Below are 140,033 nucleotides of genomic sequence, written 5' to 3'. Positions count from 1 at the left end.
CATATATTAACTGCAATGACACTACTCCAGTATATTACACTGTTTACATCTGTGTAAGCAAGAACAAAATTCCCTCCCCGTGTTTCTATTTGACTGAAAAGCACCATGCACAGCTATAGAAGTATATAAAAAATAATAAAAGATAGCAATTTTTGCCCAAAGAGAAGAAAAAAAATCCATATCTATATAGAATCGGAGAACTGTAGAGCTGGAAGGGCCCTCAAGAGGGCATCTCATCCAGCCCCCTGTGTTGATGTATACAACATAGTGTGTATTGTTATCTTCAGACAAAAAAGCCAAGAATGACTGGTAGCATTTGTCAATGTTGATACCAAGTTTAATTCTATAAGGTAATTTTTCTAAACTTAATTAATTCATGAACATTTTATGTCCAAAATAGTATTAACTAGTTACATCATCACTAAGTTATGAAGAAGCAAAAACATAATTTAGATCTGAGAGAGCCATATGTTATTGTTTGTATTGCAGTAGTGCACAGAGGCCTAAACTGAGATCAGGGCCCCTTCAGAGAGACCTTGTACAAACACTTAATAAGAGAGTTTCCCTTCCTTGAAGAGCTTACAGTCTAAATAGACAAGTGGTGAAAGGAGGAAGATAGGCACAAAGAGGTAAAGTGCTCTGTCTAAGGCCATTCAGAAAATCAGTAGAAGGGTCATGAATAGAAGCCACATTTTGTAAGTGCACATTTTCTCAGTCCACTAACCCTATGCACTGGGCCATGCTTCCTCTCATAGAAGATGAGTTTAATCTCAGACTAACTGTAAAATCTTTGATTCCAGTAGAATTATACCTGATTTGCCCTAGTATAAAAACTGAAGTTACACCTGATTTGCTTTGATCTAAAGTGAGATCAGAAATAGGTCTATTGTGTAGCAAGTATTATGGAAGGAGCTGGCAGAAACCCTTAGATTTAGGATGCCTATTACTTTTCATTATAAAAGATTCTTTTGACCTTTAGTGAGTAGTATTAACACCTCCATTCTTTGACCATGCCTTTGCAAGTCAACTGGGACAAACCCTTGGGGCCAGACAAGTGCCTTTTCTTTTTCCTAAGGTGTTCAGTTCAGGTTTGACTGAGCTACAAATTTCTGAAAATCATCACTTCCATTCTGTCGCTTGGATCAGCAACAAAATATTGGCAGCCTGCCAAAATAATAACATCATGAACATTTTAACCTAAGTTTGTGTGTACCCAGCACTCTAATATTGCAGTGATGAGAGTCTTAGAAGAGACTATGAAATAAAGACTAAAGTGTTCACTGCATGGTGTGCAGTAAATAAGTTAGGGACCACTAATGTAATGATGATGATAAAAGGTATTGAACAATCTAATTCCCTGAGCACCTTCCATCTTCTGCACTGAATGAGGCAGGGGTCCTCTAAAACAATATGTTATGTGAGCATGTAATTAAAGACTGTATCATAATGCATATACACAAGGACGAAGAATTAAGGTTGCATGGCATCCTAAATTCTGGCATTTCTTAACTACCGAGTGCTTGATTTTGCAACATAAACAACATTGTTTTAACATCTTTTTTTAATGTAACAGGGATATAAACTTTACTGGAGTTTCACCTGCTTACTCTTGGACTAAATGTTGCCCATAGCATGTAGTATAAAGTCTTTTCATCATTTTTAAAAGAAAAGGCTTTGAAATAGCTGAAATATTTGAGTCTGAAACTCTGTTACTGAGCATGCACAACAGTTACTTCTGATATGATTTTTTTTCTGCAGTCATGATAAGACCCTATTTATTCAAACTGCACTTAGTATAGTATCATCACAACACTCTTGTGATGTTCACAATGCAGTCAGTTGAGATGACATAACGATGTCAAAATGAAATGCTGTCAGAGTAAATCGATAGAGATGACATAATGATGTCAAAAATGAAAGAAATCAGATCAATGTGTGCTCTGCTACCACTCGAAAAATTGTAAGAGAAAAGGGTGCCACAGTTTTGGGCAATGTTTGTTATGACAGAAATGCTCAAACAATGTAAAAAGGAAACTGGCACATGGCAGTCAAATAGCTTTGTATCCAATGGATTTCTCAAGATTGTCCATTAATTTCCTTGCATGGAGATCTTTGGGCACAGATTGTGGGTTGTTGCTTTTTAATCTGTTCACATTTTAAAGAATCATGTCTTTGTTTCTTTTTCAATTTTTAATTTGAAGGCCCATTATTCATTTAAGTAGATTATCACCTTTCTTTCAAAACTATGAGAAGGAAAACACTCCTCATTCAGTTATACTCTATGGACACCAGCACCGGAAGTGTCTTTCATAGGGATATAATAGTAAACAATCCTGAAGGAAAGGAATGCATAGGCATTGTGGATGTGATCAGTCTATGTCTACATACATCTATTTTTCTACTTAATAGTGTTGGTAAATCCTTAGAAAAGCTGACACTCTTTGAGGAAAAATCTTGGTATTGCAAGTGTTCATTTATAGATTACACCACAATGCAGGAATTCATGTATTATCTGAAGTTTTGTAAGAGAATGTTGATGAGGTGCTTTATAAATGTACAGGCCCCACTCCTGCAAACCCATATGCACATTAGTAGTCCAAGTGAATTCAGGGGAACCATGCCCAAACATAAAATCACCCTTGTGCATAAACATTTGCAGGAAGCTGTTACAAAGGAGATACTAGAAAGGAAAATGGTTAGTAACTCAGAAAAAATGCAGCTCTCAGGTTTTAATACTCTGCACTTATACAAGCACTTTACAGACATTTTTAGTTATAAAGTAGGTCAGCATCATTACCTCTATATTAGTATGGGAGAATGAGGCTCAATTATTATATCAACCTACTAAATAATGTTTGTAAATTGCTAGATAAATGCAAAGTATTTTAAGGCCAGGCAGTAGCAGAGATGGAAATGCATGTAACAGATGTAACAGGTGCTCTGCATTTTTAAGGCTAGAACTATTGCCAGCATTTAGTCTAACCTCCCGCATAACACAGGCCATAGAATTTTGCCCAGAGATTCCTACATCTAGCTTAACAACTGGGAGTTGAACTAGTGAAAATCATTTATGAGTGGGATTTTCAAAAAGGTTTGGGAGAAAGACATGGCCTGTTTTTTTTTTTATTTGTTTATATGACCCTTGAAGAATGAAAAGATATAACCCACAGTTATAGAAAGCTCCTCTCTTCATTTCTGGATGCAACTGAAAGTTTATACAGCACAGAACTGCCTTGCCATGTTGATGCTCTATACTTCTAGTGGATCATGTATAGCTACAATTATGAACAGAAATACCATGTTACAGGAGAGATAATGGGGTCATTCATCTTGACAAGCCAAGTTTGGTAGCTATCCTACACTGCAGCCAGTGCCACTATAAATGTTTTGGTTTATTCAGCCTGTATCCTTGGTATGAGTAGTAGTCTGGGTATGTACTTATACAACTTCCTTGGTTCCTTCCTAAGAAGTGATCAATATCTTTCTCTTGCTTTTTCTAGGATTGGAAAGAGGTCAAACTTCTGTTTGGGTTCTGCTTTCAAGTATTTTCTATATTTTCAGGATTTGCACTGAGTTTCCTCTCGACACTCTAAGAGATTTACCAGATGGATACAGCAGATAGAAAAGGGAATATATTAGTAAGCTTCCTCTAAAGATGTCAATTTGTATCCTTTATGGAATATCTCTATGCGCATGCTAAAAATATTGGAAATTTTTATAAAGCACCAAGGTCCTAGCAGATATACCATGTACCTTTCAAAATGACCATATCTTCTGAACACGAGAGGAAACAATACTCTGTTTTATCATGTGACAGTTTTCAAAAATGATCAATTTATAGGAAAACAGAACTTAATTTTATGGCTGGGATCTTCAAAGGAGACTAAGGAAGTTAAGCACCCAAATTTGCCTAAAATCCCAGCCTATGAGACAATTTTTCAGAAGTGCCTAATTGACTTAGGAACCTAAGTCCCATTTTCAAAAGAGACTTAGGTCCAGATTTTTAAAGGTATTTAGGCATTGCTTCACTCAGTGTTGCAAGTCTAATTGATTTAAGAGCCTACATCTCATTTCAATGACAATCAATGAGATTTAGGTTCCTAGGTGCCTAAATCACTTTTGAAAATAAGACTTAGGTATTGAAATGTAGAACACAGTGATGCCTTAATACCTTTAAAAATATAGGCCTTAGGCACTTAGGGTACATCCAGACTACCCACCGAATCGGCGGATAGTAATCCATCTATCGGAGATCGATACATCACGTCTCATCTAGACGCACTATATCGATCCCCGAACACGCTCCTGTCGATTCCGGAACTCCACCAGTGCGAGCGGCGGTAGCAGAGTCAACAGGGGAGCCGCGGCTGTTGATCCCGCGCCGTGAGGACCAGAGGTAAGTCAAAATAAGATACGTTGACTTCAGCTACGCTATTCCCGTAGCTGAAGTTGCGTATCTTACATCGACACCCCCCCCAGTGTAGACCAGCCCTTAGCAGCATATAGTTCAGTGAAAGTCAATGGAATGGTGTCACAGCTCACAGCAACTGCACCTGTATTCCTTTTCGTGGTCCAGCAAGGGCACCCACTCTAGGCTCCCAAATCCTCAGCCATCACTTCTCTTGGGCGGATACCGTCTCTCTCCCTCTTGACCAGGGTATTTCCAGGCGGCACAGCTCTTGGCTTACACTGTGAATTCCCCAGCAAAGTCTGTTGTACTGAAGAACTTATGACAACAATTAAACTAAATTAGAAGATTGTGATTCGGCCCCAGCATCCAGTATCTATCACCTGGGAAAATAAAATTCCTCAGACCCCACCCCATGCTCCAGGTAAGTAAAATTTAATGCAAGCATAAGGTGCAAACAAAGTGTTATTTATTTGGGGAAAGTGAACACAGTTGAGGAGAAACAATAAACAGAGCAAAACAGCACAGTTGTTGGAACCAGTTGGGCCTGAAGCCCAGCTCCCAAATAACCCTTAGCAAACTATGGGTACCCCTAATTAGAGTCCTTTTTATACTTGCAGGGTGATGGTGGTGACTGGCAAGTGGACAGCAAACAGTTGACTGGGAACCTAGTCTCTACAGCAGCTATTGGGGTCCGGACCTTCCACTGCCTCAAGATGGAGTCCACAGCAGGAACATGGAACCTGGCTGAGATGAAGCAAATGGTATGGCTCAGCACACACTCAGGATCCTCCTGGATAGTTTGCAGGTAAGTGATGCCGACAATGTTGACTCTCAAAGTGCACACAAAGTGATTGGTTCACGGGCTACCTCTATGGCAGACAGCCATCATTGCTGGACACAGTGTCCTTATATATATATAACCTCTATGGTGTGAAAGTTCTGTAGAGAAGGGCTATTGTTTAGCCCTATTCAATATGGTGATACCAACAAGATTGTGTCCAAAACCATAAATGTGCATAAGCAGCACACAAACATCATTACATTAACCCGTTATAACATAGGGATTCACATAACATAACAAAAACCTGAAAAATAAGCCTACAAATCAAGCTGCCTATGCAGGTCTTCTTTACTTTTCTCCTCAGAAAGTTAACAGTGTAATTGCCAAGTTAACTTACCAGCCATTCTTTATAAATAAGCACATTTATTCTTAAGGTAAAAGCATTACAGAGAAAACATAGTAAAAATAATAAAAGGAACCTACATGCATGCTAATAAGCTTACCAGCGATCAACCCCATTCCAACAAGGGCTCTGTCCAGTGAGCAGACCTTCAGATCCCACTCATGGGTTTTCCTCTGATCACCAGTTCATAACAGCTGTTAGCTCAGAACAAGCCCCCAGACTGGGCCAAGTCCTTCCAACCCTTCCCAGGAAGGATGAGGGCCCTATTGAAGGTCCTATCCAGTTGTTAGATCAGGAAGAAGGCCCTGGGTCAATTTAAACTCAAGCTATTTAACCAAAAATCTTTTCTTTGTCTGTTGGTCCCTGGAAAATCCAGTCTGAACCAGTATATGCGAATCTCTCCCTAAGTGGAGGTAGCTCTCTGGAGGTATTACAACCTGAGCGAATTTGCCTAACCACCTGCCACTGTTCTTATTTCCTGGAGAGCTATGTTCACCCTCCCCCACGGAATTACACCCAATCCCTGGCCCTTAATTCAATAAGGTTTAATGTAATTCAATAAAGTATGTCCAAGATATTGCAGGAAATCACCATATCTGTCACAAATGTCACTTAGGCTCCCTAGTACCGAAGACACTTTTGAAAATGGCACTTAAATTCCTAAGTCATATAGGTGCTTTAGAAAATGTTACCGCCTGTCACTAATGGATGAAGAATAGAAAGCAGCATTATTGATTTAAGATGAGAGAGTATTTTTCTCTATACCAGGTCTACTATTTTTCCCGGGGTAGAAAGGGTGCCATAGACATGTACATTTAATTTTAAAGATAGATATTAGAGCTGATCAAAACTGTTTATGAACATTTTCAAAAATATTTTGTAAAAGAATTCAGCAGTGTTTTAGTTGGGTTGGGTTTTTTTGACCATCTTATACAGACTTGTTGAAATTTGTCAAAAATTCAAAATTGTGGCAAAATAATGTAATTTGCATTGGATCTCTGTCCATTAGGTTTTCACATTCACAAATGCCAAATCTATATCAAAAAGTATTAACAACACTGTAAAATAACTAGTCAGCTCATGCTTATCAGTAAAAAACAGATAATACGGAAATATTTTGGACAGCCTTTAAAATAAAGTTTTGATTAAAAAAATTGAGTTCCCTTTTGTTTATTTCCTGTATAATCCAGACTTACACTGTAAGCAAATACTCCAAGTTCCTTTATATATGTATATGGTTAAAAAGGGAATGAGTCTATTGCTGTGTCAAACATGCCTCGCTGGAAAAGCTATTGACTTTTCTATTCTAATGCTTTAATTTCCATCTACTCTTGCACATTGGAATACACCAGGTGGGTACTGTGTTGCAACTGATTAGACTGTGTTGCACAGCAGGAAAACCTCTTATCTCCAGACTGGTTGCCTGGTTGAGAAGGGGAAAAAAAAAGTAGTAAACACAGCTGTAGAAGAAGTATTTTGTGTTTCCGTGCTGTTTGTTTTAATACTAAAATGACAAAATCATGGAAGTCTGAAAAAAATGCCAAATTGCAAAACAAACCATAAATCTGTATACAAGCCTATAAAATAGGTTATTATATTGGCATATGACTCAGGTATTTTTTCTAACAATCCAAGTGATTTATACACATTTCTTCTCCACTTCATATTCAGTTTTGTTATATATAAAATGTAATAGCTTTGGGGAGATTAATTTAACAATTTAAAGTGAGCTAGGGGTTATAGTGTTATTAGAGACTGCTCAAATTTCATTCTTGCCATTTTTATGCTAAATTGGGACTTTTGGTTTGAATATTTGTCAGCCTATTATTTTCTTTTTAACTCACTACAAGGGTTTTGTTTTTTAAAAAAATCTGGAATATTTATAGATCTGTGCAAAGAATAGAGGTTTTGTAAATATAACTGCCAAAACTTCATTTGAAGAAAATGAAATCTGAACTTTGAAGGGAGTATATGCCTCTTTTTTTCCAATTTGCAAAGGAGTAGAGTAATGCAGTGCCTTTTATTTTCTATTCAAATGAGCCTGAAGTGTTTTCATCTGTGGTGTGTAAAGTTTGTTTTGCAGACAATGAATTTAAGTATACGCTGTAAATTTGCATAGATACTTATGCTTAGGTAGGATAAATAAGCACTGTTATCATGTCATAATTGTAAAAACAAGATGTGCAGGAATCTGTGACCATCACTCTTTTTTTAACACTCCATTGGTTTATGAAATCATGCTGTGAAAAAATTAAATGTTAAATATTTAACATGAACGGCTCTCCTTCATCTCTATCCTGAGCCTCTCAATATTAGCAAGTGTTTTACCAAAGGAAGCAGTGTTCTTCCCTATCTTTTCTCAATTCAAACCCTGCCCCTGGGATCCTGAAAATATTTCCCCTATTAATTTTGCCCTTTTTTGTTTTGAATGGAAGTGGAATTAATTCAGTGTTTTGGTTTATTAACAACAGCAACACCAGTTAATGTTGCACTCATTGGGTAAAATCCTGGCCCCAGCAAAGCCAATGGGAGTTTTATCATAAACTTCAGTGGAGCAAGGATTTCACCTATTACTCCAAAACATGTTTAAGAACAATGGACTGATCCAGTTTCTATTAAAGCCACTGGAAACACTCCCATTGCCTCCTAGCTGGTGCTAACACAGAGCATTGGCTCCACTTCTCAGCCATATTGTTGCTGCTGCTTGGGCATGAGTGCAAGAGAAGGCTCCTTGTGCTCCCCTCAACCCTTTGGTATCCACAAACTGCCCTATGTTTGTGAATATGTAAATTATACTACTTAGCTTTGTATCATGGTTTTCAAGTTCAAGGTATTTGCAAACATTGGGCCAGATTTACGTTGTCAGAACCCAGGCTGCAGACCACATTGGTGGTATGTTCATCAGGAGCAGAGGTGCAGCAGCGAAAGCCATCTATAACCTTCTCTTTGCCAGAGGACCGAAAGCTCCCCAGTGCAGGCAGGGAGGAGCTTAGCAGCTGTTGCAGATGCTGCAGAGGTGGAACATGAGAAGAATGGCAAAGGCTGCAGGGGTGGAGCACAGGAAAGAAATAGGAATGATCAGAACACTTGAAAGATGACTGCTTTGGCCCTCAAGTGAGAGCATGTAGGCACCCTTTTATAAACACCAATGGTGGCTGCAACCGTGCCGCAGTGGATCACAACTGAGGATGGAAAATTCAGGATGAACTGCTGAGAAGTAGGGCAGATACACCCCAAGGCTGGTGGCTAATCCCCTATAGGATATGCCAAACCAGCAACAAAAGTAAACTTCTGTTTCACCACACTGGCTAACAAGAGGTCAGAAAAGCAGTTTCCTTAGGCATTCCAGTTCTTATGTCACCACCAAAAACACTGGATTTAAAGGTGAGTGGTTCTTTACAACCAGTCACATCAAATAAAAGGTTCTCCTGATCCCAAAGGACCAGTCACACACCAGGTCAATATTTTACTCAGATCTTACCCAAAAATCACGCAGATGCCAATCCTTTAGTATCTAAAATCTAAAGGTTTATTCATAGAACGAAAGAAAGAAAGAAAGAAAGAAAGAAAGAAAGAAAGAAAGAAAGAAAGAAAGAAAGAAAGAAAGAAAGAAAGAAAGAAAGAAAGAAAGAAGAGAGTTAAAATTGGCTAAAGGAATCAAATACATACAGTAATTGCAAGGTTCTTGATTCAGGCTTGTAGCAGTGATGGAATAAACTGCTGGCTTGATAAGTCTCTGGTTGCTTCCAAATCATTGGAAGGACTTCAGTCCCTGTCCCTTGGTTAGAATACTCCCATTAGTATAAGTCCATAGTCCAGAAGCTTGGGCAAGAAAGGGGCTGGAACAGGATAGAGGCAAAATGGAGGGGTTTCTGGGGCCATTTATATCCTCTGCCATGTGGAGGGAAACCCATTGTTTCAAACAAAAATCTCAGCCCAGCTAGTGGAGAATCACAGGTGACCAGACAGTATTTGGAGTCACATGGGCATGTCACATGTTCATGCCCAATTCATACCTATATTCCAGACAGCATGTTTACAGGACAATCCACTCAGTGTAGATGGGTGTCTCGCATGGTCCATTGTGAGTTAAGTGTCCTTTTGGTGGGCCACTTAATTTCAATAGTCCCTTCAAGATGTGCTGGCTAGCTACCTTGTGGGCGTTACCCCAGGAGCAAACATTTGAAACCAAGTATAGAGCCAATACTTATAACTTCAAATACAAAAATGATACATGCATACAGATAGCATAATCATAACCAGCAAATCATAACCTTTTCATAGACACCTCATTTGACCACCTTTGTACAAGATTTGCTGCAAATATATAAGTGGTTGCAACAATTATCTATACGGTCATATTTTAATCAGACAACATCACAGTGGCGTACATAAGAACCCAGGACTCTGTTCCACCAGCCCCTGGGCCTGCAAAATCAGACCACATCAGCACATTTTATTCACGGATGGAAAAAAGCCCCTCCTTTTATTTCTGAACCAGGTAAACTGCCATCTCTGGATCCAGAAAGCCCACAGAAAGATTCTGCGATCCTAGCAAAGTTTCCAGGATCTTCTGGTTGGGCTCCCTGTCCCATTGGTCTGCCCAGTTCATGAACTCCAAATTTATCTCTGCATTTTCCTCATCCCATCAATGCATGGCACGATGTACTTGCCAGAATCACCAGAGAATTCCATTCAACTCATCATGAAAGGAGTAAAGTTTCCACCCTGAGCCAGACCCAACTTTTTTGCCTCGGTTTATTATATACGACTTTCTATCCCTTTATCTTCTCATGGCATTGCTTGCTGCTCAGAGTGATGCCCAGTCACTCAGACTCCCAGTCATACCCTAAAATATTGAAAATGACCTAGTTCAACTGGGCCTGGATCTCCTCCCCCTAAGTGAATACCATTGTCTGAACAGTAGCCTCAGGCCAGCTGGCACCGTGCTTGTAAACTGGCTTTCTGTGTGACATATTGATAGAATCAGAGTACTGTACAGAAATAGAAGAAGATGTTCTCTGTGAAAACAGTGTGCAATTGCTCCAGTATGCAGTGTAGTGTGCAGAGCTATTTGTATAGGTAAGTGGCTTTGTCCAGCATGTCCCCTGTGCGACGGAGTGCAGAAAGTAGTCCAGACAGTCCACCCAAGCAGTGACCAATGTAGTGTGGGATGGCAGTGGGAAGACTATGTGCATCACTGGGACTCTGATGCCTGTGGTTTTCAACGACAGTGGTATTGTTCTGGTGGGGGACTAGCACAGGGCAGGCTCTGAACCAAGTCTAATCCAAATGGTGATTGATCCACCTGTGTACCATTGAGAGCACTTCAGTGTGTGGAGTATTACAGGCATGGAGCCTGGTAGTTAGCACCTCAAATTCCTCTAGTGTCAACAAGGCCAAAGTGAGCAGGGCTGGCTTCAGATTCTGGTGGCTCTCAGTAAGATGGAACTGGACATGCTGCTCTCCTCAGAGGGCAAGGGAGTCCAGGATCTCCAGACAGGATCACATGTAAGCATGGGGCATGTCTGGGACCAAGACATGGGCAGTGGAGCTTAATGGTCAGAGCCATTGAGGTTAGAGCAGAGTCGAAGTTCAGGACCATGGTATGCCTCTGGGTGCAGTCAAACACAGAGACAAGGGTCAGAGCCAGGGATCAGAAGCCGAATGCCAAAGCCAATGGGTGAGCCAGAAACATGGTCAGGAAGTGGAGCCGGGGCAGAGCCAGGGGCAGCTCCAGCCTCTTCCCAGTGGGCGGGAAATGGACTGAGGTGGGCTAGACAGAAAATTGGAGGGTCTGAATCCCCCTCTCAATGGCCCCACCCCCTGCTCCTCCTCAGGAAAGTGTTGGACCCACCTCCTCCTCTCCCATCCCCCACCCAAGGTCCTGTCCCCTTGCCAGATTGGAGGCTGGAAGCTGGAGCCAGCCAATGAGGAGTGGCTGCTGCACCAGCTAATGCCATGGTGCAGGCAGCCACAACGCTCCCTCATCTCCTCCTCCTGCTGCTGGTGGTGCCCGGGGCCCCAGGGCTGTGCCTGCTTCTCAGCTCCCTGCTGCCCTGCAACCGTTTGCAGCCAGGAACAGCCACCCCAGCAGCGGGAGGGGCAGGGGCGGGGGCAGAGCAGAGCAGGTCAGTCCAGGCCACCATGGGGAGCCCTGAACCCTCCACCTGTCCTGGGCGGTGTGCCACAGTGGGCAGGGACATGGGTCAGAGTCTTCTCTCAGAGCCCCCAGCCTCCCACCCAGGCTTAATCCTGCGCTTCTGCTGGCGGTGGCACTGCCTTCAGAGTGGTGCACCTGGCCAGCAGCTGCCACTTTCTCCACTCTGCCTTCAGAGCTGGGTGGAGGGAAAGCAGTGGCAGCTATGGGGAGGCTAAGGAAAATTTTGGGGTGGCTAAAGCCCCTGCAAGCTCCCCATAGCACCACCCCTGGTCAGAGCCTGGGTGTCCAAGATGATGAAGGGCACAGGCTGAAGCATGCACAACAGCAAGCAGGGGAGGTGCATAGGCAGACGCAGGTAGCAGGACAGGCAAATGTGTTGAGCAGCCAGTGAGCTCTGGCTGTTGCTGGATCAAGTAGTAGCTAGCTCCACCCCTCCACCAATCAGGAAGTGCAGTTGCTCAGGCAGCCCCTGCTAAGATCAGCTCTGTCCATTGTGTTGCTAGGAAGCTGACCCTGCTTCAGCTGGGTCCCTGAGAGGGCATGGCCACTGTAATGAACTTGCCCAAAGCTGGAATCACCAAGGGGCATGCTTGGGTGTGTACTCAGATTTAAATAGGGAGGTGATGTCTTGGGATGACGACCATGGAGCAGAAGTGCCGGAACCTCGGTAGAAGTGGGGTCGGGCATGAGGCCCCACCCCTTTATGTGGCCCCACCCTCAGCTCCTCCTCTCTCCCCTAAGGCCCTTCCCCTATCCAGGCTGGAAGCCAGAGCTGGACAGTGGTAAGAGCCACCCAGGGAGCCCAGGCCACTGTGGAGAGCCCCAGACCCTCCACTTGCCCTCGGCAGGGCGCTGGGGGTCCAAGAGCAGCCCCCAGTGCATGCTCCTTCCCTCCATCATGCACAGCCCAGGGCAGGTGGGGAATCTGGGGTGCCCACAGTATCCCAGACTCCCTGGGCAGCTCTTATCACAGCCCAGCTCTGGCTTCTAGCCTGGCCAGGGGGCGTGGCTTTGGAGGGAAGAGGAGGAGCAGGGGAGGAGCCATTGAGAGGGACCAAGCCTCCTGGCGAGGGGGGGCTAAGGCCCACCTCAGCCCCCCTACCTGGAAATGGCTGGCAACATCGGCAGGGGCTGCACTTCATGGCAGGGAAGCTGATCACCTTATCAGCTGATCACCCCTGCCATGAAGCACAGGCCCTGCCATCACCGCTCTGCGCCTGCCCAGGGCTTGCAGTTTGCGGGGGGGGCAACGTGTCTCCCAGCCCCCCAAACTACACCCATGTTAAAAAGTGGGCAGGCATGGCCCTCCCTCTTTTAAAAGTGGTGGGGCCATGGCTCTCCTGATCCTCCTGGTTCCGGCATCCCTGCCCTGGAGCAGTGGAGGGCGCACAAGTAAGCAGACAGGCTCATCCAGATGTGAAGCAATGCAGAATGGGATAGCAATGGGAGGACTGCCTGAAGTGATATAGTTAATTTGAAATAGGGATACAGCCACACAAATCTTAGAGCTAAGGCCCTACTTAATTTGCAATATTGCAGATCCCACAATATTGGGCTTTCACCGCAATTTTGATTTTAATGAGCTTACTTTGCATAGTCCATAATTTTGCATACATTTTGAGATCTACAACACACACTTTTTCCCCTTACTAGTACTGTAGAACCCATTTATCCAAGCTGATAGCACCTGGGGCTTGGGCTATCAGCACCACGCATGATGGGACTCCCGCTGTCAGCCCTGCACATTAATGACTCAAATATAGTTGCAGCAAAATGTCTAGTTATCAAAAATCTAGCAAGCATAACATAATACTTGAGTGTTTATATTGTTGCAGCACATTTTTCTTAAACAAATAGGTCTTCTCTGGCTTTTCCAAATGACTGCAATTAATAAAGGTCTATTATTATGTTTCCACAATTTTCCATGTCTTGTCCGCAACTCGGTGCAATTATTTGACAATTGTCCCGCGATTCAAGTAGGGCCTTGCTTATAGCACCATAACTCATTCCGAAATAGAGATGTGTTGCTTCCAAAGTGGTTAATTAAAGTGGGATCAGACACTAGATAAACTGGGGCGGAAATTGTTTGGGGGGAGGGACGAGAGGAAGCCAGGCAGTTTATGTAAAAAAACCTAAAAATTATATCCCCTCCCCCCAAAACCCCACCCTTTCCTGTGTAGACAAGTCCGAAGTCTATGTCTCTGCGGTGTGTAGAGTATGTACACTGCACACACCCCAGCACGGATATAAATAGTAGTGTACGTGGTGAGGCACTGCTTAGGAGAATAAAGACATGCCTGAACCTGCTCTCTACAAGCTTAAGCAGTGCTGCCCATGTCTGCACTGCTATTTTCAGCAGAGTAGTTTCCCACAGCCTCCCCACTGCCAGAGCCTTATGTGTAACTGCACCTACCCTACACTCTGCCACCAAGGTAGACAAGGCCTTTAGATTTGATACAGTATATGTTCCTTTGTAGCCTGGCCCTCCAATGGTGTAGAACTAGAGCTAGTCCAATTTCTGTTTATTTTTAATTGAAAATTTCCATGGACATTTTTGAGTTTTTACCAATAACTCAAAGCCAAAACTTGTTATTCCCTGAAAACTTGAAGATAGAAAGATGTCATCTGAAATCTTTTGGTCTTCAGCCGAAATATGTGGATGAAAAAACAATTGTTTTCCTGTGGAAAGCACTATATAGTTTAATCAAAAACCCAATTTTCTCTTGAAAAAGAGTTTGGGTAGAAAGTTTCAACCCGCCTTATGTACACTGTCCAGAGGAGTCAGGACTGTCACCAGCTGGCTTTAATATTTCTGCCAGCACGAGTCTGGCTGGGTGTGTAACCCACACACCTACTGGGTGTGGTGCTGTGTCCCATCTAGTGGTCCCGAGACCACTTATGGCATGTCTTCACTACCCGCCAGATTGGCGGGTAGGAATCGATCTATTGGGGATTGACTTATCGCGTCTAGTGAAGGGTACGTCTATACTTACCTCCGGGTTTGGCAGTAAGCAATCGATCTTCTGGGATCGATTTATCGCGTCTTGTCTAGACGCGATAAATCGATCCCGGAAGTGCTCGCCGTCGACGCCGGTTCTCCTGCTCCACGAAAGGAGTACACGGAGTCGACGGGGGAGCCTGCTTGCTGCATGTGGACCCGCAGTAAGTACCTTGTAGTTCGAACTAAGGTACTTCGACTTCAGCTACATTATTCACGTAGCTGAAGTTGTGTATCTTAGTTCGAACTGGGGGGTTAGTGTGGACCAGCCCGAAGACGCGATAAAATCGATCCCTGATTGCTCTGCAGTCGACTCCAGAAATCCAGCGCGGCAAGAGGCGGAAGCGGAGTCGACAGCGGAGCGGCAGCGGTCGACTCACCGCCGTCCTCACAGCCAGGTATGTCGACCTAAAATACGCAACTTCAGCTACGCTATTCACGTAGCTGAAGTTGCGTATCTTAGGTCGACTCCTCCCCCCCCGTAGTGTAGACTTAGCCTTAGAGAGCTAAATGAGTCTGTTCTACAGCCTTAGCTAATAGCTAGTTGGTGTTTGGCTCATGCCGTACCAGCTCATGCACTAAGCTCCAGCGCTCCCTGGTTCAGTCCCACCTTCCAATGACTGGGGGCTGTTGGTGTTACAGGTGCACACAGGGTAAATGACTTTGGCAAAGATCACAGAGGATGTCAGCGGTGGAGCAGGGTAAGAGAACCCAGGAGTCCTGATTCCTTGGCCCCTAGCTAGCCTCCACTCTGAAGGTGCCCTGCTGGTCAGGCAGGCAGGGAGCAGAACCTGTGGGGTGCCAGCCCTTCTTCAGCCCCTTTGCCTTTGGCCTCCCTGTTTCACACAGTGACATTGCAGAACGCAGGCCGGCTGCTGTCTTGTTTCTACTGCTTCAATCCCCCTCCCGCCGAGTCTGGCTTCATGGCACCTGCAGCTGCACAGCCCAGTAGGGCCTGAACACCAAGCAGCGTGTTAGGGGTGAACAACAGCAGCAGTTTCTCAGCCCAGGCTCCTCTGCCCTTTGCGGAGAGACTGTTCTGCCCATGCAGCACTCCTGACCGGCATTACCGAGCAACACCGCCAGGGGGTGCAAGAAACGCTGAGCATGACAGAAGCCCCAGCCGTCAAACGCCGAGAGGCAGGCTGCCTTGGTCAAGAGAGCCTGGCTGTAGCCAGGCAGGTACCTGTGCAGGGGTGGGCAAGGAGCAGTGCGCCTCTCGGCCACTGTGTGGCGCTCCTAGCACAGACATCAGCGTCTGCTTGAGCAGCTGCCAGAGCTGGGACAGTGGATGCTGAAATAACTCACATTCTTCCTACGTGTCACAGCTGGGAGCGCAGTTCAGTGTCTGTCCCATGATCTCCCCGCTCCCGCGCCTCCTCTTCGGTTTGCAGGCGGAGATGCTATTCGCCTCGTCAGTCGCACAAACTCCGCAAAAGTAGTTTGTTTTTTTTAATCTTGCAGGAATAAAAAATGCAGAGATTTGAGCCTTCTGCCGCTGGGGCGTCTAAGCAGGGGCCCTGGGCAGAGTCTCCCTCAGCCACTGAGCCAACCACGTGCTGATAAACAATGACCATATTGTGAAATGGAAAACAGACTCCCGCTCCTTATAAAATGCTCTCTCCCCACCGGATGTGTTAAATAAAAACCACTGAGGAAAACAGAAGAAAGTCAAGAAAATCGGGTTCAGACTGGTAAAGGTGGGGGCAGGAAAGCCAGAGAGAACCTGGTTTATGTGCCCGAGGGCCAGTAATCCTCCCTCAAGTGGACTAATGGACAATAGATTTGCCTTTTTAAAAACCCATCTGTTTGGTTGTGTGATTATCTGGGGGGGGGGGGGTTGCTATTATTATCTTAATATTAAAACTTGTTACTCCCGGGGCCTATGAATAATAAAAAGGAACCAGCTTTCTGTTCTGGAGGATTGTAATCCAAAGATGCACAAAGGCAGCTGCAGATGATCATGTCATTAAGGTTTGGCTGGTAAATCCAACTCCGGTTCTGGACCGGGCCTCAGACTAGCGTGATGCCAGCTCTATATTACGCTTTATTGTCTTCTTTCAACTGTTACTGTCTTGCCTGTTGAGCGTGTTGAGGTGCATTGCCCAGGAATTTATGGTATAAATGCGTCTCTCGGTCTCCCTGCTTCGTCTGCTTAAAATCTCCACCGTCCCTACCAAAGGGATGCAAATTGGACATTTTAATAAATTTGCTTTCCCCCCCCCCTCCGTGGTAAACAGATCCCCCGCCCTCTCCCCCTCTTTTAAAAACAGTATTTGCAATTGATTTGAGTGATTCATATAATTAAATGGTTAGGGATTTGTTTAATGTGATTTTATATGAGCTGCGGACATTTCCAAAGCAAACAATGAGTTCAACTACAACATACATGGTTGTGTTACAAGTGTTACCCAGCTGGCTAGGAGATCTTCAGAGAGCAAACAGTCTAAATCTGGAGAGTAAACAGCTTCAGAAAAAATCTACAAGTCCCCAGGTCACTGAAAACAGCCTTTTATTTGTTTTCCCTAATGTCTAGTAAAATCTGAGACATTTTTGCAGTGCTATTGTAAAATACCTTGAGACGGGCGCTCACAGATCTATTTCTGTTTTAAGGGGACCTGGGGCTGCTTGGGGGGGGAGGCGTTGTTGTATGTGTGCTTTTATTTAACTGCTCTGCGGTGTGGATCTAGTGCTATATTTACTTAAGACTATATTTTGATAATCATAGAGAGTCCAGTGTTAGGGGGGTTGTATATGGTTTTGCTGCAAATAAAAGAATGGCTCTTGAAAGCAGACCTCATTAAACCAGCCTTGGGGGGCAGCGGGATTGTTATGTTCTAAGGGGGGAAATATTTTATACCGAATGTAAAAAGCCCAAGCAGACTGGAAAGGACATTTTATATGTATCTTAGTACCTAGAACTTAGAAAGATGAGTGAGTTCTGGGATGGAGAGGAGATCTCATAAAACCTGAATCGTAAGTGATTTAACTACAAAACATCTTCCCACCAGCCTTTTTTTTTTTTTTATGGAAGTAGCCCCGGAAATAACTCTTGGGACGGACCCTCCGTTAAGAAGCACAGCACGCTGTCTCCCATTTCTACGTGTCATTTCTGTCCTTTCTTTAGGTGCCATCGATTTGCTGTGGGTCGCTAAGCATTTTCCCCAGCCTCTCTCTCTGGTCACAGCAACAGTGGGGTCATTTGCAACGAGACCGTTTTAAACCTCCAGAGCTATTTGTACACACTGTCGTGTGGAGCAATAGCATTATCAAGCCAGGGGCTCGAGGAAGGCGAGAAGGATCAGGCCCGTTGGGATTCGGTTCTGGCGTCCAGTGTGAAAGGCGCCTGGCACAGTTATTACAATGGTGAGCGTTCCACAGCGATGGGACCTTTAAAACCATGTAACAGAGAAACTTACTAGACCCTATCCCGTGCTCAATTCTCCTGCAAACCCTTGTTGATATCAGTGGGGAGTTCGGCTGGAAAACGGATACCCCGGGAAGAGGTCTTTATTGCATGCAGTGGTTGAACTAGATCTATTTTATATGTCATTCATTGTATTTAACAGAGGTTCTGCAGCATGCCTCTAAGGGGGGGGGGGGAAGAGCCCCCTCGATGAGAAAGTTACTGATTTGTTTCCCACCAAATCAGAATTCAGAATTTAAATCAGAAATGTCCGCTACGTTAGTTACAAATACTGAAGAGGCCGCCACATTGAACTCCAGTGTAATCCCCCTTCTCTCTGGACCTCCCTTCGTTATATTGATCTCGCAGCAACCTACGGTACGGCGATATTGGGCCAAATGTATCCCTGGTCTGAGTCCACGGCAGTGCGTGGATTTGCACCAGGGATGAATTTAGCTCCGGGTGTGTATTGAGAGTAATGGTGACGATCTTTCACCAAGCGTGGTGTCTATAATATTTGCACATCTCTCTCCAGCTGACTGGGGAGCAGAGAATCTCCTGATCCCGATGTTATGCCTTGTGCATTGCTGTTGGTATTCACTTTAAAAGAGCTTGAAATGGACTTTTTTTTTCCCCCTTAGCAAAGCTTTGTTGTGCAAAACTAGTTGGACGAGTTAGGGTGTCGCTGCTCCTGATTGCTCTGGCCAATGGAACCCGATCCACCCTGCTGTGCGTAAGAGCGCAATTAAGGATTTAACCAAGCCTATGCTGCGCCCCAGCCAGCAGTCTGCCAGAGACAGAGACAGACACAGAGACTCAAAGACTCCCAGCCTCCTCCCCCAGACATGTCTGCTTAGCCCAGAGCAGCCCCAGCAGCCAGCCCCAGCAAGCAGCCGTCTCCAAGCTATGACAGGAGTATTTGACAGAAGGGTCCCCAATATCAGATCCAGCGATTTCCAGGCTCCTTTCCAGACGTCTGCAGCCATGCACCATCCGTCTCAGGAATCTCCAACTTTACCCGAGTCCTCGGCTACGGATTCCGACTATTATAGTCCAACGGGGGGAGCCCCGCATGGCTATTGCTCGCCTACCTCGGCTTCCTACGGCAAAGCGCTCAATCCGTACCAGTACCAGTACCACGGCATGAATGGACCTGCTGGGAACTATCCTGCCAAAGCCTATGCAGACTACAGCTACGCGAGTCCTTACCACCAGTACAGCGGGGCTTACAACCGGGTACAGAGCTCTTCAAACCAGCCAGGTGAGAGCTGGGGGCTGGGGGGTGGCCTGGATTAATGGGGGGGGGGACATCTTGCTGGTGCGGAGGGGGAGGAAATTGACGCGATGAGGATCAGTTTGTGGGAGTACTGGCTGCTGGGAAGCCAAACATCAGAGCAGAATGATTCCCCGAGAGGGTTGCTGGGATGGATCCTTCCTCGGACAGTTCTGGGTGCCTGGCTTCATGGCGTTTTAAAATATGTATCCTGCACAGCTAGCGATCCTTAAGTGGGGTGGGAATAAAGCCACCGAATTAATCTGCATGATCTTAAAACTCCTCTCAGAAGCAGCCATTCATTAGCAAAGCAAATGCTTGTAAATTGCCCAGGGCCTCTGGGGCTGCCTCCAGAGAAATCTACGTACAGAAAGAGAAAGAATGTCGGGAGTTTGTATCTCAAACTCCGGCTTATTGGAACTGTGGAAAACGAAACTCTGAAGTTTGCTTCTCCCACTCCTCCCTCGGCCCCCGCGGCTGGGGAAATCCCTGGGAAGGGAAGGGTGAGGATCTGGCCGGAATTCTACCCCCAAAACATTGAAATGTCTGACTGCTTGTGCAGTTTGCAATGTTTTGCTTTAGCCGATTGGAGCCTGCTTGGAGATGAATGTCGTGAGGACACTGTGGTGCTCACGGCTTGGTCAATGGCTGGGGGAGGGCAGGCTCGGGTGTGTAGGGGAGAGATCTAGCTTTTGGAAAGATTTCTGGTCCGATCTGATCTGGTTCCAGCAGCGCATGTTTAATCCTGCTCGTATTTAGCATCCCGTCAGTGTGCGGAATTAAAACCACACGCTCGCGCGCGAATCTGCTTCTCTGGGGCTATTCTTACACAGTTCAAGATGCACACTCGGGAGCAGACGGATATACTGGGGTACCTTATCTTTCCCTTGCCCCCACCCCTTTGTGAAACAGATTGGATCGCAAACCAGACTTTTCCAGTAGCAGTCCCAATGGATTGCAGCCTCTGCAATTCTCTCCCGCCAACCTCTTACGTCATTTATATACATAGATATTTGCTTTCACTTTTTTTCCCCTGTCGTTTGCTCTTGCTCATCAAATCAAAGGGAAAATATAGGCCGCTGGCGTATTAGGGCTATTTGTAAAAGAAACCAGACGCATCTGCGCGCCCTTTGCAGATCAGCAGCGAGATGATTATAACTATAATCGGCCCTCTGTCTGAGCCGGAGCCGGCCACTTTCTGTTGAGCTGAAGGAGGCCAGTTTTCTTGAGGGCCTTTGAACTATGTAGACCTCAGTATCGCGTCTTCCCAGCCTGGCCGTCTGGGCTCTGCGGGTTGGAATTCGAGACATTGCAGCCTGCAATTCAGTGGCTGCAACTCGCCCGAGGGGGGAATGGAGGGATGAAATATACTGCCCAGGGCACACCTCCATAACTGGGCTCCTTCACAATGGAACTTCAGAGGTTTAAAAAACATGAACGGCTTGTAGGCTGGAAGGAACTGATCTACAATCCCCGAGAGCTCTACCCCCATACATTTCACACAGAGTGAACGGAAACTGGTTAGGTGCCCCACCAGGATGGTGGGAGATTACTCCATTTACCCCTGCCCACCCCCAGTTCATTTCTTCACTTCTACTCCACCAGTGTTTTTAAATAGCCCTTACCCCGCGCGGGTTGTGTTTGTAGAGTTGGCGGCTGCAGTGGCTGGGCCAGTGGGCTGGATCTTTGTCTGCTCTTTTTCTCCACTGGGGACTTGATTTTTCCGGGAAACTCTAACCTGGTCTATTTTGGATTGTTTAGAGAAAGAGGTGGCGGAGCCCGAGGTGCGAATGGTGAATGGCAAACCAAAGAAAGTTCGCAAACCCAGGACTATTTATTCTAGCTTCCAGCTGGCTGCGTTACAGAGGAGGTTTCAGAAAACTCAGTACCTAGCCCTGCCAGAAAGAGCTGAACTGGCTGCTTCTTTGGGACTGACACAGACACAGGTAATGCAGCCTTGGGACCTATTGAATTTTCCTTGTCGGTATTAATACGGTCTTTCTCGCCCACCAGAGAGGAGAGCCGATACCACTGGTGAGGGATATAAATAGTAGCTGGATCCTATTCATTAAGACACGCGAGAGAGGCCTGGTGTTCCTTAAATGGGCGGGGTGGGTTTTGTTTCGTTGTTGTACTGGTTGATTTTTGATTCCTGGTTTTTGTATTACACACAGCTCTATATTCAAAGGCTTAGGCGCTTGCTGGCGTCCACACGCAGGAGCTTTGGAAGCCGGGGTTTGTGTAAAAAGGGGAGCGGGGGGGATGTGATGATGTCTCTCGCACTTTCATAGTCTGCTTGAAGGCTTTCAGATCCGTATGGAGAGAACAACTCCATGGGCACGTATCTCTAACGCCGACGTTGTCTATTACAAACATAACCTGTCACTGTTACCTTCCGGGTGGAATTCGTGGCACAGAAAGCGATAGATAGATGTGCTGGCCACCCACCCACCCGGCCTGCTTCTCTGGGGCGAGCCTGGCGTGGTTGTTGTTTGTGTTTACACTCTAGCGCCGGAAAGGCACTGGAACAAAAATAATCCTGGTGCAGAGGGCTGAGCTTGCTCAGTTTGCAGAGAGCGCAGAGACTGGAATAGACGAATCTGAATCAGACGCGTTTCTCTCGCTTGCCTTCACTCCCCCTCCCCCCGGCTTCCTTTGAAATCTTTTTATGGGCTTCTATTACCCTCCCATAAACAAAATCCTTCAGAAAAGGACGGCGGTGGCTTTCGCAAGGTAATTGCAGCAAGGCACTGCCGGCCGCAGACAAGGGAGGGGGTAGCGCCGGGGCAGAATACCTACCGACCGGACCCGATCTTCCATTCCTCCAGCCCAGAGACTGAAGTTGGGCCGCAAGATCGGGCCCAACATGGTCATTGTAAATACCACACTGGATAGGAGATTGCGCTGGGTAACTGACGTGCTGGTGTCCGGAAAGATTTAACTCGCTTCTCTCCCCTCCCTGACTGAAGTCAGACCCTTAGCCTGTTGCCTCAGATCGTTTCACATTACGCTGGTATTAATCATCTTGATTTCCCCTCCTCTCAGGTGAAAATTTGGTTTCAGAATAAAAGATCCAAGATCAAGAAGATTATGAAAAACGGGGAAATGCCTCCGGAGCACAGTCCGAGCTCCAGCGACCCCATGGCTTGCAACTCTCCACAGTCACCTGCGGTTTGGGAACCTCAGGGCTCTTCCAGATCCCTCAGCCATCATCCTCATCCTCACGCTCCAAACTCCAACCCATCCCCTGCATCCAGCTACTTAGAAAACTCCACTTCCTGGTATTCCAGTGCTAACTCCCTCAATTCCCACCTCCAGCCCCACGGCTCCCTACAACACCCGTTAGCGCTGGCCTCTGGGACAATTTATTAGACTATTTTTTCCCCTGGACTCCTGTGTTTTACTGTTAAGGAATCATAACGAAAGGAATGCCTGTGGGGGAGTTTTAAAGGGAAGCAAAACAAAACAAAAAAATTAAATGTGTAACGCTTGTGCATGTAACTTATTGCATTTCAAAGGAGACCCTTTTTTACAGACGGACAATTTTTGCTCAGCTGTGGACACTATCAATGGTGCCTTGAAATCTATGACCTCAACTTTTCCAGAGACTTTTTTTTTCAATGTTATTTTAACCCTGTAAATAAGTGTAGATAGAGGGATTAAACTGTATATTCTGAATAAATAAAATTATTTCGACCATGAGAGACGTTTCCAAAATACCCCTTCTTCCATTGCAAAGAGAAAAAAAGAACAGATTCGTTTGCTTTTCTTGTTTGTTGGCGAGATAGATTTGTCAGGGCCCGATCCTTGTGCAGATAGATTCCTTGCTTAGAGGCGCAATCTCATTGGAAGCACAACGGACTGTAAAGGTTTACACGATCTGGCCCGTGTAGGGTCCCCCTTGTAAATCTAGCTGCCCGCTAGGGCAGCTTTCATCTGGAGAATGGGCTTTTCAAAGACAATTTACACTTTAGCCAACATTATTTGCAATTAAAAGAAACGTACAAATTCTAACACTGGGAAAGAGAAATCTCTCGGTAAAGCCCCTCTGAATCCTTGGCTGAGAGCAATTAGCCTTGAGAGCTCCGCACTCATCAGTCGCTGTGCATGCTAGGGTCATTATACAAATTACATTTCCTTCAAAGGAGGCTTCTAAATACGAGAACAAGATAAAATGAGGGCAAAACTCTCCTTGTGCCTGTTAAAAAGCTTGTGTTGGGTAAAGGCCAGCGGTACCCTCTGAATAAGGGATATTGGAGGAACCTTTTTAACTGTGTTCATGGAAAAGCCCAGACCTCCGAGCGATCGTTATCTTCTTCATATTTAAAGTCTTACTGCAATTAACGGGGACAATTTTCAGATAAGAGGCTGGAGATCTGATAATGAGCAGGAGAAATGGCTTTCCCACAATACACGGGACTGATTCCAGTCGGGGGCATTAGTGATTGTATTGTGTGAGCGGGACGTGACTTCAAAATGTGTGCTGTGCTGTCGGCCTCCTCTTATGCAGAATAAAACTATCTCAACACCCTTTATTACTACTTATTTTCACTTGGAAGAATCCCCCCCCCCAAAAAAAAATACCGGACAGGCAGGCGTCCCCTGTGCACACAGAACAGCTGCGTTCCCAGGGCTGCCCAGTGTTCTTTGTAGGGTCATTCCTCTCATGGGCCTTTAGGGCAGAACTGAGCGATTGCTGTTAAAACCTGGGCTAGAAATAAGAAAATGTATGAGAAATTGATTGCAATGCGGGAAAACGGCAGAGATCATTGTGACAAAGGCTTTTTCGCCCCTTTTCTTCCTGGATTAGAACATAAAAAATGGCATCCTGTCAGCTGAGGAGTTCAGTAAGAGCTGTTCCAGAGCTCGGAGACAGGACCTGAAAAGACACGCTTTGTACCCTCGGGCACAGTTACCTGTCTCTAGTCCCTTCTTCCCTGGCCCCCTCCTTCTTTTCTCCCTCAATTCTTGACCGCGTCTTCCCCACCCCCCTCCAAAGAAAGAATCCAAGCCTCGCTGTTTTGTAGCAGGTAGGGGCGGGCGGTGGGGGGAGCAATTGACTTTTAGTACAATGGATTAGTCTGTTCTTTAGAACTTTTTCTTGGACGTTGGGAAGGGGTGTGTGTGTGTGTGTGTGTAGGAGGGAGGGTTGTGCAGACACACGCGGACACACAGACACATGCAGAATGCAATGACTTCATAAGTGTTCCTTAGTTGGGGAGGGGGGTTATCTGTAAACATTTGCTCTTTTTCTTTCTTTCTTCCTTTCATTCATTTTTTTAACTCGCTGCTTACGGGGCAGCCTGCTCCATTTTACGCATTGTTCCGGTGCGCCTCAGTTGCTTGTTGAGTATTGCCTGCTGATTGTATTTGTAAGCTTTTAGGTAATTTCCATCACTCTGAAGCTGCTGAAAAAGCTCAACTTGTATCTCCTACTAACTTCCTCTTCATTAAAAGACAAGCGTGTACTTTATTTCTTGTTCCGTGCTTGTCCTGGCGCTGCTCTAGGCAAGCGTTATTTTCCAAACAGCTTTTGAACCTGCTATAGACGTTCCCCCTTTTTGTGATTCTCTGTCCTTTTGTTTTCAAGGTTAGGACATAAAAAGTGGAAATATATTTTCCAGTTTCCCCGTTCTCTTCTTTCTTTCTTTCTTTCTTTCTTTCTTTCTTTCTTTCTTTCTTTCTTTCTTTATGTTTGATCCCAGCCACTTCGGTGAGTGGGGGAGAGGAAGAAAGAGGTGGGCATTTTAGGGTCAACCTTGACCTTGAAGCTTTGGGTCTGGGATTGTTTAGCCTGTTATTAAAAGCAACGGCTCCCCGGTTCTCAGCAAAAACAACCAGCTCTGTACTTAGATGTTTGGATTCAGCGTCAACCCCACTCCAGGATTTAATTGCTTCTGATGATGTTTTCCTCTCCCCCGCCCCCGAATATCCTCCCCCCACAAACACACTGCCCGTGGCGCTGGGCAGATCTGCGATGGTTTAATACCCCGGAGCTCTCAGGCCAGGTATGTAAAGACGACTAGGCTTGGAGAGAGGCCAGTGTATATTAGTGCATATGCCCATCACTGAAATAGGTAGCTATGTACACACCATTGCTGGAGTTGCTGTGTGAAAGCCATCATCCGATCAGATGCGCGCACATGTATATCTAGCTAACGCGGCTTGGACCTGCATGGGATGGGATAGATTTTAGGACACTTCTCCCCCATCCCTGTGTGCCCCTCTCCATCAGAACAGCCGGTCCCAGTCCAGCTCTGGGCTCTCTCCAGCCCGCTCCTTGGTGCCATTCCATTCTTGTCTTGGTAAGAGATCAGATGAAATGGCCTTTGTCTGACGTTCAGTTTGTACTGGGCGCGTTGCTGCCTTTTTTTTTTCCTGGCGGCCATGTGGAGTTGGGGCAACCCGGGGAGCCGAGAGGAGCCGCATTCCTGTGGGTGCCGAGCGGCTCCAGGGCTGAGCCGCAGGGCCTCTCTCTCTCTCTCTCTCTCTCACACACACACACACACACACACACACACCATGCTCTCCCCCAGAAAGTGCACACACACCCTGCCGCAGCGACACACACAAAGTCCCCGCTTCGCCTCTGCCCTGCAGCGTCCTCCTTGGCACCCGATCGCTCCGGATATCACAGTAACAGATGTCAGATAAATCGTCCAGGAGCCGCTCTGCTGGGCTCCCCTAATCCCGTGTCCCTGCTGGGCTGCCTTATTACAGAAAAACCGTCCACTCCTGACTCCTGGTCACTCGCTATAATATCTCCCGGGCACTTTCTCCGGATGGAGAGTGCTTCACCCCTGAGAAATGTCCAAGTTTCCTTCCAAGCACATATACACACGCCAACCTGTCACCACATAAACCCCAGCCAGCTCAGGCAGGCATTTTTCTCGCTTTCACTTCTCTAGAGCTCCCCAATAAATTATCCCGAGCTGCAACTATTCCTTTGTATAGGCATTCAGGCCTCCAGACGTTACACATTTCAGATCTGGCAGCACCGATGTAGGAATATATCAGAAACGTGCTTCGCACATGTGTTATTTATTAAATATTTCTACCACGCAATTTTGCGACTGACAGTCTTTAGGGTGTTCAGTTGTGGATTACAGAACATATATATATTGCTTCAGTTAAATTAAACACACACACACACACACACCTCCTTGCTTTCAGTCATTTGAGCGATGCCTGCAGTAATGTAATAACCTGTTTTATAGGTCAGACAAGAACCGTGGAGATAGAAATTGGGTAATTTACATGAAGCCTCTTTTTTTTTAAAGGAGATCCTGTGTTACAGCAATTAGATATTTCTGTTCTTTGTTCTGCGGTGCCTCTGTTTACATGTGATTTATGGGGATAAGCAGTATTTTATCTGCCAAAACTATATACCGTATTGGGCCTGATCCACATCCTAATGCAAGATTTATACAAAGCCGTAAAATACCACACATTACTATCTTTAACCAAAGAAAAATATCTTCAAGACACCATAGAGTTTTCATTTCATTCGGGTGAGGAATCTCAGTTTAGGTTCAGCTGCCAGCCACAGACTCAATTATGAGCACAGGGAACTGCACCCTGAAATATGGGCTGCACATTATAGGATTTCATTGTTTTCTGCCGTTCAGAAAAGCCTGTTACGTGCATCAGACTTCAGTCGATGCGTTTGCAATAGCGATAAGGAAGCCTTTCGAGTAAGAATTCACTTAAAGGGCCAAATCCTCAGCTAGTGTAAATCGAAGTAGTGTCATTGACTTCACGGCTGCTGTACACCAGCTGAGGATCTGGCCATAAATGTCAGATTCCAGGAACTCCTTACGGTCCCCTTTACATGTCCATATAATGTATTGTGTAGGCTTTCGACTTGCGGTATCCCTTGATCCTCCCTTTTCCTTTCTTCGCGCTATTCTTATTGATTTCCATGAAGAAAAGGCGCATGCAATTCGCATATTATTAATATTAATTAGCAGTAACATTATTAACATTCCCAAGAATGAATTTAGTCCTTAGAGGTCATAAATCCACACTGCCTTCATCAATTCCACCCTATAAGGAGCCCAGGACAATGGACTCTGTAGGAATTGTCGGAATTTACCTATAAACAGTTCGAATTCCTTTCCAGGTTTACTACAGAGTGGGACCAACACTATAGGCAAGAAAATATCCCGTTTACTACCATAAGCCTACAGTGATTAACCCAACTTATATCTCCTGGACTGACTTGTTTTAAAAGGCTTAACATTAATACAGTGGTTATTAAAAACAAGCAAACAAACAAAAACACTTTGATGATTTGGCCCATTAAAAATGAAGCAGGTTGGTTTGCTTCACATCCGGGGTTAATATAAGCTAATCGTGAGACTAAAGCCAATAGCCCAATGAATAAACCTGACTAGCTGTTAGGCAGCCGTGTTAGTCAGGTTCCTTTGTTTAATTAATTACAATTAAGGCATTCTCCGCTAATTTCCTGTAGGACTCCTGATGACTTCTCCACTGAGTGAACGCGAAAGGGAATTAGGCCTATGGGCTCCATACTCGTGTGCTTTTTCCACGATGGCCAGATAGGATGCAAATTCAATTTGGATCTTTTATTATTAATTATTATTATTATTAGGAAGAAAATGATTCTGTTCCTAGGAAGGTGACGTGCAGATGGTTAAATCATCTGAGAGAAAGCAATCACTCCACTGACATATTTGCTTTCTTTGGGGTATGGGAGGGAGCACAGAGGTGTTTAAAAAAAACCCAACAACCTAGGAAAATACTGCCTGGGACGAGATGAGCTGAGAAAAGGAATGATTTCAGACAGCAGCTCACAGAAGTATCAGCCCCTGAATACACAACAGACTCACACTATTTGAGATTTGGACACGTAACACTGCAGACCACTGATTTGCTATTTTCTTAATTCCCGCTCTTCCTATTCCCTATGAATCAAACAGTCTTTTGTCCTTCAGAGTTTGATTTGATCGCTACTGTTCACATTTCACTTTTGTATTTTTCTCTTCCTATACCATTACTCATTGAGTGCCCCGTGAAATTACAATCGTACATTTTCAACTCAGCAACCCATTTGCAGTGCAAAAATAGGGTCTAAATAATGGCTGAATTAGCCCTACTGGACAGTTTCAGATGTAACACTCTGTAATAATTATATTGCAGGCTGGATTAGGATGCTATTATCATAATCTGGACGTTTACAATTATCTGTAATTTGCAAAGATGCGCCAGGTCTTGATTACAGCAGTTTTTTTTATCAAGCTAACCATCACTAAACAGTGACAGTAATAACAGCTAATTTTGCTGGCAATATAAGAGGTGCTGGGGTGTGCAAACAATTTCACACCTGGATGTGCTCACTCAACCAAGAATATAGAGAAAGAGCTTCTGCCCTGAGACTCAGAAAAATATTCTACACTGCTTCTGTTCAGTATAGATTTCTAGACCCTGATCATTGCTTAACAGATTTTCACTGGGGGTAAGTTTTTATTTTTTGTATACTTCAACGCACAGCTCATCTTTATCTTTTCACACTTTCGTGGTTACTTTTGCTGCTTTTGTAATTTCTGTCATCCTATTAGACCACTGTTTCATAGATTCAGAACTCCGTCCTTTTTATTAGTATTTCTACATAGTCAATAGGAGTTGGGTTGGTTCACGTTCTGTAACAATAGCTTTCACTCTGGGGACCTATAGGAAATTCTCTTTCTATAGTTAGGTTTGTTAGTCGGCTCGATAGACGTTCAGAGTGGACTTGGTTTCTATTTAGATGCGTTGGAAGAAGGCTGATCGCTATACCGCAATAGCTATGAATGTAAATCGTGAGTCCATTTTTTTTAACTGCTAGTCAAAGAGCGCACGATATATTCATTCAGATCTTTTCCTGCTGCCATGTATTTTGTACTCGTGTACCTCGTATTCATTGTCATAAATACACCGTGCATTTTCAGAGGCAGGCTGTCGTTTTAACCTTGCAATTTACCCCAGAAAATTTGCTTACTGTTATTGCAAAGGTGATAGAGTTTCTGATCAGGCAAGCACCGTGTAAACTACCCTTTGCCAAAGGCTTGATTCAAAGCTCTTCCCTTTTATCTTAGAAGGGGATGGGCTTTGAAAGGAACCATCATTTTATTTCTTGAGGGGCCAAACTTTAATGCACCCCAAAGTTTTAGAAGAAAAATGTATTGCTTACCGAATATTATACAAACATGCTGCTGAACAACAGTTCCGTGAAACCAAAATTTTAGGAAGCCATAAGGAAAGAATAATGAGAGACTTGTTCCAATTCTATCTATAGATGACGCTGTTTCACGAAACTCTCTTTTGGTGGCAGCTATATAATGTTAGATGACACTGTCTTTGCTATCATTTGTTCACCGTATTGGAAAGGCCTGCTTGTGTCATCTTACCTGTCTGTATTGGGTTCATTGCTAAAAAAAAGGTCTATCCTTGAAACAGTCATAAAGTACAAGAAAACATTTATCACATTTTTCTATGCAGTACTCCACGACGCAATGGCTATTGACAGAGCGTGCACATGTATTTTATAATACAGCAGCAACGTGTACTCCGAAATACACGAGTAAAGCTCCTCAGATTCATCATACTTATGGATCAGTCACACCGATTAAGTCAGTGGCTAGGAAAGGGTTAAGTATTAGCTCACGCGATTAAAGGACAACTGCTGTATCTTTGGATTCTGATAGAAATGGTCATCTTGGGATATAGAATGTGTGAGTGAATAGATAGATAGATAGATAGATAGATAGATAGATAGATAGATAGATAGATAGATAGAACTAACAGACATTTGCAATGTTTCAACTGGTTTAGGATTAACCTGCATAAATAGAGGCTAGGTAGATATGCACTGGGTTTTCTAAAAGAGAAAAAATACTGTTAGTTTAAATGTATGGTAGCTTTCTCTCTCACGTAATTTGAATAATTCAGTGAGACCCACTACCAGCTGTACTTCTGAAGCCTCTTCCATTCTTTTCAGCATTATAATTTTGGTTAATTTTCAATTTTAGGTCCTACGTCTCTGCAATTTGTGTATGAATAACAGAATAATTTTCCTCTTTTGTTTCGCCTTTCCTGTTCCTGAATCTAAATAAAGATGGCTTTTTAGTATTAAAAGTGGAAGAAAATTACAGGTAATTATCTTTGACGGTAAAAACGCTGTAATCAGCGGGCTACATGAAAAATTACTCTAATTATGGCTGCATTTAAGAGAATGGAAAAAAAACCTTCTTGTGGATAAAAACCTTAAATTGTCCCCAATGTCTGCTTCAAATTGGATGGCACTGCAGCTGGAGGCTTTGTTCAGAATTGATCCTGGGGAGCTCTGAACCCAAAGTTTCACAGTAGGAAGGGGGGAAAAAGAAAAGAAAACATTTTTCTTAATGTAACAATACGAATGGTAGAAAATGACAAGACTGATCGGTTCTAAACCATTCTGAAGACTGACTGAGCGTGGAAGTTGCTCAACAAAAAAAAGGAACGGGTATATTGGTAAGTAGTCTTTGCTTTGTGTCTAATTATAGTGACTGTCCTTTTGCACGACTGTATATAGCTGTCATTATATGGAGCACTCTGAGTATCTCTATTGACTTCTGATAAATGGCTCAGTGGTTTCAAGGTTCATAATTTGAAGGATGCCCAGGTCTCTAGCCATTAATTCTCGCAGTATGGGGCTTATGTGACGAAAGGACTTTCATTTTCATTATTTCTGTGCTTTATACAATATAATAAAGATATAATTCGCCCTGGTCAGTGCATTGTATACCTATGCACCTTTCAAGCTTTGCAAAATATTGCACAGCTTTAATTGTCTGTCTGTTAATCAAAAACAAAGGAGGGCACCTCTTTCTTTCCCCCTCCCCCTCCGCCCAACTTGTGTAGGAAGTAATGCAACGCACTGAATTTTACTTTGAGATAAACCTCAGATTAAATGACACCATAATGTTTTTTCAAATATTGGAATTACCGAAGTAACATAGGCTAAGAAATAACCGGGCGATTAGAAACATCCACGATTCTCTTTGCAATAGTTACATATATATTGTCTCGGGTTTATTCTTTTTAAGAAAAATCTTTTCAACGGTTTGTTGTTGGATATATTGCTCTCTCTGTCACAAAATGTGTTAATATCTGGCTAGCTATCTAAAGCGGGTGTGGTTTATAATATATAGAGAAATACAGGACACAGGGACGTTTTGTGGCTTTTACTCTATATATGAAAGAAGACAAAAACATACAAAGTATATTTACAACTAAAATTCAGCAATATATACAGAAAGGTTGCTCAATATAAACGTCTCTATAGCTTAGTGAATTGGTGAGAATACCACCAATCAAGTACTGAACCTTTCAAAGCCATAGGATGGTTGTTTTGGTGGGTTCCTCCTTTGTCCTTTTCCTGTTAGATTTCAGGGGACTTTGGGAGGGGGGAGTTGGGGGCAGAGATCTGAGGGAGAGACAGTGGTTTCTTCTTGGTTGCTTGCTGTCCATTCCATTTTGATAAAGCATGCAGTTTTTGCTTCGTGGTAATGTTTTAATCGTACAGTATATTTTCCTTTTCAAGCACTTTCGCGCCCCCTCCCCTCCAGTCTGGGTTTGGTGAATACAAATGCAGGAGCTTGAATAGCCTCCCTTTCATCAAGTAATATCTTTAGCTCATTAAACAAGTAAAAACGTTGCCGGATATACTCAGGTTCTTCTCGTGGGAAAAAGTCTGTAAAAAGTTTGCTTTGACAGTATACTCCAAAGCGACGAGGCTGGTTCCTTCGAGTCCAAATTAAAATATCCTAAAGAGAAGTGTCTTATGTGCGCCAGCATGGAAAAAAAAAGTCTCTTTCTGTTCCAGATCAATCACTGAGGTTACTAAAAGAAAAAAACAAAACAAAACAAAAAAACCCCAACCTTGTCTCCTTGCCACACATACAAGTTCACACAGAGCCTGTTAAATTGGCACCGTTGGCAAGACAGCGGACTGCTTGCCATGTCGAGACTAGGGCTTCTTGATAGATTATTTCTCTTGGACTATTCACATCATCTGTGGTCTCTGCATTGTGTCTTGATGTGGAGAAGAATACCAGTGAGAATAACCAGGCATGTAGCTGTTGGGCGGCATACTGACTCCCTTGGCAGAAGCTGAAACGTCCCAGACTGGAGGGAGAGCTGGAGACCGCGGGGACAGGGCAGCGGAACCTGGCAGAGGGTCGCTCTCATGAGGATTGCTGCCCTGCTTTAGCAGCTTCTTAAATTTGGAGCGTTTGTTCTGAAACCAGATCTTCACCTGTAATCAAAAGGCGGAAGAGATTAGGCCGCTGAGGAGCACGTAGCTGACAGCAGGAAGCACCCGACTGGGGTTATTTTTGATATATAGAGGGTCCTGAGTTTCCAAATGGTAGGGAGGGAGATGTGGGGTCAAGTTGGCATTTTTAGGGGGTTAAACACGCTAGCATTGGAACTAATCTATTGTTAATAACAGAAATAGTGACGCTGGGAATCGAGATGTAGGTTTTAAAATTGAGTGTTATTTTCTTGCCCAGGCCACCAGTAATGCACAATAGAATTTATTATGTTTTAATTTCTCACTCTCTCACCTACCTATGTGTGTACATTTAAGTACTTACACGCACAGACATGTATATATTTATATATATATATATATACATGATCAAACGACCTCCAAAATACTGAATGAGGAATATGACACGTGTGTGTACATGTGTATATTTGTGTGTTTATATATATATAATTATTATATATATATATAAACACACAAATATACACATGTACACACACGTGTCATATTCCTCATTCAGTATTTTGGAGGTCGTTTGATCATTTGGAGAAACTGTGGTCAAACAGACAGAAGCATACCACCCTGTGCTAGGAGACACAGTAATAGTCAAAGGGCATCTTAAAAGTAAAACCTGAATCAGACAATTTGTACCATCAAGCTGTCCTTGTTTATATCCCTGGGGAAGGGGCTGACTAGAACAAGTGCTTTAACGTCATTTTAAAATCAATTTTGGATGGAAATTGCTTTTTCAGAAAGAGTAACTGATATAAACCACCTTGGATCGCATCCTACCCTCTCTAGTCAAGTAAAACTCCCCTAAATTGAGTTTTCCTTGAATGAGGTCTGCAGGATCGGGCCCTCCATGTTCAAACGGTATATGGATGTAATTTAAAGATTCAAACTCTTGATCCTGCAACCCTTGCAGGTAGTCTTTATGCAAGGATATTATCTCAATGGGACTACTCGTTTGTCTGTAGATTTTCAGGATCAGGCCCTCATCTCGTGTGTGTCAGAACAAATGCCATTTGTACAATAAGCAAACATATTTCCAAAATGTATATCGCTCAATATTTAAAAATTGCCCAGGTAAGCTACTGTTGCCAATTGCAATTATAAAATATTGAAATTATTTATTAAAGTCATAAATGCACATAAATATGTTTTAAATAAATTGATAGTATTTATTCATTTGTTACTAACCCCTGCTTGTGAAGTCTGTAATGCCTCGTGTCTTTCAAGCTTAAATTAGCCAGGATAGGACAGCTCCACCAACCACACTTAACTATGGTTTAACCTGCTATAATTTTGTACACGGCTGTCTTTGATCTTCAGATCTATTATCACCTTTTGTACATTTTGCCCAAGGGTAACCACTGCATTTGAGTTAGTCATCCAGGATGAATTAACTATTGATTTTACAGGTATTTTCTAATGCGCTCTTGCTTTCTCTGTCTCTATAGGTTGCCACGATCTGGCTTTTTATTTTTACCTCTGCCTCAGGCCTAAGGTTTTCTTGCCTTTGTTTTGTGCTCTTGTCACAACCGAACAATTGCATGTTGGTGCAGTAATAATTTGGATCCATTTATTTTTTCTAGTTGTGCCATCAAAGGGTAAAATTTGATAACTAGTCGGCAGGGGAAAATGCAGATTCAGTCAGTTATTTCAGTAGTAAGCCATTTACTCTGTACTGTGTAATAAGATAACTCACATCACATTTGGCATAGTAGTAGCATGTGTGTTACCTTTTCTACTATCATGTACTTCTAGTGAAGATCTCTCTTTGGTTGGCCTTGTATTGTATGACCAGGATTGCAGTGATTTGGGGTTCCCATAATTTACCTGTGTCTGAGTAAGTCCTAAGGAAGCTGCCAGTTCAGCTCTCTCTGGAAGTGCCAGGTACTGAGTCTGCTGAAAGCGATGATTTAAAGCCTGAAGTTGTAAACTCGAATAAATGGTTCGAGGCTTCCGTATCTTCTTTCCTTTTCCATTGAATCTGATTTCACCGTTTTCAATCACTGTTGTTTTTTGCTGATCTGCAAGCAAGCAACACGTTTGAAATGTCACCACTGCAGAGAACCCTCCTTGACTGTTTAACTTGGGCATTTTGTTGCTCTTTTCCCCCCGGAACAGCTCGTATGCAACAATCCCATTGCCGTGTCAGTCCCACTGCCATAGTATGCACACGGTCTGAGTGCTTAAAGGCATCAAACCGGAATACCTCTTATTAGAATAGTGCGAATCAACGGACATAAAGAAGCCGTGCCTGTGTACTGGGTGGCTTGTTTTACTTGCAAAAACACAGCATTTGTTTAATTAATGGATTACTAGCTGCCTGGCTATCAAGGTGTTTACACGGCTAATTGACTTCATGTCGCCAGTTTGGTGGTCAGTGAATCACCAGTCGCAGCTTTAACAATGCTTTTTTTGCTCAGATCAGTACATAAAAATAATCTGCTAACTGCGGGAGGGGGAAAAAAAACACAACAAACTCATCTTGAAACTTTCACTCATCAGGTGTTAACAGACATTTGCCTAATGCCGATCCCCTTGCCTAGTGTCACAAAGGAGCAACAAATATTGTCTCTTATCCCTTAGCTGAGGATGGGATCACTGCAACTTCTAGCATTTCTCCCCAGCCATAAAGAAACGGCTGCAGAAGCCGGGCGATTGGTGAAATGCAAATGGCCAGTTTCACGTTAAATTTAGCTGAGCAGTAGGCCAGCGCTCCGAGTATATTAATGGGCAACACAAACAAACAAACACACTCACACCTAAACAGTCCAAACCCACGGCTAAATAGCGCTCTCGGGATGGAGAGATCTCAGCAAAGCCAGGAAGGGCTGTTGGTGTCGCCCTGGAAAATAGACGCCCCGGGCTTTATAGCCCCACAAATAGATGTGCCTCCTTAAAGCCACCCAGACCTGGATGTCAGCATAGGTAAAGGGACCGTATGCCATGCATAAGCCAGCTCCTGCATTTGCATGCCATGCACACACCCAGTGCGAAGCGAAGGGAAAGCACCGAACTGTGCAAATACGCGAGTCCCGGCTGCTCCGGGGCCAGCGCTGGAGCCGATCCCCGCAGGCTGGCGGCGGTGGCTGCGGAGCCCGGCCAGGCTGCCGGAGGACCGAGCCGAACGCGATAAGAAAGCGGCCTCGCTCACCTGCATCGTCCGCCCGCGTCTGGCTGGCCGCGCTGCTGTTGTGGTAGGACTGGAGGTAAGGGCTGTGCTGCGAGTGGCTCATGTAGGGATAGGCGGCCAGCGAGCGGTGGTTGTAGGAGTTGCCGCTGGCGGGGTAGGGCGAGCTGTGGTGGTGGTGCTGGTGGTGCGGGTGCGAGCCGGCCGCCGAGTGCAGGCAGTGCAGCGGGTAGTGGGCGCCTGCCATAGCCGGCGAGCTCTGCTGGGAGTGGGACTGCGGCGGCGGCGGCGGCTGCTGCTGCGGCGGCTGCTGCTGCCCGAACTCCATGAAGGCGGATTTGGAGGAGTCCTGCGCTTCCAGCCCGTCAGCCATCGTAGTCATGGTCATCATCAAAGTTTGGGAGTGAGAGAGCGGATCTCTCCGGCTCGCCCCCCGCGCGCTCGCTCTCTCCCCAGCCACCTTAGAGCCTATTATCCTGCACTGGGAATTAGTGAGGTGGCTTTTTTTTTTGGAGGGGGGGAGAGCAGTAGTGAGAGGGGCCTTGTTCGCGGAGGGAGGGGTGAGGGGAGGGATGGGGGGGGGGGGGCTAGTCCTGTGATTTTTTTTCTCTCCTCTTCCCCTCCATTCCCCCCCCTTGGTTGTTGGGTTTTTTGTTTTTTGTTTTTTTTTTTTGCTTTTTTTTTTGGCTGGCGGAGTTTAAAGCGGAGGTTTTTGAAGGTGGATGCTGGTAAAGTTGAGCTTCTGCTTTTAGACTTGAGGCAGAGACGCCACAAGTCGAATGGTTTGTCTCCAAAGGGCAGTGCCTCCCCATTGGTCAGTCAACCCCTGACGTCACCATTCCGGAGGCTGCGACTGGCGTCTGTGGGAGCCTGAGTTTAGCCCACCTTCGGCAACTCCAAATCCCGGCTAGAGCGCGGCGAGGCGGCGTGCGCGCGCGCCTTCCCCTGCCGCGGAGCTCTGCTGCTCCCCGCCAGACAGCAGCCCCCAGGCTCTGCAAACTCAGGCTTCCTCGCCGCTCGCTTCCTCCGAGCCGCAGATTAGACAAAAGGAGTGCATGCTGTCACGGGGGGCATTTTTTGCTCGTGTCATGTGCATTGTCGAGGCAATGTAGCAGACAGCCAAGTGTAACACAGCTACTAACCTAAAGGTATTTCAGTCCATCTATACAGCCCAGAGTTTGAATGCACCTTAGGTTTCCATTTCCTGTACTTCAAAACATGCAGTAAACACAAGTGAAAAGGGAAATTTAAAAGTGGAAAAACAGAACCCAAGTGCATGCTCCAGCCCCCCGTTCCTCCTGGGACTGGCTCCTTATTGATCAAGACAATATTTTCTATATTTTAGGAAGAGCAGCCTGCTCGCTGCAACAGCGAATCATTGGAGATCTGACAGTAATGCATTTTTTCCTATTGAAAACAGAAGCTACTGTAATGCTTTCAAATATATGCAAATGATACATGCGGTTAGTGGTTTGGCAAATCTTGATTACAATATAAACTACCCAAGAAAAAGTGCCTTCCTCCTAAATTTGTCTTTAGATTACAATTCCAGTTGATTTTATTTTATTGTCAACATTGTTAATGATAAAAATAGAGTCGTTTTACAGTTATTTTTACTTTCTGGAAGGAGGCAATTAGACGTCTAATCAGGAATACACAAAAATCTCCCATGATTAACTGCAGTACTTTGTTCAAATTGCTGCTATAAAATTCAGAACAATTTGCTTGTAATGATTATGGACTGGGTTTATTTTGGGAGGTGGAATAAAAGTGGATATAGCATAAATTATCCTCTAATTATACACCAGTGTCGCCTCAATTATCCTCTTATCAAAATGGTTGTCTAACTGCCGCATTTAGTTTCAATTCTCTCCTTTTTTTCTATAAAAAGAACTTCATACCTTGTTATTATTAATCCATTTATTATTTGCTAGGGGATTTATATCTGAACATCCAGGTGGTATTACCACTTCTCTTTCAAAGATGGACTGGGGAAAGACATTTAGTTTGAACCAGCACTGTTGTGGATCTATCCTTTTTTTTGCTTCCCCTGTTTAAATCTCCTCGCGTCCAGCTAGAGAAAGCATGAACTCCAGAGCCAGACACTACCGAAGAGGACCCAGGTAGAAAAAGAAAGGAGACGTGCAATTGGTTAAACCTAGAGAAAGCTGAAAGTTCTGTAGATTGGGAAATGGGATCAATCTTCGGGCTTTGAAAACCACCAGCAGCTGCAATTTGCAAAACAACTTTCAGGACTAAGCCCAGAAACGTATCCAAAACGAAGTACATGTCCTGACACTATTTCCGAGAGCGACATTTCCAGGGGATTTGTTTCGAACCTTTGCAGAATATTTAAAAACGCATCGCTTTTGGAAACATCAAGAGGGATTTAAAAAACAAACAAACCGTTGCTTTGCTTATCAGCACGGTTATTAGCCCTAGGAAAGGGGTGGAAGTGGTAGAACGTGATCTCATCATTTGCATATTGCACCGTACATGCAATCGATGGGTTTAAGCTATTTTTTTCCCGGTGCATAGCCCCTAATCTCTCGGCGTTTATAGTGCAATTTGATAATTTGGGGGAATTGGGGGTGTCTTTTTTTTAGGGAGGCCGGGATGTTTTCTCCCCCCATCGGTGTTCAACTTCTTGAGCCTCTGGAGTCGGTTCAGTAACTCTGAATGCAGTTGTAAGTGTCTCGCTTTTGCTCTCCTCTTTTAACAGGAGTTCCACGTTAACACGCGAAAGGGTAATCCGATCCACGCGTTTACAAATCTACAATGAATAAAAATGCTCAGAGTAATACAGAGAGGGAGGAAGACAAGGGAAAGAGCGGACTATAACATTCGTGCTCCAGCATCCCTGTTCCTATTGGGACTCTTGATTCATAGGGTGTAGGTAATGTACTCAATAGGAACAGGTACATTTGGCAGTTTTATTGCTTTATACCCTCCAGCTTGTTGTTAACACCAGGAAGGCGTTTTTCTGCAGGTGCGCATACTACCATTTTCTCCACGCTTTTCGGCAACTGCAAAAGCATGCATAACAAAAGATGTCAGACAACGGGCTAAGGAATGTCTTCAGAACGTTGTTTTGAAAGGACTCTGGCTGCAAACTGTATAGCTCTGGCTTAGAGCCTGCGAAAGGTGGAACGCTTTACATCATTTTTTTTAGTAAAATCTACATGCCACGCTTAAGAAAGAACTAGGCATCCTAGTCCTGAAACAAACAAGCAAAACAAACAAACAAACAAACAAAAGACAGGAATAGCCTAAAGTAACTGCTTCTTCGATAGGCAACATAGGGGGTATAGCTGTGTTTCATCTTAAAGCTGGGGCTAAGTGACGGGTGTGCACCTGTATCTAGAACACATAGGGGAATGTGTGTGTGTGTAGATTTTCACTTTAGAATAATAAAATAATACAGGAGTATAAATAACAGTACAAGTATAAAGTATATATACTTTTATGGATTAGTGATTTATTATTGCTCAAGGTGTGTGTGTGTGTGTGTGTGTGTGTGTATACGCACACACACATTCTCAAGGTGTATATCTAGATATAGATGTAGATGTCCCTTGAGCAATTTACAGGGTAAGGACTGGCATTTTCTATAGGAGGGTTGAATACATCAAGCCGTATACTGATAATTTCCCCCCAATTTAATTAGGCAAATGTGTCAGTATGCAGCGGGCGCTTTTCAGGGTTGATTGGCTGATGTTAATAACTCTTGACTAAAAGGAACGATGATGGTTGTAAATATTGATTGTTTTCTTTTTGTCCTCGAGTTCGGGGGGACCACACCTTTAGGGAGTGGAAAGTGCTGAGTTGGGTTGTTGTAATGCCGCACAAAAAGGTTTTTTGTTTTTTCTTTGCTGAACTCTGGTTTCATCGCCGGCAGGAGCTAGGCTGAGCCTCTCTCGCCCCATTGTCCCTGCGGCCCCCACTGCTTTAGGGTGTCCTCTCCCCCGCAGAGAAGGGAGGGCGATGCCTGCCCGGGAAGAGACCTCTATTATTCGGGGGGGGGGGGAACAATTTGGAGAAGATTGGAGGCCGAAGCCTTTCTTTGGGGGTTGGAGAGGAGGCAGGTGTAGATGATATTGCTTCTCACAGGGAAAGGCAGGATTTGAGGCCTAAGCTTTTTGGGAGGTGGGAAAGAAAGAAAAAGAAAGAAAGAAAGAAAGAAAGAAAGAAAGAAAGAAAGAAAGAAAGAAAGAAAGAAAGAAAGAAAGAAAGAAAATTTCTGAATAGGGCTCTCACACTAATTTCTGTCTCTAACAAGAGTCTTGAACGCAGAATCTATCTATCTATCTATCTATCTATCTATCTATCTATCTATCATCTTGGTGTGTGTGCCCTTCAATGTGTTGTATGAAGCTCTAGTAAAGCAGGGAAGGGGATGGTTGCCAAGTTGGGCTCAGTTACCAGGTTGATTCTAAAGAAATTAGACCTGTATAAATAGCCTTTGAATTCACAGAAATAACTCGGTATTAATTTACCTGGTCACTAAAGAATCGGATGGTATGGGAAAAGTCTTCATTTCTTTCTAGTGTGGACTTCAAGTGTTTGAAAAGATATCAAAAATCAATAAGCAAATCGTGAATCCGCACAGAGAAATAAACCCCTTGCTCCCAAAGCTGAAGCAAAGACAATGTTGCTCTCCTTTCCAGACACTCTCGGGACTGAGGTTTGCAAAGTTAGTTTTGATGGGTTGTGAGAGGGTCTAGTCTCAGTAGAAAAGCTCCTCGTACATTTCAGTCCCTGGTGGAACTGTTCAAGATTCCGACTTTTTTTTTTCAGTAGACAGCAACTGGGTTCTCTGAGATTTAGGCAAAAGCTAAAGAGTCATTTTAAAATATCATCTGTTAACAAATATTTCCCAAAAATGAAAAGCAGCAGTTAATCATTAATGATCGTTCTTCTAATTGTTTGGTTTTTGGACATTTATTTTGACTGCCAAATTCGAGCTCCCGAAGCAAGGTGGAAAGACCAGTGCCAGAAAATGTTTATTCACTGCCACAAACCCCAAACTACAACCATTTCAAACTTTTAACCGGCCTTTAGTCAATTATAGGCCAATGTTGATTTCATTGCAGCTTTACCGAAACACAATGACTTTCATATTATAGAAATAAAATGCATTAGGCATGTGTGATGCCACTGTATTTGAAACATTAAGCCTGGCAAATTGGCATTTTAAAGAGAGATGGGTTGTTGTTGTTTTCAAAGCGGGTACTGGCAGCCAGATGGAAAAAAACCTCAAAGCTATCTAGAAAACTCCACGATGGAATTTAGGCCTTAAGAAATACAAAATAATTAATAGGAGAGAAATGGATGATGTACATTCATTCTTACACATATGCAAACACACACACTATCCTCATCTGCGTATGCATGTATGAATATACCGAGTATACTTCTATTGATAGTTTTTTAAAAGAAAACGTAAAGCGTGCAATACTAACAAAGCCACCTCTCTCTCTCGCATTTTTATTGTTACGTCTATAAAGTCATGTTTCTTTGCCACAAAAGCTACATGTAAAACAACGGACACAACCATTTGAAGGAATTGACAACAACAGGAAACAGGAATCTATTTTTAGGGTATAATACGGAGTTATATAATCAGTCAGAGTCTTCCTAAATGCCTCCGAGCAGCTTCTGTTTCATTCATTCATTCATTCATTCATTCAACAACACCAAAGAAAAACAAAACACCACATTTGTATTTCTTATTCTTTTTCTTTACACTACGTCTTATTCTGACAATATAGGGATGGACTTTTGAGATGTATTCCCTACTATACCAGGGATCTAAAATCCAGAAGCTTTTTGTTTGTTTGTTTGTTGTTTGTTTGTGGTTTTGAAATCGAATCTTTAATTAGCTTAAACTCCTAAGCATGTAAATACATGCGCTAACTGAATGATCGTTTTAGACAGTATTATTGTAAAAAGGGCTCAAAGCAGTTTTCTTCGCATTTTGGACATCGGAGCACACCCCCATAGGCCAACACGCGAGCTGGTAAACCCACATCAACACATACAAACATGGACACCTTTGAGCTAGGGAATTATTTACCCAAGAATTGCTGGAAAAGTCAGATAGGAGCTAATTTCACAGTGCTATTATCATGTGTATTTTCTAGTTATCGGAACAATGCATCTAGTTACTTAGTTTCTGAGGGGGGGGGGGGAAGGCCGGTATTATTGTATGACTTCTTTATGGAGCTGTTGGTGATATAGAAAAAAAGGAGTTTAAGAAGGGAGGTTATTCATTTAAGCCGGGGAAAAAGCATGTGAGAGAGAGGAAAATACTGCTCCTGGCGATAAGCTGGGAAAGATATATTAAAATACACCCTGCTATATGTACACAGCATCTAATCTATCTATCTATCTATCTATCTATGGTTAATTGTGTATTGCCTTTATTGACAGTAAATTCTCGACTAACTGAATACACGAATTATGCATGTGCATTCTGAAATGCTTATAAATGTACAGCCCGGTCTGAAGGCGACTGGTTCACATGGGAGGCATGTTTCCTACATACTTTACTTTTGACATTGTTCACAAGCGTTAACTGCCCGGGAATGACGGTTCCACGACAAATAAGCAAAAATATGTCTGATTAAAACCGTCCTTCCTTGGCAGTTCGACTCTGCCTTCATTATTTACTGCTCCCAGAGAGCAGAGAAAGGCTAAACAAAATCTCTCTCCCTACATCTGCTGATCACATTTCTCTTTTCAGGCTCATACGCCTGTTTACCCCAAAACACATTACTGGTCTCTTCTGCCAGGATGTCATATTGCCATCGCCTTAATAGCAACTGAGTGGGAAGCAAAGGATCCCACAAAAAGAGGTCACCTCCTCAATATGAAAGCAAGCTATTTTAAGGAGAAGCTGGGGAGTTAAACGCTGCCAGTCCAAGAGTAAGAGCGGCGTGGAGGTTTTTCCGGATTTCAACCCACTAGCATCATAACAGACAGGCAGGCGTCGATGGCTTTCCATACCGCTAGTGTGAAGGAAGTGGCAAGGGGAGGGAAAAAACCCTCCGAGCCTGCAGATGGATCACACACGCAGCTTTCTGTATTGTAACGTGGGTCAAAATAATAGAATTCAGAAGGGAAAGATCCGCAGAGAGCCAGCCACTGTCTCTTGTACAGATTTGTAGCGAAGCCTGCGCTGTAATTAAAACCTTACAGCCAGATTAATTCAATGTGTTGCTCTGCAGCGGTTTTTTTTTAATAGTCAAAATCCGCTTTACAATTGAATTAGGTTTAAAGACTATTTCTGCGAGGCTCTCCGCATTTGCCAGGGGATGGGAGATAATGTTATTGCCTAGCACATTCTGTCTTCTCCAAAGGTACCAGATCCAGGAGTCGACTTGGCTGGGGAACCTGATCGGTGCGGGACCCATAGAATGCTTTGAGTAGGGAGCTAAGCATGGTGGTTTTGGCAGTGAGGGGTAGCTTCTTATTAATATATATCTGCCATGTATACAGCAATGATACGAGTATTGAGCAAAACACACCAACAGGAGTCATCGTGTTCAGTTCTCTCTCTCGCTCTCTCTCTCTCTCTCTCTCACACACACACACACATACACACTTCTGTCCCCAGATTCACGAGGGGAAATTCTCCAGTCTATCTCGAAACAATTTCAGATTGTTCCTTGCATCTGAAGAAGTGAGGTTCTTACCCACGAAAGCTTATGCTCCCAGTACTTCTGTTAGTCTCAAAGGTGCCACAGGACCCTCTGTTGCTTTTTACAGATTCAGACTAACACGGCTACCCCTCTGATACTTGAATTTCAGATTGAATGCTCCCCCGAGTGTCAATGATCGGTGCCCTCTCTCTATTAGCAGTTGGGTGACAGACAAGAGAAACTTGTGGTTCTTTTTTCCCCCTACTCTGCTCCTCTCCCCTCCTTTTTTTTTTTTTGAAAACCTTCCAAAAATTAAGGGTAATATTTCAAGATCTCTGTCAAGATGTCTCCAAAGCTTTTTTACTTGGCACGCCCCCCTAGTGCTCTGGTGGTGCTGAAATAAATGTTTTATTATACAGAAAAAAAAAACCCTCTGAAAAACACACTTCAAACTTTCAAACTCCGAAGTGCCCGACTTGGAAAAGCTCAGAACCTAATATAAACTCTAGGCCCTTTTAAGTCAGCCACAGGCTACAATTTCTTCTGCGGTACCAGCCAGTCTACCCCCAAACCAAACTTAGCGCTCAGGGTTTCAAGAATTCTTATACCTTCCTCTGATCGAGTTGCAGCTATTTCGTCAATGTTTTAGACGCTTAGCTGAACGTGTCTCTTAAAAACATAGGGCTTCTAGTAAAATTCACGATTAGTGTGTCACTTCAGCACCGTTTGAAAAATCGCCAACTCCTTGGCAAGTGAAAACAGACGCTTTAATTGCAGCAAATTATCGCGAGGTCCTCTTTTCATTCTGTTTCGCCCCAGTTTATTTTTAGTGCGCTTCAAATGCCTACACATTTCCCTTGTTGGGATCAGTGCAATTATTTACTCTACCTTTAGGGATGCTTTTACCCACCACTGAATGGCAATGTAGTAAACACTGAAAAAAGTCAATCCAGTTATTGAGGTTTATTTAATATTAAGGGAGGTAAACATCGTGGTTTTACTTTGTCTTCAGGCCGTTCTCATTATCTGGAATAGATTGCAATGAGCTGTTCCCATTTTTCCTTTCAATATTGTTGCTTCTTTTTCAGGATCTCGATAGAGAGTAAAAAACAACGCTTAAAATAAAACTGGAACAGGTATCCCAGAGGGATTCATTATCTAAAAACTCTCTGGAGAAAAATCTAAGCAGAAACCAGTGTCTGGGACTTAAAAAAAAGTAACAGCCTCTTTAGCAACCGTCTCCTCCAAATTCCTCATGGTCCGATCATCTAGAGCAAAAAGCTCTTGACAAAATGTCACTAATTCACTTTCACTGGGGTATTGAATTCGCCTGCCTGATTAATTGCTCTCACATACAACATTGAGATTTAATTTCCTGTGAATGAAGATCGTCACCTTTCCCAACCTGGATGGTCCCCTGAATCATCACCCCACGACAAAGAGCATTGTGCACTGAACAAATGCAATAAGAAAGGGACGGAGGGAAGGGGTTAGGGATAGGCCAGGTATCTGGAGCACTAAAGGAGGGAGGTATCCAAGGATTCTGACAGATGGATCTGAAACATATCAGATCTGGATTAATTTGCCTGCTTTGTGAATTGTCTGCATTTGAGAAACCAGCCCTCCTCCACTCTGCCCCTGGCAGGTTTTGTTACGAGCGCCTTTATAAATGTTGGATCCCCCTCTCCTTCCTTAAAGATCCATTCCGTTTCTTTTTCTCACCATTGGAATATTTCCACTCTCTGTGAAATAAAACAAAAAAGCCCAGAAGAAGTAGAAACGTTTGGGTTTTTTTTTTTTTAACGAAAACATAAGTAACCTAATTTCGTATCGTGGATGTAAATTTCATGCTAGGATATATTTTGCATAACATGTAATCTCTCCGAGCCGGAAGACATTTAATTAAAGCCATACTCCGAGAAGTACAGTTAAAAGCGAAGTCATATCACCACATAACCTCATTCACATTCAGGATTCAGGACAGAATTCACATTGTTTTAGTGTAGTGTATCGCCTTCCTGACATACCTCTCCGAGGCCTGGAAACACAAGAAACAACACAAAGGATATCAGGGGGGGAAATGGTGCCGGAAGCGCTAATAAATGGGGTTCATTTATTTTGCCTAAATACCATTGCTCTCTGGTTCATGATTCAGAATTTCCGATCAAAATAATTTAGAGGAATACAAATAAGATAATGCTTGCTATAGGAGGGAGGTCAGTTTAAATCTCTGGGACAGTTGTATGATGTTATCACTTCACTCCGATGTGCTGATGTCTTCTTAATATTGTTTTGGAACACATACATCATCGGGTCTAGGGTATATGGCACATTTCAGGGGGAAGCGGTTTGCTCTTGGGCCATTTCTGAAATGTCCTGCAGTTCACACGAAAAAAGGGCAGGGATGCACTTGGGTTTTTTTCATCATCTAGAACCTGCCACTAGCCCAATGTTCTTCCTGTGCATGTGCACAAACGGCTAGGGACCGGGTTCTTAGAAAAGCAGACACAAAAATCCAAATAGCCTGTCTGTTCATTTAAACGTCAGATTTTTGGAAATGATTGTATTACAGACGGCTGATCAGTATGTGTATGAAAAGAGCCAGCACCACCAGTACCGTCATGGGATCTATGAGCTTTTATTCCCAGAAGAGTTTTGCACCGCCGATAAATTTCCTATTGAAGTTTTTACCTCCTCTTCCCTCAGTATTTTGACTAATCCAATGTCATAATACTGGTTTAGCCCCAAAAGAAAGGGGAGAAATACTCACATCCCAAAACGTATGCATTTGATAAAGAACTCTCAGCAGAACACCAAGGCGGGTCTGCTTGGAAAGGAGTATTCTTCACTAGTATTTTTTAAAGTAAAACCACAAGATCATCTCGTAAATTCCAAATGGAAACAGGAGCGTTACTGCAAGGTTTGCTTGTTGGTGATCTTGTATAATATTTACACAGGCAGGGATATTTAATCATAAAGCCCCCACTCCCATCTTTCTTCCGTTCAAGTTAATAGAAAAACTCCACGGAATGTGTGGGAATAGGATCGGGCCCTAGGTAATAATTCTGTCTACAGCAAATTTTGTTTCACAGGCTGCTAGATCTTTCTCCTTTCTGTGTGTGCTTTTGTAACTGGTGCTCCTAGTACGGTTTGATATCTTTAAAAATGACTGTCTATGCCCCAATAACGTGTAATTAAGATATTTTAGCTGGTTTTTTTTCTTTAAAGTGGCATCAAGACATTATAAAGGCGTGAAAAGAAAACAGCAGCAGTCCTACCTCACGGTTGTGACTGTTTCATTTCACAGGAGATACAATTCAGCGGTCAAATCAAATCAGAAAGGCTCTGCTTAGTCTCCATGTAGCGGTAATTAAAAATATTAATTGGCTGCGTCGATTGCTCAAGAAGACAAGTGTTGGTAAAAAAGCATCATTAATCCTCCAGTCATTAACATGCAGTAGTGGAAGCTGGGCTGCTAGGACGTTCAAAGGAGCAATTTGTTTAGTGTTTCCCAAGATCTAAGAAATGATTTTAAAAAATCTTTTCCATTACTTAAAAAAAATACATTAACTTTTATGTGGCACTAAGCAATAGTCGGTTAAAGCGTTTTAAATGACCTAAGTGCAGTTTTAGAGGACATAGTAACCCCCCTAGATTATATGAAAGCCACAGCTCTCATTAATGTTGCCATCAGCAAACGCTGCAGAGACGTGTCACTTCAGCTTTTGCTGGTGTGTCCTAAGGGCCTTGTCCCTCCTCATCTCTGATTTCAGGAAGGTCCTGTTAGACTGGCCCGCAAACAGCTCTTCACAAGTTTTCAAGGCATTGATCACTGGGCCTGATTCTCCCCTTACCTGGACTCACCCGCTGCAATCAATGGTGTTACACTGGTGTGTGCGTGGAAGTGGAAGAAAATCCGCCCCATAATAGGAAACCCGATTCTGCACTTCTTACATGCCCAGTGAAGCCACTGACGAGCTTCATCGGGCTGATGAAGAGAGCGCAGGATCGGGCCCGGAGTGGACTGGCGAGGAAACTTCTGCAACTGTCGAACCAAGTTTGCCAAACGCAAAAGCATGTTCGGGCAGATCAACTGATCTCTGCCCCTTAAAGCTACGGAGATAAGAGCCCAAGAGCAGAGAGGAGATCTGCGAAAACGTCACGTCTAAACGGATACAGGGAGGGACCTTGCTGCTTGGTGCAGTTAGACTCTCATTTAATTCACCGACAGAAAACTTGCTGTTATTTACGTCGTTTGGTCTGACAGAAACCTGAAGAAGGCAGAGCCGACCTGGCCACCCGTCCTGAAATTTAGTCAGTGCAAGGGACCAGGCTGCTTCACCCACCCTGCCCCCAGGCTGAGCACAGCTCCAGTGCCTCCAGTCAAACCGGATCAGTTAGACTGAGACAGGTGATATCTCGCACCGTCCTACCTCTCCTGGGAGTGTGTAGGCCGCATAGGTCCCCGCTCCTGGTGGCTGGCCCTGGGACTGTCCTTCCGTTTTATGACAGCCGCAATGAAAGGAGGAAACCTGAAGAAGAGACAATAGAACTCACGGGTGGAGCTGGGATTGCAAGCGAGGAGGGAGTGTGAGCCCCAGGCCTGCAGCAGCCAGCGCTGCAAAGGGAACCTTCTGAAGTGCGCTTTGAGGGGACTTGCCAAATATCTGCTTGCCCCTCCATGTGCTATTAGTATTGCCTCCACCTTCCTGCATTTCAGATCTCTCTTGCTCTCCCCTCCCCCTTACCTACACATGGTTTATTAACAGATCCCCTCAAAGACAGGCTCCAAAGCCACATTTTCATGAGTGGATTTTTGAGCTGGTTGATCAGTTGCCCCTTCAGAACCACCGCCTGCCATTGCCTGGTGTCAGTGGCCCCTCAGAGAGTGAGGTCGCCATCGGGGATTATTGATAGGCCTCATCTAGGCATTATTACAGCTCTGCTACCCCTGAACTCTCAGAGCCACGGCAGTTTATCGTGTGACTTCAACTATTGGGCATGCGCGCTGAGGCCCAGCAAGAAACAGCCTTGGTCCGTTTTTGTTGAAAAAAAGTGACTGAGCATGCTCAGTAACCGATTTTTCATATAATCTAGGATATCCCCACCTACACCCCCCCCCCCAGTAATCCACCCGTTGGACTAATGGGCTGCAGTATCTCAGCTGACAAATAACATCTTATTATCTAAAGAGAGAAGCGAGAAGAAGGTAAAACATCATATGAAACCATCACTCTCTTGTTGGCCCCCTCATTTCAGTTATTGCCATTCACGAATTAAAACACGTGTTTAAGGAGCTGTCTAAATACCCACACACTCTTCTCCAACCTATAAGGCGTGAGCATCGCGATTTCTCTCCATTCCGCAAACTAGCTTTAAGCGTTCCCCGGTTAAAGAAGCAGGCGCCCCGTCCTGAGGGCCACCGCTAGTTGTAGGGCATGAATTCCCCCCGTTTACTGCAATATTTAGGCATAAGGGAGTTGTCTGCGGCTTGGGCTTTTGCCTTAATCTCCATGGCCATTGTCAAACGAAGATGCTCCTTTAACCTAATACCGTGAACATTTTGAAAGCCTGTTCTGCAAATGGTGGGCGTTGTGCATCACAGTCACGTACGCGCACACAACTACTTAATTGGGAAAGATTCACTCACCTAGAATCTTACTGTAGCTCCATTTGTTATACCCTCAGCCTACGAAGTATCAGTCCCGAACTGCCGCCATCTATTTATAATTTAGCACCACTAACCAAGGACCCCATTATGGGGAGTTTTGCTTAAGGACGCAGGATCGGGCCCTAAATTTCTGACACGCAAAATTACTGGTTTACTATAAAATCCCTATGCCACCTGAGCTCAAATATTAAAATTCCTTGTAGTTATACTTTCCTTAAAGGGTTTTTATGAGCTGGGGGCCATGCAGCTCTACATAAATGTAAGTGGTAATATGCAAAGTCTTTATATACCACTTACTTTATTTCAATAATCATTTATTTTGGATTTAAGTATCATGAACTTACCTGAAAGGTTAGTGTGGTTTTATTTTCATAACAAGGGACTTTTCCTACATTTTAAAAAAAGTATTAATCAGTAGAAAGTAAGATATGGGGTTTTGATGCTCTGATGTGACATTAATAATTGTTGCATCATGTAACTTTCTACATCTTGGTTTTAATTTGCAGTGAACCAAACAGAGATATTTGCAATTTTTTAAATAAGCACTCTATGTAATAAATGGGAACATTGTGCATGAATGCTGTTTCTTCCCCTTTTCTTTAGAAGACATTATTAGCTCTGACAGCATGCAGCTCAGGTTTGGAGGAGAGGATTTTGTAAAGGGATGACAGACAGGAAGGGCAGCAATCATGGGCTTCTTGGGCTAAAGCTTTTTTTCTTTTTTATCAGAATGTTCTGTTCGATGCCATTTATCCTTGATGATAGAAAATTGCTCTGTTGCCAGGACGCTGCTGCTGAAATAGAGGGCAGGAGCCACATTTCCATTTTGCAGCTTGAAAGCTATTCAAATGAATGTGTAGAAAGGGGGGGAAATCTAGAGATAAACAAATGAGAATAAATCGAGTTCCCCTTTTCTTTCTTTTCCTCCCTCTTTTTTTGAGGGGATGGGGAAGCTCTTCATTTCTTACATAAATTTTTTTGTTCATCAGCAGTTGGAATACCTGTGAAGTGTTGTAAATCAAGGGGCATTTATTCTGGTGCTGCTAACGCTACTGAACATGTAAACATATTAAAGAAACTTATGTATATGTGTGTGTATACACACCCACCCACAGTTTTATGTGTAGGTCTATAGCTTTAGAGAGAGCGAGAGAGAGAGAGAGAGAGAGAGAGAGAGAGAGCTGCAAAAATGATCTTTCAACAGTCTTTCAATAAGTATGATTATCTACCAATGCTTTTAAGTGTTGACTATTATGGAAACATATGTCATTCTAAGACTATTAAAACAGAAATATTTAAATCGGAGTATTTACACTTCTTATCCACTTGCTTATTTTTCATCCTCTATTTTCACTTCATGTAACACATTGGCAATCAGAAAAAATCTAAAACATAACCAAACAGCTATGTACTCGTGCACATGACTAATGTTCAATATTTAGCCCAACGAGGTTTGTTTATTTATAATTTAAAAGCTATAAAAAGTCAAGATAAATCGGGCCCAATATTTATAAACCAGATTTATTAAAATGATAAATAATTCTGTTCTTCCTTGATGTTTATCCAACTTTCAGATCAGCTGAATAGTTTAAAAACCGGAGGAGAGGTTTTTTTAAACAATTTCAATTTCTTGTTTCTTCTACAGGCTGCTGCTGTATCAGGCTAGAAACGTTGGCCATACCTTGACTGAAGCTGTAAAAACTCCCAAAGCGCCCTTTTACCACAAAATAACTGTTAAAGAATTCTAACTGCACTGGTCTGTGCAAAGTCTGGTGCCAGTGAGTCATGGGGTTTTGCAGATTATGCAGCGTCCTCTTAAACACAGAATTTTAAGTGACCATAATGTATATGGTGACATACTAAATTTGATCCGCTGGGATTTTTTCACTATGTCATTTCAACCGAGTTTTGCCTCCTATTAATCTATAATTAGCATGTTGGCTTCAAGTATAATGTATTCCAAAGTGGCACCTTGTTAGATGTGGTTCTCGTCTGCAATGAAGAAAACCTGAAGAAGAAGAAGAAAGAACTATAAGTGAGAGACATTGATTTATTGGCCTTCGCCAATAGCTTCTCCATGAGTGTCCAATTCAGCCAAGCACAAGACTTCATTATTGATTTTTAAATCTCTCTTCAGCTGAAAGTATCACACTGCAGATAATAATGAAGTATAATCACTGCTGCTATTAGATTATTCTAAATACACAAATCCAAGGGCTCAAGAGTGTTAATTTTTCTAAATGATTAAGATGATGTTTCTTGCAGAATTACCTGTTGGGGAAAAGCCTGTGTCCCTGAGCATACACAACACAGCTTTCCCCAACAGGCAATTTTGGATATGTTAATGTAAATACATTGTACATATATAATAATTACATATTAATACTTTGCACTCTACAAAGCATTTGTTATTGTAGTCCAAGACTTTTAGTGCTTGCAAATGGGACATCCTAACAAAACAAACAAACTAAAAAACCGCCATCTATCTGGCTCAACACACACCTAGCTGGCTCAAGGTTGCACTCTAATTTAATATGGTCTCTGGGGATATTTTAATGAAAAGTATATGCATATACACAGTTTCTACTGGATTAGACACTCATGGAAAAGCTGTTGGAGAAAGCCAATAAATCTCTCTGTCTCTCTCTCTCGTTCTTTTTCTTCAGATTTTCTTTAACTGCGGAGGAGAATCACAACTAACAAGTTGCCACTTTGGAATGAACATTGTAACCCCAAAGTGCAGTACATGTTCAGTGTATGTATTTCCCAGGCTGTCTTAATGGAGCATTAAGTTGTGTTCACACATTGCGAGTCTCCTTTCCTCTCATGGGCTGTGTTTGCTTCCCTAGGCTGACAGGATACCTCCTGGCCAGTTTGGCCTTCCAATGAAAGAATGTGAGCGTAGATAGTTTGATTTGCTGCTGCAGGGGAAGGGACGGTCTGCCCTGTGGGGAGCAAAATGCTTTCTTTGCAAACGTTGAACTACGTCCATCAGGATAAGGGGTCTGATCTTGCAACTCTTGCTCAAGGGAGTAGATCTTGCCCTCAAGAGGAATCACAAGGAAGTCAACGGGCTAGTCCCCTGGTAAAGATTTGCAGGATAGAGCCCTGAATTTATTCTTGTAGAAAAGTTACTCTCTGGAGGTATTGAAATTAACCGTCTCCCGGTCTGTATGCAATAGCTTAGAGACCAAGATTAATTGACTGTTCCCGAGGCACACATTTTTGCAATGTTGTTACATTATCCTTATAATGTAACAACATTATAATACAGCCAGCGACCCATCAGGGCTGTTAAAAGTCAGGAAAGTGATTGAAACACTCAGAGGAAGAGAAATCGCTTCAGTTTTCAATATAAATGAGCTCTTTAGATACTTTTTGGTGTGCAAAGAACCATCAGCCGATACAATTGTATACAATTCCCTACCCATTTAAAGCGAGAGTTTAGCTGCTTGACTCTCTCTCTGTGTGTGTAAGGGACCCAGTTCTGTGTATCAGAACCACCACACTCGCCTGCATCATTTCCGCTGCTGCGGTTCCGCTGCACTGGGGTGGCTCTCCTATAGGTAATGGAGTTAAAATACTAAGCGTTGGAGGAGGGACAGCTTTCCCGTCCCCAGCTGAGGGTGTACAATATGCACTAATAACAGAGGCGGGTTTGATCGCAGTCCCGCGATTTCTAGACAATCTGCCGGGCTTTTATTCTCAGGGTTGGCTTTAAAAAGATGGAGTCGTACAAGCCCATTCGGGGTTCGCGGCGCCCGAGAATGTGACACCCAGAGCGAATGTAAAAGCGAAACATTGTGAATCTTTAACAGGATGGGGGGGGAGGGGGAGAAGAAGGGGGAGTCAGATTACCACTAAAATGCCCCGGGAAGGTGCTTTAGTGTGAAAACCTGCTGCGAGTTCCCTTGCCCTTGCATCGCTGAACAGCAACAGCCGCTGTGTGTGTCTGTGTCAGAATTAAGTCATTGTCGAAACGATCATGTTAATAGGGTTTTCTCACACACACACAAACACACACACTTAGTTCTGATGGACCTTGGAATCTACCGCCTGTGCCGACCTGCACCAGCCCTACTACCTAATCTCAGCCCACTGGGATATTTACTGGGATATTTTCACACGAAGGGCCAGATCCAAAGTCCATTGAGGTCAGTGGCAAGATTCCCATTGAGTTCAGTGAGGTTTGGATCTGCCCCATGCCAGGATGGTATTAGCATGATGCATAAGAAAAGGAAACGACTCAATATGGGTACGGGTTTAAAAACTACTCGATAGGAAAATGCTTGTCAGCATTTACTGGTGTCCTTTAATTAAACACTCGCTGGGTTCCATTTCCCCCGGTATCTTATGCTGCCTCCGTCCTTATTTGCCATCCCCTCGCCAGAGTGTGGTGATGTGCGATGCAAAGTGTAAAGAATTGCATTCATCCCGCTTTGATCTCTAAAGGGGGATCACAGCAGAAGTCAGGTCATCACACAGACAGGCACTGCTGTGGGAATGAGCTTTTTGCAGGATATCTCCCTTGGCTTCAGGGATTCCATTGCCAGGTGGCAAACCGCAGACGTGTCAATATAAAGGAATAAATTGTGATTTGCGGGTAGAGATTAAAGCTACTTCAATCCAAGCACTTGCTATTATCCGGTAGATTCACAGCCCGGTGTCTGTGCTTCCCACCCCTAGCCATCCGAAAGGTACTAACTTTGTTGGACTTTAGAAAATATAAGATGATGCATGCAATCTTAAAGGCCCGCAAAGTAACAGCATCATTGTTTAAACCCCACTTTGATTTTGGAGGAGGGGCTGGGGTGAGAGTCTAGGGTTGATTATGACCAGTTTACTTATTTGTAAAGAAGGACAATCTTGGTGCTAACATCAATTAATTAAAATAAGATTTTAAAGTGAGGTTCTTACCCACGAAAGCTTATGCTCCCAGTACTTCTGTTAGTCTCAAAGGTGCCACAGGACCCTCTGTTGCTAATTAAAATAAGTTAACTAACTTTTTTAAAGCACCTTTTCCGCTAGGCTAGACAGGGTCCTAGAGCAGCGTGTGTGCGCAATAGTACCCAATCTTTTGAGAGCACTAGCGAGACAAAGATTAGAAGACCTGAGTAAGTTTCGAAAGACCAGACTGAATTTTTGACTAAGAAATATTGAAAGAAGAGGTGACAAAAGCCACGAAAACTGCCTGAAAATAGAGTCTACCACAACAAAACATAGCATTGTCAATACTGCATTTATAATATGAAAAACGAAATGTGTTATAAACTAAGGAGAAACATTTATGCAGACATCCACCCTTTGTCTTGCACATTTCTTCCTTGGTATTTGATATATTGCACACCACCATGCCCAGCCCACTGCTCCCCCGCATCTATCTATCTATCTATCTATCTATCTATCTATCTATCTATCTATCTATCTATCTATCTATCTATCTATCTATCTATCTATCTATCTATCTATCTAACAAGTGGAGCTGATATAATTAAGGTTGCCTGACACTTCCCATTGTAAAATCCTATTTTCAGTTTTTTATAGTGCCAAACTTTAACCATTCAGGCTGAATATTTTCATGTCCCATGGAAAAAATAGTATGTGATCATATAATTAAAGTCTATAATCCATTCGAACAAGGGAAATGAATTAAGGTTACACAGGCAACCTTAATTCTGGCTAGGGCAGTCAAACAATTCAAAATTAATTGCAATTAATTGGGAGGTTAAAAAAATTAACTGTGATTAATCACGTGATTATCATGCTGTTAATAACAGAATACCATTTATTTAAATATTTTTGGATGTTTTCTACATTTTCAAATATATTTATTTCAATTACAATACAGAATACAGAGTGTACAGTGCTCACTCTATATTTATTTTTGATTACAAATATTTTAACTGTAAAAAACAAAATAGTATTTTTCAATTCACCTCATACAAGTACCGTAGTGCAATCTTTTTACCATGAAAGTTTAACTTACAAATGTAGAATTATGTACAAAAAAACCTGCATTCAAAAATAAAATAATGTAAAACTTTAGAGCCTACAAGTCCACTCAGTCCTACTTCTTGTTCTGCCAATCGCGCAGACAAACAAGTTTGTTTACATTTGCAAGAGATAATTCTGCCCACTTCTTGTTTACAGTGTCACCTGAAAGTGAGAACAGGCGTTCACATGGCACTGTTGTAGCTGGTATAGCAAGATATTTACATGCTAGATGCACTAAAGATTCATATGTCCATTCGTACTTCAATCACCATTCCAGAGGACATGTCCATGGTGATGATGGGTTCTGCTCAATAATGATCCAAAGCAGTGTAGATTGACGCATGTTCATTTTCATCATGTGAGGCCATATCTACACTTACCAGGGATCGATGCTGTTGTGATCGATGCAGTGGGGGTCGATTTAGTGGGTCTAGTGAAGATCTGATAAATTGATCACAAAGCGCTCGACTCTGATACTCCACCGGAACGAGAGGAATAAGGTAAGTCAACGGGAGAGCGTCTCCCATTGATGCAGCATGGTGTAGAGACCGCAGGAAATTGACCTAACCTACGTTGATTCCAGCTATGTTATTCGTGTAGCTGGAGTAGCATAACTTAGGTAGACTTACCCCATTAGTGTAGACAAGGCCTGAGTCAGACACCACCAGCAGAAGGTTGATTTTCTTTTTTGATGGTTTGGATTCTGTAGTTTCCACATTGGAGTGTTGCTCTTTTAAGACTTCTGAAAGCATGCTCCACACCTCGTCCTTCTCAGATTTTGAAAGGCACTTCAGATTCTTAAACCTCGGGTCAAGTGCTGTAGCTATCTTCAGAAATCTCATATTGTACCTTCTTTGTGTTTTGTCAAATCTGCAGTAAAAGTGTTCTTAAAACGAACAACATGTGCTGGGTCATCATCTGAGACTGCTATAACATGAAATATATGGCAGAATGTGGGTAAAACAGAGCAGGAGACACAATTCTCCCCCAAAGAGTTGAGTCACAAATTTAATTAAGGCAGTATTTTTTTAATGAGTGTCATCAGCATGGAAGTATGTCCTCTGGAATGGTGGTCAAAGCATGAAGGGGCATATGAATGTTTAGCATATCTGGCACATAAATACCTTGTAAGGCTGGTTATAAAAGTGACATTCAAATGCTTGTTCTCACTTTCAGGTGACATTGTAAATAAGAAGCGGGCACTATTATCTCCCATAAATGTAAGCAATTGGCTGAACAAGAAGTAGGACTGAGTGGACTTGTAGGTGCTAAAGTTTTACATTGTTTTGTTTTTGAGTGCAATTATGTAAAAAAAATCTACTTTTGTAAATTGCATGTTCACATAAAGAGATTGCACTACTCTACTTGTATGAGGTGAATTGAAAAATACTATTTCTTTTATTTATCATATTTACAGTGCAAATATTTGTAATAAATAATAATAATGTAAAGCAATCACTGTACACTGTGTATTCTGTGTTGTAATTGAATCAATATATTTGAAAATGTAGAAAAACATCCAAAATATTTAATAAATTTCAATTGGTATTCTATTGTTTAACAGTGCGATTAATTAACTATGATTAATCATGATTCATTTTTTTAATCTCAATTACTTTTTTTGAGTTAATCGCATGAGTTAACTGTGATTAATCAACAGCCCTAATTCTGGCATTTCCTAACTTTTGGATGCTTGACTTTGCAACCTTAGCATTATTTTAATGTCATTTGTGTGTGTGTAATCTATATATAAATTGAACCAAAATGAATATGTCTGGAACCTTGTCTCTAAATCTCTTTGAATTTGAGGTTGTTGATGGATTGGATTTGAGACTCAAGAACAGATCTGTTCCTACAGTTTGGGTTCTAGGTCTGACCTAAATCATGTTTCGTGACTCTGGTTCAAATGTAGCAGAAGTCTCATGGCAATAGCTCATGAAATCTAATTGTTATGAATTTGGACACAGCTGGCCTAAACTGGATCCACTTGTGAATCAAAACATCACCTCCTCAGCTACCACTATTTAAGAGATCACATATCTAAGTGTTTAAGATGTGAATATTTATCTATCTGTCCTTAGCGCTTCATTACTGATACCTCAAAATGCTTAGGTTTTATTAACAGTAGCATTCCTTAGAATACATCCTATAGCAGCAACCTTAACTGAGTCAACTTTTTTTTAATAACTATGTAGAACTAATACAGAGAGTAAGAAGTCCACAGGATCTCTATAACACAGATCCCCTGAGTTCTGCAAGGTTCCTGGTTACCACAAGACTCCACTGCCCTGCAGATCTCATGAACTCCACAAAGTACCAGGGGTTCCATTCACAAGGAGGATGCCACTTTAGGTGCATAAGTCCAATATTTAGGCCCCCCTGGCATTCACAAAACCACCACTCATCTACCAACCACCAGAAGGCAAACTACTTATACACACACTACAACCATTATAATTAGATACAATTATTAATAACTGTACTTAATTAGAATCTATTTTCTTCTTCTAATACAGTCTATGCACATGTTTTCAAGGAGATTTAACCATGTGGAAAATCTGGAGTAGTCACAAACCATTTTTTAGCTAGAGGGATACAAAGAAATGTTAGACACATGTTAACATTTCAAGGCAGAGCAATTTTGCAATGATCTGAAACTCAAAACACTGTTTGACAAAGTTTATCCAAACATTGCAAAAATTGTACTTAAGCCTTCAGAGTAAATATACAAAAAAAAAAAAAAAAAAAAAAGGAAGAAAAAAGAAAAAAGAACAATATACAGAATGTGAAATTCGACTAGATCAGCGATTCTCAAACTTTTCTATATCATGACCCCAAGTTATAACAGAAAACATTTCAGGACCCACTTCCCATTTAGCCAACCATAAGGAAAGGCAGGGTGGTCATGATCCCCTGAAACATGTTTGTGACTTTTAGGTTGAGATACCATGGCCTAGATGATGGTAGACGCACCAAATGGAATATCTAATCAGGAGAGACAAAAAGAGAAGGAAAGATCTTATTCAGTATTTATTTATATAGCACAGGTTGTAAGGATGGATAAGTGATAAGAAAGGAGCAGAAGGATGGACCAGTGGGTAGGGTGTTAATTTGGGATTTGAGAGACTTGGGTTTAACTCCCCGTTCTGCCACAGCCTTCTTGTGTGATGTCATGTAGGTCACAAGTCTCTCTGTACCAGCTCCCCACCTTTAAAATGGGACTAACAACATTCCCTTACTTTACAGGGATCTTATGCAGATAAGCACACAAGATTATGAGGTGCTCAAATAGGATATTTCCATCTAATTCTTTCAGCTTCTGTCTGTTAAATCCCCAGGAGGGATGGGGCACATGTAACAGGAATCTGTCTATGTGTGCCTGGATTCAGAGCACGGAAAAGCAAAATCAGTGATTAATCAAAATCATACCTAACAAGGCTTCTTTTTTTATTGCTTTGTAGGCCTGATCCTACATGCAGCACTCAGATAAAATTGTCCATTGACATCAAATAGTAATTTTGGCTGAGAATGACTAATGGGTTGGGACGAATCCTCAGCTGGTGCGAATCAGCACCAGTCCATTGAAGTCAATGAAGTTGTGCTGAGGATCTGCCTCTAAATGTTTACACTGTCTGAAACATATTTTTCAGATCAGCATATTTAAAACAATTTCCCGCACGTAAGAGACAAACCATTATACTGCTGGACTGCCAGTGGAAGCAGTTTTACCTACTACATAGGGGTTTGTTGAAAAAAGGAAAATAATCAGCTATTCTCCTCTCCCTCTATAAGGGCTGGTATAATGCCCTTTGAAGTCATTGGGAGTCTTTCCATTGACTTTGGTTCAGGGAGTTAAGCATGGGAACTTGGGAAGAGAGCCCTTTGGCTTTTAATTAAGGTTACCCAACTTGTGGAAAGTAGTTTTTCTCCAAAGTTGGATCTCTTTGCTCCACTATTTCATTTCATGTCCCACCCTAGTTCCTGCCTCTTTGACAGACCAGTACACTTAGCATGAAATTTCAGCCATTCAGTGTAAGGAAACATTGAATTTAACATGTTTCTCATGGGAAAAATGCTTTTGCCCTCCATAACTGTCGTCTGTTACACATGAAATATGTTGTCCAACATAGTCACATATACATATCATAGTGCATATGATACTTTTCTAGTCCTTGTTTCATTCTAAAAAGCAGAATAGTTAAATTCTGTTGTTTTTGAGGTTATGAAATGTATCTGATTGGCTGTCCCCTTGGAGAAACAGAGGCCTTGTCTACACTACAGAGTTTTGTCAACAAAAGTCAGCTTTCATTGACAAAACAGTGGAAGAGTACACATTACAATGCTCCTTCCAATGATGAAACTCTCCTGCTTTGCTGACAAAATAAAACCACCTTGACGAGAGGTGTAGAGCTTTTTGCGGCAAAGTGTCAGTGTAGACACTGCACTTGGTTATGTCGCTGTAAATGGCCTTTAGAAGGTGTCCTGCAATGCCCATCCTGACCCCTCTGGTCAGCAGCTCGAACTCTGTTGCCCTGTACCTAGGTATACAGGTATCTGCCCCATCCCATTTAAAGGCCTGGGAATTTTTGAAATTCCACTTCCTGTTTGCTCGGCATGGAGAGCTCACATCGCATCTTCCCAGCTGACCAGGGTTGTTCCACGCAGCAAATGCTGTCCCACTTGGAGCACACATGAGTTGTTGGATCTGCTGGCCCTGTGGGGAGAGGAGGCTGTGCCGTCCCAGCTCCTCTCCAGCAGTAGGATCTTCGATACCTATGGGCAGATTTCTCGTGGCATGTTGGATAAGGGCTACGAATGGGACATACATTGCTGTGCGAAGACAAAGGCACTGAGGCAGGCATACCAGAAGGCAAGGGAGTCAAACCATCACTCTGGTGCTGTGATGAAGACTTGCTGCTTTTATAAGGAACTGGATGCCCTCCTTGGTGGCGACCCCATCTCCACTGCCAAGAGGCCCGTGGATACTTCGGTGGGGCTGGAGACAGCAGACAGCAGAATTAACCCTAAGGACAAAGTTGTGGATGAGGAGTTTGAGTAGGAGGTTGATGTGGAGCATGCAGCAGCGTCATCCCCCTCCCCTGGGCCAAACTCAACATGTTCAGGGTGTTCGCCAAGCTGAGTGCTTGTCAAGGGACAGTGAGAAACTGATTTGTATTTAAAAAGAAGTGTGTTTTACTATAATGATTCAGTGCTGTGTGTGAACTAAAAATCATGCTTCTGTTTATTGATTCTTGTTCTTCTACAGATGTGGCCTTCAGGAGAACCTCCTACATACCAGTAGAGTGCCTTCACCAGATAAGGAAGTGACCAAGGAGGAGTAAGGATGACATGAGTCAAGAGGTGCTCCAGTCCTCAGAGGCCAAAAAACAAGAATGCAGGGCATGGAGAGAGACTTTAAAAGAAAATTATAAAATTTACAGGCAGGACAGAAAGGAGAGCCAAGAGTGAATTTTAATGGATCAGGAGCAGATTACACTGGTCTACAATTTCTGAGAAGTCGTCTGCTTCAGAGATAAAATGTGCTATTTATTATGTATTTTGATGTGCTGAATTCAAATATGACAATTAAAACAACTGATTGGCTACTGTTTCTAAGATATTTAAGTTTTTACATTTTATGTCTATGTATATTGTGTAGATAGTAGACTTTTAATCCTAAATTGTAAACCTAGGTCTTTTCATGTGTTTATGGTTGCTTTACATGATAATATTTCACCTGTCCTGTTTATGTAACACTTTAAAAATCAGCAAAAGGGTTATATAAATAAAATTTATTATGAAACAAAATTCAAAAAACTATTCTGTACATAGTTTAGTCCTATTCAGTGTCTACTCGGCGCTTCTTGGCTTGTCTCTTGTATTCATTAAATGGAGCATCTCTTGTCACTGTCCAGCAATAATCTGCAAGCATTGATGGGCTCCATTTGCCCTGATAGTGTTTCTCCATTTTTGCAATGTCCTGGTGAAATCGCTCTCCGTGCTCGTCGCTCACTGCTCCGCAGTTCGGTGGAAAAAAATCTAGATGAGAGTGCAAAAAATGTATCTTTAGTGACATGTTGCAACCAAGGCTTTTGTATGCCTTGAGGAGGTTTTCCACCAACAACCTGTAGTTGTCTGCCTTGTTGTTTCCGAGAAAATTTATTGCCACTAACTGGAAGGCTTTCCATGCCGTCTTTTCCTTGCCACGCAGTGCATGGTCAAATGCATCATCTCGAAGAAGTTCACGAATCTGAGGACCAACAAAGACACCTTCCTTTATCTTAGCTTCACTTAACCTTGGAAATTTTCCATGGAGGTACTTGAAAGCTGCTTGTGTTTTGTCAATGGCCTTGACAAAGTTCTTCATCAGACTCAGCTTGATGTGTAAGGGTGGTAACAAAATCTTCCTTGATTCAACAAGTGGTGGATGCTGAACACTTTTCCTCCCAGGCTCCAGTGACTGTCGGAGTGGCCAATCTTTCTTGATGTAGTGGGAATCTCTTGCACGACTATCCCATTCGCAGAGAAAACAGCAGTACTTTGTGTATCCAGTCTGCAGACCAAGCAAGACAGCAACAACCTTCAAATCGCCACAAAGCTGCCACTGATGTTGGTCATAGTTTATGCACCTCAAAAGTTGTTTCATGTTGTCATAGGTTTCCTTCATATGGACTGCATGACCAACTGGAATGGATGGCAAAACATTGCCATTATGCAGTAAAACAGCTTTAAGACTCGTCTTCGATGAATCAATGAACAGTCTCCACTCATCTGGATCGTGAACGATGTTGAGGGCTGCCATCACACCATCGATGTTGTTGCAGGCTACAAGATCACCTTCCATGAAGAAGAGTGGGACAAGATCCTTTTGACGGTCACGGAACATGGAAACCTTAACATCACCTGCCAGGAGATTCCACTGCTGTAGTCTGGAGCCCAACAGCTCTGCCTTACTCTTGGGTAGTTCCAAATCCCTGACAAGGTCATTCAGTTCACCTTGCACTATGAAGTGTGGTTCAGAGGAGGAGGATGGGAGAAAATGTGGGTCCTGTGACATTGATGGTTCAGGACCAGAAGTTTCATCCTCTTCCTCTTCCTCGTCTGACTCAAGTGAGAATGATTCTGGTGCATCAGGAACCGGCAGTCCTTCTCCGTGGGGTACTGGGCGTATAGCTGATGGAATGTTTGGATAATGCACAGTCCACTTTTTCTTCTTTGACACACCTTTCCCAACTGGAGGCACCATGCAGAAGTAACAATTGCTGGTATGATCTGTTGGCTCTCTCCAAATCATTGGCACTGCAAAAGGCATAGATTTCCTTTTCCTGTTCAATCACTGGTGAAGATTTGTTGCACAAGTGTTGCAGCATATGTGTGGGGCCCACCTCTTGTCCTGATCTCCAATTTTGCAGCCAAAATAAAGGTGCTAGGCTTTCTTAACCATAGTGGTTATACTGCGCTTTTGTGATGCAAAAGTCACTTCATCACAAACATAGCAGAAGTTATCTGCACTGTTCACACAAGTACGAGGTATCTCTGCTCACTTTGGCTAAACGGAAATGTGTCCCTTTGCAAAATCAAACACTGACAAATAAGAGAGCACGACACTGTATGATTTCTAGAGCTGATATAGGGCAATTTGTTCAGCGGAGTGATGTAAGCTTCGTTATATTTGCATCATCCATGACTTCTAGGAATAACATGATGCAATTCATATCATGTATGACGCAATACCAGCTTCAGATTGCATCATTCATTGTTTTGCCTAAAAAGCAAATACTGTGCAAACCCAGTCATAGATTTATTCATAGATCCAGTCAAAGATGTATTTTAGTCATTTCTGGTTTAAATTGAGATCCCCTCCCTTTATAACTCACTTATCCTCCGCCATTCCCAAGTCAAGGGTCGTATATACTGACCCAATAGCATATCTTGAAAACTAGAGCCAATCAACAATTCTAAGCATCATTTTCGTTCTCAGTGGCCCAGAATTAGTAAAGTTTGACTACATTTATTTCAGAAGCATTTTGGCTGTAGAGCAGTGTTATAAAAGTGAAGGTGGAGCAAATGGAGATGTTGAAGTCCCTAATCATGCTGCACGCTGAATTCATGCATGCTTCTCCGCCACCGCAGTTGATACAGAACTGCTTTCCATGCCCTCTTGAAACTCCTCCCACATATTCCTTGCAACTTCCTGGCCTGTCCAGGTACCCATTCACTCCATCCCTTCTGACAGCTTTAAAATGATAGTTGGACTTACACACAGCTATAAGAGCCTACACTGACGTTCATTATTATCTCCCTTCCCACCAAGCCTTTTGTGTGTGTTGTTAATTAGTATTTAATAAAAACAAGCTCTCTGAAAGATAACCAATCTTTATTTGTCTCCTACACATGGTGGTTGCTGCTGGAATTAATACACAGTGGCAATTTGATCATTTGCTGAGTACAAATCATGGTCAGGAATCATCAACATTTTCATGAAAGTTAACAAAGCATGGCAGAGTGCTGTATAGAAAGACACATTACTGGTACTCATTGTCCAAATGGTGCCTCAAAGTCTCCCTGATTCGAATAGCCCCCCATTATGCCCCTCTAATAGCCCTGGTATTTGGCTGCTCAAAATCAGCTGCCAGTTGATCCGCCTACACATTACACCCACAGGGAAACTTTTCACTCTTAGCCTCACAACTATTATGGAGTGCACAGAAGGCTGCTATGACCATGGGAATATTTTCCTCATTTAGGTCTAGCCTGCCATAAAGGCAGCGCCAGCACACTTTTAATCTGCAAAGGGCACATTCCACAGTCATTCTGCACCTGATCAGCCTATTATTGAAGCACTCCTTGCTGCTGTCGAGGTTTCCTGTGTAAGGCTTCATCAGCCATAATAGTAAGGAGTAAGCTGGGTCTCCCAGGATCACTATGGTCATTTTGACATCCCCCATTGGAATACTCTGATCTGGAAAGAAAGTCCCTGCTTGCAGCTTTCTGTACAGGCCAGTGTTCCTGAAGATGCATGCATCATGTGCCTTCTCTGACCACCCTGTGTTTATATCAATGAAATGCCTATCTTGATCCAGAAACACCTGCATAGAATAGAGAAGTACCCGTTTCTATTGCTGTACTCCCATGCAAGATGGTCTGGGGCCAAAATTGGGATATGTGTGCCATCTATTGCCCCGCTGCAGTTAGGGAATCTCATTGTCGCAAAGCCATCCACTATTTCCCACACATTGCCCAGAATCACTGTCCTTTGTAGCAGGAGGTGATTAATGGCCCTGCATACTTGCATTAATGCAGTCCCAACAGTGGACTTCCCAACTCCAAACTGATTTGCAACAGACCAGTAGAAGTCTGGACTTGCCAGCTTCCACACAGCGATTGCCACGCACTTATCCACTGAGAGGGCAGCTCTCATTTTGGTGTCCTTGTGCCACGGGGCTGTGGTGAGCTCCACACACAGTTCAGAAAGGTGGCTTTTCACATCAGAAAACAGCAGCCAGTGTTTGTCATCCCAGACCTGCATAACGATGCAATCCCACCACTCAGTGCTTGTTTCCCGAGCCCAAAAGCGATGGTGCACCAAGTTCAGCTGCACTAGGAATGCCAAAAGTAATTTGTGTTGTTTATTTCCAAGCACACAGCAGGTCACACAACTCTGATTCCTGTACAGATTGGGAGTTCATGATATACTGCATGACCATCCGCGATGTGTTCATAACAGTGACCACAACACTAGAGAGCAGTGAGAAGCAGGATTTCATTTTATGGCATTTCACATCTTTTGAGCACACAGAATGACGAGCAGCACTTGTTCATAGGAACAAGCTGGTTCAGCTCTGCTCACCAGATTCCTTTCCAAGTGGCACATTTATTGAGTCCTTGCTTGGGGTGTCCTTCTCAAAGCCTTTCTATCTCAGGTGGTGCACCCTTTTGTAGGGTCTTGTTAAACACACAGGATCAGATAAGAGCTGTGATAAGCATGGTATAATGACCTAAAAGCAATGTTCAGGAGGAGGGGGTGCCAAACCCTTCACTCAGCAATAACACAAAAGGGAGCAAGTGTAAAGCAGAAAATGGGGAAGAGAAAAGTCATCCAAAGGAAGTATCTTGGGACAAAGAAAGATGATTCTGGTGAAAAGCTCACCTTTTGAAAAAAAAAAAATCTGTGATTGTGTAATCCATTGCTCAGTGTGTTACATATTTCCCTCTGTGCCTGATCCAGAGAGGATCTGGGTCTGGTATAGCTACCAGCAAAGGCCATGTAACCCTTTAGCTCAAGCTGTAGAGGCTTAATATACTCTTAGCAGTGGAGGTCCAGGTTCATTTCTGAATGATGACCAAGGTAACAGTATTGATAACTGTATGCCACAAGGACACAGAATGTAGGTTATTATCAGGGTTATCCTAGAACTCCTCCTTGTTATTTTATCCCAACGGATGAGATTAGTAGAGATGCTCTCACAGATAATCCCTAGATTTTCATGTGTTGGATCTGGAGGCAGGGTCTTCTCACTAGAGGACACAGAAATCCAGAATTTGCTTCTCTCATTAATCTCACAGGACCTGAACATGTTGTTTTTCAGGGCAAGCCTTATCTATACTTGAGGGGTGGTTTAACCCTGCGGAGAAGTACGGCTGAATTTCTTTTACTGAAAGGTTGATTGAGTTCTGGTCAGTTGACTTGTATCAGTTTTGCAGTGTTTTAGTTTAGTGTGTGGTTGCAGGACTTATTGTGGCTAGAAAATGGGATAGGCACATTCTATACATTATATGTTATTCAGCCCTTATTTTTCTGCACTGGCAGATCAGGCTTTGTGTGGCATGACTCTTTTAGTGCATTTCTATCTATAATAGACTATCTATAATAACATGGTCCCGTTCACCCCCCACATTGATCCAGGCAGGATTTTCTATTTACATATATTTTGCTTCTCCATTGTGCTTTGTTTTGGCTTTAAGGTAACAAATGAGGTTCCTAGGGCCCCATTCTCCTCTTACTCACACTGGCGCCCACTTGTGTTATTCCACTGGCTTCAGTGGAGTTACTCCTGATTCACACACTCATGTAAACGAGTGGAGAATCATTTCATTACCTGCAATAACATGGACCAGTTTAGTAAGAGCATTGGCAGAGAACCAATCCTTATTCTGCTGAACCATAAGGCTCCAAAAGCTAATTTTAAAGGACATCACTGGAGTAGAGAGGTCTGTACACGAATCACAAGGAAACTATATCACATATGAAAGATCATATAAATTATGACCATGTTTCTTAATCAAGCAATAATCTTTAGGAATATTCAAGCCATATTCTTCAAATAATGCTCTTCACAGTTAGTAAGGGAATACATGATAATGCTGTTAGCTATTTCTCCTGTCAAATAACATCTGATGACTAAAACACATTTGACAGACATATACAGACTTCCTTTTGGGTGAACTACAAAGAAACATATAGGTCAGTATGATCCAGCCTTTCATTACAACTTTGGAAATATAGGTTTTTACAATGGAATAGCATCTTCACAGTACTTTGACTGTCAAAAACCACAATTTTAGTAATTGTTTATGCATTAGGGAAACCTCAACCTAAATCTGAAACCATGTGAGGGTGAAAAGAGCAACAGCTGACATTTCAGAATAACCATTATGATCTAGTTGGAGATATGAGTCAGCGTGATGAATCTGACAAGGAGGGGGAACCCCCCCCCAAAAAACACCAAGGTGGAAGAGGTATGGGCAGATTTCAAATGTCATTTCAGATGCCAACCCAAGTGCATTACCAAGCAAGGAGACTTTCATCCTGCATATAGGGAAGCAGCTCCCAACTGGTTATCATAGAATCATAGAATATTAGGGTTGGAAGAGACCTTAGGAGGTCATCTAGTCCAATCCCCTGCTCAAAGCAGGACCAACACCCACTAAATCATCCCAGCCAGGCCTTAAAAACCTCTATGGATGGAGATTCCACCACCTCCCTAGGTAACCCATTCCAGTGCTTCACCACCCTCGTAGTGAAATAGTGTTTCCTAATATCCAACCTAGACCTCCCCCACTGCAACTTGAGACCATGACTCCTTCTTCTGTCATCTGCCACCACTGAGAACAGCCAAGCTCTTAGGAACCCCCCTTCAGGTAGTTGAATGCTGCTATCAAATTTCCCCTCATTCTTCTCTTCTGCAAACTAAATACACCTCTATCCCGATATAAGGCGACCCAATATAACATCAATTCGGATATAACGTGGTAATGCAGTGCTCCGGGGAGGGTTGGGGGAGGGGGCAGGGCTGCGCACTCCAGTGGATCAAAACAAGTTCGATATAACGCGGTTTCACCTATAACGCGGTAAGATTTTTTGGTTCCCGAGGACAGCGTTATATCGAGGTAGAGGTGTAACTCAGCCTCTCCTCGTAAGTCATGTGCCCCAGCCCCCTAATCATTTTCGTTGCCCTCCGCTGGACTCTCTCCAATTTGTCCACATCCCTTCTGTAGTGGGGGGACCAAAACTGGATGCAATACTCCAGATGTGGCTTCACCAGTGTCGAGTAGAGAGGAATAATCACTTCCCTCGATCTGCTGGCAGTGCTCCTACTAATACAGCCCAATATGCCGTTTGCCTTCTTGGCAACAAGGGCACACTGCTGACTCATATCCAGCTTCTCATCCACTATAATCCCCAGGTCTTTTTCTGCAGAACTGCTGCTTAGCCAGTCGGTCCCCAGCCTGAAGCGGGCATGGGATTCTTCCTTCTGAAGGGCAGGACTTTGCACTTGTCCTTGTTGAACATTTTCAGATTTCTTTTGGCCCAACCCTCCGGTTTGTCTAGGTCACTCTGGACCCTATCCCTACCCTCCAGCGTATCTACCTTTCCCCAAGGGTGCAATTAATCCCATCATCCAGATTATTAATGAAGATGTTGAACAAAACCAGTCCCAGGACCGACCCCTGGGGCACTCCGCTTGATACCAGCTGCCAACTAGACATTGAGCCTTTGATCAATACCTGTTGAGCCCAACCATCTAGCCAGCTTTCTATCCACCTTATAGTCCATTCATCCAATCCATACTTTTTTAACTTGCTGGCAAGAATACGTGGGAGACCGTATTAAAAGCTTTGCTAAAGTCAAGATATATCACATCCACCGCTTTCCCCATATCCACAGTGCCAGTTATGTCATCATAGAAGGCAATCAGGTTGGTCAGGCATGACTTGCCCTTGGTGAATCCATGTTGACTGTTCCTGATCCTGGTTACAACTTTGAAGAAGCCCAAATGCATATGTGTTTCCATCAGAGGTCACTTGTGCTTCAAACAGCCAAAATAGAGGGTGACGAGGGAATCCAATGGGAAAAAGAGGGTAGCCCTTGAAGAGCTTAAGAATTTTGATTTTTTTTCTCATTTTTGCAAAAATATCACCCAGTGCTTTCTGGCATGCCACCTCCACAAATATCAGGTTTCAGAGTAGCAGCCGTGTTAGTCTGTATCCGCAAAAACAACAGGAGTACTTGTGGCACCTTAGAGACTAACAAATTTATTTGAGCATAAGCTTTCATGGGCTACAGCCCACTTCATCAGATGCATAGAATGGAACATATAGTAAGAAATATATATACATACAGAGAACATGAAAAGGTGGAAGTAGCCATACCAACTGTAAGAGGCTAATTAATTAAGATGAGCTATTATCAGCAGGAGAAAAAAACATTTGTAGTGATAGTCAAGATGGCCCATTTTAGACAGTTGACAAGAAGGTGTGAGGATACTTAACATGGGGAAATAGATTCAATATGTGTAATGACCCAGCCACTATTCAAACCCAAGTTAATGGTATCTAGTTTGCATATTAATTCAAGCTCAGCAGTTTCTCATTAGAGTCTGTTTTTGAAGCTTTTCCGTTGCAAAATTGCCACCTTTAAGTCTGTTACTGAGTGACCAGAAGGTTGAAGTGTTCTCCTACTGGTTTTTGAATGATTTCCCGATGTCAGATTTGTGTCCATTTATTCTTTTGCATAGAGACTGTCTGGTTTGGCCAATGTACATGGCAGAGGGGCATTGCTGGCACATGATTTGCTTCAGGTTGGGGGGCTATCTGTAAGCGAAGACTGGTCTGTCTCCCAAGATCTGTGAGAGTGATGGATCATCTTTCAGGAGAGGTTGTAGATCTTTGATGATGCACTGGAGAGGTTTTAGTTGGGGGCTGAAAGTGACGGCTAGTGGCCTTCTGTTATTTTCTTTGTTGGGCCTGTCTTGTAGTAGGTGACTTCTGGGTACTCTTCTGTACACCAGTTAGATCACAGCTATCCGTGAATTGTGGAGGTCAGCAGAATTCCTTCTGACCAGAAGATAACAAGAGCTGGATGATTTCTCTGTGTCTTAGATCCATAGATTTCAAGGCCAGAAGGGACCATTGTGAACTTTTAATCTGACCTCCTGTATAATACAGGCCATAGAACATCCCCAAAATAATTCCTAGTGCAGCTTAACTCCAACTGTGTGAGCTTAACTCCAACCTTCTTGACTTTTAATTACTGCCTAATTTCCTTCCCACGCTGCCATAGTGAATCTCACTGATTTGTGTAGAAAAACCCTTCTGTTGTTTCACTTCCCTGCCTTTGTTTGCCTGTCTATCCTTAGACTGTAAGCTTCTGGGGGCAGAGACCATCCTTTCTTGTATGTCTGGAAAGGCCCTAACACCCTGTGGGAACTATCACAAATGAATTGTAATTGTACACCTGCTTTCTTTATACCAAAACAGGGCATCCACAGTGTGAATCTAACTATAGAATGAGGCTCTCAAATGATTTGTGACATACAGGTGCTGTGAGAACACAGGCTGAAACTTTTGAAGCCGTGCAAAGGACTCTGGGCTGTTTGAGACAGTGCTCTGCTAAAGCACAATAGGGAACCTTTGGTGCGCAGCAGCAGGATCTTAATGGACCAATCAGTGCACACCAAGTTAGTGGCTTTAGAAATCCCACCCCTGTAGTGCTCATTTTCCCACTGTGTAGACAAGCTCTCAGACATGGGAGATGTGTGGCGAAATCCTCTACACTGCTTTGAAAATCTCAAGCATTTTGTATATTCTCACCAAATAAATGGCAGATTCCTAAACATCTCAAACAACGTTGCTAAAGTTACCCTCAGAAATTAGATAAATACATAAATATATATTAGGAACCAGACTCCAAAAATCCCTGTCATGTTAATTTGAAAAGATACTATTAAACAGCTAGTAAATATAGCTCCATCATTTTCTTGCCTTCTTTTGGCTGTGGAGGAGGGTAATATGGCCAAAGAGCAATGACCTGTGCACTTACACTCGATAACTGCATATTTATGTGTGTATAATGGATACATGTGCAAGGAGTGGCATAACTAACTGTCCCTGTTATTATTTAGCATTTCTATTATGGAAGCACCTGGAGACCCCATTCAGGATCAGGGTCCATTTGTGCTAGAAAAAGATGGCCCCTACCACAATGCTAATCAGAAGCTATAAGTGTGCTCAGTTGACAGGGGGCAGCTAGTTCTCTGCTGCTCAATATGTGCACAGGGTAAGGAAGACACAAGAAGCACCCTGTTGCTTAGCCATGTATTGGTGGGATACAAGTACCGTCCTTGTGTTCCCCAGAGGGCAGGGACTGTTTCCTCCAGGGACTCTTTGCTCTGGGACATGATACTCTCCAAATGGATGGGGAGGAGATGAGAGGGGGCAAGTCAATTGTCTTGAGCCCATGGGTAATGTCCAGCTGACTGACCATGCAGGAGGGAGTGAGCTGCAGCCCCTATAGGAGTGTAATAATGGGCACATTCTGCCCAGGTGCAGAGTTGTTCCAGGCCATGTCCTGCCTCCTAGAGGCAGACTAGTGCCCAGAGCTCCTGCTGGGGTGATGAGACTTCACACCACTTCCAATCTGGAGCTCTGCCATAAAGGCACAATGGAGCCCAGGGTAAGAACCTGCATTTTACTTGCTAAATACCATTCAACTGCATCACGCTGTAAGTTAGAAATGGAAAAGACCTATTAGCTCAGCCAGCCCATCTCCCTGCCAAATTGTTCCCCACAGCACATTTTCTAGTTCTTTGTCCATTCTAATTTTAAAAGCCCAAGCAATTGGGCTTCCACCACTTCCCTTTGGAGACTACTTCAAAGCCTAATGCAACTCACTGTCAGGAAGTTTCTCCTTCTATTCAGTCTAAATTCTCCCTCGCTTAATTTCATCCCACTACTCCAAGATATATTGCCATGTACCACACTAAATAATTTCTCCTCTTAAAATACGTGCTGCCTTTAGCCATCACCAAGCGCTAGTATACACATTTAGATGTTTTAATATTTCATCATGTCAGTGTTTCATGCCTATTGATAATTTTTGTTGCTTATCTCTACAGTCCCTCCAGTTTGTTTATTTTACTCTAATAACGTAGTGCCTGGAATCAGCAGAGAATTCACATGTCCGCACACGCATCAGGCAGCACTAAACTGCAATCTATTGCCTATACTCCAGCAGCTCTCACAAACGCTTCTGCCTGCTCTCTGAGTCTATTGGCTGTTGTTATCTCTTGTCTTGTGAGGAGCTGTGTGATTTGTTTCCTTGAGTCTACAGCAGGGGAGCTGTCACTTGATATGTGCATTCTTGGTTTGGATGGTGATATTACCAAAGATACAGGGGCTAGGGATCTGTCCACATGACAACTCTAAAACCAGTGCTATATTAACCTGTGGGTCATGGAGTAGGGCAACAGTAGCTGAGAGACAATACCCAGCAGTCAACAGAGAAACACAAAGATGGCATTTTCATGAACATTTTCCATTTTTGTTCAGATTTGACTTGTTTGTGTATTTCTTTATGGTCCACTGGATGGCTCTCTTATCATTTGGACACTTTGTCCACTACATTCTTGCACTCAATTGAGGTTTTGTCTGTTGCTCATTTAAGGTCTAGGAAACCAACACAGGTTGGTTGGTGTTGGTAAGTTTTTATTTTCTGTCCTTAAGAAGCTGAGAGAATAACCATTTTAATTATCCCAGAGTAACAGAAGAGGTTAAGCCATCAGTGCTGAAAACATAGGGGGCTGGTTGTATGGATTTGGGGGAGCTTTCACTTTCTCTTGCTGATTATAACCCCTGTTCTTGATGCTCAGGTGGTCTTCTGGAGAATGCAGTATGTTATGGCGCTACCTGAGATGTCTGATTGCCAGGTAAGTTCCTGTGAGTCGACACAGCTGATGTACATTTTTTTTTCAGTGAGGCAGTATATAGGTCTACTGATATGCAAGATCCCCCCACACACAAAAAAATTGCCAGCAAACCTGAAGACTTCTTTTCAGAAAATTAAAATATGAATGCATTTCATTTGTAACAATATAACATCCATTGTGCAAACAAATGACCATAACTTACAGTAAAGGTTATTTACATAGTTGTTTATATCATAGAAGTGTTAACCTGGGGGGACAGAGGGGAAACTTAGCAGGTACTATGGATAGTTGCTTGGCTGCATTAACTAATTAATGTCCATTAGTACTTTGTTCATCTCTTTGCAGTACATCTATTACATTTAATGGAAGAACCATTGTAATGCATTAGCTGTCCCACAAGAAGACACCTTAAATTTGACATATATCTGTTCTAAAATGTATATGAAGATAACACACCCAAGATTCTGAATTGTCATATTCTCTTGAGAGACCAGCTGGGTGAGGTAGTATCTTTTATTGGACCAACTTCTGTTGGTGAGAAAGACAAGCTTTTGAGCTTACACACAGCTCTTCCTCAAGTCTGGGAAACTTTAGAGTGTCACAGCTAAATACAAGGTAGAACAGATTGTTTAGCATAGTTAACAAGCGACCATTTAAGGTGAACTGGCCCGTTCACACCCATCCTGTCACAGGGAGGAAAGAAGGGGGGAAAGCAGCTGGGGCAGGGGGAGTGAGTTGTTAGTGGATTATAGATGTTCTGATAAGACATAAAACCAGTGTCTCTCTATTCAGTTGATGATTTCTCGTGTCTAGCAAAGTTATGAATTTAAGCTTCCAGGCTCATCTTTTGAAAGTGTTATGCAGAATTCCTTTGAGGATGAGGACTGATGGGTCAGATATTGAGTGATCACTTTGTGGTGCTTTTGTCTTTTATCATTTTCCTGCGGGAGTTCATTCGAGAGCATAGTGATTGTTTGGTTTCACCCTGACATAGTTGCTATTGGGGCATTTAGTGCACTGGATGAGGCACACCACATGTTGTGATAGGCATGTGTAGGACCACACATCTTGAAAGGTGTGTTGTGGGGAATGTTGACCACTGTAGCATTGGAGATATGTCTGCAGGTTTTGCATCTGTTGCTCTGGCAAGGTTTGGTGCTGCTTTGAGTTGGTGTGTCCTGGTCTGTGGGGAGCTTGCTTCTGATGATGAGCTTGGAGAGGTTGGGGGTTGTTGAGGGCCAAAAGAAGGAGTTCAGGAAAGATTTTTTTCTGGATGGGGTCCGTATCGAGTATGGGTTATAGTTGTTTGATGATACCCCGTATGGGTTCCAGTGGGGTGTGATAGGTGACAACTGGGGGTGTGTGGTGGGAGGGAGTTTTATTTATGTATTGAAGCAGGTTCTCTCAGGGGATTTGGGTAGTCTGTTTCAGGGTGTGATCAGATAGAGTGTCCTTGTTTGGAGAAGGAGGTTTTGAGTGTGTTATGGTGTATATCGCAGACTTTCTCCTCAGAGCATATTCCATGGTATCTGAATGCTTGGGTTTAGATAACAAATTTCTTGGTGTGTTTGGAATGGTTACTGGATCTATGAAGACAGGGGTGCTGATCATGGGTTTCTTGTATATAGTTGTCTGTAGGGTTCCATTGTTGAAGCTGATTGTGGTATCCAGGATTTGATGCTGGTGTGGGAGTGTTCCAGGGAGAGTTTAATGGATGGGTGGTGGTTGTTAAAGTTGTGGTGGAACTCTATAAGGGAGTTTAAGTTGTCTGGTCCAGAAGATGAAAATATCATTGATGTATCTCAGGTATACCATTGGTTTCATGGTGCATTTGTCCAGAAATTGTTCTTCAAGGTGGTCCATGAAGAGAACATAAGAACATAAGAATGGCCCTACTGGGTCAGACCAAAGATCCATCTATCCCAGTAACCTGTCTTCCGATGTGGCCAGTGCCAGGTGCCCCAGAGGGAATGAACAAAACAGGTAATCATCAAGTGATCCATCCCCTGTCACTCATTCTCAGCTTCTGGCAAACAGAGGCTAGACATATTGGAGAGCCATCCTAATACCAATGGCTGTTCCCATGGTTTGGATAAAGTTTTGTTGTTGAATGCAAAGTTGTTAAGGGTGAGGATGAAATGGATGAGTTTGGCTATGTGTTTGGGGTGGGTATCTGAGGATTTTCCATTGTCTTATAAATATTTGAGGCAGGCAGTTATATATTGGGACTCAAAAAAAAAAAATCTTCAAACCACTCACCACACATAGGGCCAGCTTCTTCCAGGACACAACCAACTTTTTCCACAAACTCCGCAGCATTGACAACCTCCCTCAGAACATCTTCCTTGCCACCATGGATGTCACCTCTGTATACAGCAACATCCTGACAATGATGGCATAGCTGCCCCCTTAGCAGCTCCCCCTCTTCCCTTCCTTTCCTCCTTATGACTGGAGGGATGTTAACTGGCCACTTCACCATGAATGGTCCCTTGAGATATGTTTTCACTACTTCGTATTACTTTCCAACTTGTATTTAGGTGTGACCCTCTGAGTAAGTTTCCCAGACCTGAAGAAGAGCTCTCTGTAAGCTTGAAAACTTCTCTCTTTCATCAACAGAAGTTGGTTCAATGAAAGATATTACCTCACCCACCTTGTCTTTTTAATACCCTGGGACCAACACAGCTACAACAACACTGCATATTCTCTTGGACCAATGAAGTTAATCTAAATAACAAATACAGAAGAATGGACTGTTGCAGATGGCAGATACCATTGACAAAACCTTTGCATTAGCTTAATTATATCTGCACTTTTCATTGCATTCCTACAAAATGGCTGTGGCTACAATGGGAGCAGAACTATATTCACTACAGTCATGCTCAGAAGTGACAACTGTCTTCCAGCTCAGAGGTTGTGATCATGGTGAACATGCCAGAGCCAAAAAGTGTGGCTTTTGTTTTGTTTTGCTTTTAATAACTACAGTAGCAGAAACAAACCTTCCAGCAAATGTATAGCATTATTTCTTTACACAGTGGAAAAACAGGACTCTTTGCTGCCTTTTTGCTTCAAAGTATACAGAAGGAAACAATCTCTTATACAGCTTTTACAGTTCAGCTTTTAGGGCTGCACCCTGAGGTGGGTCCAGGGAACAAGGTAACAAGAGGCAGGGCCAAAAAATAAGTGGAGGCTGGCAACCCCTGGGAAACCCTGGAATCCCTGGCCAGACGTGGATGGTTTCTTGTTCAATGCTCTTTGCAGGTCTCTTCCTGGCAGCATTGGCAATATAATTACCTACTGGCTGAGCTACCACTGGATATACACTGTTCTTTGGGAATCCTCCAGTAGCAGGATGGTAGTGCTAATTTAAAAATCATTAACGCAGTCCTTTTTTTTACACCGGTTAGAATTGCAATGAAGTGGGATAATGCTACTAGGAATGGGAGTTCCTTGGCTTCTTCCTTATACTCTGGTTATGGCCTCTATTCCCATGGACACATTGACTTCAGCAGTAGTTCAGCGTGCTCAGCATTTTATAGGAGCCCTAGTGTGGCCAGGGCTGGTATTTCCAGAATATAGACTTTGGGGTGAATCATTTTGATTCGTCAGAAGATACCTTCTAGGGTCTTCACTAAAACCATTGGCTTAAGCACTAGCTAAGATATTTGCAGCTAGAAATATTCAGGTGGAAGAAACATCTATGAAAACATATGATCGTGTGCTAAAATAAATATTTGTAATTAGTATATTGAACACAATTAAAAAACACAGAGACCATATTTAGGCTCTGATTCTGCAATCAGGTCTATACTAGTAGATCTGGTTGCAGGGCCTTAGTCTTCATTGATTTCCTAGACAATAGTATAGATGTATATCTATAAAATTCAAAAAAGGTTGCTGCACCCATTAATCAAAGTGATACATTGTTTGGCTGGGGATTTGCTGTATTAAACTGTCATGTGATTGGAATCACGTCATTTTAATTGCTATTGTAAGTAGCTGTCAACCACATAATGTCTAATGTCTTCTGTGCAATCTTTAACTGCGTGTGCTCTTCAAGGTCTCATCTTCAGGCCAGTGCTCCTTGTGCCTGAAGATGGGATGCTTAATACCTATACAAAAGCTACAGTGTTCACTGGTCAGGCATCACAGTAATTCTACATAGAAGCAACAGAGCATCTGATGTCAAAATGATATTGTAATCATATGACTTTGCCAAAAGTTTCAGAACTCACGGAAAGATGCTATTTAGTTCTACATCCAGTGACAGAATTGTTTCAGAAGTTTCAGAACTAACTAAAAGATGCTATTTAGTTCTAAATCTGGTGGCAGAATTGTTCATTCTAGCCATATAAAAGCAAATAACCAGATCCTGCTTTTAGTTACACTGGTATAAATCTGGAGTGAATGGATTAACTCCAGATTTATGACATCATAACTGAGATGAGAATCTGGCTGATCAAGTTTGCAGCAGATAAAACATAATATTTTTCAAAGTAGGAGTTGTGAAGGGTGCTAGTGTTTAATTATGTAGTTGTCATTTTTGACAGAAGCAGGACAAGTCTGAAGGTATTACTGTGGTACAAACTGTTCTAAATTTAGCATTGAGGCATATTTTTTATACCACTGTGTAATTCAATAAATATATGCTGGTAATATTTTCATAATAGGGTTTTCTAAATTAAGATTAGTTCTCTTCCTTGACTGAATCTCACCTCAGGATTATGTATAACAAAGACACCGCAGCTGATAGCTATCTTACATTCTGCAGTGTTGCATGACAAACTGTCACCTATACTTTGTTGCACTATTTAAACTTCTGATAAACTTCTTGCTTCATAACAACCCTGCGGGTGGGATCATACAGTAATAATCCACCTCCTTGGAAGACAGTTCTTAACAAATAATAGTGTGGAAAAAAATAAGAAGTGAAGTCCACATTTTATCCAGCCTTGCAAAATTCTAGTTGCTCACTTACCCCAGGCATGTAATTTTTTTGACAGATGAGTAAAATATTGACATCTTTTTCATTATAATTAATCACAGTATAGGAGGAGGTTAGTAGATTTTGTATAATATAGTAAATTTTCATGGTCATTCTTGCAGGTTGTATTAATCTAACCCTCTGTTCTGAGATGATCAAAATGATCTGTCAATCCAAACGTTTGTGGATATATTTATTTACCTAGATCTGAATATTCTGATTTTTTTAAATAGTGGCTACATTCCTATCATATCCAGAAATATTATTTTTAACTATTATTATTACAACAGGACTTTCTGGTTGGGAAAAATGTTCCAAACCATTTTCATACCAGTCTTGAAAGTGTTTGGATGAAATAAATATTTGCCAGGGCCCTGGGTTATCAGCTCTGGCTGTGGAGCATTTGGTGCAGATTAGGGTGATGATACAAACTTGCCTTTAGTCAGCTTTATGCTTCCCCCCATGCTGGGACTGTTCTGGACTGGGTGGGTACCTCAACACAAACTATAGCAGTCTGAACTTTATGGGTGCCACTTTCCCTTTCATGTGGAACCGGAACTAGAATCAGCCAGGGCTGGGGGAAGCATGGGAATCACTGTGGTGGTTCTCTGCCACCGAAGTCATAGAATCATGGAATTGTAGGACTGGAAGGGACCTTGAGTGGTCATCTAGTCCAATCTCCTGCACTCATGGCAGGACTAAGTATTATGTAGACCATCCCTGACAGGTGCTTGTCTAATCTGCTCTTAAAAATCTCCAATTATGGAGATTCCACAACCTTCCTAGGCAATTTATTCCAGAGCTTAACCACCCTGACAGTTACAAAGTTTTTCCTAATGTGCAACCTAAACCCCATTTGTTGCAATTTAAACCCATTGCTTCTTGTCCTATCCTCAGAGGTAAAGGAGAAAATTTTTTCTCCCGCCTCCTTGTAACAACCTTTTATGTACTTGAAAACTGTTACCATGTCCCCTCTCAAACTCCTCTTCTCCAGACTAAACAAACCCATTTTTTTCAATCTTCCCTCATAGGTCATGTTTTCCAGACCTTTAATAATTTTCATTGCTCTTCTTTAGACTTTCTCCAATTTGTCCACATCTTTTCTGAAATGTGGCACCCAGAACTGAACACAATACTCCAGCTGAAACCTAATCGGTGCATAGAAGAGTGGAAGAATTACTTCTTGTGTCTTGCTTACAACACTCCTGCTAAAACATCCCAGAATTATGTTTGCTTTTTTTGCAATAGTGTTACACTATATTTAACTTGTGATTCAGTATGATTCCCTGATCCCTTTCCGTAGTACTCCTTCCTAGGCAGTCATTTCCCATTTTGTAGGTGTGCAACTGATTGTTCCTTCCTAAGTGGAGTACTTTGCATTTATTCTTATTGAATTTCATCCTATTTACTTCTGACCATTTCTCCTGTTGGTCCAAATCATTTTGAATTTTAATCCTATCCTCCAAAGCACTTGCAACTCCTTCCAGCTTAGTATCATCTGCAAATTTTATAAGTGTACTCTCTATGCCATTATCTAAATCATTGATGAAGATATTGAGCAGAATTGGACAAAGAACTGATGCCTGTGGGACCACACTTGATATGTCATTCCAGCTTGACTGTGAACCACTGATTACTACCCCCAGAACAGTTTCCAGTCAGTTATGCACCCACCTTATAGTAGCTCCTACCCCTGGAACAGTTTTCAGCCAGTTATGCACCCACTTTATAGTAGCTCCATCTAGATTGTATCTCCCTAGTTTGTTTATGAGAAGGTCATGCGAGACAGTATCAAAAGCCTTACTAGAGTCAAGATATACCACATCTACACTTCCTTCCTATCCACAAGGCTTGTTACCCTGTCAAAGAAAACTATTAGGTTGGTTTGACAAGATTTGTTCTCGACAAATCCATGCTGACTTTTACTTATCACCTTATTATCTTTTAGGTGTTTGCAAATTGATTGTTTAATTATTTGCTCCATTATCTTTCTGCGTACTGAAGATAAACTGTCTGGTCTCTAATTCCCTGGGTTGTCCTTATTTCCCTTTTCATAGATTTGGCACTATATTTGCCCCTTTCCAGTCCTCTGGAATCTCTCACTTCTTCCATGAATTTTCAAAGATAATCGCTAATGGCTCAGATATCTCCTCAGTCAGCTCCTTGAGTATTCTAGGACGTATTTCATCAGGCCCTGTTAACTTGATGACATCTAACATGTCTAAGTAATTTTTAACTTGTTCTTTCCATATTTTAGCCTCTGATCCTATTTCATTTTCATAGAATCATAGAATATCAGGGTTGGAAGGGACCTCAGGAGGTCATCTAGTCCAACGCCATGATCAAAACAGGACCAAACCCCAAATAAATCACTGCATTCCCCAGTCCCCAATCCCTGACATTCACTATGTTAGCTGTCCAATCACTACAGTACTAACCTTTTTGGTGAAAACTGAAACAAAAAAGTCATTTAATACTTCTGCCATTTCCACATTTTCTGTTATTGTTTTTCTCCCCTCAATGAGTAATGGGCCTACTCCGTCCTTGGTCTTTCTCTTGCTTCTAATGTATTTGTAGAGTGTTTTCTTGTTACCTTTTATGTCTTTAGCTAGTTTAATCTTGTTTTGTGCCTTGGCCTTTCTAATTTTGTCCCTACATACTTGTGTTATTTGTTTATATTCATCCTTTGTAATTTGACCTAGTTTCTACTTTTTGTAGGACTCTTTTTTTGAGTTTCAGATAATCGAAGATTTCCTGGTTAACCCAGGATGGTTTCTTGCCATACTTCCTATCTTTCCTACACAGTGGGACAGTTTGCTCTTGTGCCTTTATTAATGTCTTTTTGAAAAACTGCCAACTGTCTTCAATTGTTTTGCCCCTTAGCCTTGCTTCCCATGGGATCTTACCTACCAGCTCCCTGAGTTTGCTAAAGTCTGACTTCTTGAAATCCATTATCTTTATTGTGCTGTTTTCCTCCTACCATTCATTAGAATCATGAACTCTACCATTTCATGATCATTTTCACCCAAGCTGCCTTCCACTTTCAAATTCTCAACCAGTTCCTCCCTATTTGTCAAAATCAAATCTAGGACAGCCTCTCCCTAGTAGCTTTCTCCACTTTCTGAACTAAAAAAATTGTCTCCAATACATTCCAAGAACTTGTTGGATAATCTGTGCCCTGCTGTGTTATTTTCCCAACAGATGTTTGGGTAGTAGAAATCCCCCATCACCACCAAGTCCTGTGCTTTGGATGATTTTGTTAGTTGTTTAAAAAAAGCCTCATCCACCTCTTCTTCCTGGTTAGGTGGTCTGTAGTAAACCCCCTACCATGACATTCCCCTTGTTTTTTTTACCCCTTTTATCCTTATCCAGAAACCTTCAACAAGTCTGTCTCCTATTTCCATCTTAACCTCCATCCAAGCAGATTCATTTTTAATATATAGGGCAAGACCTCCTCCCCTTTTTCTCTGCCTGTCCTTCCCGAGCAAGCTGTACCCTTCTATACCAATATTCTAGTCATGCTTATTATCCCACCAAGTCTCTGTGATGCCAACTATGTCATAGTTGTGTTTATTAACTAGGAATTCAAGTTCATTCTGCTTATTCCCCATACTTCTCACATTAGTATACAGACATCTAAGATAATGATTTGATTTCCTCCCTATGTTCTCTCTTCCCTCCCTTGTCCCTGCTATAACGGACAGGGCTCCCCCCAGATTCCAACTTTTCTTCCAGGTCTCTGTGGTAGTAGGCTTTTATCTCCTGCCCCCATCGAACCTAGTTTAAAGCCCTCCTCACTAGGTTAGACAGTTTGTGTCCAAATATGCTCTTCTCCTTCCTTGAAGTCCTGCTATGTTGGTATGATTCTCCTGCAGCCAGGCACAATGGATTTAAGGAAGTTTTGAATCAAAGTAATTCTAAGCAGCCCTAATGCCAGAGAGAAACTTGTCTTTGGAGTTTGACTTTCAACTGGTATATTTTCTATAATTATATGTGGCCAAGTGGATCATTCTACCTTAGGGTAGATGCTGTCCATCACTAGAACTATCTGAGCATAAAACCAATAGCAAGAGCAGTCTCTGGCACTTCTCCCTTTTCCAGGTCAAAACAATGAACAGCCTGTTAAGCTGTGTTTTGTATTGTACATATTAATTTATATGGGCTCCCAGAGCATAAGGTTGGCACCCGCAGAGGTTCTTATAAATCTAAATAAATAATTGCATAAAATGAATTATGAATTAAATTCTGTCACAGATGTTTAAGCAAAAACATGTGTTAATATTGTGATGGGTTAGATCACAGAAACCCTCTTGGGAGTGGCCACCTAATGTGCCAAGACTACTTCTGCCCCTGCTTTCCTGCCCTGTCAGCTTAGGACTTCAGTGCCCTGCCTGGTTTGAGCCAGACCCACTAGCCTGCTGCAAACCCAGACCCAGGTCTGAACCACATCCTCTCACAGCTGTAGGCTTGACTGAAAGCAGCTTACAGAAGTGTTCTTATCTTTAACACTCAGATGCCCAACTCCCAGTGGGGTCTAAACCCAAATAAATCCATTTTACCCTGTATAAAGCTTATACATGGTAAACTCATACATTGTTCGCCCTCTATAACACTGATAGAGAGATATGCATAGCCGTCCCCTCTTCCCCCCAGGTATTAATAAATACTCTGGGTTAATTAATAAGTAAAAGTGATTTTATTAAATACAGAAAGTAGGATCTAAGTGATTCCAAGTAGTAACAGACAGAACAAAGTGAATTACCAAATAAAATAAAATCTGCAAATCTAAGTCTAATACAGTAATACAACTGAGTACAGATAAAAACCTCACCAGTAAGCTTCGTTTTACAGACTAGTCTCCTTCTAGTCTGGGTCCAGCAATCACTCATACCCCCTGTGGTTATTGTTCTTTGTTCCAGTTTTTTTCAGATATCATTGGGGTGGAGAGGCTCTCTCTTTAGACAGCTGAAGACAAAATGGAGGCGTCTCCCACGGGCTTAAATAAACTTTCTCTTGTGGGTGGAGAGCCCCTCCTCTCTCCTATGTAAAGTCCATCTCCAAGATGGATTTCTGGAATCACCTGGTCAAGTCACATATCCATGCATGACTCACAGTTTTTACAGGCAGAAGCCATTGCCCACATGGTATCTTGTATGTCTCCAGGAAGACTTTGCATGTGGATTGGAGCATTCCAAGATGCAGTGTTCCTTAAGTGCTTCTTGACTGGGCACTTAACTTTGTGAATTCATTTCTAAAGAAGCTGACCAAATGCCTTACAAAGCTTCCTTAGAAATCAAGCAAGTATACAGCCAATATTCATAACTTCAAGTTATCAAAAAATGATATATGTGTACAAATGGGATGAATAGATTCAGTAGACCATAACCTTTACAGAGATATGTTACATGGCACGTGTAGCATAAAACATACTCCAGTTATATCATAATCCCATAAAGCATTATGGGATACATCGTCACAAATATAACCAGCAAAATGTAAAAAACAAACAAAACAAAAGAAAAAACGTTAATTATATTCAGAAACAAAGACACTATTACATTATAGATTAAGGCTTAGACTTTCAAAGCTGCCTGAATATCTCATGCTAAAAGCTGATGCATTGTAGATGCAAAAATGACATAGACTGAACACCAAGAGATCTATGTTGTTGGTATGCTTCAAGCTACATAACTGAATGAAACATATATTACCACTGTAACTATAACATAACTACAGGGAAATTGACTTCCATTAAATTGTGTCTTTAGTATGTTAAATATACCAAGATAAAAAAAAAATGTATTACATGCTAAACTCTGGCAATACACACAAGTCATTCAGCCCTGAAGTAAACTTGCTGATTTTGGAGTAGATATATGTATCAATAAGTATTACTTTGAAGGTACACCTCTACCTCGATATAACACAACCCGATATAACATGAATTCGGATATAACGTGGTAATGCAGTGCTCCTGGGGGTGAGGGGATGCACACTACGGTGGATCAAAGCAAGTTCAATATAACGCGGTTTCACCTATAACGTGGTAAGATTTTTTGGCTCCCGAGAACAGCGTTATATCGGGGTAGAGGTGTACTTTGTACTTAGATTCTAAAAATACATTAAATATCAGACTAAAACAGTAATGCTAAGTAATTCAGTCACTTAGTTAATCTGATTATATAAATTAATGGTAATAACATGTACAAATTAATTATGTTGCAATTACATTGTGTAACTACTATGTAATTAATGTATTTGTATTAGGAAATTATCCAAAAAATTTATCTGAAGGAGCCACAAATGTATAACCAAGAAATGCAAAGCCAAGATATGAAAATTTTGTTCTAAAAATTGGCAATATCCTAATTGTTTCTTTTTTAAAACCTAAAGCATACTTCAGCCATACAATACGCATGACATGGCTTTATTGCAACATTTTCTGTAAGTAGTTTCCATTGTGGGACATTCTCACACATACTGCGATCTGACAAGTTAGGTTACAGAAAACGGAGTCAATAGAATCAAGATTTACATAGACCTCAAACACTGAAATAACTTATGAAGAGCGCAGTATTAGCCAGATCTTCCAAGGGGATAAATCAGTATAGTTCCATTGACTTCAATGGAGCTATGCCAATTTATACAAGCAGAGGATCTGGCCCATGAATTCCAAATTCTCCAGAGAATGTCAGAAATCCCCAGGATATTTCTGAGTGCAAGACTGTGCCATTTCAATCTGATTTAATTTGCTGTTTTTTAAATTCATGGCCAAACAGCGACTTACTGGTATGCTTCTGAGGAAAAGGCTTAGATAAATAAATTATTTCCTCAAAGTTCAATGCTTTATTTTAGGCCAAAGTCTGCTGGGAAATATGGTACTGTAGCATGGGAGGAATTTTAGCATTTGATAAACATCTTCATTCTGTGCCAAAGCACACCTCTTCCAGAGGGTGTTGACATGGTGCAGATTTTAGAATAAGTGGGGCGATTGCTGTCAGATCCACTGTGACTCAATTTACCATAGCAAACAAGGATATTCAGTACAAATGATTAATGAACAAGTCAGCAGATGTATCAGATCTGAAAATTCTGTTCTTTACCCATTGATTAACCGGACATTATTTTTAAGTTTACAGCTGCCATGGAAAATGACCAGAAACCTATATTCTCAGAAAGCACATCCATCATCTTCAGGCATTCTTCCAATCTGTTAACATTAACTGCTACTAATAAGTGTCTCTGTCCAGGAAAACCCATCATTAAGATGGTTCATGTGGAATGGCTTCCAAATAACGTGAGAAGTAAACTACACTTGGGCTACATTTCCTCTAACGAGTCTGCCGTCTTCTTTCATTCTGTCAGCAACTTTAACAGAGACAAATGTGTTAAAAATAAAGATACAGGGCCAGCTCTTCAGCTGTTCTCAATTGGCATTGCTCCATTGATGTCACTGGAGCTATGCCGACATACACCTGCCAAGGATCTGGCCTGCAATACTTTGTAAATCACCTGTTATAGAGATTATGCAATGTGGAATCTCAGTGTATTTTCTTTTATCTAGAGGGGAGTTACAAATGTTAAAAATTGTATTCACTATATTGTGTCATGCAGAGCAAAATCAGGCATTTGGCTTTTTTCTTCTGTGTATTTCCAGAAAACAATATTGTATCTACTATTTAAAATACGTAATTAACAACACAAACAATGAATAAGACTTGAGGAATTAAAGTCTGCTTCATTTCATGCAACTTCAAGGCCCTAAATAAAGCTAATCACTCAGTAGGGTAACATGATGGGTCACTGCCAGAAATCTGAATACAACTGGCCCACCAGCTGAGCCAAGCTTGCATATGGCAATGGCTGCCTTTGTTTTCCCCTGATGTGTCCCAGGACCATTGTGGACTGAAAGGCGTGACCAGCTTGCCTCTGACTGGCATTCATTATAGAGAAGGACTAAGATGGTCTTTCCATTGGCTGGTCTAACTTTATGGAAGTCTTAAGGCACCATGCCTTTTGCTCCTGGCTCTGGGTTCCACTGCTTGTCCCACACTTTCTCTGGTCACTCCTGGAGTCCCTCACACAATTTGATAAGTGCTGCCAGCACTTTCATGTGCTACTAATCATCAGTGTATCTTGGTTTGCAAGAGTGCTGCTCAGAGACACTCGTGGGATGTAATTGTTGGTGCTAACAGTGGCCCTGACTCCTGGGAGGCAACTCAGCACTCCAAGTTCCTTAGGAGAGTCTTCAGCAGCCATTCTGCTCCACAGGGCTTTGTGTTTATTGCTGTCAAAGATTCAGCTCACCTGTCTGCCTTCATCATGATACATGGAGAGTAGGGATGGAGGGGCAGAATACCATGCCAGAGCATCTGTAGCTGCTCCAGAGTTTCTATGACCTCCTTCCTCTGCCTCAGTCAAGCACTGCCTTCATTAACATGCTTAGGGAGTTCACCAGGCAGGCAGAAGTGTGGGTAACACAGAAATGTGGTGTACTGCTGCTTTTGATGGTGGAGTCTGTCCTGGCCAGGATGTGGCAAAGGCTTTGTGACTGTAAATTACAGATTTACCTTTCTAATTGTTCTACTATATTTTATTCTACAGGGAATTCCCTTGGAGTGTTTGGACTGCTGACCATAGAATTGTTTTCTGAGCTTCGAAATTCCTGGTCCACCAAGAGGCTGGGCTCGCAGCTGGAATACGATGAAGGCATAATATGGATCACCTAGGAAAGGACCAGGATTATGTGTTATGACCCTCATCATGCAGCACAAGCAGTTTCCACCATCATCCAGAACCAGCTTCAAGCCATTGGTTAAAGTAAAGTAGGACTGGATGGCACTACGGAACTTCCAGAATCCAAGTTGTTCTGATTTGTACTTTTCCCATTGGGGTCCAGAGATCATACACTGGGAGATTAGAAACTATACTTGACCTTGCAGTGAACAAACCACAAATTAGAGAGCGAGAGAGAGAGCGAGCACCATGCTGTTTTGGCAATCGGATACATATCTATTCCTCTTGACTATGTTCTCTTGGCTTGCATTGTTTTCAGCACTGTTAAGGGTGAAGGATGCCAGCTAACAATTTATTAATAGTAACGAGTAGTTGGTTGGTGTAAGATAGTCAGATAAATTGGTAAAATGTAATCAACTGGTGATTGGGAAATCATGGCCCCCAGTCATGATGTGACTGGGTGATAGGGGAGTCCATTCCTGTCATGGGTTAGAAAATAAGCCTCTAATTATGAACGGACAGAATTTTGTTTACATGAAGACCTGATCTCTCAACACAAGTGATGGGTTACTCTTAAATTGGTGTACATAACTGAGCTTTTTGCTGGTCTCCTGGACACCCTAATCTAATGCATTGGGATGGAATTTAGTGGATAACTTAATTCTGGAAGGGAGGGAAATAAGGTCATGCTTCTTACCAAATTCCATAGTTTCAGGAACAACCTGCAGGAGGGCAGCAGTGATATAAATCAATAATGGAATAATGATCCCAAGAACAGTGCACAGTTAGTAGCACCCTTTTGATGAAAGATACTACCATGTTGGCTGGTTGTTGTAATGATGATAATAATGAACATAACCACGTGTGGGTTTCACAAAGGTACTTAGGTGCCTCACTACCATTAAAATCAATGGGAGTTAGGTGCTTAAATACCTTTGCGAATCCCAACCTACAGCACTTATTTATTAGGTGGAATTCAGCACTAAAGCAGAGTCCAAAGGCAAAAGTGCCAATTATTGTAGGTTAGAGGACAAGCACAGGCCTATAGAATAGAAACCCCCTCACACTGCTACTATGTGTTATACAGGAGCGGCTTCTTTTTTAAATTACTGTTAAAAATAAGAATGAACATGAGCCAATAAAGTTAAATTTACTGCCAGGTTGTACCATTTGTTTGGAACCAGAACTCCTCCTTGATTTCTGCGGCGAGTCCTACTTACAAACGACTGGCACAATAAGGCCCATACTACATAAATTGTACAGCCACTTACACAGCCAGTGAAATACATGCAAACATTAATTAAGTTAACCTTGCTCATTCATATTCATGCATGAGAAAGCCATGTTCCCTGGAACTTTCATACTTGTCATTTGATTTATGTGCACAGTACCGCATTGACAATTCTATACTTTTCTTAGAAGAAAAGTCAAGAGAGGAAAGAGGCAAATGAGTTTACCTGTCTCTGACCATGTACAAACTACTCTGGTCCAAATGGCACTGATGCACTGAATATAAGAGTATATATCAGAATTCACTAGATGCAGAGAATGACCTCCCGACACATCAAAGAATATTCACATTAATGCTTCATGAGTGTAATTAACTTTTTTAAGCATTGCAAACATCATGCCCTTTTGCATTCTTGTGCTCTGCAGCTTACTAATCAGAATGTTTGATATTTACTGCTATTGCGTCTCTGTGTTTATTGGGTTTGTGGTAACAGATTCATGAATGAAAAAACGACGACATTTGAATGCTACATCTCCTGGCCCAAAGAACACTGAAGTAACTGGAAAGACTTTCACTGGGCTTTGGATCAGATCCAGTAGCAAGCATGAAGAACTGTCCATCATTTTGGTCTCACGGTAGCATATTTACCTTCCACCTATAAAGTGGAAATAATGATACTGACTTCCTTTGTAAAGTGCTTTGAGATCTCCAGATAAGAAGTGCAAAATAAGAGCCAGGTGTTATTATATTAATATAATGCCTTAGACGTTTTAAGCAATAAAATAGCATTCAAGGAGAAAGACTGTATTTCATTCTCTTTTCTACAGCATGACTGAAAAACGATTTTTTTATTTAAAAATTAGGATCCAGATTCAGTTTTGATTGCAATGCTCTGTACTGAAAGTAAGAATAGTGAGAGCAATTACATGTTCAGAGTTCTGCTCGCTCAGAAACGCCTTCCATTCTGAGAGTGTTTATGCAACTGTGTGTGTGGCACAATGGTTTTTACTACCTTCTCTTAAAGCAGCCTGTATAAAACACTTTCTTTTTGATTGTTTCTCTTTATATTGTCAAGCATGTTTGCATTCTAAAGGGTTTTACCTCATTAAAGCAATTACTGTTAAACCTGCAGTAGTTTGTTGGTTTTTTTCCCTCTCAGGGCACTAAAAATATCCCTAACCAGCTCTTGCTAGATCAGGATGTTCTGTATTGCCCAGGGTAGCAGTGGGAAGCACCATTCTGAGAAAGAATCAACACTGCTTTTCTTTAGCTGGAGTACCAAAAACGGCACTGAGCATAAAAGAGAAGAAAAATGGAGCTGAACTCTGCCTGCTCTAATAGTCCCTGCCCTCCCTCTGCCTGACACAGGCTCAGCAACAGGAACAAAAATTTCCAAGTACACCTCTACCCCGATATAATGCGACCCGATATAACATGAATTCAGATATAACGCAGTAAAGCAGTGCTCGGGGGGGGGGGGGGGGGAGGGGAAGGAGGGGGCGGGGCTGCACACTCCGGCGGATCAAAGCGATATAACGCGGTTTCACCCATAATGCAGTAAGATTTTTTGGCTCCCGAGAACAGTGTTATATTGGGGTAGAGGTGTACAAGGCTTACCATGATAAGAAAGCAAATATAGTAAAGACTGATTGATCTGACACAGGGCCAGAGTGTAGCTGATCCAGAAGTGACTCTTCAGGGGTATAAGAGCAAGTAAGACATTCCCACTGCTGCCTGGCCCTCCTGGATTGCATTCTGGTTGCTAGAAGGAGTGATGGGCCCACATGGAGTACGGCCCTTATTGTGTCAGTCCCTTAATCAGGTGGGCAGGGAGAGGGTGGAAACTTGAGTCTTCCCCCACAATACACCAGCCCGTGCTGCTGAGCCAGAGCAAGCTGGGGAATATGTCACACCTGGTAAGGTGAGTTAGCAAATTGCTTTCTTCTGGAGCAATCAGGGGAGGGAATCAGGGAGGGTCATAGATCCTGGGATAGCACAGTTACATGTTGTCGCTTATGCAGGGCTGAGCTTGAAGGCAAAGTCTACCTCACAGTAACTTTTATTTATGATGAAATAGAACAGGGGGTCTCAAACTTCATTGCACCGCGGCCCCCTTCTGACAACAAAAAATACTACAGGACCCCAGGTGTGGGGACTGAAGCCTGAGCCCACCCAAGCCCCACCACCCTGAGGGGGCAAAGCCAAAGCTCTATCTCCCCAGGCCTGGGGGCCAAAGCTGAAGCCCAAGGGCTTCAGCCCCAGGCAGGGTCCTGTAACCAGAGCCCTGCTGCCCAAGGCTGAAGCCCTTGGGCTTGGGCTTTGGCCCTGGGCCCCAGCAACTCTAAGCCAGCTCTAGCGACCCCATTAAAACGGGGTTGTGACCCACTTTGGGGTCCCAACCCACAGTTTGAGAACTGCTGAAAAAGAATCATTGTCAGGGCCAGACATAACTATCTGTGATATTTTACTTAGCAGCCAGCATGGCAGTAACTTATGACAAATGTCCCAACCTTAATTGTGATAAGGAGCAAGTTGGTGCAGGAAAATAATAATTAATTATAGATTTAACAGCCTGGAAAGCACACAACACTCAATAAGGGGGCCCTTTACTTTGCAGAGTACATATAAGCAACGAATCTGAGTCTCTCAGTATCTATAGAATTACTCAACTGAGCCACAAAGAAAAGAACAACTGAAAGAGAAGGTTCTGTAGCATGTTCAGGACAGTCCTTGTTGAGGAACTTTGTGATTTTTACCTCTATTAAACAATACACAGTGATCACTCCAGACAGGCTTTTCCCTTCAGATCTTAAACCAGGAGGATCCTGAGATTCCGGGCCAGATTCTCCACGGCTCTGCACCTTTTGTAACCATTTATATTGTGTAAAGTGAGTACAAAATGCTACCATTAAGAATTCTGATTCAGTCCTATTTTACACTCTCTTGGTACAGGTGTAAGTGATCTATATACAGCAGTAGAGAAACAGATCCTCTGGTTCAATCACGAGTCATGCTCTGGCCTGTTGCTCCTCAGGTAGATCTCCCATGAATTCTCCTGGTGTAGAAGAATTCCCGAGTAGCTTTGAGCTGCTGTAACTGGCTCCTTTGCCGCGTCCATTTCTGGTCCCCAGCCCAGGGAGCATAGTTCAAATGCCACTGCAATCTGGAGATCCCTGGCTGGTAGATGACCCGTGAGGGCCATAGCCAGATGCGTGAAGTTTAGAGTAGTTTGGGGTTAGTGGGCTTATTTGAGGACTGAGTCTTGTGTTCTACTCACCACCCATTGCAGTGTGAAGAACTGGGTGCAGGCAGGGGGAAATGCTGAGGTGCTTGGTTAACAGGAAGACTTTAGAGCACTCCTTTCTCCTCCTGCCTTCACACAGGAAGATTGGATGATCTTAATTTTGCCCAATCTTGGGTGTTTTACTCATGTAAATTTAACTGGAATTTTGCATTAGTAAGGACTATAAACTCTCTGTGTAACTGAGGGCTAATTCCATGCCCAAAACAGAAAGCAAACGATACAACAGTGATTATAAAGAGTTCCTCTCTCTTTTCCTTAGTATTGGCTGCTCATGCTGTTGGCCTGGATTTCTAGGAGGTGCTGAACAGCTACCTTTCAGGCTCCAACTCCAAATCTTTATTCTTTAAATAAACCAAAACCTTAAAACCCCCAATGCCTCTTTCTTTGTGATCATATAAACTACTTAAACCAAATATTTCCCTCCAAATGCCCCCATCAGTTCAGAGTCTGAATTGACGTTGTTTTTATTTCATTTGCTGCACTAGTGCAAGATTTTCAAAACATCTACATGATCAGTCAGTCTTTGGTTTACTTCATTTACCGTATGCCCGCCTGAAAGAGCTACTGTGATCAAATCAAAATCACTGTAGTTTACTCTAACGTGATCTCCCAGTACATCTTTATCCACACCCACTCTTTATAAATGTGGCTTATTTATTGATTATCTTGATAATTCTATAAAGTGTCAGTGACTTCATTAATTAAATAATGCTATTACAATATTAATAATTAATTATGAAAAGTGTAATAATTTAAGGACAGAGGAACTTTAAAAAAAATAAAAATATGACCCACAGTGGTTGCTTGTTGGAAAGTAGGAAAACATGCATTGCAAAGACTAATGAATAGCATCTGCTTCGCCTGTTTAACAGCCAACAATTCTAGACATTTATCATTTCTCCAAAAGAGTGATGTTGACCAAAAACATGGAGAAAAGCCATTCAGAAGCTATTTTGTATAAATGAAGTGCAGATTTGTGTATGTGAGATGATACCCCCTTTTCTGTTTCCTTTCATTAAGATCACAACATTAGCACTGGAAAATAATTATTACTGTTACAGTCAAAGTCACTGTAATGCTAAATTCACAGAGAATCTCAATGAGTTCAAGGAAGAAAAAATCTTTTAGAATTTAAAAACAAAATACTTTCAGTTAATGAAACTGCACAGGCTCTGGTATCTTATTGTCTCATATTCTCACTATCCTGTCATGTGTGTCATTCATTTTATTCTAAGAGAACATTTGTAAGTGCCATACAGTAGCACCAATGTGAATTTCCCAAGGCTGCACACTCTAGCTGTGGGATCTTTGCTAGTACTTAGGGCCAGATCTTGCTTGCTCACATTAGGCCAAATTAATCCCTGGAATCACTACATTGGAGGGTGACCACACGTCCCGTTTTGGCTGGGACAGTCCACTTTTTAAGCTCTGTGCTGGACATCATGACTTTTTTGGCAAAATTGGGCATCTGTCCTGTTTGCTCTTGCCCTACAGGGTTGCGGAGGAACGTTGGGGCAAGAGAAAATAGGACAAATGCCCAATTTTGCCAAAAAAGTCATGACGTCCATGACATTGGCTTGGGCAAGTGGGCACAGCAGAGGCCATGCGGAGCTAGCCCAAGCCGCCTGGCATCACTGCTTACCCAATGTACTGTTTTCACTTTAGGGAAATATGGTCACCCTACTACATTGGCTTCAGTGGAGTTAGAGTTCTCTTAAGGATGAATCTGGCCCTTTGACTCCCATGAGTAGAGCTGCTCCAATATTACAAAAGCTGTTTCTGAATGGTCATATGAATTCTGAATGACTGTTCCATATGAACATGTTCCCATCCCCTTTCTATTCATGCGTCCGCTTGTTTGTTCAAACAAGTATTTGTGGGGATGGCTATTCATATAATTATTAGGCTTCACACATGAACAGGAGGATTTGTACACAAACAAGTGTATTTTTAATTCACGATTCATTATTCACGATTTGTCGGTGGGATGCTTGCGGGATGAGGCTTACTCTCCTCAGCAAGGGTCTGCTGGCTCATGTCCTGCAGGAACAAGGTTCAGCCCTAGATCAATATGCAATTTCTGAAGAACAGATGACTGAGTTTTTTGTCTTTTCCTATTTATCGGCATCTCTTGCTCAGTCTCCCTCTGTCTGTGCATCTTCCAAGTTTATTCACACTCTGTGTCACTCTGGGCATGGCTACTCTGCAATTGTACGATGTGATTGCGGCTCAAATAGACATAACCCAAGGTAACTTTACTCTAGCTAGCTCAGATACCAGAGCAGTGAATCTGCAGTAATGCAGCTCAGGCTGTACAAGCCCAACTGGAACCTGGGTAATTACTCGTGGGGTTACCCATCATTGAAGCATGAGTTCCTGTGGCTTTCACTGCTCTGGTACCTGCACTAGCTTGAAGCTAGCTTGGGCATGTCTACATAAGCTGCAATCACCGCCCCTTGATTGCAGTGTGACTGTACCCAATTACACTGGGGTCCAATCTTCCCCTCATTGAAACTGCTAGCAAAATTTCCATTGACTTCAGTGAGAACGGATTTGGGCCCAGACTCTCCACCCTGGTAGCTATACTGTGAAATCCATGAATCCATCTCAATTCTCCTCATTTGCAACACCCATTTTCCTGTAGGATACTTACAGCCAGATCCATCCTGATCCGTTGAAGGCAGTAAGAGCTTTGTTTGCCTGCATAAAAACCACATCAGTCATGGGCCCTTTAACAAGGGACCTTCAGACACAAAGCACCACCATTGTGCTTTCAAAGCAATGATGTAAAAAGTCTACTAACCTATCTGTTACACAGACCGTTCACCTGTCTGTTAATATAGCTTCAAAGTAAAAATGAAAGTGAGATTTCTTGGCTTCATTTTCTAGATCCAAGTTAAATTCCATTAATGATTGGTCCCCAGAGCAGAGGAGTCCCTTCGTTCCTCATGTGCCTGACATCTTATAAGCTGCAACACTTCCCTGGAGTTTAGCTAGATTTGGCACATTGACAATGCACCTCCACATTGCTGGGAGAGGCCACTGAAAGTACACAATCCCCAGCCGGGAATGATTTAGTGAAATTAAAAACAGCCAGGGGGCCCTGAAACCAAGAGGTGTCAAATGTTCCCCCGGCCCCACTAAGAGATGTGGTTGCTCTGTATACCTGCCTATCTCCTCTTCATTTCTGTCTAATTTTGAAAGCTAAAATGCACAAAAGGAATGAAATACAGCAAGGGGACACACTTTTAATTATGGGTTATTATCACTTAATTTCAGTTCAGTCAAAGGTGGCCGAAAACAGGCTTCAGTGGGTCCCAGGCCTCAAGAGGCATTGTAAAACATAACATCCAAGGGCCTGTCTGAACTCCATTGCTTCCTCTAGCCCACAAAGAATTTATTAATTCACATTGTTTGATTTTTCCAGACGCCTTCGCTTTCCCACTGCAGTCCCTTTCCCTTATTAAATAGAAAACTGTAATACACCAGCAGACTGTGGTGCTGCCGAAATACAGCAGGCAAGATAAAAGAGGGAAAGTAGGAGGGCCGAGCTGGATTTTGAAGAGCAAATAGCTATAAATGTAAAAACTAACATGACATTATTTAGGTATATCAGAAGCAGGAAGCCTGCAAAAGAAATAGTGTATCCACTGGATCACCAGGCATAAAGCGAGCAATTAAGGAAGGTAAGGAAATGGCTGCAAAGCTAAATGATTTCTTTGCATCAGACTTCACTACAGAGGACGTTGGGAAGAAACCTACCCTGGCCCTGTTCTTTCCTAGTAATAAAGATAAGGTATGGTCAGAGACTGAGGTTTCAAAAAAGATGTTGGAGCAAAATGATAAATGAAAAAGCAATAGGTGCTCAGAGCCAGATGGTACACATTCATGAAGGGGAGTAAGCATAAAATGGCAGAGCAGTCAGCAAAAATGTGCAATTTCTTAGGGCCTGTCTACATTACCCACTGGATCGACAGGCAGCGATCGATCCAGCGGGGGTCGATTTATCGCATCTAGTATAGACGGGATAAATCGACCGCCGAGTGCTCTCCCGTCGACTCCAGTACTCCACCGGAGTGAGAGGCACAGGCAGAGTTGACGGGGGAGCATCAGCAGTTGACTCACCACAGTAAAGACACTGCGGTGAGTAGATCTAAGTACGTCGACTTCAGCTACGTTATTCCCTTAGCTGAAGTTGCGTAACGTAGATCGATCCCCTTCCCCAGTGTAGACCAGACCTCAGTAAAAATAGTTACTATTCCAGAAGATTGAGTGGTAGCAATTATGTTGTACCTAAAATAAAAAAGATTCTAGAGGCGATCAAGGGAATTACAGATCAGTAATCCTTACGTCTGTCCCTGGTAAAATGGTCAAAAAGATAAATTAAAATAGAATAATCAAACACTTGGAAGATCATGATCTGATAGAGTCTAACCAGCATGGATTCTGCAAAGAGAAATTGTGTCTCACTAATCTCTTAGAGTTCTTTAAATTTGTGTCTAGTCTTCTAAAAGAAGGATGTTGATAAATTGGAGAGGGTTCAGAGAAGAGCCACAAAAATGATTAAAGGGTAAGAAAACATGTCTTGTAGACTCAAGGAGGTCAATCTGTTTAGTTTAAAAAATAGAATGTTAAGGAGAGATGCAATTAAAGTCTACAAATACCTACATGATGAACAAATATTTAATAATGGGCTCTGTTATCTAGCAGAGAAAGGTATAATATAATCCAATGGCTGGAAGTTGAAGCTAGACAACCTTAGACTACAGATAAGGAGTAAATTTTTAACAGTGAGGGTAATTAACCATTGGAACAATTGACTAAGGGTCATGGTGTATTCTCCATCCCTGGTAATTTTGAAATCAAGAAGGGTGTTTTTCTAAATTATGCTCTTGGCCTTTTTCGGGGGGGAGGAGGTTCTACTGCTTGCATTTTACAGGAGGTCAGACTAGATGATGACAATGGTCCCTTCTGGTCTTGGAAGCTATGAAAGGACTTTGACAAGGTCCCCCACAAAAGGCTACTGAAGAAATTAAAATAGTCAAGGGGGGTGAGGTATAGTATTGTCATAGATGAAAAACTGGCTACGAGACAGGAAAGAAAGAGTAGGATTAAATGGTCAGCTTTCAACAGAGCAAAACATTAACAGTGGGATGTGTCGATGTTCCATACTAGAACCAATGTCATTTAGTGCAAAGGCAAACCTGCAGCAGGACCAGGGCTGCTCACTGCAGAACATGCAGTGACTCATCTCTCAGGCATGCTGCAGCAGCCTATCCCTGGGCAGAGCCTGGGTCAGATGACCCCTGGGCACAGGCATTTCACTCTCACCACCAGAGCCACAGTTAATTAACCACAAGTTAATCTGTGCTAGGAACCCGTCTGCTGTCTCATGGTGTTACAGACTCCCTAGACTTCCAACCTGCTCTTGATCCTGTCCCTGCCTGAGCCTAATTCCAGCCCACTTCAGCCTATCCATATATTGTTCCTGACCTGCCCCAGTCCCGCATCTGCCTCCTGAACCCTAGACCCTTGGACTCACTCCAACCCAGCTTTGATCTCTGGCCTGCTTCCAGACTCAGACTACAATCCTGATTTGGCTTGTCTATGGATTTTGATCCTGGTTCTGACCTGTCCCTGGACCCAGGTTTCAGCACGGCTCTTGGCCCAGTCCCAATTCTACATCTGGCCTCAACCCTTGGTAACTGTTTTTGACCGCCGCTCCAACCACCAGACCTGACCATCTGGAATCCAAAGCCCGACATTTAGTCTATTTATTAAAAATCAGGAAAAGGGGAATCTAGAAAATTTGCAGATGACACAAGATTATTTTTCTTAGTCATTCATTTCTTAGTTATTCAGAGAAGACTGTGAGGAACTTCAGAAGGTAGTAACCAAGTTAGGTAAATGGGTAATACAGTGGCAGATGAAATTCAGTGTTTGCAAATGCAATGTAATGCACATTGAAAGGGGAAAAATTGTACTTCTCATATACCTTACAGGATTCTTAATTAACAATACTGACTGAGGAAAGGGACCTGGGCATCACAGTGGCTGGTTCACTGAAGACTCAGTGTGCAACTGCATTAAAAAAGAAAAATGAGGATGCATAAAAAATTGGATGGAGAATAATTCAGAAATTATTACAATCCCATTATGTACATCAATGGTGTGGCCTCATCTGGAATATTGTGTGCAGGACTTGTCACCTCATCTTAAAAACGGTATTGCAGAATTAGAGGGAGATCAGAGATGAACATACAGAATGCTGGAAATGGTCTCATAGGGAAAGAGACGGGATTGTTCACCTTAAAAAGGAAGAGGATAAGAAGGGGCATGATATAAATATATAAAATAATGAATTGTCTAAGAAGATAGATCAGTAGCTTCTGTTTTCCCTGTCTCTTAACACAAGAACAAGAGGACGTTCAACAAAGATAAAAAGCAGCAAATTTAACACTGATAAAAGGAAAGATTTTTCCCCACACAGTGCTTAATTAGACCATGGAACTCCTTGCCACCGTTGAGGCCAAGAGTTCAGCAAGCTTCAGAGAAGGACTGGACATTCATAGGGAAAACAATATCCAGCGTTATCGTAGTTAATGCTAACAAAAGGAGTATGGAAAGATATAAAACCTCATGCTTTGAGCCAATCTTTAAGTATTGAGGATTAAGTCAAGACCTTCCAGGAAAGTAGATAATCCCACATATACCTATTGTGGGGTTCCTTCCACCTTCCTCCAAAGCATCTGGTGCTGGCCACAGTTGGAAACAGGATTCTGGAGTAGACAGACCATAGGTCTGATCCAATAGAACAGTTCCTGTTTTCATATGCCGTCTGAGCTTAGATAGGTGTTTTTGCTGGGCCATATAATATCAATTGACTGTCAACAGCAGACATGGCTTTCTTCATGTGTTTGGCAAAAAAGCTATCTTATAATTGAATAATTAGAATTCTTCAAGCTAAAGTTTGCTAATGTGAGCATATGCTATACCTGGGGAACTACTGATGCAGATTTTTAAAACATTTCCTTTTATCCAGGTTTTAACGTTATTGTTGCTCATTAAGCGACAAGAAATGGTTAAAGGAAGACATATAGCTTGAATCCCTCCTCTTCTGTCCTACATGACTTTGTACAACACACAAGCGCCATGAGCCAGACAGATAGGGCACTCACTATCTTTCATTTTCTGCAAATACTCTGTATTTAAAATACTACTCCAGTGGTTCCTGACTACTGCTTAGGGCAATTTTGCTTAGCCTAGCAGAATGTCCTGGAAACTACTGGCAATGATTTAGCCCCCAAAATTGGAACACATTTAGCAGAGACAGAAAGCCTGTGAACAAATAATGGACAAGTGCCAGAGTAAATACGTGTGGTTCATGAGCTGCGGTCAGAAATGTCTCTCTTTCGGTATGCAATGCAAATCTTCTGCCAACATTTGCCATAGAGTTATTACACAAAGCAGTTTTTCCTCTCTGTAAGACAAACTCAATGAAAGACTGCTTCTAGTCCAGCAGCCTACCATTAGGGCTGCAATAGCCTGTCATACCAGAAGAAACCTGTGTGCAGTGGTCTCCTTTCAAGCTGCGCTTTTCATTATGTTAGTTGGGCTTCTGTGCAAAAAAAAAAAAAAAGGCTCCTCACAGCTCAACACTCCTCCAGGATCGCATGACAAACCACAGAGTGAGGCCTGTTTGCCTCTCCTTCCAAACCCAAATCCTGGCCCTGACCACTCAAGTCCTTTTAAAGCACTTTATGAGGCTATCATTACAGAGTGAAGTATTAAAGGCATCATCACCATGCATCAATGCCACCTTCCTTTTCAGATTTCTGTCAATGGCTCTGAGACAGATGGGGACAAATGTAAATCACCACCATTTTATTATTATTATTAAAATAAAAAAGAAGTCAACTACTGAACCACAACATCGCAGAAGGATTTAATGGGTCTATATTGAAAAATACCAGCACAGTTTTTTTGGTGAATGGTCTTTGCTGTTGGGTTTTGGTTGCATAAGATTTCTATTCTAGTATCCTATAGTCTTGTCAACCACTGAAACCCAGGAAGAGGCAACTCATGCTATATATCAGGAGAAGCTAATTAATTTGTATCACCTCTCAGTATTATTAGGAACCCAAAGTAGAATCTCGTAGTTGAAAGCAAAACTGCCAGAGATGGTCAGGATTTTCCCTTCTCTCACCTAACAGTCACTTCCAACCATTATTAACTTTTCAATCCAAAAAGAGAATGAAAGACTTTTTGTAGAAATAGCTCAGTTGTTCTCAGTCAAATCAACACCAGGGGAAAATAGAATCACAGGGACCTCAGAGACAAATCCCCAAGTTTTTTTTTTTTTAAACCCCGGTTCCCTAAATGGCCCCCTTAAGAATTGAACTCACAACCCTGGGTGTAGCAGGCTAATGCTCAAACCACTGAGCTATCCCTCCCCCCAAAGCCTAAACTAAAATAGATTTCCTGATCTATTTCCCTTCCTTCTCCTAATAACTAGAAGCACAGAAACGGAGACTAAAACTTCCAAATGCTGAATATATAGGTCAGGCCTCAAAGCAAACTTGACCAGCCCCATGAACATTGCCATATAGACTCTACTACTAGGGATCTGATCAGGAAGGGAAACAGTTGAAGAAGTGAAATGTTGAAATGTTGTTTAAAATATTTTTCTGCCTCAAAAATACACATCCTGCCATCTCTCCAACACAGCACTGTGACAGAGTCACAGGTCCGATGCTCTAGAATTGCTCGGTAGGAAGCCAGGCAGGACTCTGGGTAGCATGGCTCCCCTCAGGGCACGCTGTCCAGGATAAAAAGCCGCCTCAGCAATGACCTTCCTGGTCTGAACTCGGAGCATTCAGCATCCCTGTTCACACCTCACCCTTCCCCTTGGTGGGGGGAGCCAGTGCGCCCCGCACCCCAACTTTGCAGTCATCAGTGCCTCGCAGCCAGCATTGTAAAGCAGAAGGCTTTATTGGTCAACAGGAACAGAGCATAGCACAAAGCTTGTTATCTCAGAAGTCAGTGACTTTCAGCAGACTCCATCTTGGGGGAACCCCAGGCCAGAAGGTCTGCACTCCCCCTCTTCCAGTCCCTCACAGCAGACTGCCCTGGATCCCCCTGCCTGGCCTCTGACACGCCCATTGCTCCTCCTCTGGTCTTTTGTCCTGCTTCCCATGGGGAAACGGTGTCACCTGGTTGCATCCCCCTCCTGGGTCTCACAAAGGGCGTCGGCCATCGCCTACACGCAGACCTCTGAGCAGCCTCCCATGCCCTGAGGGCCTCAGGAAAAGTCACACACCCAATTCCCACCGCCTAGGCATTGGTGAAATACAGAGGGAAACTGAGGTACACACAGCATTAGTATAGGACAGTAAGACTCACATGCAACATAACAAGGTGAATAAAACTCCACTTTGTCACAATGCCCTTTATCCGACAGTCCTTGTTATTCACTGGTAACATCTCAATTAGCTTCTTAGCACCTGTTAGCTTTAATAAACAGCTTTGTATTTGTATAGTGATTCTGAGAGGTTACCTGTAGGTAGTGAGACCTAATTCTGTTTCAGCAGCAACAGCAGCTTTGGAGGACAATGTCAAAAAGAAAAAGATCTGTGATGGATCTAGAGCAGAAATCACAGATTCTTGAGGTTGTTTACTGATATTTTTGATGTCATGCAGTGGTACAATCAGGGGTGCTGGAACAGGGTAGCCAGGGGGCCATGTTCCCACCCCCACTTTTTACTGGCTGTAAGGGTGAGCGACAGTGGGAAGGGGAGAAGAGGAGCGAGCGGGGGGGGGGGTTCGAGGAGAAGGGGTGGTGCAAGGGATGGGGTTTCAGGGACAAGGGGCGGTGTGAGGGCGGGGCCTCAGAGGGAGGGGTGGTGGAGCAGGAGGGGCCACCATTCGGGCTTTAGTGTGTCCCCCACAAAATTTTAGGAAGCTTCTGCCACTCCTTGGTACAACATTGATCACTCCACAATCTGCAACATCTGGGAGGTGAGGGACAAGCTGCAGAGCTGTGCTGTGAACATGGACAGCGGCGTTTGGGTGAAAGAAAGGAAAACCATGCATGTGTGTCATGACAAGGCCTTGGATTATGTAGTAAACATGTGGTTTGTACACAGCTGCATGAAAGGTATCCTGATATCCAGACCCATGCTTAAAGAGAAGGTAAAACACTTCCACTGAGAGCTGAATGGCCAAGAGGCAGTTTTTACTGCTCAACTGGTTTGAACAGCACCATGGCACCCATCAGATGAGTATCAGTGAAATAATGAGCACAGCTAATGATTCCAATCACACCTTTCTGTAGCCCACTGCTGGAGATTATGGAAACATAGGTAAGGGTGCTGGTACAATTTGTACAGTGGTGGTGCTGAGAGCCATTGAACCAAACTGCAAACCCTGTAAATGATGGAAACCACTTCAAGCCAGGGGGTGCAGCAGCACCCCTAGTTCCAGAACCTATGAACATAGGGCTCCCAGACCCCTGGTGTATCTGATGCCTCTGATCAAGAGCAAGAAGCAATCAGCAACGTCTACACCATTGACAAACAATTTTCTCTTCATGCCTAAGAGGCGGAAAACTGGGCTGAGACAGACAAAGCTGATGTGGGGTACAGAGACTAGTCTGGCAGTGAGCTTGTGTAATCTGGGTTATAGCAGGAGCAGACTGAAATTGGTGATGTGGGAGTCCTGACTCGTGGTGAGGCCAGCAAGTGCCTGGAGAAAGCTGTCATTTGATTAGAAAACCAGGCTGATGCAGATGACGTACAAATTCTAGTATTGTGTCAACTCCATCAGAAGGCTGTACAAAAAAGAAATGCTCATCAATGACAGACTGTGCTTAGTCTTTTTTTGTTGTTGTTAAAGGGAAATTCTTCAGAATTAAATTAGGTCCACAGTGGCTTTAATCCATTTCTGGAGTTTTAATATGCTCAATGAAGTTGTTTTCTAACTCTTTCATCAAGTGCAAAAATATTAAGCAAGCATCAGTGTTAGTTCCTTTGTTCCCCATATTTCTGGATCAGTGAAACTGCAGCTCAAAATAGCACTTCTGTTTATCCAGACGCCCAGTTAGCCGAAAGTTTCGGATGTCCCCAGGCCATTTGGATAAATGGAGTGGACTGTACAGATAAAATAGCCGCACAGTGTTTCTAGCCAGATAGAAGAAGAACAGGAGACTGTGGGATAGAAGGGAAGTCTTAATGAAAACACCTGAGGCAATAGGAATCCTGTTTGCCACAACTGAATTAAACTCTGGGTAAGATTTGTTGTTGAGAGTCTCTGGATATCTCTCAGGCAAATGAGGCTCATTTATTTCAATGGCACCAGCTAGACGCTGAATGGCAGTTACAGAGATGGAAGCCAGCCTAAATTTGTCTTTGGAATATTTCTTCATGCTAAATCCTTCAACCCCTCTCCCAACCCAGCTTTCCCTAAAAACAACTGAATGCATTTCCTTCCTCTTCCCCCATCCCTTTAATAAACACGCATCATTTTGTGCTCCCTCTGCTGCAGCCAGCAGATGTGATAATAATGTCTGCTGAGCTTTTGCAAGGAGTCTTGCAATAATGCCACCTTCCCCTCCCCCAAGTTAAAAGAGAACAGGCTGACATGTATTCAAAATGCACAGGCAATATAATGGTAGCAAATTACTTTGAAAAGAAAAAGGTTCCGTAGCGCACATGTCATTTCAATCCACTGTTACAAGGCAAGGTTTCAGCTTCATCATTTATGTTCCCTCCCCCCACACCCCAATTTCCCTCCTGAAGGAGAAGTCCCTGCACTACAGAGCAGTAGGAATGTCTTTGCTGGAAAGGGGGGAAATAGGTGCAATTATTGCATCCTGCCCTTCATACACACAGCATAGCTACTCCATTCACATAATTATTGTAATGGTACATTTGAAAGATGTGAATGAATTAATTCTTTTCTGGCCCTGCTGCTTAATTTCTTTATGTAGGTTATCTCAGCTCAATGCATGTTTTCCTAAGAAGCCCCATCCAGTATGTGCCATTAGGCTCTTGTAACAACAAAGGTTTTTCAGTCAGCGACACAATCTCTGCTAAAACTCAGGGAGAAACGGGGCTTAGCCATCATTTTGGAAATCTGTTTACATCCTTAGGGAGATTACTGTTGAAAATGATTGGGCTGTTTAGTACTATATTTATTTATCTTGCTAGCCAATTAAAAGAAGCTTGTCTAGTGCCCTGAAGAACCAAGACAATCGCACTAGTTCTGCATATGCCAAACTGTGAGCTGTCATTCCGGACCCACAGCTATGAAATGGTGAGAGATTATTTTGTCCCGATAATATCTACTTGCTTGTCTGTGCTCTTCCTATTCATCCTGTTCTTGGTTGGCCCTTGAGTTGTGGTTTTGCTATTCAAAATACATTTTACAAACCTCCATATTTATTTTTGCTAAAAACTGTTAGGCTTTTTCAAAGGCATAGCAGAAACACAATTGAGAAATGGTGTAAATCAAACTGATCCACATTTCTGATGTGTAATGTGGCCAGGGTGTCTGGACACTGTCAGGACATTGTAGCACATATCCCAAAGTGACTTTGTTATAAGAAAGGAGTTTAATTTTTTTCCTCTTTGTAACCTTGTGAAATTTCCACATTAAAAAGCAATCACATCTTTCAAACCAGCAATGATTGTGTTTGGCATAATGGCTGTAAACCCCTAGTGTGCTGGGCTGAGCTTGTTTGGACTAAAACAAAATCAGCTTTCAAAATAAATCATCTGCAACAACATTATATTCCCTAAATCTTATAATCCTATTAACAAAATTTCATTTTTTCATTGCCACCAGGCTGACAAGATTGGCCATGTGTCAATGCATAGAAACAGAAAGCTAGTTAAGGATGTAGCCAAGACATGCAGTGCAGGCCCGAGACTAGCTCTGCCAGAGCCTGTGGTTAGAAGCTCTTAATGACTATTGTAAGCCCTTAAATATAATCATCTGTATTTTACCTCCACCTAATGTACTTCATGTGTAACATGTTTATCTGTTCATACAGCAGTTCAAGAGACTCAACAAATAGCTCTGTTTGAAGAACTAGGGGACGGGTAGCCACAACTCTTCAGTGAATAAGACCTCTATGAAAATTACATAAGAGTGCCAATGTGCTAACTGAAAATGTGTCCAAATTAGCCTCCGCAAAGTCTCTTTGCCAGAAGTGGAAATTATGTGGTAATATCAAAAAGCAACTTTACTTATATATAATTCCAGATTTCTCTATGTGTATTTTTTTTAAAATGACAAGACTAAATCCTACAATTCTTTGCTTGGGCTTGTTTTGCAAACCCTCGCTCATGCAGGTAGTTCCTCCGAAGTCAGATGGCTTTGTTGACGTCAATGGGATTACTCACATAAGTAAGGACTACTATGGATTTACAGGCTCGGGTTCAGTGTCCTTACTCAGGTAAATTGCTCATTTAAATTAATGGGATTTTTGCGGAGTAAAACATGCATAAACAAATGTGGTATTCAGCCCAGAAAAAGACAGTTTTATGATAATATAATAGGGGTTCTCCTTCCAGAAATGAGAAGGAACTCCCAGATAGTGCTAAGTCAGAACAGAAACAGAAAGGTAGACTCACCAACCTGCTAAGAACTGTGCATACCATTATTTATCCATGGATTTTATCAGTTAGGAAATCATCCTGCTGTAAACATGTTCTATAACAGTTACCTGGCGGAATAGGGTGGTAGCCGAGGTCAGCTTTTAATCTTCCATCCTAAATGACTGGTCAGAAGCTCTTGGCTTCTGTTTATTTGTACTGACTGTAATCAGATATTATATTGGGAAAGGTAATTATCTTTTGGTTGAAATACTTAAACAAACAAACAAAAACCCTTGTGCCATGATTTTCTTCAAGTCAAACTGTTATTGATCTGCAAAGATAATGAAAGAAAACAGGAGCAGAGTCATAGGAAGAAAATAATGAGGTTTAAAAATACACGCCCCTGCTGACAGCATTTTTCACTTTTATTACAAAGAATGAAGTAATGAAATGCTGACTGAGGAATGCAAACACTCTCTTTATTTTTTACATTTTCTTTTTATTAGTTCACCAGTGCTACAGTGATGTCTCTATATTACAGGTAAAACATTGATGGCTCTCTACGACCACAAGAAAACATATATATGATTGAATGTAACCTCTAGTTAGAAATAGATACAGTGATAGCTGTAGTTAGAAATAGATACAGTGATAGCTGTAGTTTGACAGTGTTACTGCTCTTCTGCTAGTTCATCTGGCTGTTTATTACATGTATTTATTGAAACTTTATATATAAATTTGAAATCAATAACATAAAAACTTAGATGAAAAAGGAAATAGACGTAGCACTTTGTATGAAAAAATAAAAACCTACAGCATTTGCTGATCAAATCTCTTGGATGAGTTCTAAAGGTGAGCAAGTTACTGATTTTGGCCTAGTCATTCTCCCATTAGAGTTTTGTCATTGACTTCAATTGGAGGCACAAGCACAGAATTGCCAACCCCAAGCATTCAAAATTCACGACTGAGGCCCCCAAAATCAAGAGACTGGTTTAAAATAATGAGATTTTAAACATAACAAATGTTGAGTTCGTGTGATTTGCCTTCTGGTTTTGAGTCTTTAGGGCTTACGGGGGTGAGTTTTTCTCCACAACCAAGAGGACTAAACATTTAAATAAAAATAAAAATGATATATTTTTTTTAAAAAGCAAGCTGAGGTGATGTTTGTTGCTGTCTTGTCCCACAATAATCATATGAGGCCATGAAGCTCAAGAATGAATTCAACAACTTGTACAGTTGTACAGGCTCCTTTGTAAGGGTTTGATCTAAGGTGTCCAACCAGAAAAGCTTCCATTTCCTTACGCTATTACATATAAAGCATTAGCTGGTATCAAAACCTGCTCCTGACACATCCTGCAGAGTAACTATATCTTGGTTCCATCTCTATTGATTTTCATTCCTGCAGTGTGCCCTGACTGCAGTCTTATGATAGTGGATGTCATTTTCCAAGATGCTTTGATATCAGTCAGAGGATCTGCTATATTTTCACCATTTTTTTCAGCTGATATTTTCCTTGAGGTGGTGTCAATATCCTCCACCATTGTCATTCCATTCTGAATTTTCGATCTTCCAGTTTTGGCAGGTCACCAGCTATCTCACTCCCACATTGAAAAGTCAATGTATTGCCTCACTTTCCTTCGAGCTTCCTTACAGATTGCATGTTGATAGCATTTTGGTTTGTTCTAAAGGAACCAAGGATCACCAAGGAGTCAACAAACATCACCACAACTACCTTTATTTCTGCTCTGTTTATTTCTTGCAGTGCAGTGAGAATAGTTTCAATTTAGCCATGTAGTTTGAGCTGATGTATCCTGAACTAGTGCTCTTTCTTATATTCTCTCCATTAGGTCACTGGCTGAAGACACAACAACCAATAATCCTGAAGGATTTTTCTTGTGAACCATCAGTGTAAACATGAATCTATTTGCCTTGTGACTGATACTGTTGAGTGGTCTTTTCTACAGTTTTCCTTAGCATAGATTCATAGATTCATAGATTCTAGGACTGGAAGGGACCTCGAGAGGTCATTGAGTCCAGTCCCCTGCCCGCATGGCCAGGACTATGTGTTCCTTCGAGCAAGGTTCCAAAAAGAAAGACATTAACTAAAGCAAATAGGTTCATGTGGAGCAATTATTAGGCATACAAACTTATTCTGCACTCTATCCTCCTGACATTATCAAGTGCTGCTGTTTCTTCAGTAGCCTTTACACACCTTTCAAAACAAGATGATCCTTTCAGCCTGGATTTGGTTTTCCAGTTTCTGAGCAGACATGAACAGTGATGATATTCTGGTAGGAAATGAAGATGATTTCCATACTGAATTCACTGTTCTTTTCTATGATTCTCAAGAGGTTGCACATCAGACGCTTGTTCAGAAATTGCTGTTAGAGTAATCTTACAGCTCCAATTATCCCGTGAACTGCAGATGACAGCACAAGGTTGATCTTCGGAAGATTAGTGGGAGCAGTATGTGACCAAACAGGTATGCTGTATGTTGTTTTCATTGTCCTCACACATGAACCCCAATTGGTGCTGGCAATACATTGTAGAAGTTTCAATTTCTTCTTTGTTTTGGTTGCCATCTTTTTGAATTGTGAGCCAAAACTTAGTTCCATCTTCAAGGTCACTCAAGGTAAAACAGGTTCCTCTCAATGGCAATAGCGTCTCCATCCAATATCAATTTTAGATTGTAGTTAAACCTCCTGTGATTTGGGTAAAGTAGGTGGACTTGGTTTTAGCTGGATTCAGCTGTAGTGTATGTCCCTTTGTCCATTTAGTTTCAATTTCAAAGTCCTCATTCAATTCATACTCCAATACATCTATTTCACGACCTGTGATACAAAGTGCAAAATTGTCTGCATATGTGAATATAGATGATGTCAAGCAGCCTGACAGTCCAGTGGAGTACAGGAGGAAAAGAATAGGACTTTAAATAGGGTGACCAGATAGCAAGTGTGAAAAATCGGGACAAGGGGTGGGGGGGTCATAGGTGCCTATATAAGAAAAAGCCCAAAATATCAGGACTGTCCCTGTAAAATTGGGACATCAGGTCACCCTAACTTTAAATGATCCCTGAGGAGTTCCCACTCTGAATTGGCTTGTCTGTGAAAAAATACTATTTAGTCTTACAGGTTTTTTTCCTATAACATAGAAAATCTCTTATCCAGAGGTACATTCTACCACAGACTGTCATCTCATTGAGTTTCACTAGGCGCTTATCATGCCAAACTCTATCAAATGCCTTACTGAGATTGATGACTGTGGTGGCTTTTGTTGGACTCCATCAATCATAGGTTGACAGAAGGCCATCAGTAGATCTATAATTGAGTTCAAGGGCCTATATGCCATGTGGGCATGTTCTATTTTCTCTTCTTTTAAAAGTTGAGGTTCTTAAATAATAACAAGACTCCAGGAGCTGGGGCCTTAAGAAAAATGACAAATATCACAAGATTTTAGACAATGTCATAAGAATTGGCCATTATTCAAATAGGCCTGTGAAAAGTTGATACAGCTGAAGGCTGCAATTCTGCAAACACTTATGCACATAAATAACTTTATGCATGTGAGTAACCCCATTGAATTAAATGGGGCATGTGGTAAGGTTACTCATTAAGTGTTTGTAGAATCGGGGTCCAGAGTTATTAAAATCTCTTTTCCCACCACGTTTGACAAAGGTCCAGATGCAGATAAGAATTTTCAATCAACATCCTTGTTGAGATGGTTTAATCAGTTTTACAATATCAAGTAAGAATACTTGTTGACAACAAATCCAACAAATACTTGTTGGCACCAGTTCTGCATATAGATTAAGGGCCATGTCCTGCTCAGTGTAATCACCTGAATATTCAAGATTATTGGACTACTAGTGTGAATAAGGCTAGGATTTGGCCCTGCATTTGAAAGTTGTCTCCTCAGCTCATGGCTGCATGTTCAGTTCTAAGCACAGTGTGGAACAGCCTAGCACATTCTGATTAGAATTGGATTTATTAAAATATAACTGAATGGTTGTTAAAACTTCATATAATATGTAAAGCCAGACACTGTTAAAGTTGGTAGGCACCCAAACTGACTTTCCCTTCTGCACCTTGGGCTGGATTCTGCAAGGCCACTGCACATGGAGGTCCCGGTGAAGTCAACAGGAGGATTTCTTTGGAAATTCCATGTAATCCTTGTTATGTTTTTTTGTTTCCTTAAAAATAAAGTATTCTCACCCTGATTCAGAGAGGTACCTACTTTTAAGCATGTGAGGAGTCTCATTGACTTCAATGGTCTCAATTACTTTGATGTTAGAGGCACATACTTAAACATCTTGCTCGATTTGGGGGCTTGCTGAACAAGGATGGATTCAAGCATGTGTTTAAGTGTTTTGCTGAATCTGGGTCTATGTAATCTTTTCCCAAAACAAAGTAGTGATTCCTACCCACCATCCAGAAGAACCCCTATAATATCAAACTAGTGTGGGTGTGCAAGAATTTGGTTAGAAATATAACTGTGATTTTCAAAAGTGCCATGGGGATCTGGATGCCCAATTCTCATACATTTTAATAGGACGTGGGTGTCCATAGGCAGATTAGACAACCTGGTTTCTAACTTTCAAGTGTTTCCTATAAACATCTGCAGAAAAAGTATTGAAATAATTATGAAAAATATCTTGACATTTTCCTTTTAAGAACTTTCAGATTATTTCCCTAAAACATTGTTTTCGAAGGCAATTTACTCAGAACATATTAGAAGTGTATTTATCTAGCTGAAAAGATTAGTAACTCTCTTGAGACAAAACAAAAGATGGCACTTTATAACAACAGAGTGAAAGAATGGCATCCAAAAAATTCATACCAAGCAGACTTTTATCTCAGCTTACTGGGAGATCTTTAAATTAAGGTACTGAGACCTAATTGCACAGTATATAAACTCTATATCAGAATTCACCCAGCACAAACTGCCAAAGTTGTGTCCAAAGTCCTTGTCCACACCACTCTGCTTGTGCCAGCCACATCCCCTATGCTTTCCTTTTCTTACTCACTCCGGTTCAGTTTACACTTGTAGTGTTATCAACTTTCATTATTTGATTGCATGTGTAGCGACTTGATTTTTTTTTCATATACCCCCAGATACTGGAGTTATTTGATTTCATGAGAATCTCGGCTAAAAAGAACCCAACATGTACTATTTTAAAAAACTTAATTACTTTTAAGCCAATCTCCTGGGGGGCACTACTCATTATTTTTGTATGCTTTTATTGTATTGTAAGATTGGCAACACTGCACTTGGTTTCAGACCAAGTTAAGGAGTCATATTTTAATACTATTCCAGCAAAACTGACATTTCTTCTCTAGGTCTTTCTTTATTTGTGGAGTGTGATGTGATTGTGGTTTGATAATTAATACTCTATAGACCATTTTACTGCTATTGAGGCAACAGCTATAAACCAGAAGCGAATTCTCTTTTCTTTTTGTTTCATATCCAGGTTTGATCGACATAGCAGCCTTTTTATTTCCTGGAAAGGCAGTACCGTTGTTTAATAAGTTTACATTTTGTGGCATGAAAATTGTCGACAGAAAAACAAACATCTCAGATCAGCAGCCTGTTTAGCTTAATGGACATCTTAGGGCTGGATTGCTTAGGACTTGCCCACCTATGCTTCTAAGGCCATATCTTTATCTCTCACTCTTGCTCTGAATCTAGGGGCCATATTCTCCCGCAGCAGGATATGAGTAGCTATTATTTTCTTCAATGGGGTATTATTTGTATCCTGTGGCTAGAGAATAGTGCTCCAAGAGTTTATCTGTTTACAGGGCCCTCTGTCTATCTCCCACTTTCTCTGCTTACTGGGCCACACATTTCTTCTCTCTCTCTCTCTCTCTCTCTCTCTCTCTCTTTCTCTCTCGTTGCTTTAAAGGCTCCATTTCTTTTTCTCAATCTTTTGTTGTTTTCTGAATCTCTATCCTGTAATTGTCTCTCGCATTCTCTCCCTCTGCTCTGTGCCTCCCTTTTTTCCTTTTCTCTTGTGTTTTCTCTCTCCCCTCCATGCCCACTGATTTTCTAATCCCTTTCTTCTTCAGCACACCCATTACAGTATGATTGGCTGGCTGGAACGATGCTGTTAGTGAACTGTAAATCAGGGATTCTCAACCTTTTTCTTTCTGAGGCTCCCCCACAACGTGATATAAAAACTCCACAGCCCACCTGTGTCACCACAACTGTTTTTCTGCAAATAAAAGGCAGGGCTTGTATTAGGGGTAGCAAGCAGGGCAATTGCCCAGGGCCCCATGTCATAGGGGACCCCGTGAAGCGATGTTCTCAAACTTCGGCTTCAGCCCTAGGTGGCAGGCCTTGGAACCCCAGGCTTCAGCCCCATGTAGTGGGGCTTCAGCTTTCTGTCCTGGGCCACAGCAAGTCGAATGCCGGCCCTGCTTGGCGGAACCCCTGAAACCTGCTCGCGGCCCCCCAGTGGGCCCTGGATCCCTGGTTGAGAACCACTGCTGTAAATCAGCATATCCTCCCCCTAGGCAGCATTAAAGGGACAGCATAACAAACGTTTAGTTGGGAATGTTTGGATGGGTTTGAAATCCCGAAAAACATTTCCTTGCTGGTGGGAATTGAACAGCTCAGGGCTCTATTAAACAGAAATGCCTATTGCCTGCATTCAGAGAGTCAATATGGGGTGTAAAAAACCACCCCCCTGAGTGACACAAGTTTTGCCGACATAAGCTCTCGCGTGCACAACACTATGTTAACGGGAGATGCTCTCCCGCCGACATAGCTGCTGCTACTTGCTGAGCTAGTTTTATGATGTAATTGGGAGAGCTCTCTCCCGTCAGCATAACGGGGCTACATGAGCTCTCTCACAGCAGCACAGCCGTATCCGTACAGCAGTGCTGCTGTAAGCTTGTAAGTGTAGACATGATATCACATAGAGAGTTCAAAGGATGTAGAGAACATTGTCCTGACTAAATGGACACAAACACCTTTTACTGCCCCTGGTGATCAGATCTTCAACTGGTGTGAACTGATATCGCTCTACTGGTCTGAGTAACACAAGATGAAGATCCACTCCAGCTATGAAATTAATGTAGTGCTCAACTGGGGAGTAATAACATATCTCCACTGGCCAGAGACATGCAAACTTAAACCAAACAACTGCTTCATTTTTCATGGGCTGGATTCTTGCCCTACTGTCAAAAGTGTCAACAAGTGTCTTTCAATGAAAAGAAACGGGGCAGAAACATGACGCTGCTGGCCAATTCTGTGTGCAAACAGAATTCCTCCACAATTGTTATGCAGACATTATCCTATACATACCGACATGCCTGTGTGTGAGTATGACATTTTGCCTGTGTACGTGACAGCATACTAGTTTCACTAGAAATTCCTGCAGAGAGTTCCTTTGCTGGGCTGATGATGTCATGTAGCTGCCACATTTCTCCTCACCTGGAAAAAATGCATTGAACCTTTTCTGCCAAAACAGAGTATGGAGATGCTCCTCCCTATGGCACTCAAGAAGACAGCACAAGTGGCTTGGGGCATGTGTATGAATGACACTAGCTCTAGGGGACGTGTGATTTATGTGAGGGAGGGGATTGGGGGGAAGCTAAACCTTTGCCTTTCTCCAGATGCCTATATACAAATGCGAGAAGTATGGGCAATAAGCAGGAAGAACTGGAAGTGCTAATAAATAAATACAACTATGACATTGTTGGCATCACTGAAACTTGGTGGGATAATACACATGATTGGAATGTTGGTGTGGATGGGTACAGCTTGCTCAGGAAGGATAGACAGGGGAAAAAGGGAGGAGGTGTTGCCTTATGTATTAAAAATGTACACACTTGGACTGAGGTAAAGATGGACACAGGAGACGGAAGTGTTGAGAGTCTCTGGGTTAGGCTAAAAGGGGTAAAAAACAAGGGAGATGTCATGCTAGGAGTCTACTACAGGCCACCTAACCAGGTGGAAGAGGTGGATGAGGCTTTTTTTAAGCAACTAACAAAATCATCCAAAGCCCAAGATTTGGTGGTGATGGGGGACTTCAACTATCCGGATATATGTTGGGAAAATAACACAGCGGGGCACAGACTATCCAACAAATTCTTGGACTGCATTGGAGACAACTTTTTATTTCAGAAGGTTGAAAAAGCTACTAGGGGGGAAGCTGTTCTAGACTTGATTTTTAACAAATAGGGAGGAACTCGTTGAGAATTTGAAAGTAGAAGGCAGCCTGGGTGAAAGTGATCATGAAATCATAGAGTTTGCAATTCTAAGGAAGGGTAGAAGGGAGAACAGCAAAATAGAGACAATGGATTTCAGGAAGGCAGATTTTGGTAAGCTCAGAGAGCTGATAGGTAAGGTCCCATGGAAATCAAGACTGAGGGGAAAAACAACTGAGGAGAGTTGGCAGTTTTTCAAAGGGACACTATTAAGAGCCCAAAAGCAAGCTATTCCGCTGGTTAGGAAAGATAGAAAATGTGGCAAAAGACCACCTTGGCTTAACCATGAGATCTTGCATGATCTAAAAAATAAAAAGGAGTCATATAAAAAATGGAAACTGGGACAGATTACAAAGGATGAATATAGGCAAAACACAGGAATGCAGGGGCAAGATTAGAAAGGCAAAGGCACAAAATGAGCTCAAACTAGCTACGGGAATAAAGGGAAACAAGAAGACTTTTTATCAATACATTAGAAGCAAGAGGAAGACCAAAGACAGGGTAGGCCCACTGCTTAGTGAAGAGGGAGAAACAGTAACAGGAAACTTGGAAATGGCAGAGATGCTTAATGACTTCTTTGTTTCGGTCTTCACCGAGAAGTCTGAAGGAATGCCTAACATAGTGAATGCTAATGGGAAGGGGGTAGGCTTAGCAGATAAAATAAAAAAAGAACAAGTTAAAAATCACTTAGAAAAGTTAAATGCCTGCAAGTCACCAGGGCCTGATGAAATGCATCCTAGAATACTCAAGGAGCTAATAGAGGAGGTATCTGAGCCTCTAGCTATTATCTTTGGAAAATCATGGGAGACGGGAGAGATTCCAGAAGACTGGAAAAGGGCAAATATAGTGCCCATCTATAAAAAGGGAAATAAAAACAACCCAGGAAACTACAGACCAGTTAGTTTAACTTCTGTGCCAGGGAAGATAATGGAGCAAGTAATTAAGGAAATCATCTGCAAACACTTGGAAGGTGGTAAGGTGATAGGGAACAGCCAGCATGGATTTGTGAAGAACAAATCATGTCAAACCAATCTGATAGCTTTCTTTGATAGGATAACGAGCCTTGTGGATAAGGGTGAAGCTGTGGATGTGGTATACCTAGACTTTAGTAAGGCATTTGATACGGTCTCGCATGATATTCTTATCGATAAACTAGGCAAATACAATTTAGATGGGGCTACTATAAGGTGGGTGCATAACTGGCTGGATAACCGTACTCAGAGAGTTGTTATTAATGGTTCCCAATCCTGCTGGAAAGGCATAACGAGTGGGGTACCTCAGGGGTCTGTTTTGGGACCGGCGCTGTTCAATATCTTCATCAACGACTTAGATATTGGCATAGAAAGTACGCTTATTAAGTTTGCGGATGATACCAAACTGGGAGGGATTGCAACTGCTTTGGAGGACAGGGTCATAATTCAAAATGATCTGGACAAATTGGAGAAATGGGCTGAGGTAAACAGGATGAAGTTTAACAAAGACAAATGCAAAGTGCTCCACTTAGGAAGGAAAAATCAGTTTCACACATACAGAATGGGAAGAGACTGTCTAGGAAGGAGTACGGCAGAAAGGGATCTAGGGGTTATAGTGGACCACAAGCTAAATATGAGTCAACAGTGTGATGCTGTTGCAAAAAAAGCAAACATGATTCTGGGATGTATTAACAGGTGTGTTGTGAGCAAGACACGAGAAGTCATTCTTCCGCTCTACTCTGCTCTGGTTAGGCCTCAGCTGGAGTATTGTGTCCAGTTCTGGGCACCGCATTTTAAAAAAGATGTGGAGAAATTGGAAAGGGTCCAGAGAAGAGCAACAAGAATGATTAAAGGTCTTGAGAACATGACCTATGAAGGAAGGCTGAAAGAATTGGGTTTGTTTAGTTTGGAAAAGAGAAGACTGAGAGGGGACATGATAGCAGTTTTCAGGTATTTAAAAGGGTGTCATAAGGAGGAGGGAGAAAACTTGTTCACCTTAGCCTCTAAGGATAGAACCAGAAGCAATGGGTTTAAACTGCAGCAAGGGAGGTCTAGGTTGGACATTAGGAAAAAGTTCCTAACTGTCAGGCTGGTTAAACACTGGAATAAATTGCCTAGGGAGGTTGTGGAATCCCCATCTCTGGAGATATTTAAGAGTAGGTTAGATAAATGTCTATCAGGGATGGTCTAGACGGTATTTGGTCCTGCCATGCGGGCAGGGGACTGGACTCGATGACCTCTCGAGGTCCCTTCCAGTCCTAGAATCTATGAATCTATGAATCTTGATTTTGGTGGGGGAAGTGGACCCTCACCCCAATGGAAGAATTCAAAGAAAATTCAGTAAGAGGAACATAATAGAGTCTCTAAGCTTCAGTATGGGTTTTTCCCTTTAGAGATACAATTTGCCCCTTAGAGTATGAATTGCTTGGTTCAGGGAATGTCTGTCCATGTGCCTTGGAACATTGATGGCATTCAGTAAACAAAGTGCTCTCAAATTCTCCCTTTCTTGTTGATCCCGCTCTTAATACACCTACTGGACTCATGTATTGTCATTCCAGGTATCCACAATTTTTCATACGGGACTGCACCTTAATTTCCCCCATGATAACTTCTAGGATGCAGTCCTGCATTGTGAATGCAAAAATCTGCAGCATACTGAAAAGTGGAAATGTGGGAATGGGACAAAATAAGCTGAAATTAATATCAAAATAAATAACATGGGTGCTTTTGCATTTCTAATTCATTAAAGATGATTTTTTTTAAATGTCAGTGAAGCTGCTGCAAAATTTGCAATCTGCCATGCCAGAGCACTTTGGACTCTAGGAACCTCGCCCCAGAATGTGGATGTAACTTTCTACAGAGTATACAAGATCTTGAATATGTAAGTTAATTTTGAATAGAATATTTTTTAAAAAAAAATTATTGTTAAAGTATAATCAATAGATTATTATTAGTGTGATGAAGTGGGACTGTTCTTAATGTTTCCTCTGAATACTGTGTGGGTGCCTCAGTTTCTGGCCGACCCTCTGTCGCCTAGCAACTAATGGCCAGGCCCTTCCCCCCTGCAAGGGGATGCTAAAGGTGTGGGAGACCAAAGAGGTCAGGTGACCTCCTGGCCCGGGAAAGGAACTCAGTAGAGAAGGAGGGGCTGGAGGGGGTTTCAGTTTGGAGCTGGCTGGGGACTAGGAGTGAGTGCAGATGGGGGTGTCTGGCTTGCTGGGCCCCAGAATGGACCCGGCCGAGGGGTCCCGTTTGCTGGACCTACAAACTCTGTTTTAGACCATGTTCCTGTCATCTAATAAACCTCTGTTTTACTGGCTGTCTGAGAGTCACGTCTGACTGCGAAGTGGGGGTGCGTGCAGGACCCTCTGGCTTCCCCAGTACCCCGCCCGGGCGGACTCGCTGTGGGAAGCGCACGGAGGAGCATATGCTGAATGCTCCCAAGAGAAACCCAGGAGGTGAAGCCGTGTGAGCTTCTTGCCCTGAAGACAGTCTGTTCCATGGGAGAGGAGGCTCCCCAAAGTCCTGACTGGCTTTGTGGGGAGCAGTTCCAGAGCATCACCTAGGGACTCCGTGACAATTAGTAGTATTTGAGTAGCCTCTCGGGGGTGAGGACAGAGTCCCATTGTGCTAGGCACTGAACAAAAATATATAATAATGGATAGTCTCTGCCCCAAAAACCATTGAATCCAAATAGACAAGGCCTGTGAAGGGACTTGCCCAAGGTGACACAGCAGAGCCAACAGTAGAATGCAGGTCTCCTGTCTCCCTGCGTCATGCCTGATCCACTGGACCACAGCCACATACTAACGATGAGAAATGCTAGTGATGTAGTAGTTTTGGTTTTCATAGCAAGTTTAAACAATACACTGTGTCCAGCATAATTTACTCAGAATTAATATATACATAAAGAACAGGAGTACTTGTGGCACCTTAGAGACTAACAAATTTATTTGAGCATAAGCTTTCATAGCCCACGAAAGCTTATGCTCAAATAAATTTGTTAGTCTCTAAGCTGCCACAAGTACTCCTGTTCTTTTTGCAGATACGGACTAACACGGCTGCTACTCTGAAATATATACATAGGGCATCTTTGTTGCAAATTCATTGAGTCCTTTAAACCTTCATTGCTTTTGCAGCTGAATAGCAATACTTCAAAATACTCTTAACCAGGCTTAAAAAGCTAGAAGAGTCAGATTATGGATATTACTGTCCTACTTCAATTTCATTCAATGACGCCTACAGTAAATAGAGAGACAAGGTGGGTGAGGTAATACTTTTACTGGACAACTTCTGTGGGTGAAAGAGACAAGGTTTTGAGTTACACGGAGCTCTTCTTCAGGTCATTATCAGTCATTGAGTTTCCCCTTCTGAAAGATCAATCAAAAGGGGTTCAATCATTGCTGTGAATACCAGAAAATAAGCAGAGTGAGAAATGAAGTCACAATGTAAGTGTGGCAGGAATCACAGCCCATGAAGAAATGAGTAGCACAGGAAGGCCATACTTGATCAATTTTGGCCTTACTTATTTTTCTGTGTAACCTCTTTGGGCTGCCACTAGTGGAGTCAGTATTATTGCATGGGATAAAGGAGGGCAAAATTTAACCCATTGCATATTGTGGAGGGAATAAGATTAACTGCTCATTTTCCCCTATACTCCATGAGAGGCAATGTTCTGGAGTAGGACTTATGACACTTCTCCTCCTAGCAGATAGGTCCATCAATGGCTATTAGTCAAGATGGTTGAGGATACAACCCCTTGCTACAGGTATCCCTCAACCTCCAACTGCGAGAAACTGGAACTGGATGACAGTGGATGGATCACTCAAAATTGCCCTTTCTGTTCATTTTTTCTAAAGCATCTGACAGAGAAACGGGACACGGGCTAGATGGTCCATTAGTCTGACACAGTATGGCCGTTCTTAGGACATAGGGTCTATTCCCAGCTCTGCCACTGACCTGATAGGTGTCACTTTGCATCTCTATGTCTCAGTTTTCCCATCTGTAAAATGGGGTTAAAGTGCTTTGAGATGTCTGGATGGTAAAATTAGGTAAGATGTAGGCATTATAATTATTCTTGGTGAGTCTTGGTTTTGACTGGAATAGAAGTAAAGACACTTAAACTATAACTTTTTTCAAATATCAATCAGTTCATTAAATTGGTTCACAGTTAATGGTACTAATTACCATCTTGATTCACAGACACATTTTAAAATAAAGCATGGATTATGTTTTAGACACAAATAAAGCTTTAGTTGACCATTTCCAGATGACCGCTGAGTCATCAATATTGTTAGGAAAATGGCAATTTTTGAATTCTGAATCTCAAAGAGCTTCTTTAGAAAGGTTAGAAATAACAATTTGCCTTCAAAGAAATTGGAAGGGCAGGGCCACCTACCCTTGCATACAGCACTGTTTCATACGGCTTATTTTCCTTCTTCTGGCAGGTCATTAGTCATCATGACAAAAGCATGGACCAGCTTGCTTGATACAGACAATATGCAGAACAACAGAACAGAACCCTACAAGAACTCCAGATCAGCTCTCTTTAGTTTGAATTGTTTAACTTATTCACAGCAAGTCTGATACGAACTATGCTGTGTCTGACAAAGCACCAGAAAATGTATACTAGGGAAGAATCCCACTTCGACAGAAGGCAGACTAGATGACCCAGTAGGGGGTATTTTCATCTCTAATTTCTATGATTCTGAAACCGATACTTGAATGAACTAGACTGATAGTAAAGGACTAACCCACCTCCTGCAAGGCATAACTTTTTTACACTGTAATTCTGCCTGTATAGGACTGCCTGGACATATGGGATGGATTCTGAGCGTGTTCGCCTAGCCAGCAGGAACGGAGCCTACCAGAGGTGGGACACTAGGGCTGCTAGGATCACCTTGTGTCAGTCTCTAACAGCATTCCTTGGCAAACTGAGGCAGTGGGTTGTGTAAAATTTCAGAATGGGCTGTATACAGACCTCCTTGCAAGAAAAGGGATGCCATGACAACTTTGAGAGTATGGGGGAGAGTAAAAGAAGAAATACTATAAAGAAATGCTGAAGACCCCTCCATCCCTGGCAGGTGCTCACTACCTGTGAAAATTAGTCCATTTATTTAGTTGCCTAAATATGGGTTTGGGTACTTACATTTAGGCACCCGAGTTTGAAATTTTGTCCTAGGGCACTGACTTCACTTGGCATCATAGGTGCTCCATATTTCTCATAAACCAGGTCCTACAGGTCTAGGCATCCAGAATTAGAGTTCACTTCTGAAATGTGTCCCTCAGAGTTTGTGTGTGGTGCCTCTCAAGTGAGTCTCAGTGTCTTAATTTAAGGAGCTCCTCAGATACCATGAACATTACACTAACTGAACCCACTGTTTTTGTCATCATACTGTGTATGACATGTCTGCCATGGAGGGATTATTGGACTGCACAGGGGGAAGGAATGAGGTTGAATATGTGTTCGAATTTCAGTATTTAAGCAGCGATAACCCTGAAACAAATGCCTGAATCCAAACAAGTCCAAAACTTAGTGGGGGTAAGTTCAGGATCCAACCTAAGAGTACATATGAATTTAATGGCTAGGCATGATCCCTATAATTGGGCTGAGTCAAAACCTTGGATTAGTTCATCACCAAAAAGTCAAGGGAAAGAGGGGCCAAAATTTCAGGTCCAAATTTTGCAACTGGAGTTTATCTGAAAGGGAAAATGGTCCTGGCACAGGGCTGGCATTCAGAAAATCTGGTTGCTTTTTCTGATGTGAGACCTATCTGTGCTTCAGCCCCTGTATGTAAAATGGGAATAATAATATCTGCCTACCCAACAGGGATGCTGATCTGTTTGTGAGACAACAGTAATGATCACTGTATAAAAAGCCATCAAATAAAATCTCTTCTTTAAATCTACAAAAACTTTTAAACTTAAAAATACACCAACTTCTTTATGCATGCCTCTTTCTTGAAACTAGAACTCTGCAGAATTGCTAGCCAGGATGATTCTAATGTGATAATGCTGGGTTTCTGGTGGCAAAGAGTTTCTTTTCTCTTCCAACCAAAATATATTTTTTTCCTTAATGTATTGAAAAATCAGCCACACAAAGACCATTCTCCCTAAGCTTTTGCATAAATCCCCAAGATTTTCATCACAAAATCCAAGTGAAATGCAGTTTTTCTCTGGCCACAACAAGTAGGGGTATTCTAGGGATACTTCTACAAACCAAAGTATTAACGTATATTGTATGCTAAAAGCAAATGACTAAAATCAGGTCAGTTCCAGTATAAAACAAAATCTTACTAAGCTGCAACCATTTTAAACACGGCATCTTATTCACTGTGTGCAGTGATGATTTTAAAGAGAATCAAAGCTCATCTAAATGGAACAAAGATCTCTCCATTTTTGGGCGGGGGGTCAACGTTCTCTTTCAGGTTCATGATCCCCTCTCTGTATAGTTGGCTGTGATTATGCTCTGCACATATGTCTACTATTTATGGCTGTCAGTGACCAAAACTATATTAACAAAATTAATGTTAACTAAACCTCAAAGTAGTGCCACCATGACATATGCCATAATCGCCAATCAAACATATCACCTTCAAGTAACGTCAATGGTTCCCTGAAGAATGCCAAAAAGAAGAATCCAAAAGGTCATGACCTTCAAACCCAGGACTGACAAATCCTTATCCCAGTGTTATTGACCCTACAGTGATTGTACACACATGCTGTAACCCAGAACAAAATTGAAAACATTACATTTCTCTAACAATAACCACTCCCCCAAAATGTCTGAATAAACAAAATGTAAGCAGTATAGCACATTCTAAAATTAATTAAAAGATTATGGGCCAGATCCTCAGCTGGCGTAACTCGATGTAGCTCACTAAAGTCAATGACAGTTTCTTGTGCACCTAAAACAATTGCTAACTTCAGTGGGAGCTTTGGTAGCACCATGAATGCCAGATAAGGCCCATTCTTCTCAACCTGCCAAAGCTCAGTTGCAGGATACAATGTGTGTCAAAGACCCAAAAGGAGGGATACTAAAAATAATATGTGCAAGAAACTTAAAATGCTGTTGGATTCTTTCCTTTCCTGTAAATAACTCTTTCTATAACTTCAGTTTCAGAATTACTTCCAATGTAAATGATTTTCAACAATAAAAATGAGAGACCAATTTTTTGTGGAACATACTATGGAGCTAATATGAGGGAGATCCCATGAAATGAAGAACATTTGAGAGGTATGGTCAGGTCAGTATTTTGCAGTTTTTTTGGCAGAAAGGTAAGTATTGGCTTCCTCCAGTGTCTTGGAAACACAAATGTGTTCCTCAAAGATGCAATGCTTTACAGTTATATTTTAGTTTTGGGAACGTAATCAAAGGAATTACCAGTACATAAAATTGTTTGAATAATACTTGTACCTATCATACAACTTTGCATTTATATAGGGTTTTCTTCTCAATACTTCAAAGAACTTTGCAGAGACTGGCAATTATCATTATTCCCAGTTTATTGATAAGGTCATGCTACCAATTTAGTGTTTCATAGGTTAAGTGTGTTGCCACTTGAGTTGATATCCTCTTGGAGAATTTGGGGGAGAGTTCTGTGGAGGCCCACCAAATATACAGCTGTCTCTCAGATATATGTCCTTGCTTCCACCCACAGGGAGCCGACATAATCCTATCCATAATTAGTGTAAATTATCTGGAACCAGGAATGCTGACGCATGACAATGGAGTTATAGAAAAATGTTATTTCTATCAACTTTTATACTTCATGTTAAAGAAATGCATCCTACAACCTTTCAGGGGGAGGGATAGCTCAGTGGTTTGAGCATTGGCCTGTTAAACCAAGGATTATGAGTTCAATCCTTGGGGGGGGCCACTTAGGGATCTGGGGCAAAATCAGTACTTGGTCCTGCTAGTGAAGGCAGGGAGCTGAACTTAATGACTTTTCAAGGTCCCTTCCAGTTCTACAATAGGATATCTTTCCTTGCTGCTATTTTGGCATGTCTCTCATTCTCTATCTTTGCCCCTCTTTTTAGTCTCAGATTTGGTGCTAGGCAGGCTGAGAATTAAGGTCTCGATCCTGTAATTTACAATGTGTGGCAGACAGTCTGCCCACATGTCATACACTGCATGATTGAGGCCTAAATGACTGTCTTCAAGACTGAAGTTGCAGATGCCTTACATCTCCACTTGATGCATCCAGTCCTCCAGGTGGCTAAAAAAACCTAACTCCCTTAGGCCTTGTCTACACTGCAGAGTTTTGTCGACAAAAGATATGCTGCTTTAATTAAACTGTTGTTGCACGTCCACACTATGCTCTTTGTGTCAGCCAAGTGCACCCACACTAGCAGCTCTTGCATCAACACAGAGAGCAGTGCACTGTGGGTAGCTATCCCACTGTGCAACTGTCCGCAGGGTACTTTGGAAAGGGTTTGCAATGCCTCATGGGGCAGGTACAGCATCACGTGATGCAGGTTTCTCAATCCCATCCTTCCATGGGCATCCTACTAGATTGTTAGCCGTTTTTCAACTGAAGTGTATATGGGGGGAGGGAAGTGTGTGCCAGGGAGTGTGTGTGTGTGTGTGTGTGTGTTGCTGGGGGAGAGACAGAACAGAGTGTTTGTTGGGGAAGTATGTGAGAGATTGTGGAGGGTGGAGTGTATCTGTGAGAGAGACAGAGTGTGTGCTGGGTAAGTGTGTGTGTTGGGGAGTGTGTCGGCATGGTCTCGCTTTAAATTCAGACAGCAGCCTGAACAACCGATCCTGGGGGAAAGGGACACCCCCCCACATCAGCCCCCTGGCTCTGCACAGCACAGCAGTCTCTCCCCCACCTCCCCTTTTGCAGTAGCAGCCCACTCTGCTGCCTGCCGATTCCACATTAATGGTTTTGCGATTCCTTCTGAGTTCTCCCACAGCCTCCTCAGCTACCAGGAGCAGCATCCTCAGCAGCTCTGTGAGTGCTCCAGGCTGAGGAATGTCAAAGCTTCCTGGAGCTCTGAAAGGGGAGGGATGCATGCCTGCAGGGCAGCCGAGTTCAAAACAGCAAGCAGAGTGGTCACAGCGGGTATTGTGGGATACTGGGGGAGGCCAGTTATGTCGACATAATGAATGGCAGCATCTACCCTTGGTTGACAAAGCTTTTGTGCAAAAAGCCCTATGTCTCTCATTGAGGCAGTCTTATTTAGTCGTCAAAACAGAAGAGTTTTGTTGCCAAAAGTGGCATTGCTTTCTGTACACCTCCACTGTTTTGCCACCAAAAGCTGCCTTTTACCGAAAAAGCTCTGCAGTGTAGACAAGGCCTTAAGGAGGAACACGCCAAGTTTGCTGAAATCTCCTTTACAATGTATTTTATGTTCATCATTTAATTTCAATGTATTGCTATTCAGTTATTTTGAACCTCTTTTCACATGACAAACGAATCTCTGCTTTAAATATGCACATTGAAAAGAGTCCCTTCACCCCAAATAGAGGAGATATTTTACTATAGCAGCTCCACTTCTTTCTCACAGACACACACACACACACACACACACACACACACACACACACACAGAGGCAATCTGCCCATTTAAATCAGAAAACAACAGGGGGATGTTTTTTTCCCTCCTGCCTCTTTGGCAAGACCAGAGCAGGAGGAGCCAGACACTTTGGCTCCACATTCACTCAACAGCCCTTTCAAGCTCTTGTGCATTGAGCAACAAGAAGCAACAGTTTCTACGTTCGCATTACTATGCTGACAGTACAAGTTGAGCATTATGACTGGATCAGCGAGTTTCCTTTATGCAGCACTGTTTGAATGGGTGTATCAGAGACTGTTGAGACTCAGAGGGAGAGTAATAAACGAGCATGACCACAACACAGCAAAGCAGCAATGAACTTGGCCATCTCTTCATGTGGATGAAATAGTAACTCATGCTCAAATCTGAAACTGAAGCCACCAGTAAGTAGCTGATATGTTCCAAGTTTGGCTCACACAGTCCTACAATGCACAGGAGATCAATTGTGTGGATGGAAAGGCTGAGGTGCTCCAAGCCACAACTATATGGCCTTTCTGCAACGTACTGGCCAAACCACTTACATACAGGCCCCACTAATTACATCTCTATTATGATGACGTACAAACTGCATAGCTCAGGTTTCCATATCACTTGCAAGTTAAAGGAAGGTAGCTGTCATTTTCTAGCTCAAATTACTCAAAGCTAGCATCCTCCTCACTAGAGTTGGGTGCACGCCATAAGATACTGGCCATGCCTGTGATAGGAAGGTGGGTTGTGATGTGATTAAGGAAAATAAAGAACATAGAAAGATGGAAAAACTGGCCCCATTGAGAAAATGCCAATAGATTGCTTTCTTCTGGGACAACTTCATTCGTTGAGTAAACTCACTAGATGCAATGAAATTGCACCAGGGATGTTTTGTAAAAATTGGGTGTGTAAAGTAAAGCTGCCTTCAGGCAGGTTGCACCTGCAAAACCAGTTAATTCTCAGTAGCAAATAGGACTCCGACCTCATAGATGTAAATCCTCAATAATGCTTTTAAATGCCGAGTTTCTCTGGACTCACCGTGGTATAAGTTAAAACAAAACCCAGCCCTTATGGTGTAACTTTTCTTGGACAATATCATTAGTGTGTTAGACCCAGCATGGATTTTCTTTGCTGATCAGGCTTCTGTCACTGCCAATAAAAAAAAAAGTTTATTGTGGACCTCTCATGTTAGTTCTTTCCCATTAATGACTGAGCTTCTCTGTCCTTTTCATAGAGCACTGAAGGCAGCAGTAGCAAGAGTTCATTATCTTACTCTATGATCATGTTGCACTTTTCTGTAAATATTCCATCCCATGTCAGATACATACACTGCTTATAAGTAACCTTTACACCACTTTTTCATTTTTAGAACTCTTTTTAATAGAATTCAATTATTTGTTTTTCATTCATTCAGATGTATTGTCTGACATTATAGTATAAACATTCTTTGAAAAATATAAATTTGTAAATGAATTTGATGCTCATGATAGAGAAGGCCTAATAGCATTGACTAGTGGTAGGAAAACACTAAAAATGGATACACACTCCAATACACCTCAGATGCTTAAATTCTGATCAGTATCACCTTTGCTATTTTAGTCCTCGGTCTCATTTGAGCAGGCCTTAGTTATGTTGAACTATGTTCAGTTGTTTGGTGCTAAATTAGTTGAGATTACCAAACTCATTTCAGCTTGTGATCTCTCTCTATATAAGCATCTGAAACTGAGTCTCCAGAAATGAAAGGCTGGTGTACTCCCATATCCCAGTTTCACTTGGCTCTCTGTAAGGGCATGCTGTCCTTTGTCAAGCTTTCCAATCAGAAAAGCAGTGGTTATTACAGGCTAAACAGAGTAGCTCACAAAGGTTTGCCATGTCTAAAACCTGTACAACCTGAAAGAGCAGATCTACTCTGAAAATGATTTTGAAAATGGCATTGTGTCCATTGTGTCTCCACAGGGCATTTTCTCAGCTCACAAGAAAAAAGAATGTGGGCCAGATTCTTATCTCGGTTATGCCAATGTAAACCTCAGTGACTCCACTGGTTTAAATTGACACCAGGCGTGAGATCCTGGCCCCACTGAAGTCAATAGTAAAACTCCCACTGACTACAATGGAATAAGGATTTCATCCCATATCAGTGTAACTGAGATCTAATTGCCAACGCTACATATTCATTCTAGAATCTGGAAATACAGCTGTATTCTTGCTGGCATCCCTACCAGTAAATTTGATCCAGATCAGGTGTATTATATTTGTAGTTAAGGCACAAGTTAGCTGTACACTTGTGTACACTTTTAAGTAAAGTTTCTACAGCTAGAATTCAAATAACAATTCCACTGAAGATTTATGAGCAAGAAAAGAATCCCACTCTCTCTCATGTATCAGTAGCTCAATGGGCTTTATTAGCAGAGATAAAAAATAGTAAAATTTTATTTTATTGTATTTTAAATTTAAATTTATTTTTGGAACAAGAGTGCAGCTGTCAATTTGAATACATATGAGATAGACATGTTGGGTAAAAAGATGTCATTTGAAACTAGTCATCTTTCTGTCCATAACCACACTTTAAATAAGTGTAATTAAGAGACAGGTACTTGGAATCTTAGTGTAATTTGAAAAATACTACTACTACTATCAATATATGATAGATATGTATTCGTCTATATTTATACACACATAGACATTTATATATGCATAATAACTATCACAAATGTATCTATTTGGCATAATCCTGCTGTATTAATTGTGCTTTGGTCCTCAAGGGCACATAAAAAGATTAACAGAGTTAACCACCATATTATGACATTCATAGATCTTATCCAACATTTTAAATTATCAAATAGCCAATTACTCAAATACTTCCACCTGCTATGCTGCCTGAGTAAATTATAGTGATCAAAACTAAGAGTGTAACTAACAATATGCGATACAGAAATTATATGTGACAACAATCTAAGCTGGAACCTTCAACTGCTAGAATATACAAGCTGTTCAACAGCAGGATAGCAGATGTTGTGCTATTGGAAAAGGGTAGCAGACAGATCTTAAACAGACAATTACCAGGAAACATTGGCCCCGTCTAGATGAGAGGTTTTGGTCATGTTGTAACTCAAGTTAATTGATTGCCAGTTCACTTGACTTAACTAATATGATTGTAAATGAACATGTAGACCTTTCACATATGTTTATTCCAAGACACAACTATTTGTTCCTAGTTGTGGCTCACCTTAGGGTTCAGACTAGGGAAATTTTGAAGGTGGTGAATTGTGGGAGAAGTAAAGCTGGGGAAGACTGCATGATGTTGCTGCACTTTAGTTAGGCTGGGGTTTTGTGAGATATGTCAAGGGCACCTAGAGAGAGAATGAGCAGACATCCTTGTTGAGCATTTGAATATCTCCAAATAAATAAATATGCCTTGGGGCTCAATATGTAAAAGCAACAGATGGTATTGGTAACAGGAAAATTTGTAACGTCACACCATCTGGAGTGGTTCACCACCGTGAGTGCCAGCCTCTGGGCAAGCTGCCAAAAAAGCAGGGCAGACACCCCAAACTGGTGGTATGTTCTAGAAATAGATTTCACCAACCCAGTAACAATTGTGAACTCCTGGAGTACTGTAAGTCTTACTATGGAGTCACAGATGTCCCTGTGAGCACTCCAGTCTATGTTGCCACCCAGGCAAGCTGGACTGAGTGATAGCTGGTTGCCATACATCAAAGATCGCAAAATATTCAAGTTGCTTCCAGTCCCAAGAGACCAGTCACTTACCCCAGGTCAATCTGTACCGCAGATTTCATACCAAAGACAACACGTGTAGCCAATCCCGTAGTAAACTAACTAAGGATTTATTAACAAGGAAAAAGAAATGAGAGAGCTATTTACAGGTTAAAGCAGGCAACATACTTACACAACTGAGTTACAATCTATGGTTCCAAAAGGTGACGGAGTTGTAACAATTTGTCGGCACTGAGTACCTTTTAGGGTGAACCCCAGGTTAACCCTGGGGATCTCTGCTTCTGTTTTATTGTTCCAGCCCTGAGAGAGTCCAAACAGAGAGTCCAACTCTGCTCCAGGCGGGCGGGTGGGAGAAGCCCCAGTGCCCTGACCCTGGTCCCCCGCAGAAGCATGGGGTAGTGGGGGAAGCCCCAGCACCTGGACCCTGGCTGCAGCCCCAGGGACTGGAGGAGCTCCAGCTCCCTGCTGTGGCCTCAGGGCTCGGGGAGCTCTCACTCCCTGCTGCAGCCCCCAGGCCCTGGTGGGGGGGACAGAGCTTCTCTGGTCTTGGGGCTGCGGGGAGCAGAAAGGAGCTAACGGGTTGCCGCGGGGCCGCACTGCAGGGGTGGAACAGGGTGGGACTGGGGGTGGAACAGGGGCAGGGCCCCGGGAGGAAAGGGCAGAATGGTGTGAGGACATGGGCAGGGCTGCAGGCAGAATGGGCGGAACGGGGGCAGGACTGCAGATGGAAGGGGTGGGGAGGGGCCTCCCTCTTGCTCTGGCCCAGGGCCCCACGAAACCTTAATCTGCCTCTGCCTACACTGATGTTTTTATCCAGAAAGAACCCCAACCCTCACTGTTCAAAACGCAGTGCTGCACTTCATGTTACTTCTCTAATCCCACAGATCCCACACAAGCATCATCTGAAAAGAACAAAGACATAATGAAGCACAATGTAAAAATCAGTCAGTTCACACCCCGCCTCCCAACTCGCCGCACAATCAGTGCCAGATTTATTAAACCAACTAAGCCCATCAACTATCACAAAAGGAATTTACAATTTACCAAAACAAATCCCTTTCTCCCCCAGCTCTAGCAGACTTTTACACAAAAGCACCCTTTTCTCTCAGACACTTCAAAATGACAGTTTATTTTAAAATGCACACATAGTTGAATATACCACTAACAGCCATTCCATCCATACCCATTGTCCAGTCAAAACTCGCCTGATTAGATTACTGCAAACAGTAAAGAGTTAAACTTAAAGTGAGAATAACAAAGAAGCAAACCACCTCTCTCCTTTTCACATTCTCCTCTCCGAGAATCTCCTCTTTTGACTCTTCCAAGAGATGTTATTTTCCCTTTCAGTGCCAATTTCAGCAGTGATGGACTAAAAGGTTCTGGTGCCCCAAGAGAGACTAGATTATAGGACTCCATCTGGGGTCAAAGCTAGGGGAGTTCTTACACACTTTTCACCATGAAAATAAAAGCTGTAGGATTTCACTGCACTTCAAAGAAAAGCTACCAAAAGAAGCAAATCCTTTCCTTGGCTTGCTGGTAGTAAAAATGTTACTAGCATCAGTCATAGGCAGCCAGAGGCCTAGAAGGATGCTTCTGTGCCAAGAGTCTAAATAGCCTGTTTAGTGTCACAAATTGTTTTTGGGGCTGAAGAAAGATTTATGCAAATATAGATGGATGCTGCCTGCAGTCTCAAGTGCATTCTTTAAATGCTTGGAGATGCTACAAGGCAATGCTATTTTGCACTCCAATAGTATCTTTTGCCTGTAATATCTCCCATCCTTTGCATTACCCGTACTTTTACAGTTATTAATTGTCAGAACACTCCCTCCCCTATTTTTCACATTAGGAAACCGAGGCACAAATATCTTAAGCAATTTACACAGGAAGTCTGTGGTAGAGTCGAGTAAGAGAACTCACATTTCCTCATTCCGAGCTCTATGCTTTGAGCACAGAGTCTTCATACTTCAAAAGCATAGTGACTGTTTGATGATGTATTCCACTCTGGGGTGGACCACCATCTGGAAAGATATTGGACATTCCCATTACTCCATCAGGGAGGGGAGACTTCTAAAAGTTGCAGAGGAGTCAGGAAGGTGCCTAGGGTTGCTGTTCCTTCATGCCTGCACCTACAATGTCAAAACACTCTGGGCATGGAGTTCATAGGCTTTCACCACAGTGAAAAGCTAGGGTGGCCATTGTTGTTTTTGCTTTTTAGGAATTGACTGGAAACATGATTGTTCACCCAGTTTTGTCAGCAGTGTGAGTTTTTTCATGCAAAATAAAATAAAATAAAATAATGTTATAAGGTCTGGTGTTCACACACGTCAAAAGGGAAATGGCCACAGAGCTTTTGATATAACCACTATTACAAGAATTGAGGTTTTTACCCACGAAAGCTTATGCCCAAATAAATCTGTTAGCCTTTAAGGTGCCACCAGACTCCTTGTTGTTTTCACTATTACAATGAAAGCATAGGGGCTGTGAAGAGCTGTATACAGTTCTAGTGCTCCAAGCTGAGTTAACACTTTGAGATAGCTCTGTTTCAAAAACATTCCAAAGCCACCAAACTACGTGGGTGCAGAAATAGATTCATTAACTAAATTCAAACAAACCAAATCTTATTTCAAAATCTTGGCTTCCCATCAATTCAGATGCAATGGGAAATCCTGCTTTCTAACTGTGTAGGTGGTAATTAGCTGCATAATATTTTTTCATCCAGAATCGCCTGAAGCACCTGACCAAAAGCAATACTTGTTTGTAAATTTATGTCTAAGCCCATGAAACCATTACACTATACTTATATTACAGCCAATTTAAAGCTGCACAGCATGAGATTAACAGGAGGCAAATGTTTACAGACATTTGCTATATCATCTACTATAGATGAATATAGGTATAAAGATGTGATGTGACCTTTACTTGCAATTTTGGGGACTTGATACTCTTCTCATGCCAGTGTAAATCAGGAGAAATTCCACTGGCGTCAATGATATATTAACATTGGTGTAAAACCAGACTGAAGGGAAAATCTGGCCCTTTGTCTTTTTTTTTTTTTTTTAATTATGAGAAGGAAGAAAGAAGCTAATTGAAATTCATTTGGATCCGAGGGCTGAAAGAATGAATTCTTAGCTCTCCTACAAGAGCAAAGTGGGAGGAGATAGCGAGACAGCTTATTAGAAACAAGTGAAGCAAAAGTATTTCAGTAACATTCCCCTTAAATTATCCAGGGCTGCATCAGTTGTGGAACGCTAAAGAGTATAAACTGCAGCTCTCTGCAGAAGTTGCCATAGACCAGGGGTCGGCAACCTTTCAGAAGTGGTGTGCCGAGGCTTCATTTATTCACTCTGATTTAAGGTTTCGTGTGCCAGTAATACATTTTAACGTTTTTAGAAGGTCTCTTTCTGTAAGTCTATAATATATAACTAAATGATTGTTGTATGTAAAGTAAATAAGGTTTTTAAAATGTTTAAGAAGCTTCATTTAAAATTAAATGAAAATGCAGAGTCCCCCAGACTGGTGGCCAGGACCCGGGCAGTGTGAGTGCCACTGAAAATCAGCTCGCGTGCCACCTTTGGCATGTGTGCCATAGATTGCCTACCCCTGCAATAGACGATGGGCACATATGATAGCATGGGCTCCCAGGCTGCACCTCTGCAACTGTTCCAGCAACCTCAGGGCTGCAGTAACCTAAGTAATTGCTGAAGTGCTCCAGTATAATTGGTGGATCCATGTAGGTGGAGATTGATAGGTTTGTGCTCTGCTCAACTCCTGGCTTGCTGTCCCCCTAATAGCCCTGCATAAAGGTAGATAGAAGCTGCAACCAAGAGCTGTGAGCCTTATCATTCTTATCTTGTCCTCTCTGCACAGGAAAACTGCACCAGTGATTCAGAGCCTTCAATAGCCCCAACTTGGGCAGGAAGTCATGGCTCTTTATGACTTGTCATTCCCACACACATGTAGTCAGGAGTCACTGCCAACGTAGAAGTGGGCTTGCCTGTACAGTCTTCCACAGAATGTTCTATACCATGGTGGCTGGCCAGGGGTTCTCACAGACCTATTCTCGTTCCTCCAGTGAAACGAGATGAGGTGAAAAGCTGCAAATGGACTAGGGGTCAGTCCTTCACTGTAAATAGTTTGCTCATGCAGGTGCCAACCTATCTCTGGATTCCAGAGAAGAGATCAGGTTAGGACAACTAAGATTGGCTGTTTGAAAGTTTTATTACATTTATATTTCTCTTCTACAAAGCTTTATAAGAGCATAAGCAACATTTCCTTAGATTCAATATCACAGTTTCTACACATTCCCTTTTTACTTTGTTCCTGGTGCTATGATTTCTACCTTGTGAAGAGTGTTAATAAATACTATAATTATAACTCACTTGGACAGCACCATCTTTAAGACTGTTTCCACTCCTTGGATCTCCTTGAAGAATGTGACATTATCCAAGAGAGTCAGCACGGTCTGGTTAGAGCTATTCTGACCAGATTAGCTGGGCAGACAGGAAATAGATTGTAGAGCATAGAGAAACCACTGCCTTATTCTGGGAAAAGCCTGTCAAAGCTGTATCATGGAAGTGCAGCCTTGGGTGTCTTCTGTGCCTCGGGTCTTTTCCTAAAATTTCCCACCATTGCTGTAGCTCCGAAGATAGTAGCAATGGTGGGAGAACCACAGGCTTCTGGGATTTTCTAAAAAATTTAGCATAGTCACACCCCGATGGTTCCACTGCATGCGTAAGGGCTGACCAGACATGTCAGAGCGAGGTCTGGGGTTGTGGACTGTACAGTCACACCTTGCAGTTTTTGCCACAGAAAGTTCTAGGACACTTTTAGCCCTGTTCATCTTGAGTGAGTCAATGACACTGCGAGGTGCTAGCAGACGCTTTTACTGGTTTTATTGTTCTAATTGCTTTCACCTGGGTCAGTTTGTTCCTACTCTTTGCTCTACTTCATAGGCTGTTTTTATTTAGATGATCAAAAGAGGGTCCGTATTTCCATCCCCCAGGCTTTTCAATGCGAGTATTAGGGGGGTTGGATTTCTCATGCCTTTTACAGTCTACACAAGTTGATACTGATTATTTTAAATGTGGGGGGATTAGACTGATGTGAATTGTGATCCTGTGACATTAATCACATAGTTAGTCACACCTGGACCTGATACTGTAGAATAATCTAGGCGCACACACCACTTTGGTCAGTTATCATATGAAAAAGCCAGAATAAAATAAATATATATCCAAAAAGAAAGCTTTACCAGTTTGCTCAGAGACATGTACTGAGAGTGAGCAGGCACCTATATTTAACTTTAAAGTAATGAGAGCTAATTCACAATTAAATACAGAGCAACCACAAGGTGGGCTTTCCTGTGGATGTGCAGTGGGACACCATTAAAGACGCTGCTGGCTTACATGGCACACCGTCTTGCCTACAGTAAAGTGACTGGTACCAGTTTAAGACCTTAGAAGCCAAAATCCCCCCTGCTCTGCATGGACATAAAAGACCATATGGCACTTTTCACAGAGTAGAGGCTTGTCCCAAATTTCTTTTCCCCCACTGTTGTTCTATGTGCCTGTTTGCTGCCCTCCACCCCTGAGATGGCTGCATTTCAGTAGAGAAATTGTGCATTACATAGTTCATAAAGTGCTTCAGGCTCTTTTGGGATGAAAGGTGGTAAAATTCAAGTAAAATATTCATGTTAGTGTTGGAAATTCCTATAGAGATTTCCTCCCATTCCCTCCATAGGCTGGAGACAACTCAGCCTTTTTGTTTGTGTGGGTTTTTCCCCCCCTCCTGATTCTTTCTATAAAACCAAATATCCCGTTAACCTTGTGGGAACCTGACCAAAATATCTAAGGGTTTATATAGACTATGCATTTGGGGAATAATATTATGTGCAATAATCCTTCTGGAGACATTGTGGTGGGGCTGCATTGCTAAGCAAACGGAAGTGCCTTATAGATGGGTGTGGACCTAACAGCCATTGCTTTTATAGGGGAAATTTGCCAGCATGGCAGGAAGTGGGGAGCAGGGACAGAAAGGTGGTGCCAGTTAATCTTTCTCCTTCACAACCACCAGTTTGTTAGGAAAACATGAATGAAATTTTGGGAAGCCAAGAATCATTTTTGAAGGGATTTAAAGAGAAAGAGACAGAGAGAAACCCTTCTCCCCTTTTTTTCTTGTGATTGCGTTTGGTGATTCAAAGCAGGTGACTTGAAAGGTGAAAGGTCAGTTTCAGAGAGTTTTCAAGAGACATATATATAGTTTAGGCTGTGTAGCTATGTAACTATTGGGTTAGATGATACAACAGTACCAATGACTCTACTACAGCAGCCATGCTTGCCGTCATTGGAGAAGCTGTGTTAGTGGAGAATTACATATCCTATTTTTTCAACTTAGACTCATCCTTGGAGTAATGGGGTCAATAAGACCTGAAAGGAGCAGTGAAAACAACTCAACAAAACCCTTCAAAAAGTCAATTCTATTACCATATTTTAACCCATAAAGCCTGAGTAAATTCAGTATATTAGGTAATGGTAAAAGGCATTGTCCCTATCCCCAATATTAGTAAATTTCAGAACAGCTCAATCTCCAGACAACACCTGCTGTAGTCCTGTGACCCATTGAAACCATATTTGTGATCAGGTTTTGCTTCCACATCCAAAATTAACTTCAAAGCAACTTTGTTCATAAATAAATACAAGAAGGTAAAGGAAAGGACACTTAATGTTCACTCTTCCAAAAGCAGTAGAAATTCATGAAGATTTTCAAAAACAACTTTATGACTAATATTAAAGGGAATTGTGCACATGAGTCAAAGATGGTAGATTTAGATGGAAAGATTCCATTTAGATTGCAAGCTTCTGTTTAGATCAGGGGTGGGCAAACTACGGCCCGCGGGCCACATCTGGCCCGTCGGAGCTTTTAATCCGACCCTCAAGCTCCCACCGGGGAGCAGGGTCGGGGCTTGCCTTGCTCCACTCCATGCATGCAGCAGCTCTGCATGGCTCCCGGAAGCAGGGGCAGCCAGAGGGCTCCGCGTGCTCCTCCCACCCCAAGCACCAGCTCTGAAGCTCCCATTGGCTGAGAACCGTGGCCAATGGGAGCTGTGGGGCTGGTGCCTGTGGACAGGGCACAGATGTGCATACAGATGTGGTCTCCTCATCCCAAAAAGGATATACTGGCATTAGAAAAGGTTCAGAGAAGGGCAACTAAAATGATTAAGGATTTGGAACAGGTCCCATATGAGGAGAGATTAAAGAGGCTAGGACTTTTCAGCTTGGAAAAGAGGACACTAAGGGGGGATATGATAGAAGTATATAAAATCATGAGTAGTGTGGAGAAAGTGAATAAGAAAAAGTTATTTACTTGTCCCCATAATCTAAGAACTAGGGGCCACCAAATGAAATTAATGGGCAGCAGGTTTAAAACAAATAAAAGGAAATTCTTCTTCACACAGTGCACAGTCAACCTGTGGAACTCCTTGCCTGAGGAGGTTGTGAAGGCTAGGGCTATAACAGGGTTTAAAAGAGAACTAGATAAATTCATTAATGGCTATTAGCCAGGATGGGTAAGAAATGGTGTCTCTAGCCTCTGTTTGTCAGAGGGTGGAGATGGATGGCAGGAGAGAGATCACTTGATCATTACCTGTTAGGTTCAATCCCTCTGGGGCACCTGGCTTTGGCCACTGTCGTAGACAGGATACTGGGCTGGATGGACCTTTGGTCTGACCCATTATGGCCATTCTTATGTTCTTAGGGCAGTGTGCAGAGCAGCATGGCCCCGCCTCTGCATGGGAGCCGGAGTAGGGAGGGGCCACCATTTCCAGGAGCTGCTTCAGGTAAGGGCCACTGGATCCTGCACCGCTGAGCCCCGCCCACCTGCCCCAGCCCTGATCGCCCTACAAACCGTTTGAGCCCAGCCCGGAGCACACTTCTGCATCCCAAAACCCCTCATCCCCAGCCCCCCACCCAGAGTCTGCACCCCCAGCCAGAGCCCTCAACTCCGCCCCCCGGGCACCCCAAATCCCCTGCCCCAGTCAGCCCTCCATACAATTTCCATACCGAGATGTGGCTCTCAGGCCAAAAAGTTTGCCCACCCCTGGTTTAGATATTTAAGCATGTCTGGGGATACACCATGTTTTCTAAGTCTTGTGTAATAGTAAGCATACTATCCTCACATGACAAATAATAATATGAATTAATATGGCTGTAGGTTTTCATTTTTTGATGATTAATTTTAATGAATGATCAGTGTAAATTCCATACTTTCTAGGTAATGAAATCTGGGTTTTGTACCTTACATTAAGGGGGACGCTTTTAAAAAATGGCCTTCATTTGTACATAAACAACTTTATATGTTCAATCTCATTCACGCGGTTTTTGGTCATTATTTCTTGTGCATGCAAATGATAGAAAATTCATCTGTAAATGCATTTACATGTGAAAATTGAGCACAAATGAGTTTTGATCAGGTAAATTCCAGTATTAGTATGTACAAACAACAGTGCTCAACAAGTGAATGCAAATTATTTGTGCTTATGCATAAATGCAGGTCAGGTTAAGGCCCTTTTGAAAATGTGGTCCTAGATCCAGTGGTGGGTTAAGAGTAAAGAATAAAATGAGGCCTGGATCCAGTCCAAGCAACAAGATCTCACCCAATCAAAGGCACCTTTCCCCTCCTTGCAAAAGAGCTTGTGGTACTCCAGTCTCCCTGCAATGCCAATGCTACTTCTTGCTCTTCAGGCCTCAGGGCAGAATCTAACATTGTCTGGAAGTTAATTTTCACCTCCCATTGATCATTTGATCCATACTTTGTGGCTCCATGGGTGCAGAGTCTAGATTTGTAGCTCAATTAATCCTGCTTTAATCCATACCTACCTTCATCTGTTGCTATCTAAAATCAGTGAACTCCAGATGAATCTAAACTAAAAGCAAAATTTCCTGGTTTGAAAAATAAGATCTGTTTCTTGGGTCTGATCTACACTACAGACTTATATCAATATAATAATATGCTCTCTCCCGTCAGCGTAGAACATCTTCATTAAAGTGCTACAGCAGCACAATTGCATCAGTGCAGCTGCGCTGATACAGAGTTTTACATGTAGACTTGCCCTTGATGTGTGACTTTGACCCACACTCTGAAGTACCAAATTACCTGACTTTTACAGCCTTACTTCTAAGACATGTGTTGACATTTTTGCTGTCTCCTTAAAGGCTACATGCCAATTACATAATACATAATGTTACATACCTATTCAGTAGACCTAAGCATGAGAAGATGTAGTTTTGTTTATCTTTTTAAAAATGCGGGGAGGGAATTCTTTCTATAAAACTATAATCAGAAGTATTTACTTTAAGGGAGAAAGAGCAAAGTAGCAAACGTTAATTTCATTGTATGGTATTTTATAATTTGAAGGTGAAAGTCATAAATCACAAGCTTGTCAATGTGACACATTATACAATTACTCCTGGCTACTTTATTACCATGCTTTAAAAAATTACCTTTTGAATACCATACTGATAATAACAAAAAGAAGAAAGCTGAGAAGTGTGAATTCCATTTAGCACTTTTAGAGAAGCACTTAGTAACGTTTGTATTGGACGGTCAGAACCATACAAATGGCCCTTAAACTAACATTTAACTATGAAAACATGGCTTAATTCCAGTGTTAACAGTAGTGCTGCTAAAATAACTTTGGTAGGTGCAGCAACTTACAATTTCTGTAGCATTATTGAAAAAGATGTTTTCTCCACAGTGCTTTGTGACTTGTGTACTGGATATTTTCATAAATATTTAATATCTGATTACCTATTGTTATCAAATAAGACAAGTATCTGTCACAGGATGCTTGCTTCAGTAAACTCTGATAGCTCTCAAGTCCTGCTTAAGAACTGCTTAGCATCTGATCTTATCATCTTTGCATTTATCTTTCATGGTGAATCTCAGTGCAGTAATTTGTGTCACACCCTCCATACACCATCAAAAGGGGTTATCACGTAATTTGCTGAAATACAAAGTGAAAAGTGTATTGGCAAGTTGAAAAATAATGGTCTGATTCTATTCTCATTCACACTGGCTCTACATCAGTTTAACTTCACTGACTTCAGTAGAATTACACCTGAGTTTCACTAGTGTAAGAGGACATTCAGGCCAAAATAATTTATTTGCCACAAGTCATGCTCTTTGTTTTTGTATTTCACTCAGCATGGACAGAGGGGCCTAGTCCGGTGAGTTTAACTTTCTGGGTTGCATCCTCTGTCTTATGTGGTCATTTACACCTGTCCAAAGTAGGTGTAAAATGTGACCTTTCTACTTCGGTAGCATTTTCATCAAAAAGAAATGGACACATGGACAAATTGCTAAGGACGAGTACAAAAGAATAGTACAGGCATTCAGGGATAAAATCAGAAAGGCCAAGGCACAAAATGAGTTACATATTGCAAGGGATATAAAAGGCAATAAGAAGTGGTTCTATAAATACATTAGGAGCAAGAAAAGATGAAGGAAAGTGTATGTCTATTACTTAGCAGGCAACACCAGGAAGACTGAGGTGCCTATTTTGTTTCAATCTTCACTAAAAAAATTGTCACCAGATGCTTAAGATTAACAACAAGGAGGAAGGATCACAAGCCAAAATAAAGAAAGACCAGGTTAAAGAATATTTAGATATTTAGTATTAGTCAGCAGGGCCTGATGAAATTCATCCTCGCACACTGAAGGAACTAGCTGAAGCAATCTCAGAATCATTAGCAATTATCTTTGAGAACTCCTGGAGGCTGGGTTGAGGTCCCAGAGGACTAGAAAAGGGCAAATATAGTACCTATGTTTAAAAAAAGGGAGCAACAAGGATCTGGGGATTTGCACACCAGTCAGCCTAATTTTGATACCTGGAAAGATACTGGAACAAATTATTAAACAATCAATTTGTAAACACCTAGAGAATAGTAGGGTGATAAATAATAGCCTACATGGATTTGTCAAGAACAAATCACATCAAACCAACCTAATTTCCTTCTTTGTCAGAGTTAGTGGCCTAGTGGATAGGGAGGAAGCAGATGATGTGATTTTTGATTTTGGTAAGACTTTTGACACAGTCCCACATGACAGTCTCATAAGCAACCTAGGAAAATGGTCTTGATGGAACTTCTATAAAGTGGGTGTACAACTGGTTAAAACATGTACTCAAAGAGTAGTTATTAATGATATGCTGTCCAACTGGAAGGATGTATCTAGGACGTCCGTGCTGGTTCTTGTACTATTCAATATTTTCATTAATTACTGGATAACAGGGTGAATGGTATGCTTAAAAAACTTGCAAATGACACCAAACTGAGAGGGGTTGCAAGCACTGTAGAGGACTGGTTTAAAATTCAAAATGACCTTGATAAATTGGAGGATTGGTCTGAAATCAACAAGATAAAATTCAATAAAGAGAAATGCAAAGCACTTCATTTAGGAAGGAAAAAATCAAATACAAAAATACAAAATGGAGAATAACTGGGTATGCAGTAGTACTGCAGAAAGGGATCTGTGGGGTATAATGAATCACAGACCTAATATGAGCCAATAATATGATGCAGTTCTGAGAAAGGCAAATATCATTCTGGAGTGTATTAATTTGAGCATCATATGTAGGAAATGGGAGGTAACTGTTCCACTCTACATAGTGGTAGTGAGGCCTCAGTTGGAGTACTGTGTCCTGTTTTGGGCCCCACACTTTAAGAAAGAAGGACAAATAGATAGCCAAGAGGGGAGCAACAAAAGTGATACAAATTTAGATAACCTGACCTCTGAGGAAAGGTTAAAAAAACTGGACATGTTTAGTCTTAAGAAAAGAAAACAGAGGCAACCTGACAACAGTTTTCAAATATATTACAGGCCGTTAGAAAAAGGATGGTGATCAGTTGTTCTCCGCGTTCACAGAAGGTAGAACACAAAATAATCCGCAGCAAGGGAGATGTAGATTAGGTATTAGGAAAAGCTTTCTAACTATAAGGACAATTAAGTATTGGAAGAGGTTACCAAGGGAGGCTGTAGAATCCCAGTCACTGGAGCTTTTGAGACTAGATTAGACCAGGGGTAGGCAACCTATGGCACGCATGCCAAAAATGGCACGCGAGCTGATTTTCAGTGGCACTCACACTGCCCGGGTCCTGGTCACCAGTCCGGGGTGCTCTGCATTTTAATTTAATTTTAAATGAAGCTTCTTAAACATTTTAAAAACCTTATTTACTTTACATACAGCAATAGTTTAGTTATATATTATAGACTTGTAGAAAGAGACCTTCTAAAAACATTAAAATGTATTACTGGCACACGAAACCTTAAATTAGAGTGAATAAACGAAGACTCGGCACACCACTTCTGAAAGGTTGCTGACCCCCGGATTAGACAAACACCAATCTAGGTATCTTTGGTCCTGCCACAGCACAGGGGGACTGGACTAGATCAGTGGTTCTCAAAGCCGGTCCGCCGTTTGTTCAGGGAAAGGCCCCGGTGGGCCGGGCTGGTTTGTTTACCTGCCGCGTCCACAGGTTCAGCCGCTCGTGGCTCCCACTGGCCACAGTTCGCCGCTCCAGGCCAATGGGGGCTGCGGGAAGGGCGGCCAGCACATCCCTCCACCCACGCCGCTTCCTGCAGCCCCCATTGGCCTGGAGCGGCAAACCGCGGCCAGTGGGAGCCGCGATCGGCCGAAACTGCGGACGCAGGAGGTAAACAAACTGGCCCGGCCCACCAGGGGCTTTCCCTGAACAAGCGGCGGCCCGGCTTTGAGAACCACTGGACTAGATGAATTCTCAAGGTCCCTTCCAGATGTACATTTCTATGATTTTACACCATTTTGTATAAGTGACTATGTAAAGCCCTGATGCCAAGCCAATGGGAGACTTCTTATTGACTCCAAAGGGGTTTGGATTGAGCCAACAGTCATTTTTACTTCCTGGTTCTTTTGCACTTGTATTATGCTGCTGTCCCCAACGCTGAAAAGAAAGGTTTCTGTATAGAGACAGTGTTCTCAGTGATTAAGATGCCATGAAACACACTTCTATTTATGATCAGATTCTGTAAATGTCTTTTAAAAAACATCAGGCCAGGTTGGTACAGTTGGTTGGCTCGCACAGGGCCTTAGTGCAGTTGTTGCTTGCATTGAAGGCAATCTGGTTGTGAGTCAATCCACATAAAGAGGGGGTTATGATGGAGGATGGGGGAGCCATCTGGTAGAAACAGGAGAATTGGTATCTACTCTTTCAGCTGGATTGGGGGACTTTCACCGTATTATTATGCAGGTGTGATACCCGTAGGGTTGCAAACTTTCTAATCCCACAAAACCAAACACGCTAGCCCCGCCCC

At 42.4% G+C, this 140,033-nt stretch overlaps 2 protein-coding genes and 1 long non-coding RNA gene across 4 annotated transcripts; 2 read left to right on the top strand and 1 right to left on the bottom strand.

The window, feature by feature from the left end:
• Positions 1-18,920: 18,920 nt before the first annotated feature.
• On the top strand, positions 18,921-23,137 carry DLX5 (distal-less homeobox 5). The gene is made up of 3 exons (XM_005299864.5): positions 18,921-19,423; positions 21,197-21,381; positions 22,481-23,137. Exons 1-3 carry the CDS (start codon positions 18,928-18,930, stop codon positions 22,805-22,807), a joined length of 1,008 nt encoding a protein of 335 aa, XP_005299921.2. The 5' UTR covers positions 18,921-18,927; the 3' UTR covers positions 22,808-23,137.
• Positions 23,138-30,809: 7,672 nt separating this feature from the next.
• LOC135981299 (uncharacterized) lies at positions 30,810-88,468 on the top strand. Of its 2 annotated transcripts, XR_010598261.1 has the most exons (3): positions 30,810-30,946; positions 72,342-72,398; positions 85,984-88,468. It is a non-coding gene; the product is annotated as an uncharacterized LOC135981299 (long non-coding RNA). The 2 variants fall into 2 exon arrangements; XR_010598260.1 differs by lacking the exon at positions 30,810-30,946 and having other exon boundaries at positions 72,313-72,398.
• On the bottom strand, positions 31,645-36,406 carry DLX6 (distal-less homeobox 6). The gene is made up of 3 exons (XM_008163426.3): positions 35,908-36,406; positions 34,584-34,777; positions 31,645-32,732 (listed from the first exon to the last, which is right to left on the bottom strand). The coding sequence occupies exons 1-3, from the start codon at positions 36,272-36,274 to the stop codon at positions 32,481-32,483; spliced, it is 813 nt and encodes a 270-aa protein (XP_008161648.2). The 5' UTR covers positions 36,275-36,406; the 3' UTR covers positions 31,645-32,480.
• Positions 88,469-140,033: the final 51,565 nt, after the last annotated feature.

Source organism: Chrysemys picta, chromosome 2, assembly GCF_011386835.1.
Source record: "Chrysemys picta bellii isolate R12L10 chromosome 2, ASM1138683v2, whole genome shotgun sequence".
NCBI classification, from domain to species: Eukaryota; Metazoa; Chordata; order Testudines; family Emydidae; genus Chrysemys; species Chrysemys picta.
Note: the sequence above shows the minus strand (reverse complement) of the source record. Positions and strands in the feature narration are given on the sequence as shown.

Bases quoted from the DNA above. Each gene is read 5' to 3' on its own strand.
- DLX6 (XM_008163426.3), bottom strand. From the start codon at position 36,274: ATGATGACCATGACTACGATGGCTGACGGGCTGGAAGCGCAGGACTCC. The intron at 34,778-35,907 runs GTGAGCGAGGCC...GCTTGCTTGCAG, and splicing joins GACGCGGGCGGACGATGCAG to ATCAGCAAAAAACAACAGTG. The intron at 32,733-34,583 runs GTAAATTATGGG...TTTTGATTACAG, and splicing joins TAGGACTTACTCAGACACAG to GTGAAGATCTGGTTTCAGAA.
- DLX5 (XM_005299864.5), top strand. From the start codon at position 18,928: ATGCTGCGCCCCAGCCAGCAGTCTGCCAGAGACAGAGACAGACACAGA. The intron at 19,424-21,196 runs GTGAGAGCTGGG...TGGATTGTTTAG, and splicing joins GAGCTCTTCAAACCAGCCAG to AGAAAGAGGTGGCGGAGCCC. The intron at 21,382-22,480 runs GTAATGCAGCCT...CCCTCCTCTCAG, and splicing joins TGGGACTGACACAGACACAG to GTGAAAATTTGGTTTCAGAA.